Below are 121,896 nucleotides of genomic sequence, written 5' to 3' on the forward strand. Positions count from 1 at the left end.
ATGGAGAAGGGAAGTTAATTATAATGGGGAAAATGAAGTTGAGAGATGATGTCAATTTTCCGTGGTCACTTTTAACTGAGAATTCTCCATTGAATGTGTTAAAACTGTAACTTCAGAAATAACTAGAATGTCAGCTCTGTGAGGTCTCAGACAGCTTGGGGAGTTCATTGCCACATGCTTGGCAGGTGGTGGGTGCTCAATAAATATTTGTTGAAGAAAGATGTTATAGAGATGGAGTTAATTTGCAGCCGTGCTGGGAAACCTCAATCTTTATCCCTGGGGATTCCTGAATGTCTGAATGAATGTCTGGATTTTGACTCCTGGTTGAGGCAAGAACATTGGGGTTTACGATGTGCTGTTTAGAATCCCAAACTACCTTGGTGACCAGCCCCCCGCCACCATATCAGTTTCTTGACTAATAGTTTGCAACTAGCCTAACTGCTTTAATAAGCCTTGCCTGGACTACTTAAGGAGATGCTGAGAGATTCTTGCACAAATCTGGGCAGTTCAAGCCAGAGCTAGCATGGTTCACGTATCTGGTTGGGTCAATGAGGAGCATTGGAATGTCTCCAACGCTAGCCTGCACTGACTCTTGCTGCACAGTACCTTTTGTCTTTAGGTAAAAGTCTCATGGGAGACATTCTAGGCAGTCTGGTGAGTCCTTTCAGATGTGCAAACTGGTGAAACAAGATTGATTTGGGAAATCTAAGAATAGAGAAGCAATAATATTTGCTAACAAACACTTTGAACCGATGTTCTTTTGGGCCAGATGTCTTCCAAACAGAAAAAAAAAATTTTGAAATATGAAACCCCCATTGGCTAGGTGAACTAAAACTAAAACAAATTTCTCATAAAACTTCTACAGAATTAAACTGAAAGGAGAATACTTGGGTTGTACACACATGACGGATTTGAATGCAAATTTGTATCATTTGTACCCCAAGTTCATCCCTTGTTCCAAAATAAAGTTAAGTAGAATGATATTCTAATTAACAAATTGTTGACCTTGAAGAGGTTCCAAAGGAAGCCAAACACATTGTCAGCTTTGTTTAGAACACATCTCAAATTTAGAAGTCATATTTTTCTCTATCCACCAAGAAATCAAAAGAAGGTGGCAATTTAACCAAGTGTTAAATAACAAAATTTTGTAGTCCAGATATAATTTTCATCTGGTAAAGATAGCCTTTGTCAACAAAAAAGGACTCTGATCTTACACCCAGACCTTGCCATGACTTCATAACTTAAAAATATATATATACACATATATAGTGTATACTTAAAATTTATGTGTGTATATATATATATATATGTATATATATATATAACATATATATTATACACATGTATATATGCAATATGCAATATACTTCATTTAAGAACCTTGTTATGGGCACAGCCTCTGTGGTTTCAGAACTAGAGGTAAAGTGGGAAAATTTTCATTGCTCTCCATCATCTTTAATCAAATTTGGGAGGGAAGGAATACTTAGAAGAAAAAACAACTTAAAAAAAATCAATTTTCAAAGGTAGTCAATATGGACTGAGGCACTCTGGTCTGGTAGCTGAAGGAGAACAGCCTGGATGATAGCTGGGCTGCAAAGCTCCAAGAGGTGCATGACCCTCAGCCAGACTGTGACTCTCCTCCTCTTGACCGTCAGCCCACCTGGCCCAGCTGAAGAAGTCCATTCAAGAAGTGGGTGATTCTGTGCTGACTTCGCTGGGAACCTTCTTGGGATTCTCTCTCTCCCTCTCTCTCTGCCCTTCCTCCACTCATGCTCTGTCTCTCTCAAAATAAATAAACTTAAAAAAAAAAAAGAAGGGGGTGGTTCTGGTGAAGCTGTCTGTGGTAACTGAGAAGAATTGGAACAAGATGTTTGACCTTTTCTCTGTGGGAAAATACCACACTTTGCTAACATTCACAAAGAAAATGGGAACATCCACATCTGTAGGTGATCAGGGGGCAACCACAGGGACTTTCAGAACTTTCTCTGCCTGATGTCCCTACTTATTGGACATGAAAAAAAATGTCTAAATTTTAGCCCTACAGGTTAATCAAAATTAGTTAAGTTCCTGGGAATCACATGAACTGTAGCAATCCCACCAAATATCAGACAGTAAAAAACAAAGTGTTGACCTTGAAGAAGTTCCAGAGGAAGCCAAACACACTGTCAGCTTTGTTTAGACCATATCTCTAATTTAAGAGTCATATTTCCCCCCATCCACCACGAAATCAGAAGTAAGTGACTTCATATATCTTTTCTGTGTTTATCATACAGCTATTTAAAAAATCAAACCAAGGACATTTTGATTAATTCAAAATTTTAAATATTTGTCCAGAAATTTGTATAGCTTAGTCTCATTATGTTACCACCATTTGTGTTGGTTGAAAACAAAAACTTTTGAACATGGATCAAAACTGCCCAGATATTACTATATGAAGACATTGGAAAATATCAGAACTTAAATATAAAATAACAACTGAAAAGTGCAAGTGTCTTTCATGAGTTCATTCCTTTTTTTTTAGAGTTTATTTATTTGTTTTGGGAGAGAAAGAGCGTGAGCAGGGCAGGGTCAGATACAGAAGGAGAGACAGAATCCCAAGCAGGCTCCATACTCAGCGTGGGTCCTGACATGGGGCTCAATCTCATGACCCTGAGATCATGACCTGAGCTGAAATCAACAGTGGGATGCTCAACTGACTGAGCCACTCAGGTACCTCTATGAGTTAGTTCTTAAGGAATCTAAATAGGGTGGCTTAAGAAAATGAGCATATGAAAATTGTTACACTTGAGCTCTATGGTTGAAGATTTTAGATGATCAGACAAGTATTGATTTAATGATATTACCAATTTAGACACCCTGAAATGAATTTTAAATATTGGAAAACAAAATAAAAAAATACAACAACTATGTTTATAGAGATCCTTTTATAATTGAAGGAAAAAAAAATCAATTCTTCCTGTCATCATGGCACCTGACTTCTTCTGCAGACTACTCTGTAAAATTAGAAAACTGAAACAATTGTAAACAACTACTTTCAGACATTGGACAGCAGTCAATGCAGGGCTTTCAACATCTAGCAAAAGGTAACAAATGTGAATATAACAATTGTGGTCTGGTTTAAACAGGTAGATAGTAGTTTCAAGCTTAGTGATTACCAGAACTCACACAGAACTGGGAGACATTCAAGTTCCTATAACTTGGAATGTAGAGTCTTCCTTGAACACTTAAAATGTAAGGACCTCCAGAAAAGTTAAGCCTTAATAATAAATCTATGGGGCGCTTGGGTGGCTCAGTCAGGTAAGGGTCCCACTTCAGCTCAGGTCATGATCTCATGGTCCATGAGTTTGAGCCCCACGTCGGGCCCTGTGCTGATGGCTCGGAGCCTGGAGCCTGCTTCCGATTCTGTGTCTCCCTCTCTCTTTCTGCCCCTCTCCCGCTCATGCTCTGTCTCTCTCTCAAAAATAAACATTAAAAAAATAATAATAATAAATGTAAACTGGCCTAAAATAATGACTCTAAAGCCTCCCTCTAAAGACTTTTAAAAACATTAAAATATAGGCTTAGAAATGCCATATAAACCCAAAGCTATTTTTTTAATTTTTACGTACATATATGTATATATGTAAATACATTACCAAGTTAACAATGCTTATCTCTAATGGTAGGATTATTGGTGAGCTTTGTTTCAAAAATTCCTAGATTTTCTGTTTTTTTCTGTAGTGAGCTAGTATTATAATTAGAAGAAAGGTAAAGGAAAAATATCACAAATCATACTTTACTTTCCTTATAAATTTTAGGACTTATAAGGACTTACAAGTTACAGTGTTCTGCTACAATAAAAACCTAGATTAGAGAAAAAAATGCCTCAAAAGAATCAGACTGGTCTACAAGTTTAACGGCCTCCCCGAAATAAAGTGTAATACTCCGAAAAAAGAAAGTTTGAGCACTCAACCACATAAAAATGACCGCATCTAGCATCCAATCAAGTTATTTTACATGCCAAGAAGCAGAGAAATGACAGTAACCAGGAGAAAAATGAATCAATAGAAACAGACCTGTAGGTTACTGAGAAGTTTAAAATGATATGATGTGAAATGCGGCAGTCTTCTCTAAAAGTTAGAACCAAAACATCTTCCTCTAATAGGCTGGAATGTTCATACAAACTTTTTACAACTGAAAATGCACTACTCTTAGAGTGTTTATGTCAATATAAATATAAAAAGGTTTATGTATGCAAACGTTCTTACCAAAGACACTCTCTGGCCATTTAATATGAACTCAAAGCAACATCTCAGCAAATATGAGTATAGGGTATTTTATAAAATCCAAAAAACAGCAAAGAATCAAGTGATTTAGGGTCTTGTAGGACTTAGTAAGAGCTTTGGCTTTTCATGTTCAGTTATTTTTGAGGGAAAGAGAGACAGAGTGTGAGTGGGGGAGCATCAGAGAGAGAGGGAGACATGGAATCTGAAGCAGGCTCCAGGCTCTGAGCTGTCAGCACAGAGCTTGATGTGGGGCTTGAACTCATGAACTGTGAGATCATGACCTGAGCCAAAGTTGGATGCTTAACCGACTGAGCCATCTAGGCACCCGAAGAGCTTTGGCTTTTATTCTGAATTAGAGAAGAAGCCATAGGAGGATTTCGTGTGGTTACTGCAGTACTTGAATTGATCTATTTTAATTTCTTTATATGTCTAAAACTTCAGGGATTGGCTTGACTCCAGAAGTTGGCCCAATTCCAGGGACACCTTGAATCAGAAATTTGAAGGACTTGTTAGGGACTAATCTTTCACTTGGAAACTCTCAGTGTTGCTCTCTTCTGTAAGCACTTGCCTCTGTTAGGACTCATACAGTAGCATGATGCTGCTAACAGCATCAGATTTTTATCGGCACAGCTCCAAGCCCAACAGGAAAGAGAAAAGAGGAAGACTCTCTTTCCTGGTCCGTGGGAAGCAAAAATGCTGGGATTAGCTTTGATCGGAAATGTGTAGTTTATACAATTGGTTTTTCTTAGGTCACTAACCTACTACAGAAACAGCCACTTTAGTAGGGCTGATGTAATTCTGCCATTGCCCATGTCTAGGAGAAGTTGGGGGTAGAGTAAGCTTCACCCTGTGCATGAACTGGGAGTAAGGGAATGGTGGTTCTTTAGAGGAAATTCAGGTCATGATATCAGAACAAATGGGAATAAATGCTGTGCACCAAAAACTGTACAGTGTAAATGAAATATTGGAGAAAAAATGATAAGTGAGGGAGGGAGCTGTCATTTAAAAAAATCAACACATATATGGGGTGCCTAGTGGCTTGGTCAGTTAAGCACCTAACTCTTGGTTTCAGCTCAGGTCATGCATGATCTCACCGTTCGTGAGTTCAAGCCCCACGTGGGGCTCGGAACCTGATTGGGATTCTTGCTCTCCCTCTCTCTCTGCCCCTCCCTGCTCGTGCTCTCACTCAAAATAAATAAATAAATAAACATTAAAAAAAAAACCCACCTTGCACTTCCAAAGGCAGGAGAAGAAAGCTAAATCAGAAGGAGGAGTGTTGGCCAGGGAAGCAGAAAAATGTAGTCTTCAGGGAGTCCTCATTTCAGCAATATCTTTTTGACCTTCTGCTGAATCTAACTTACCAACTTAATGTCCTTATCTAAAGTTTTGAAGATGGATAAAAACTTTCAAGCACCAGTGACTCATTAAATGCATGATTTATTTATTTAATTTCTGCTATTGTTGATAAAGAGCCAGTAAATGAGTTGTTGAGGTCTTGGGGGAAAATGAGAACATGATTCTGAAATATATCTATATATATCAGAGTTGGATTCTGGTACTTCCCCAAGTGGTGTCCTTGCCCAACTGGCAGGATAGGTTTTCTGGAACATTTTGCTGTTGATCTGTTGGTGACATCAGACCTCTGTAAATGGTGTGGGAGATGCTGTTTCCGCCACATGAGGATTCGATGGCAGAATCAACACAACCTGTGAAATCAATCAGAATGGTGCAGGTGAGTGAGTCAACCAAGTAGCCATATCATCATCAGACCCTACTCTCTCTTCTCTGGATTCAATCTCTAGATCAACTTGGTGGGGTTTCTCTGGCATTCTGGAGATCAGACTGGATCTTAGAAAAATATGCATTGATAGCTCTTGGCATGAGATGCTGACAGTGACCCTGTAAGTGGATGATGCTGCCCAGCAAGTGGAGTAAACCAAGGTGTTAAGGGAAATTTAGTGCTCTTCTTCCAAATTAGGTTCTTTATGTATGATGGCAACAACACACCCAAATCCTGATTTGCTGGCCATGACTCAATCATTTCAAAAACTACGCCGACTCAGAATGGAAGGAATCATCAGGAAATGGAGGAAAATGCTGGTCTTTCTTCCCCAAACTCAGTGTGAAATTGTGTGGGGGTGTAGGGGTGCGGGGTGGGATGGAACCGGGAAGAGACGAAACTTAGGCATCACATGCCTCAAAGACCTTGCTCCTCCGGATCCACACCAAGAGAATTGTGGGAGCAGCATTTCCAGCTCTGTAACTCCAGGAGCAGAAGGGAGTTCAGGTCTAGACATTACGACACTAAAGCATTTGGTCCCTTGTGCAAACGCTTTGGTGAATGAAAATAAGACGCTTCACCTAATGAAATTGCAGTCATTACGAATTGCTGAAAACCCTAACTTCTAGGGCCTTGACACGCAGACGTCCACTAATAGAGTTAGTCCATCTCTCTTCTGTGGGGCAGGAGATGTGGTGAAGCATGGAAACCCCAAAAGAAAGTAAAGAGGCACAAAATGGGGGAGAAGAGCAAGAGAGAAATAATCTCGCCAAGTGATTACTGTCTTATGATTTGCCTTTGGGTAATCAAATTAATGAGCGGCTCCTGGCATTTAAATTCAGTTCATGGAAGGGATCCTTCTCCTTTTCTTCCTGGTGCCTCTTGGTCTTTTCTCTCTCTCTTCCCATGCACCAATCCTCTCTCTACGTGATGTTCTTTCTGCTCAGCGGCCAGGAAGATCTGCTGCCAGTCTCAGGGTAAGAGATGGGTGGATGTGTGCACATTGGTAGAAAAGTTTGAAAGCCTGACTTTCTTCAGTAGCCCAGGGAAGGTTGCTATGATAGGGGTAATGGGTCAAAACCGGGCACTCTCTGGGGTCCTCTCCATTGTGAAGTACTCTCTGATCTGGACTAAGAGAGGAGGCCCTTTGTGGGAGCGAGGATGGAGAAAATGAGCTTTTCTTTATTCACTGTGGTAGGCAAGATGCTAAGATGACACCCAGTGACCCATGCCCTCGTGTGACTCCCTCTCCTTGTGTATGGGTGGGACCTGTGTATAATGGGATGTCACTCCTGTGAGTAGGTAACCGATCAGTTGCCTTTGAGTTTATCAAAGAGGATATTATTCTTTGGACATTTTGCCAAAGAAGACATACAGATAGCCCGTAGGAAAAGACGCTTAACGTCACTAAGTATCAGGAAAATGCAAGTCAAAACCACAATGAGATATCACCTAAAAACCTGTCAGAATGGCTAGTATGAAAAAAGACAGGAAATAAGTGTTGACAAGGATGTGGAGGAAGGAGAACCCTTGTACGCTGTTGGTGGGAATGTAAATCGGTGCAGCCACTGTGGAAAATAGTATGGTGGTTCCTCAAAAAATTAAAAATAGAACTACCATATCATCCGGTAATTCCACTATTGGGTATTTACCCAGAGAACACGAAAACACGAATTTGTAAAGGTATGTGTTTACTGCAACATTATTTGCAATAGCCAAGACACAGAAGCAACCCAAGTGTCCACTGATAAATAAAAAGATAAACAAGATGGGTACGTATATGCATATAGATGGAACACAGCTCAGCCATAAGAAAAGAATGCTGTCCTGCCATTTGCAGCAACACGGATGGTTACACGAAGTGAAATAAGGCAGAGAAAGACAAAGACCATATGATTTCCCTTCCACGTGGAATCTAAAACACAACACAAAACCAGATTCTTAAACACAGAGAACAAACTTGTAGTTGCCAGAGAGGAGGAGGGTGGGGAGACGGGCAAAATAGACGAAGGGGATTAAGGGGTACCAACTTCCAGTTATAAAATAAATCAGTCACGAAGATGCAGAGTTAGGGAATATATCCATTATATTGTAAGAACCTTGTATGGTGACAGATGGTGACCACACTTCCTGTGGTGGGCACTGAGTAATGAATAGAACTGTCAAATCGCTAAGCTGTACATCTGAAACTAACATAACACTGTATGTTAATTATACACCAGGGGTACCTGGGGGGCTCAGTCAGTTAAGCATCCAACTCTTGATTTCGGCTCAGGTCATGATCTCAAGGTTCGTGGGTTTGAGCCCTGCACTGGGCTCTTAGTTGACAGTGGGGAGCCTACTTGGGATATTCTCTCTCTCTCTCTCTCTCTCTCTCTCTCTCTCTCTCTCTCTCCTTCTCTCTGCTTCTCCCCCACTTGCTCTGTCTCTCTCAAAATAAATTAACTTAAAAAAAAAAACTAAAAAAAATTATTCTTCAATTAAAAGAAGGACATTATTCTGGATAGACTTGACCTTATCATGTGAACTTTTTAAAAGGAACTGAAGGCATCAGAGGTTTTCACTCTCTTGTTGGCCTCAAAGTGGAAGTGAGTTGTGAGTTCCACTGCTGAGAGGAAATAAACTGTGTCATGGGAGCATGGAAGAGGATGAGAGGGGTCTGCTGAGACCACAGCCCTAGCCCGCTTGTTGCCTACAGGCTTGTCAGACCCAGAGCAGGGGGGCCAGCTGAGGTGTGCCCAGGCTCGTCACCCATGGAACCTGAGAAGTAATAAATGTGTGCTGTTTAAGCCTCTACGTTTCTGTAATGTATTACACAGCAACAGGAAACTAATACAGACAGCTTCAAGGGAAGCCTAATACTCACCCCGCCAGGATGACAACAGGTGACTTTGCATCCAAAGGCAGATAGGGTCAGAGCAACGAAGAACTCTAGCACGGTTAAAAGGAGCACCACAGCATCCAGACTCTAGGAACAAATGCATAGCCAAGAACCGTGAGGAACAGAGATGACAAGTTTAAAACACTGACCGTCTGGGGTACCTGAGTGCCTCAGCTGGTTAAGCGTCAGACTCTTGGTTTTGGCTCAGGTCATGATTTCACAGTTTGTAGGTTCGAGCCCAGCATCAGACTTGGCACTGACAGTGTGGAGCCTGCTTGGGATTCTCTCTGTCTCCCTTTATCTCTGCCCTCCCTAGCTCGCACGCACTCTCTCTCTCTCTCTCAAAATAAATAAATAGACTTAAAGAAAAGAAAATAAATCAAGCGCTGACCATCTGATTACAATGCCAAAAGAGAAGCACTGGCCTGAGGTCAGAACAACTGGCTCCTAATTGCAGCCATACCCTTGGCCAATTCTTGGCCTGTTGAGTACCACTCATGCTTCCAGTTTTTCCATTAATAAAACAATCACTTTTCCCTACACTCTACCTTCCACTGCTATTGTAGGTACAGAATGTGAAAACTATTTAAAGGGGCGGGGGAGGGGCTAGGGGCATAAAGATAACTTAGTTCTTTCAAGCACCAGAAGTTCCATAGAGTTGACACAACAGTATCATCTCCCGTCTTGGTAGTTATAGGCAGAGTCATAATTGTGAACAGAATATCAATAGACCAAAGAGGTCCACATCTTCATCTCCAGAAGCTCTGGAGATGTCTCGTTACATAGCCAGGCAGAATTAACTTTGCAGATGAAATGAAGGTTGGTTATTAACTGACCTTGAGATGGAGGGATTATTCTGAGATTATCTGGGTGGGCCCCAAAAAGTTAGAGAATCCTTCTAAGTGGAAGTGGGAGGCAAAAGAGTCAAAGTCCAAGAGACATTTGAAGATGCTGCACTGCTGGCTTCGAAGATAGGATTTGACCACAAGCCACGGAATGTAGGCAGCCTCGAGCAGCCAGCAAAGGCAAGGAAACAGATTCTCCCTCGCAGCTTCCAGAGAGGAATGTAGTCCTGCCAGCACTTTGATTTTCACCCAGTGAGAACCATTCCGAACTTCTGACTTCCAGAATTGTATGACGGTAAATTTATGTTGTCTCAGGTCACTAAATTGGCAGTAGTTTGTTACAGCGACAAGAAGAAACTAACCTAACAATGAACACCCAGTTAGTCAGTCTGTGACCCATCTCCCCCGAGAACTGGCTTTGGGCTTATCTTCAGCCAACACATGGTCAGATTTGAGAAACACTAGGTAGTCCTCTCACTACCCTAAAAACCTGAATTGGATGCCTGGAATTCTTTGGTCTAAATATTCTTTTTCTCTCCATGGATAGGGATCGTACCTATCTTCTTGTGGAAAAGTCAATAGACCCAAGAGTCCAGACACAGTGACACAGTGTGACACAGACTCAGCTGAGCCTTGAGAATATTTGCATTTGTCATTTCCTTATCTCTTTACTCATCTCTTCAACATATTGTAGCCTCTATGTTTCAGGAATTGTCATAGGCACAGAAGACAGAACAGCAAATAAATAGACGATTTCCCTAACCTTGAGGATGCTACAATCTGGTAGGGTAGACCAGGAATTGACACACTTTCTACAAGGGGCCAGCTAACACATATTTTAGGTTTTACAGCCCATAAGGTCTCTGTCACAAATACTCAATTCTCCAGTTATAGTACAAAAGCAGCCACAGATAATATGCAATCAAATGGATGTGGCTATGTTCCAATAAAACTTTATATTCAAAAAAAGAGTCAGGCTGGACTTCCAACAAAAAGTAGCTAAAATATATATAATACATGAGCTTGAGCCATATAAAGCCGCTGTCTTTCTAGATCAAGCAGAGTTGATCATTGCCAATTTCATACTGTTCTGCCTAATGACTCCAGATAGTGTGTGCTCTATTCTTTCCTACAAAGAGCTCACTTTTTCACTCTTCTTAGAATCACATTCAAAAGTAAGCCCTTGGGCCTTCATCAACCTCTAGCTGCTTTCCAATGTTTATTTCTTTTAAAAACATTTTTTAATGTTTATTTATTTTGAGAGAGAGAGGATCCCCCAAGCAGTCTCTGCGCTGCCAGAACAGAGCCTGACACGGGGTTCAAACTCACGAACTGTGAGATCATGACTGAGCTGAAATCAAGAGTCAGATGTTTGGGGGCGCCTGGGTGGCGCAGTCGGTTAAGCGTCCGACTTCAGCCAGGTCACGATCTCGCGGTCTGTGAGTTCGAGCCCCACGTCGGGCTCTGGGCTGATGGCTCGGAGCCTGGAGCCTGTTTCCGATTCTGTGTCTCCCTCTCTCTCTGCCCCTCCCCCGTTCATGCTCTGTCTCTCTCTGTCCCAAAAATAAAATAAAAAACGTTGAAAAAAAAAAAAAGAGTCAGATGTTTGGGGCGCCTGGGTGGCTCAGTCGGTTGGGCGTCCGACTTCGGCTCAGGTCATGATCTCACGGCCCGTGAGTTCAAGCCCCGCATCAGGCTCTGTGCTGACAGCTCAGAGCCTGGAGCCTGCCTTGGATTCTGTGTCTCCCTCTCTCTCTGACCCTCCCCTCTTCATGCTCCATCTCTCTCTGTCTCAAAAATAAACATTAAAAAAAAATTAAAAAAAAAAAAAGAGTCAGATGTTTGACCGACTGAGCCACCCAGGAGCTCTGTGCTCTCCAGTATTTCTATATTTTCCTCCAAGGAGCTTCCTACTGGTAGGAGCCTGGTCCCCTTCTTTCATCTCCCAGAGCGCCATCTGTAGGACCCACCATAAAATATGGGCTCACAGGTCTGTGGAATGACTGTGCAGGTGCCCCGGTAAGAACAGACCAGATACTCCAGATTCCAGGAACCCTTATGGATTTGCTCTGCTGCAAAGCCAGGCAGAAAAAGTGTTCACACAATAGGGATACGTGACAGCCTCTGGGAGAAGGTGATTGAGAAGAAGGTGGAACCAGCTACTTTATTTATAGGGCCTCTTGTTCAAAAATCATTAAGAACTTTATGACGGCAACAGTAGAGCAGTAAACCAGGTGTATCACTCTTCTAACTGGTAAGCCCCCTGTGCCTGCGTGGGTCCCACACCCAGGCAGCCAGCCCCATGCAGCTGGTCCATTCCAGATTTTGTCCTCATCTACTGTGCCCTTGTAGACCTCAAGTGGAGAGAACTGCAGAAACTGAAAGTAGGCTTCTTCTTCAGGAGGAGGAGAGAGGACACTTGAATATAAATACAAACAGGGGCATCAGAGGCAGGAAGGCACAGAATCTCATCTTGCCCTTGTCAACTTCTCACCATCTGATCTTAGGGGGGAAGCATCTAAGTTCTCGGAAGAAACCCTCTGATTCTGAGGAAGTGGCAGGAAATAAACTTGCACTCCATAAGAGCTGTTAGAAATCTTAAGAGGAGTAGAAATTAGTTTAGCAGAGACACTCAAGAGATTATTTTGGTGTGACTGGATGGCACTCAGGATATATCTAGGATTAGAGGAGGCAGTGCAACTGATCTGCATTCGGGATAAGTTCGGAAGAATGCGGAGGTTCCACGTGTGGGTGAAGACAAGGGTCAGTGAGGGAGAGATGAAGCAGCACAGTGAAAGGCCGGAAGGTCTCAAGCAGGAGAGACAAAAGGAATTCAGTGGTCCTGAGAATGGATACTAGACCTAAAAAATTTTTTTTAAGTTTATTTATTTATTGAGAGAGAGAGAGAGAGAAAGGCAGAGGGATAGAGACAGAGACAGAGACAGAGATAGAGATAGAGATAGAGACAGAGACAGAGATAGAGATAGAGGGGGGGAGAGAGAGAGAGAGAGAGAGAGAGAGAGAATCCCAAGCAGGCTCTGCACTGTCAGCCTGGAGCCCCACACCGTGCTTGAGCTCCCAAACTGCATGATCATGACCTGAGCAGAAATCAAGATTTGGACGCTTAATTGATTGAGCCACCCAGGTGCCCCTAGACTTTTTAATAATAAAGATTCTATTGCATTTTGGTCACAGCTGTGCCACAATAGCGCCCCCCTCCCCGTGCTTACCCAGTGGCCCACAGCTTCACAACCCGCACACTCTGGTGGAAGCGGCAATTTGGAGAACAGAGCCATTACGATAATACCTAAGTGAGGGCAGGTGCTACAGCCAAGTAGTGAAATACAGAGTGGAAATTGAGAATTTTCCAGGAGTGGGATATTGAGGCTCAAAGGGCTTAATCTTTCAAGAGCATCCAGAGAGGTGGGGAGGGGTACTAGATCATTCACCACTCATTGGATAATGTTCAAGACAATTTTACTCTATTATTAGAGAACCAGGTAACTCCATCAGGGAGCCCTGGGGACACAGAGGGATTGACATCTGGGCTCCCTTTTTACAGTGGATTGCAGAATTGGTGATTTCGAATTAAACAGAAAGGAACAACAACAACAAAAAGATGAGATGTGGGCCTGCCTTCTGAATAAAAGATGGCCCTATTCTTTAATCATTTCCAATTTCCCAAAGTGAGTCATTTATCAGTTAGGGAATACAGTGTGGTACTTTTGCCAGGGCCAGGGCTCCTGTGCCTGGCTTCCCCTACAGTATCGCAGGAAGAGAGGAAGTGCTCACCAGTAAAATGGCCATGGCCATGGAACAACTCTCCAACCTCTGATAAAAGATGCAGGCAGATACACCTGCTTGAAAGTCTTCCAAGGAGGAGATAGTGAAGGGGACCCCTACTCCGGCCAAGACAGAACTGAAGATGTTTAATCCTAGGCTAGTTTGAATCTAGAAAGAAAGGAAAATCAAGTCAACAATCCAACAGTATCCACGGGGGTGTTTCCATTAGCCACGTTGCACACATCACTTCTTGCCCGCCCACCCCCCAGCCGCCCCCCCTGCACCGGTCCCCCTTCTCTATCTTGATGACTGGACTGTCTCCTCACTTGTTTCTTCCCTGAAACACAAGCCCTTTCAGGTTGTCTCCTGCCCAAACACAAATATGATTCTGTTGTTCCCAAGCTTGAATCCTTCAGACAACCCCTAGGCCCAGGAGATAAACTCTTTTTCACATGCCAGCTGGACAGATCTGTCTGCGCCCAACTCCCACGGCCCTCTCTAGGTCAGGTGCCTGGCTGCACATTCTTTTCCAGATGCTGCTTGCCTCTGACGCCTCTGCGCTTTCTGTGGACAACCTCCCTCTGCTCTGCATTCCTTTTTCTACATTCTCTTCTCTTGGTGAAGTTGTGGAAGCTTCTTAGAACAACCAAACTTCTCCAAGAAAGCATGAGGGGCTTAATGTGGCTGTAGCATGAGGGAGATTTTAACAGTTACAGCTGGACAAGATGCTAGGGAGACAGACCGAGGTCAGATTTGGAAAAACCATACAGATTATGCTCCATCGTCTGATCTTTATCCTTTGAGCAAAGAAAACTCAAATATGGTCTCTAGCCAGCAAACACACTGGTTGAGATCTAGGCCTTTGCCTTTTATTGGCTTTGTGAAAGGCATATTGGCATGAGAGTTATGTTTGAAATTTGTTTTTCCTTACTGAACAGACTTAACGTGAATTCCTTCCCCTACAAACCAAAAGAAAATCCTTTCTGTACACAGTCAGAATACACATTTTAATCAATAAGTCAATAAATATTTTGCCACACCAGCACGTGGTGCCACTGTTATGGGCTGAGTCTCAAGGTGCAGGCTCTGTTTGATGGGTCCCATTTTGACATTCCTTTTTAGGAATTCTCTTTATTTTCATAAAGAGTTTCTCAGCAACTGCCTTCCCGTATCAGAAATTTTATGATCAGCCATTTTTTTAATTATAATTTCTGGAAGACCAATGCAGCTATGTAAAACTTATAATCTCTCTTGATTTTTAAAAAACAAACAAAGTCTATTTTCTACTCGGGCAGAATACATACTTGGTTAATCCGTCTTTTGGAACAAAAACACGCATACAAACAAATGAAGAAAGGAAATATTACTCACCAGACCTTTTGTAGTTCTAACTCCTGCTACAACTGACAAGGACCCTGAAATAATAAACTAGTAACAAGAGAAAAAAAATGCAGTTAAAAAACCTTTAAACAAAAATTTGAAATCCCAACTTACTAACACTTACCCCTAACTGGGATAAATATGTTAAACAGACCAATTATATTGGAAGAAACACCAGAGATTGCAAATAAGTCTCCTATTTTCCCAGAAACAACAGAGAAATTTTACCAGATGGATGCACAGGAGAGTTTATCAAGGCTTTCAAAAAAAGTCTCTCTGCAATGGTATTTAAACTGAGGGCCTTGAAACATAGTGAAAGTTTCTAAATTCCTGACATGAAGGAACCCTAATATGGTACCAGAACTTAATGAAATATTATAAAAGAAGAGAAACTAAAGCTTCTGTCTTAAAATATGACTATTAAAAGTTGTAAATAAAATAGTAGCAAAGAAAGTTTTTCAATTACATATTAGATGTTGATTATATTATTCCGTGTGGCTCCATCATTCGGGTAATTATTTTCCATATAGCTAAAACAGCTGGAATCAAGTTGATTAGACCTGCTGTCTTACACTATTTGTTGAATTTCTGGGTTTGCTTTCCAAATTTGATTTCAGGAGTTTCAAAAATTGTTATCTTAAACTTTTTTTAATGTTTATTTATTTTTGAGAGAGAGAGAGAGAGAGCAGGGGAGGGGCAGAGAGAGAGGGAGACACAGAATCCGAAACAGGCTCCAGGCTCTGAGCTGTCAGCACAGAGCCTGACACGGGGCTTGAACTCACGACCGTGAGATCATGACCTGAGCCACAGTCACAGGCTTAACCGACTGAGCCACCTAGGTGCTCCGAAAAATTGTATCTTAATACCAGAAAAAAGACTGATCTAATGAAACAGCTTAGTAGATTTCTTCAAACATTTCTCAGTACCAAGACATGGAAATGGTTAGGGTAAACTAAGTCACTTCTGGAAAAAAAAAAAAAAAGCAGGGAGAATCATCCATCATATTATATGAGATGCATCATGACTATGTGGGGTATTCTTTCAAATGTCCAGATTTTTTAATATTGCATATTATTATAATTTACAAACACAGATTTGAGGAGAAAATTCACATGCTAATTGTTATTTATGTTTACAACGTGAAGACATTTTATATCATTCAACATTCTTATTGACTTAACCATTATTTATAAAACATGAAGAGCTTCATTTGCTATAACATGATGGAATATTTGTCTCTAATATTAGACGTCTTTATCATGCTAACAGGGAAACACTAGGGCCATCTCTATTAGAGTCAAAATCAAGATAACGATGTAGATGGTTATGTATTACTCTCCTTAGTATATTAACCAAAATAACTACATAAGAGAGATATTTGAGGAAAATGTTTACAATTACTGTTAGTTAAATATGAATATGTTATACTGCAGACCTCCAAGAGTATCAATTAAAAACAACTATAAATGCTAGGAAAATTCATTAAGGCACATGGGAAGAACATTATAAACAGAAATTATATACAAATATGCATGTATTTGTGTGTTTAAAGATAAAATTTAATAAGAGAACCTCATTTAGCATAGCAAAAATATATGAAGTTTCTGAGAGAAAAAAACTTAACAAGGAATGTGAACAATATAGATGAGTAAAACTTTACAATGCTCCAAAAATCCACCAAAGTCTACTGGGTTTCTTGTTGTGAAATAATCAGTGCTTTCAGTGTTTAATCTATCCTGGTTTGGGTCTTTTGCTACGTGCTGCTGTGATATCCTGATACATATTAAATATTTAATCTGCCTGGCTCTACGAGTCTTACGTTATTATTCCTACCCGAAACATGAGAAAATGCAGTCAAAAGAAGATTAGATATCTTTTTCAAAGTTAGAGGACTACAAAATAGGGTTAGGATATGATTCCAAAGCTCAGGATGTTAGCAACTATTTTATGCTGTCTCCAACTATATCAAAAGGTACTCTACTCACCATCACTGGCCTCCCAATTATGTACACGTCCAGCCCTGAAACAGAATGTTTGTCAGAAAGTGGCAATATGGCACTCATCTTTATTATTTCCAGGCTGAGGTTCGTCATGGCAATCAGGATCTGCACGACCTAGAAATGATGAAGCAAGTAAAAACTGATTAGCTACCACTCCCTTTCCGACCACCAGGTCACCCCTCTTCTCTGTCTTCTGAAACAGTCAGATAGTCATGATATTTCCCTGTCGCTTTGCTTTCCTATAAAAAACTACGGATATGTTAATTTACTCAAGGAGTTTCTTGGGATGTCTATCCCAGTTGCCTCGGTCGTTTTCAAGGTAAAAAGAATGTACCAGGACCTACCCAGAGGTGCTTTACTGACCCCCGGGGCTGCTAGTCTACCATAGCTGTTGATCTCCTTTACATACTACACTCTCAGATGGCAGTGACCCAGGAATCAGGAAGCAATTAAAAATTATTCGAGCAAGGGAAAATAATGTGAAGGAAGGAGTGTACAGGAGAAGAAAAAGAGAAGTGCAACATGATACTTTCTCGGTGTCTAGGGCCTGAGGACACGAGTGAGTCCAGGGCTCTAAAAATCAAAGTGCTGGAGTACGGTCATCCCACAGCATAAAAAGGATCCAAAGTGTGTTGTGATGACTCTGCCCCCTTGGTTTAAAGCTGGGGCTAGAGATAAACCCCTGTACTCACTGTCCTTCCACCTGCACTAACCTGTCTTTCCTTAAACTCTCCATTTCTTTTAGGCACACCGCCCCGCCCCCAGACTCCAGACAGAAATGCAGAGGGAGCTGAAGAATTTTCATCCTCTGAGGAGCAGGTTAAGAAAATTCCCCAGAGATAGTAACAATGCGGGGCAATCAGCTCTCAGGAAGACGTGCTGGGTGGACACCAGCTGGCGGACATGTGGCCTTTTTTTTTTCTTTTTTTTTTTTTTTGCTGCCTCTCTCCGCTGAAGCTAAAGTTATCACAGATGACGCACCACCCTAGAATCCATCCCAAGCCACTATATTCTAAATACAACTAAATTAGAAGCAAGATATAACAGAATATCATATCATTTTTGAGTGATAGGGCCTGAACATCATATACCCAGGCCCCTAGGGCTGGCTGATGTATTGTGAGGCTAATGGGACAGAGTATTTGGCATTAAAACTCATCGGCTATGAGTTTACAACCAGACTGGCCTCTCCCAGATCTGTAACCGACTTACCCCAAGGACTTTGGGCTCCCCCTTCAAAAACTTCTCTGGCATCCTTTTCCACAGATGTGACTGGATAACAGCGGGCTGCTCCAGCTGGTACCCACCAGGACCAGCCTCTGATATGGTCCCTTCCATTCCTTGCATGGTTGCCATGGCGGCAGAAAAGGGGCTGCGGTAAGAAATGTAATTTAGGATGAGGTCCTGGAAATGACAGGATAACCTGGGGTCTACATTCTCTTCCTGCATTATACAGCTATTAGAACATCTTTACAAAATGTTGTTCTTTTTTTTTAATGCTTATTTATTTATTTTACAAAGGACTTTTTTTTTAATGTTTTTTACATTTATTTTTGAGAGAGAGAGAGAGAAAACACAAGTGGGGGAAGGGCAGAAAGAGAGGAAGACAGAGGATCCGAAGCGGGCCCTGCGCTGACGGGGAGAGCCCAAAGTGGGGCTCAAACTCACGATCTGTTAGATCATGACCTGAGCTGAAGTGGGACGCTTAACCGACTGAGCCACACAGGTACCCCAATGCTTATTTATCTTTGAGAGAGAGAGAGACAGAGGCAGAGACACACTGCAAAGGGGGCAGAGGCAGAGGGAGAGGGAGACACAGAATCTGAAGCAGGCTCCAGGCTCTGAGCTGCCAGCACAGAGCCCAGCAGAGGGCTTGAACTCATAAACCACAAGATCATGACCTGAGCCAAAAATCGGATGCTTAACCAACTATGTCACCCAGGTGTCCTTGCAAAATGTAGCTCTTGCAAGAGCCAGCCAGGAAAGAGGAACAAGAAGCACCTTAAGGACAGAAACAGAGAGAGAGAGAGAGAGAGAGAGAGAGAGAGAGAGAGAGAGAGAGAAAAGAGAGAGAGAAATGCCATGTGTCATCAAGATACCAGAAAGCACTGAAGAGAGGGAAATCCAGAGAGAACTGAAGTGAATACGCGGGCCCCTCAAATACATGGAGTCCGCACTTATTATCTCTGTCCCTGTTATTGTATATCCCCTTGATGTCAGCCATTTCTCCTTTGAAAGGTAAATTTTATGATAGGAATAAACTGTGTTCCTGTGTATTGTAAAATCTCCCTTTTTGACTCAGAGCACAGTTACATTCTCTGAGCTGGAAACTTTCTCCAGGTTCATCTTTACTAAATATGATTTATTTAATCTTGGATCCTACTTTATAAACTCTGGACTTTGCGGAGAGAATTTACAATCCCAAATCACAGCCTTGGCACTGAGAATTTAAATCTCTTGCCCCCATTAAAATGTTTTAAATCCTGATTTGCTAATGCATAGCAAAGGCACATAAAATTATTTTTCTGAGACTCAGAGCACAAACATAACACTCTTATGCTGCTTCCTCTCCTCAATATAGTAATCCCAGTCAGATTATGTGGCAAAACATTTAAACCACCTGAACACTTTATTCATTCATTTATTCACACCCATAAATTTTGAGGGAAGTGAAACTTAAGTCTTTGCAAAGCCACCATCAATTTTGATACCATTTATGCTTCCCTGAGGCTCCATAAAAGTCTCAAGTTTGGACATGTGTGGTCTTTCATTTGTAGCACAAAGTCAAAGAGTGAACATTTTCTCTGGAAAGCATTATTAACCTTATTTACACATGCTAGGCCAAAGGAAATACATTATTAGTGATCTAGCAAAAAACCTGGTGGAAATAAGAAAAACAAATGAGTTCATATCAGAAACAGAGAGGGGAAAAAAAGTCCAAATGAAAATAAAGATTAATCACTTAAAACATTAAGTTAGTTTTAGTGACATATGTTCAAAGTCTGGAAAGCAGTACAATGAACAGTACAAAAGAGTAAATCAGAAAATAGTAAGCAAAGTAAAAACCTTGCAAATAAGATGACAGAAGCAAATAATTAATTAACTCATAAGGAATACGTAACATGAAGGAGAATAAAACAGAGGATATAACCCAAAAGTCATTGTTTCTTCTTCTGTTCTAGAAGATTTCCAAAAGTACTACAGAGAAAGAAAATCAGAACTCCATTTTGAAACTGGGACACAACTAAAATGATCATAACTCAGACGAAGTAATTGTCAAAAACAGTGAAGGCTGCACGAGGATGAGTTTGGGGCAAATGCAGAAAGAATATCAAAGCAGGAAGACACCACGCCTCGGATTTCAGAGTACGCTTCTCAAAGACAAGAAGCCCGCTGAGGTATAAAACACACACTCTTGTTTAGCATCCTGAGAATGAATGCCACCTGCGGACACCTGCAGCTTCCCTGGGCAAGCATAGTTCTGAGAAGTCAAAGTTGGGAACACCAGAGAAAACACATCAAAAGGCCACTTTTGTAGACAGCCATCGGTGTCTGAATAATTCTTACACAGGAGTCCTCAAAGAAGGAAGCAAGTATTCTTGATGGAAATCTCCAAGAAATCCTACAGATTAGATTCATCTGAGTGTATCATCAGAATCAAAGACCCGCCAAGTGCACAAAGACCAAGAGATTTTGGTGAGAAGAAACACCAAGTGCCTCAGATATTATGATAGTCGGATAAAGAAGATGTAATAACTATGGATGAAATAGTCAAATAAGAACAGAGTCACAAAAATGAGAAAGCACAGATAAAGTGCAAAAGTGATGTGACAAATTCAAATGGGAAGAAAACAATGTTGATGTTAAACAAAACAAAACAAAACAAAACCAACTTGGTAAATGTGTTACACAGCAATGGACCACTGAAAAGAGAATAAGTGAACTAGAAGATAAATCTGGAAAAATGACCCAGGAGCCACAGAGACAAGGAAATGGCCATAATAGAAGAGATGTGAAAGATTAGAGGTACAGAATTACAAGGATGTTGCATGATACGAGAAGGAATGGTTAACAAAGAAACTGGTAAACATGCATGGACACATATTGTTTGTACAAAAATAAGAACTACAATATCTAACTCATTAGGTTAAACAAAGGACAAAATATAAAATACTGGACCCCCCAAAAAATCAAAGCTTGGGACTGGCATGATGACAATTGGTCTTCTAACATCCTTGTTTTATTTGGGTGATGGGTGAAGATAGTAACTTTAGATTTCAAGTAAGGATAAAAAAATCAAGAGTTACCAATAAAGATAAGAAGTGGGTTGTGTAATTTTTTCAATAAAGAATGGAAAATATTATGAGAAAAGTGAGTGATAAAAGATAAATGTGCTCTAATCAGCTAAAAAGGCAAGAAGGGAGATAAAATAAACAAATATAAACAAGACCAACAGAAAGCAAAAATATGGTAGAGGGACAATTGCCTCCAGAATTTCCCATTGAGGACATCTGAAAACCTACTCTTCTCTAAAAGCACTGAGATCCCCCCAGAAAAATGTTGAAAATCAACTTTTTCAGAACTCTAGACATTGAACAAGATCTTGCGACAATCTAAAAAGCATTTATCCAAGGAGAGTGGTTGAAATTTTGGTAAGCATATTGAACTCTGTCATTTTTCCTTTGTGGCGAAATATTCACAGGATATAATTTGCCATTTAAACCAGTTTTAAGTGTATAGTAGCTTTAAGTGCACTCACAGGATTGTGCAATAATTATCACCATCCATCGCCAGAACTTTTTCTACTTGAAGCTGAAACTCTGTACCTACTAAAGTAACTCCCTGTGTCCACCTATCCCCAGCCCCTGGCAAAGATTACTCTACTTCCTGTGTCTAGGAACTGAATTATTGTAAAAATCTCATTTAAGTGGAATCATGCAACGTTGTTCTTTTGTTACTGGCTTGTTTCACCTAACAAGATGTCTTGGTCTCACCTATGTTGCAGCCATGCGTCAAAATTTGTTTTCTTTTTAAGGCTGAATAATAATCCATTGTATGTGTAAACCACACTTTCTTTATCTGAGTATTGCGTTGGTTCTATTCAATACTTACATCCTAGCTGTACTAAGTCTTCCAGTCCATGAACATGGAATGTCTTTCCATTTACTTGTGTTATCTTCAATTTCCTTTAGCAATATTTGATAGTTTTCAGTGTTGCATGTCTCATCTCCTTGGTTAAGTTTAAGCTTAAATCTTTTATTATTTCAATGCTTTCATAAACTGAATTATTTTCCTAACTTCCTTTTCATATTCTCCATGGTTAGTGTATAGAAATGCAGTTGATTTTTGTGTGTTGATTCTGTGTCCTGCAACTTTCCTGAATTTATTAGTTCTAACAGTTGCGCACGCATGTGTGTGTGTGTGTGTGTGTGTGTGTGTGTGTGTGTGTGTGTGTGATTGTTAGGGTTTTCTACATATAAAAACATGTCATCTGTGAAGAGAGATCATTTCACTTCTTCCTTTCCAATTTGGATGCCTTTTATTTCTTTATCTTGCCGAATTGCTCTGACCGGGACTTCAATTTCTATGCTGAATAAAAGTGGCAAAAGCAGGCATCCTTGCCTTGTTCCTGATCTTAGAGGAAAAGGTTTCATTCTTTTACCATTTAGTATCATTTTGGCTGTGGATTTTTTATATCTGGCTTTTATTATGTTGAGGTAGTTTCCTTCTATTTCTAGCTTTCTGAATTTTTTTTTATCATGAAAGGATGTTGAACTTTGTCAAATGCTTTTTCTGCATCAATTGAGATGATCACGTGATTATTTATATCATTTTGTTAATGTGGCATATTAATTGATCCATTCTTATATGTTGGACTATCCTTACATACTAGGTATAAGTCTGACCTGGTCATGGTATATAATCCTTTTAATATGCTGTTGAATTTGGTTAATTCTTTGTTGAGGATATCTGTATCAATAATTATAAGGGATAGTGCTCTGCAGTTTTCTTGTCATGTCTTTATCTGGCTTTGGTATCAGGGTATTGCTGACCTTGTGGATTGACTTACAGGGTGTTCCCTCCTATTGAATGTTTTGGAAAAGTTTGATAAGGATTGGTGTTAATTGTTCTTTAAATGTTTAGCAGATTTTACCAGTGAAGCTATCTGGTCCTTGGCTTTTCTTTGTTGAGAGGTTTTCAATGATTCATTCAATCTTCTTTCTAGTAATAGACAATAGCACCAAAAACAACAAAATACTTATGAATAAATTTAACTAAGAAGATTAAAGATCCTTATGTTGAAAACTACAAGACATTGATGAAGGAAATTAAAGACACATATAAGTGGAAAAGTATTCCATGTTCATGGATTGGAAAAATTAATACTATTAAAAGGACAACACTACCAAAAGCCATAGTGCATTCCCTATCACGAGGCTAATGGCATTTTTTTTTTTTTTACAGAAGTGGAAAACTCCTAAAATTTATATGGAATCACAGAAAATTCCAACTAGCCAAAGGAAAACTGAAACAAAGAACAAAACAGAAGGGATCACACTTCTGATTTCACACTTCCGATTTCAAGCTATACTATAAAGCTATAGTAATCTGTCAGAAAAACAGACAAACAGTCCAACAGAACAGAATTCAGAGCCCAGAAATAAACTCAAGCTTATATGGTCAACTACTATTGGACAAGGGAGCCAAGAATACTCAATGGAGAAAAGACAGTCTCTTCAACAAACGGTGCTGGGATAGTGGATGTTTACATGTTAAAGAATTACACTGGACCTATATGTTACACCACTCACAAAAATTAACTCAAAATAGATAAAGACCTCAATGTAAGACCTCAACCCATAAAACTTCGAAAAGGAAACACAGGAATAAAGCTCTTTGACATGGGTCTTGATAATGAACTTTTTGATATGACATCCAGGGCACAAGCAGCACAACAATGAACAAGTGGGACTACACTAAACCAAAAGCTTCTACATATCAAAAGAAATCGGGGCGCCTGGGTGGCTCAGTCGGTTGAGCGTTGACTTTGGCTCAGGTCATGATCTCGCGGTCCGTGAGTTCGAGCCCCGCATTGGGCTCTGTGCTGACAGCTCAGAGCCTGGAGCCTGCTTCGGATTCTGTGTCTGCCTCTCTCTCTGACCCTCCCCCGTTCATGCTCTGTCTCTCTCTGTCTCAAAAAAAAAAAAAAAAAAAGAAAAGAAATCATCAACAATGTGAAAAGTCAACCTATAGAACGGGGAAAAATATTTGCAAACCAATATATCTGATACGGGGTTAATGTCCAAAATACGTAAAGAACTCATATAATTCGATTGAAAAAAAAATAACCCCATTAAAAAATGGGCAAAGGATCTTCAAAGGCATTTCTCCAAAGAAAGGACACAAAAGGCCAATAGGTACATGCAAAGATGCTCAACATCACTAGTCATTAGGGAAATGTAAATTGAAATCCCAATGAGATATCACCTCACACTTGTTAGATGGCCATCATCGAAAAGACATGAGAACAAAGCTGGTGTGGATGTGGAGAAAAAGAAACCCTTGTGCACTGCTGGTGGAATGTAAATTGGTGCAGCCACTATGGAAAACAGTATGGAGGATCCTCAAAATACTAAAAAATAGAATGACCATATCATCCAGCAATTCCACTTTTCCTCTTCTGGGAAAATATCCAAAGGAAACAAAAACATTAATTTGAAAAGGTATCTCTACCTTCATGTTCATGGCAGCATCACACACACACACACACACACACACACACACACACACACACACTGGATTACTCAGCCTTAAAAAAAAAAAAAAAAGGAAATCCTACCATTTGCAACAAAATAGATAGACCTTGAAGACATTATGCTAAGCGAAATATGTCAGAGACAAATTCTGTATGATCTCACTTACGTGTGGAATCTTATTTAAAAAAACAAAACAAAACAAAACAAAAAACCCCAAACTCACAGAAAGAGATCAGAATTGTGGTTACCAGAGACAAAGTGTGAGGGAGGGGAGAAATGGAGGAAGGTGGTAAAAAGATGCAAACTTCCGGCTAACATGGCTACGTGAGTAGAGGAAAGGTGTTAAGAGAGTAAATTCTAAGAATCCTCATCACAAGGAGAAATTGTCTTTTTCCTTTTTCTTTTTATTGTATCTATATGAGAAGACGGATGTGAGGTGAACCTACTTTGGTAATCACTTCACAATATATAAATCGAACCATCATGCTGTCCTCCTTAAATTTATAGTGATGTATGTCAATTATTTTTTAATAAAGCTGGAAAAAAGAAAACATGTCAGTTATTTCCTCCTTACATCAGAGAGGCCAAAAGTATTGTAAAGGTAACTACTGATAATTCTTCTTAGTCCAGCTGAATGGGTACTTTGGTGTACTTCTTTTTAATGCAAATAAATGTCTGCATTGATCTCTCAGACATACCTTCAGACTGAGGATTTAGGAAATGTAGATCGTGTCTTGTCTAACATCCGTGGTGCTTCTTCCTCTATATCTCATAAGACTGTGAGCTTCCCTGAGCAGACACTATATTAAAATAATGCTTTCAAATGACTCTAACGGTCTTTCCATCTTTCTGTAGTAACATACATCCTGGTTACTCGGGGCTGATGCTCTGGTCTTTCTAAAGAACTCTGCCTATAAATTTTGTATAACTGCCTACTATCTTCTTACCGCAAAAATCCATGTGCTAATTACTTAGGGAAGGAAAATGCCCTAAGGACAAAGTATGTTTACCCCAGGGGATTCAATTTCCCTATATTCAAATATGAAGGAAGCCCAAACAACAGAGAAATTTCAGGTAGGTAGTCTTTTCCTCCGGATTGGGGAAGATTCCAAACCACAGTCTCACCATATCATTTGTGACACACACTGGGCTATTGACAACTACAGCATCTTTCTGTTGTTGTTCCTGTTATAGGTGTGGAGAAACCTAAAAAAGTCCCCACTCTTCTACTGATACCAAATGTCCTTGTGGGTGAGCACGAACACCCGTCTCTTGTTTCCTAACATTTATCACCATTTTTCTCCTGAGTCATAACTGCCAAGGAGGGAACATGACAATGGAGGTCTGAAGGGGCCACCTCTCCTTCTTTGTCACACGTATAAAATAGAAGAGAGGTCCAAAAGGAGCCCTGAACTTGGACAGTTGGTTGGGGATGATAATGGGGTAGTAGAAACAGGAACCTGGGTAAGGAAAAAGTCTGGACTAGGAATCAAGACATCTGGGTTCCAGTCCTGAATCTTTTACTAACTAGTGTGACTCTGGATAAATCATTTCCCTTCTCTGGGTTTCACTGACCTCATCTGAGGAAAGTGCATTGGGCATAATTGCCTCCAGCTTCTTTCTGATCTCAGGGATGTCAAGAATCCACAAATACTCTTTCCTTAGTGGACTTCCTCGGTTTATGGCTTAGTGTCTCACGAACGGTGCCCAACAGGGTTGGGGAACTAGGTCAGGCCACAGCCTACCCCAGGGCTGGAGTGAAACTAGCCACCCACCTTTGCCTGACAGCATCTCCACCAAATTCTGCATGAGGCAGAGCTTTTCCGAAGCTGAATTATAAAAATGACGTCAGAGACAGAGAATAAAGACCGGGAAGAAGGGGCCTTGTCAAGATGACATGAAATGTCTAGTGAAAGGCATGAACTACTGCTTTCAGCTTCCTAAGAGCACAGGGATGGAGAGGTCAAAAACAACTGAAACCACCTCATCTAGCATCAGCCTTTTGGAGCCTGTCCTTACCCCCACCCTCTGCAGCAAAAAAAAAATGCTCCTCAGCCCTGCCCCCCAAACACACATTTGAAGGCGCACTATATGCACCCCAACCCAGGATACCAGCTCGTGCTGTGAGAAGTGACCTGATCCTCTCTCATTCGGCTCCCAGGGATCCTAGAACCAGCCGATGAGAAAACCATCAGCCCCAGAGCCCAGGAAGGCAGGTGCCTACCTTTCTTCAAGACCGCAATATCTACCGCAATATCTTATGAGTGCTGGAGACTCTGGGCAAGTGCCTTCAGTCCACACACAACGCTTGCACCCGCTACACACCTCAGTCGGGTCAAATCTGCATTCCTCTCCTGCAGGTTTTCTGAAGCCCAAAGGCAGTGCTGAGTATTTCTGAGATGCACAGCTGGTTCCTTTTTTTTTTTTTTTTTTTTTGTCGGAAGCACTAACTGATTCAGTGTCCCTAAAATGGGTGTGGATGTCTTTTGTGAAATTTGCTGAACAAGCAGTGACTGCTTCATACGGTCTTTTATAGGAAAATAATAGCATGTGTGAAACTGTGTCTATAGTCTACAGTGTATTATTACTATCTTATAGCAGGGGAAATCAGTGCTTGATGACTGACTGTGGGTCAGACTGCTCGAAGGTCTTTACATACACAAACTAATTTAATGGCATTTAAAACTCATTTCAAAAGCTCCTCTTCACAATTTCACACATTTTCACCTGTTCTCATCTCCCTAGAAAACTGCATGTTACCATTCTATACACAATTTAAATATATTATTTACATGAAAATCCAACATTAGGGATGAATGTCTGTAAGATGGCAACAAGTTCATTGCACAGCAATTAATAAGACACATTTCTAAATCGAAGAGGCATCCGATATCATAGAAAGAGCCTGGTATTTGACTAAGACAAAGCCGGTTCCAACCATTTATTCATGGCCTTATTATTTCTCTGAACATAAGACTCCTCATTTGCAATATGAACTCAATATTTTATATGGAGGAGAAAGCTAGCGGTGTTCAGTTCTTATTCATTAAACATTTTCTTAAAGAAAAATTACTTTGAGTCATCAGCGTGCTATGTACTGAAGATAAAATGGTGAAAAAAAGGGGTGCCTGGGTGGCTCAGTCGGTTAAGTGTCCAACTTCGGCTCAAGTCATGATCATGCGATTGCTGAGTTCCAGCCCTGCGTCAGGCTCTGTACTGACAACTCCGAGCCTGGAACCTGCTTTGGATTCTGTGTCTCCCTCCCTCCCTCTCCCTCTCTCTCTCTCTCTCTCTCTCTCTCTCTGACAGTCTCCCATTCGTGCTCTGTCTTTCTTGCTCTTAAAAATAAATAAACATTAAACATTTTTTTTAAATGGTGAAAAATGATAGACACAGTCCTGCCCCCAGGTAGCTTACAGACTACCAGGCATACAAACAAGTAAATACGCCACCATAATCCAGGATAACCAGTTCCCTGCAAAGTAGAGTAGAATAGTCTAAGAGAGCTAATAGAATTGGATTAATTAACCCAACTCTGGACATGCAGAAGAGACTTCCTGATGAATGAGCAGGAGAATGGAACTAGAGTTAGGGGATGAAGGGCCTTCCAACACCATCAGTAAAATGAAGAAAAACCAAAGGGCAAGAGAGATCATGGGGCAGTCAAGAAACTGAAAAAGCTTCATAATCACTGAAGAGCAGAACAGGAGCAGACAGTAAGAATAGTCAGATAACCCAGGGCTTTACATCACCTTCAGGACTTTGGAATTTATTCTAGTAATGAGAATTTATAAAGTCTTCATGTTAACGAATGCAGTTAAATCTATATTTAAAATTGATGAGATATTTACTATGCATTAGGCCATCTGCTTAAGATGTATGTCTACTTTGGTTTTCACGGAAGCTGAAATTGAACATCAGAGAGATGCATAGAATTGGTACAGGTATGATTGAAACACAGTCCTGTCTAATTCAAAAGACTCTTGTTTGGAATCCGCTGGAGTTATCACTCTCCAAATGAAAAAAAAAAGAGTTTTTCAGAAATATTGTCCTGGGCACCATGTAGAGAAACAATAGGAAGAAATAATACTGAAGTCACGGAGGTAGACTCATGAAAGCTACAGCTATACATGGAACGGATGATAGTTACTTGAACCGCCACTGGGGCTAATGAAGTTGGAGAGAAGCAAATGCATTTGAAAGATGATTGGGGAGTAGAAATGGTCGTACTTGGTGGTAGGATGGATGCGTAGGACAAAGATAAGGACAGGAAAGAACGACACTCAGATTCTGTTTTAGGGAGCTGAATGAGTGATAGGACCATTCACTAGGATAACAGACAAGGGCAGGGACAAAATTACAGGTACAAATAGTAACATTTTGAGTGTGTATAGTTTGAACTTTGTCAAGACCTTCAAAGAGGGTTGGCAGTTAGGAGTTGGCTACCTGGAGGGAGCCAGGGAGTGAGAGCAGGCAGCTGTATCAGGCAGAAGGATGAAATCACCCAGGGTTATAGGTGCAGACAGAGAAGACCAAACCCTTTGAGGGAAGATAAAACCAGTATTAGCAGAAGTAGAAGTTCTCAGAGGATAGAAAAAGGGAGCTAGGAAGGTATTAGGAAAGCTAGGAAAATGTGCCATCACAGATGCCAGAGGCGACAGAGAGTTTCATGACTTCAAAAGAGGCTGGGATGCCAGACTGATGGCAAGGGTCAGTCTCCTCTCCCACTCCAGATTGCATGAAATGCCAAAAAAGTTAGAGACAGCAGTAGCTGGCAAGTGATTTTGAAGAATTATGGAAACACAGTGAGGAGTAGAAATGACTTGACAGAGAAGCATGCACAGAATCTCTCTACCCCAAAGTAAGCACAGAAGAAAACTTCCATAGAAATAAGAGCAAACACAGAGTTCAAGTTCAGTGTCAGAAACTATAAATAACAGGGGGGTGGGGCCGAGCTTGGGGCAGTTGGTTAGGTCACTGATTTTTAAAATAATGTTGGAAAGATCTGGGTCAGTTGTCCCTTCCTCCCTCACCCAGGCACTGCACAGCAATGTGGTTTAGCCCCAAGGTTGAGAACTGTTTCCCAAGCAAAATTACAGTTCTGCTCCACGCAAATACACAGGATGGGAGAAGCAGAACAGAGGCAGGAATAACTTCAAACCTCTAAAATAACAGGGGAAGAAGAGAAAGTAGGGAGGAGGGTCTTATGGAATTGGCATGCACATGAAAGTCCTGACTATAATTATACCCTCTAGAGCTAGGATTCTGATGAAGGAGGCTCAGAGGGCACCTTGGTCTAGAGAAGCAGGGTGCTCTCCCACTTAAGTCACAATCTACCTGCACACATGACCAGGCTCAGGGCCTACTCCTCCCTCATGGTCATCGGATGTAGGCTGTGGTCAGCAGAATGTATATTCACTGACATGAAAAAAGCTATTACCAAGTTAAAGTGTGAATAGACACAGAGAATTTAAGGAAATCAGTACCATAAAAGAGAGTAAATAGATTAAATACATGAACAAACAAAAAGTGGTTTTTATTTTTTTGGCAACTGCTCTGTATTCTCTTATCTCCTCTTTATTGTATTATTTTCAATATGAGTATTTTTTCAGTATTTTTTTAATTATTGTATTTCTCCCTTCCATTAGTCTGACAATTTTATAGTCTTTGACTATGTGTTTACTTATAACTCTAAAAATCACAGCATGTATATCTGATTTATCTAATTCTGGTAGGAATTAAAACTTTTACTTTTCTTCCAGGAGAGACAATAGTAAGACTGTACATTTAATTCCAAATATATGAGTAAATGCATTATGTGTAATAAGTGACAAAGGTTTCAAACCAAATAAAAAAGCCAAAACTGAATTACTTACTATTGTAAAGGTAAATCTTAATAAATACAACATAGTGAAAAGCAAAAGAATGAGAACAGATGTATCAGGCAAATCCTAAACCAAAGGCTTATTAATATCAGACAAATTTAACCTTATAAGTTATATATAGTATATAAATATATAGATATAATATTTATATCTATATAGTATAAATTACATAATCTATATAAGTTATTATAGTCAAAATCTCCAGGAAGACGGAACAACTTTAAATGTGTATATACTTAAAAGCAGAACCTCTAGGGGCGCCTGGGTGGTGCAGTCGGTTAAGCGTCCGACTTCAGCCAGGTCACGATCTCGCGGTCCGGGAGTTCGAGCCCCGCATCGGGCTCTGGGCTGATGGCTCAGAGCCTGGAGCCTGTTTCCGATTCTGTGTCTCCCTCTCTCTCTGCCCCTTCCCCGTTCATGCTCTGTCTCTCTCTGTCCCAAAAATAAATAAACGTTGAAAAAAAAAAATTAAAAAAAAAAAATAAAAAAAAAATAAAAAAGCAGAACCTCTAAAAATATAAAGCAAAAATTGACAATCCACTGAATATTAGATGACATTTTATTTATTTATTTTTTTTCTTTTTTTTCAACGTTTTTTTTTTTTTTTATTTATTTTTGGGACAGAGAGAGACAGAGCATGAACGGGGGAGGGGCAGAGAGAGAGGGAGACACAGAATCGGAAACAGGCTCCAGGCTCCGAGCCATCAGCCCAGAGCCCGACGCGGGGCTCGAACTCACAGACCGCGAGATCGTGACCTGGCTGAAGTCGGATGCTTAACCGACTGCGCCACCCAGGCGCCCCTAGATGACATTTTAAATATACATAATCAAGAAAGGATATACAACCATAACATAGAAAGAACTCATGTAAGTATCAGCTAGAAAAGAGACAACCCAGCAGAAAATTGTTCAAGGGACTTGTCCAGGCATATCACACAAAGAGAATACCCAAATGACTACAAAATATATGAAAACATGTTTAATTTCATTAGTAATCAATAAAATGAAAAGTAAAACCAGAGTTAGACACCACTGGACATGCACCAGAATCAGCAAATGTCCTTGAATAAAAAGCATCCCAAATATCAGGCTCCCTTCTCTAAGTTTCCTTATTATTTCCAGTCATTAATGAAAAGTCCCCAGAGATGATGAGCCACCCTTGGCTCTATAAATTCTTCCACCTATCTCTCCTCCTGTTCTTCAATTCCTGCCACTGGTGAAGCTCAACCAGATGGCAGAGGTCACCTCGACTACGACCACTTGGTTCCAAGATGGATTATTCTGGTATTTCCAAAAGCGTTTCAACTGAAAACTAGTCTCTTGAGATACTTTGAAGGGTAAAATAGGAACAGGCAGATTCCATGGATCATTAAGGTTAGAAGGTGCAGAAACTTCACTACCTTCTGGAAGGGCACAATGAACAGTAACTCTAAGAAGTCCTACAAAATATTAACACTCAAAAGCAAGGACAAAAAACGTATTATCTAAGAAACATCTGGACACAGAAGGCCACCTCAGAGTTGCTTTGAATTATTAAAGGATATAATCCAGCAAAAAGCTAGTATGAAATAATAAAAAAACATGAAATAGCATTGAACATATAAAGCAATAAGACATTGAAGCGTAAGTGCTTTTTCATGTAAAATATAACATATACAACAACTGGAACTCAAAAACTGCATGATCCCAACATAAGAAATAGAAGGAGTGAGTATAGGTATCCTAATACACCATTTGCAATTATGGAGGGGAACTTCTCTTTCTTTCTTTCTTTCTTTCTTTCTTTCTTTCTTTCTTTCTTTCTTTTTTTTTTAAGTTTTATTTATTTATTTACTTAGAGAGAGAGAGAGAGAGAGAGAGAGCACAAGTGGGGGAGGGGCAGAGAGAGGGGGAGAGAGAGAGAATCCTAAGCAGGCTCCACAGTGTCACTATAGAGCGCGATGTGGGGCTTGAACTCATGAACCTCGAGGTCATGACCTTAACCAAAGTTGGATGCTTAACTGACTGAGCACCCAGGAGCCCCATGGAGGGGTATTTCTAAGAGGAGAAAATCTGGATATGTTTTCAGAAAAATTAGAAAATGATGCTGGTCAAGTCATAGCCACATGTCCACTCTTTTCCATTCCTTGAACATCTAGTTCATAGACCTACAACTATCAAAAGCTTTATTCATCATTAATCTATCTCTTCTTTTTAAAAATATGCACATCTAGGGGCGCCTGGGTGGCGCAGTCGGTTAAGCGCCCAACTTCAGCCAGGTCACGATCTCGCGGTCTGTGAGTTCGAGCCCCGCGTCAGGCTCTGGGCTGATGGCTTGGAGCCTGGAGCCTGTTTCCGATTCTGTGTCTCCCTCTCTCTCTGCCCCTCCCCCGTTCATGCTCTGTCTCTCTCTGTCCCAAAAATAAATAAAAACGTTGAAAAAAAAATTAAAAATATGCACATCTAATATAATGTAACTATCCCCCAGAGAAACAAAAATGCCTTTTTCCCTCCCCAAGGGGAGATAAAGCATAGACAGATTCATCATTGCATGTAGTCTCATTATTCTTACCCAATGGTAAATTTCAACACCTTAACACATTCCATGTATCACAGACGGGGAAAGGAAGACAAAACCGAAGACAACATGAAAACAATAGGAGGCAGATTGTGATTTTTCCTATTGGCCCTGGATTTATTTGAAACAAAAATCAGAAAATAACAAGTACCTCCAAATTAAAGACAGCTTTGGGTCCATTTCTCCAGAACTTAAAAAAGTTAGCAAAACTACTTAATGACCATCATACCCAACAACCCTTTTCAGAAAATCCTAGAGATTCATCATCAAGAAGGAGGATTTTTGAAGGGAATTTAAAGGAGTGTAGAAGTTTTTGGCATGTCTCACATTAGCCCTCACAAAAAGACAAGTGCATGGTCAGCGAGGGAACTCTCGGAAAGTTTTGGAGGAAGGGGTTGTCAGAAGGCAAGTGCAGAATTTAACTTATTGAGGTTCAGAAAACCATAAGTCAGCCTCAAGCTGCCACCAGAGCAGAGCATAAGCAAGGTCATGTGTTAACTGGCACATGACCCTTTGAGTTGCAATGGCTTAGAGATTCTTGCCTAACTTGGCCCAGAAGATGTCTGAAGACAGGACACTGACACATTGCTGCCTATGGCAGAGGGAGCTAAAGAGTGGGGCAAGCTATGTTGGGATGCGTGGAATTCATATGGGCCGAGAGGATGCTGTAGGAGGTGGCCGGGTTAGCGTTATTAAAAAAAATAATCATGGAAATAAATTCACATGGCAATTTTGAGAATCAAATTATCCTTAAAGGAAGAGAAAGGGCCAGAGTACTAGGAATCATGAGTGTAGAGTCTGGAATCACACAGAGCTAGGTTTGAATCCCATTCCTTGTGTGAGCTGGGGCTAATAAACTCTCTGAACTTCAGTTTTTTCATCTATAAAATGTAGATAATATGTCATATGATTCTTAAGAAGATTATCTTAGATAATATACATAAATTGCTTAACACTGTTAACACAGGAAGAAATATTTCCAGTAATACTAAAGAATTCAGAGAAGCAAAACAACAACAAAATGTTCATTGGATTTAGCCTGAAGGAGGTCATTAGCGTCCCCTTACCCTGGTCTCAACTAATTTCCTTTGTCTAGAAGCAAGTATTTAAATTTTTAGTTGTTCTCTTTTTGTGTGTACTTCCATATTTCTAATGTATTAGAATTCAATGTATTTAATACTATTTTTAATTTTGGGCTTATATAACTAACTCCCCACTATTAAAGACAATGGACTAACCCCTACACCCCCCCTTCCATTACTCTGGAAGCCCCCCCCCCCCATAACACTTTCTTTTCCCTCAATCTCCCAAAAGAGTTTTATCATAATTTTTAGTTGGATCAATATATAGTGTCTTAGTCATTAGCGGCTAAATTACTACACATAATTGTATCTTCTTTCAACCATTTCTCTTCCCTGGAGTTAATAACTGCCTCACATTTCATACGCTTGGTTTTTCATATACCTAAAAGCAATTAATTCCCAAATATTCCACCATGAATGCAAAACTCTCAATGTCTACAGACTCAAAGAACAATTCATCAGTTTCATTTTTTTCTGGAGACGTTCCTCTGGAGCCCCGTATTCTGTTGTTCCAGTTAGAACTGGTTACCCTCTAGGCCTGCTGAGATCTTAATTCATTCTTCTTAGTGAGTTTACTTCATTTACTGTATTCACTAACTTCTTAGAACCATCAATGCATCATGTCCAGTGACACATCCAACTGGGGGCACTCCCAATTCTTGAGTCTTACTGACTTCTACCAATGGGGATCACTCCTTTTCCAGGCTTCTAGCTCCAGCAGTCAGTTTATACTTTCTGTGGGCTGCTAAGTTATTGGCTACATACCCATCTGCTTACTGATATCTAAAAGAAAATGTGACACCATTTTCTCTCATAGTTTTTGGATTTGTAGATCTATAACTTTCTTCCTACCTCTTGCTATCATTTTTGTTAGGTTTCATGAGAGAACAGAATTAGATGTGTTTAATCCACCAAGAATAGCCATCAGTTTAAAATGATATTGTATCGGGGCACCTGGGTGCCTCAGTCGGATGTCGGCTTAGGTCATGATTTCGGGGTTCATGAGTTCGAGCCCCGTCCGTGTAGGGCTCTGTGTTGACAGCTCAGAGCCCGGTGCCTGCTTCAGATCCTGTGTCTCCCTCTCTCTCTCTGCCTCTCCCCTGATTGCACTCTGTCTTTCTGTCACAAATAAATAAATATTAAAGCCAACTAAATTAAACTAAAAGGAAATTATATTGTATCTGTTTTCTTCCCAGTCTATTATACCTTTGAAGGTGTATCTTATTTATTTTTCTGATTTCACTTAGCGGTGCCTGATATCACATGGGGACGTTTCTATTGGATGTTATGTGGGTAAAACAGAGTCAAATGGAGGCGGTGGATGCAGGTGGTGCGTTAGGAGGCAGTTGAGGTAGTTGAGATATGTCATCAGAGGAAATTATATTTCAACCTCAGCAAACGAGAAAGGAAAAGCCTCAGACGTCTGCTATTAAATAGTAGAGCAAACAAAAAATGTGAGAGCAAATATATTAGAAACTGGGGGTCATGTAAAGTTGAGGTGATATATTTAAGCCCTGCTCTGCATTATTTTGAATCTAGGAAGGATATTGCCATGCTATCTCTCAAGAAAAGATTTTTTTCCCCAGTGTTTGTATAATTCCAAGTTAAAAACACAAACATAGCATATTTTTCTGTGTGGGCTTCCTCCATTATTATGGACAGAATGGTTTTGCAAAGAGTGGATATGCAGCAAAGAAAGGTACCTTTCTTAAGAAATCACTCTTAACATGCTTAACATATAATCCCAGACACCTGTGCCTATATGTTACTAATACATAAAATAACTGTTAGAGATGCATAAGGACAGGGTCTGTTTAGTGACAATAGCCCAACGAACCCCTGCCGCATCAAAGCAATGTAGGCATATCACAGTCTTCCTTACCATTGTCAGCTCACTCAACTGCCCTCATTTACTGCCCTGCAATCATTTTGCTGATTCAGCAAACTAGGTTTTTATCTCAACTTCTTAGAGAATGGCTTTCAGAAGAGTCAAACCACTGAAACCGAACAAATGTATATGTTTTAAAAGGAAACAAAAGCATTGTTTCTTATTTTTTTTTTTCAAAAGATGAATTCTAAAGGCCTACAGTTTTTTTTTTTGATGTTTATTTTTGAGAGAGAGTGAGAGACAGAGCGTGAGTGGGTGAGGGGCTGAGAGAGGGAGACACAGAATCAGAAGCAGGCTCCAGGCTCCGAGCTGTCAGCACAGAGCCTGACACAGAGTTTGAACCCACAAACCATGAGATCATGACGTGGGCTGAGGTCGGAAGCTTAACTCACTGAACCACCCAGGCGCCCCCCCCACCCTTTTAAGTTTATTTATTCATTTTGAGAGAGAGAGAGAGAGAACAGAGCAGGGGCAGAGAGGGAGACAGAATCCCAAGCAGGCTCTGTGTGCTCTCAGTGAGCACAGCAGGATGCGGGGCTTGAACCCATGAAACCGTGAGATCATGACCTGAGCCAAAATCAAGAGTCAGAAGTTAACCAACTGAGCCACCCAGGCGCCCCTAAAGGCCTACAACTTCAGGGAAATTTAATCTCCCTTTCTTTGAACACCGAATTCACAGAAAATAATAATCACCAACAGTCTACGGCAAATAATTCTCCCCACACTTCCGTTTTATCAAGAGTGATAAAGACATTATTTTTGGTACATTGGATTTTATCTTGTGACTTTGCAGCAGGAAAAAATAAATTCCCAAAAAAGCTAAATAAAATATCTTAGCACTTCTCCAAATCCATCTTCAGTGGCTTGATACAGTATTTCTCACAGTGTCATTTCCTCTGGCCCCTGAACTTGGAATGATCAGCTATCTCAAGCTTCCTAGAGTAGATTCATTAATCCAAAGAAATGCTACTCTCCAGCAACCATTCATTATAATTTGTTTTAATACATAAAATAGTAGGTGACTTAAAATTATATACAATTTTTTTTTTTTAAAGCTCAAGGGACTAGGGCTGTGAGTTCTGCCCCTGGAAGTGCCATTGCAGTAACAGAAGTTGACTCTGGGGGTATCTGAATCTGAGAACTAGCTGCTGTTTATCGAGGGGCTCATCTGAGCAGGGCGCGAGACGAGATGCTTTACAGACATATCTCTGTTTAATTTCCTCAACAGCTCTACAAGGAAGGTTATCATTAGCTCCAAGTTAGAGCTGAGGCTCAGAGAAGTTAGGACACCAAGCTGGGATCACACAGCAAGGAAGTGTGAAGTCCAGATTTGAAATTAGATGGGTCTCTGAAGAACCCCCACTCTTCATGGGGGAGGACCTCTGCCTCTATGCCAAGCTCAGAGGGCAAGCCCTAAGAGTTCTTCACAGCCCCAGCACATGGCAATTTATCTGCCCTCCTCTTGAGCTCTGGCGAGGGAGGATGGTGTCTGTGATACACTGAGACAAAGAACATGCAAATGTTTTGTAAACTGTGGAGTGATATTCAAATGCAAACGGATTGAAACTTGTCTGCCCATTCCCGCCCCACCCCTGCCCCCAGCACAAGAACTCTTTCAATTGAATTAGGAGGTTGGATTTCTATATTTGATATTTCTTTTTTGAGAGATCGTTGACATAGGATGAGTTTCAGGTGTACAGGAGAATGATTCAATGTTTGCATGGATTGCAACAGGATCACCACAATGTCTGGTTTACGTCCCTTACTGAACACAGTTAAAACAGTTGTTTTCTTATCATGAGAACTTTGAAGATCTACTCTATATGGAAACATTTTGAGGGGCCAATGAAGCCTGATTCAATAAGATTTTAGCTCTTGCGGATGGCTTTTAGGAAAAGGGTATGAAAACTGTAGGAGCAGGAGCTAATAGGGGGCAGAGATGGGCAGTCGTAGCCAGGGAAAACCAGAACACAGAGAATCCGCTGGACTCTACCCCAGAACTCGTTTCTGTGAAGACTGAGGAGCAAGGGGGCCAAAGATGAGAAGGTACAGAACTGGGAGTGAGATGGCCCCAATTTTCATCTCTGCTCAGCGGCTACACTCAAAGCGACGCCGGTGAGGTTTTGTTTCTTCGTCCTCCAAGTGAGGAACCGAAAGAGACACGTTCTAAGGACCAGCCCCCCTGACCCCCAGTGCTTCCACATTTGGTTAGCTGCCACATAGATTCTTGCTCCTTCCCATCTGACCATCTCTTTGTCAGTATGAACCAGCTGATTGGAACACCTCCTCCCCTGCCGTCTATACCACCTTCCACACGTATCTCATGACTACTTCTGCAGACCTGAGCCTCTTGAGCCATAAAGCCCAGGCCTTGATACACCCTGGGGCCAGCTGAACTCTTCAACTGGGAGAGCTCGAGCTTAGCTATCTGCAAACACAGTAGCATTTGCACACAGGACTCCAGGAGGCGAGGCCGACATCTTATCTAGTCGTGTGTCTCCTGTAACAAAGAGTAGATGGTGTCTAAGCCAGAAGCACCAGGACATTCTTCTCTGGTCTTTACCCTGTGAACCTGGTGGGGCTCCTGGAAGTAAATGGCACACAAGTGTGCCCCCTCCCGCACTCTAAGTGAGCCGCAGCCTTGACCCTCTAGAAGGTGACTCTAGACACAAGAACGACTACATAAAACATCAGCAAGAGCAATGGAAACACTGAGGTTGGTTTTTAGACTCACTGCCACCTCTTTTTTTCTCCCTGGAGGGGCAGGAAAGGAGCGAGTGGATACCCTGTCTTCCCATCCACCCGTACTGCCGATTTCCACATTCATTAGCCCCGTGAGCCAAGGCCAAGTTTCATTTCATCATTTCTCCCAGGGTGGGACCCCATGTGGTACAATCCAAAGGTCCCAGGGCAGTAGATGTGAGCTCTAGACGTAATCTGGCCACTCGCCAACTGTGCCCCTGGGAAAATCTCAAATCTCCTATAAATTTGGGATAATAAAGCAAACCATGCGGCGTTGTTTGGAGAATTAGGGGCAAAGCATTTCTTCCCCTATGCTCTCCCTGCACCGGCACGGCTGTAGCTGTGCCCTTCACAGTTAGCCTGCAGACCATCTCCTCTTCCCCGACTCCTGCTCTCATTGGACTCCAGTAATGCGGTCGTCCTCTCCAGCCTTCAGCCCGAGAGGGGGCGCAGCTTTGCCATTTCTCATCTTGGGTGCCTTCCACCCCTTCTAAGTTTCCCTAATGGCCTTCATCAAAGCCCCTTCAAATGAATCCTGTGGGATGAATTGTTTCCTGGGGAGACCCTGGCTGATAACTGGGTATCCGATAAGGCTGAACGTGGGGAGGCGGAGGGGAAGAAAGAGAAGTGCCTAACCAGCCCCCCCTCCCCCCAGGTTTGTTCTGAGCTGCCTCACTGTGGTCTGAATGACCACCCTCTCTCCTGGGTCACTACATAGCCTCCTGACTGTTCTCCTCATGTCTCCTCTTGCCCGCCTGTGGTCTGTTTTCAACACAGCATGGTGGCAGAGTGAACCTGAGAACCCACAAGTCAGATCCTGTCTCTCCTTGGCTCAGAATCCCCCGACGCCTTCCATGTCACTCAGAATGAAAGCTCAAGTCCTCAGTGTCCTTTTGTGATCTGGCCCCCAGCCAGGGCAGACGGGCAGACAACATTGCCCTGTCCCCTTCTACCCTCTGGCCCTCCACTTCAGATCCACCACCTCCCCAGAAACACCAGGCACACACTGGCCTCAAGAGCTTTGCTCTTTCCATTTCCTCTGCCCAAAGAATTGCCGGTGAGCTCTAGGGATCTGTATTATCAGGTTCCAGAAAATTGTTTGATTCCACTCATGATGTCCAACATTATTAGAAGAATAATAGTACTTGTGTACTAAGTTAGATTCAATTTTATTCACCTCAATTCCTTGTGAAAAAAATCCTTTATTAGCTTTTTTTTTAAAAATTTTTTAGAGATGAGAGAGTACGTGTGTGCCCAAGCGAGACTAGGAGAAAAGCAGAGAGAGAGAGGGAGAGGGAGAATCCCAAGCAGGCTCCACACTGTCAGGGCAAAGCCCAACAATGGGCTCGATGCCATGACTGTGAGATCATGATCTGAGCTGAAATCAAGGGTCAGATGCTTAACCTACTGAGCCACCCAGGTGCCCCAATTAGCCATTTTGGATAGAGAGTGAGAACCGTAGGGGCATTCGGGGAACATAAGGTGGTTGGTTATTTCATGGCTGGCCTAAGAAGGAGTGTGGGTAATTTAAAATTCCTGTGGAGGAGGCAGGGCTGCAGAAGAGTCAGCATAAAACGGTGAAGCTCCGCAGTGTGTGAAACAGCACGAGAAACCAAACGAAACAACAGAACACTCAACGGCGGTAACGGCCCAGCCATGAGGGACCTGGGTACTGCAGAACTATTCAAAGTCCCGATTTCATTTTACTTTGTAATTTCTTCCTGACTCTTCCCCTGGCCCACTCCATGGCATCGTGCAAGTCTGTTCTCATCTGTCGGCGTCATTAGAAAGGACCAGGTGAGCTCCATCCCTTCCGAAGACACCCCTAGCTCCAGAGATCACGAGTTACTCCAACAGCTCCTCCCTGACAGATTTCCATGGTGCGTGGTCCAGATGCCCAACTCCTGGCATACAGGAGCCTTGGGCTCTGGTTCAAGCTGTTTCCTGCATCCGAGGCCAGCGGCTGCTCCACCAAGATGGAAGGAAGGAAGCCAGGCATTGGTGGTGCCACCTGGCCACTCATCCTGGAGCATTCCTCAACCCTCACCTTCTGCAGCAAGGTCCACTTTCCACAAAAAGGACAAGAGGGCATGGTGGTGTTTCTGGTGTCCCATCCACAATCCAAATCCCACAGAATATGAGATCAGGTGAGGTTTTAGTGTCACTCTCTCCTTCTACCTTAATCCAAGCCCACTTCCAGGCAGGTGCTCAGACTTTCCAGAATGTGGCGATGGGGAAGAGAGGAGACTGGAGCACACAACAATCAGACAAAGTCCAAATGATTCCTTTCACCTACCCTCTAGAGGATGAGATGTAGAGGATATGCAGAGGATGAGATGGGATGGAGGGCACAAAAAAGTGCTCATTGAAATGAAAGCCTTGTCAGTATCATCTGTCATCATCGTGAACACCTATCTTGAGAATCAACTCTGTGCTGAGCTTTTTATCTGCAATCTCAATTATCCTCACAAACAACTTTCTATACATTAGTATCTCCGTTTAGCAAACAGAGGAAACAAGCTCAGAGGGATAAATTAATTTACCCACTAAGTCCACAGGTTAATATAGGATAGAAGTGGGATCCAACCAGATCTAGTACACACGACCCCAGCTGTAGGCCTGCCTTTCTGGAGAGCCTCCCTGAGCCTCCAGACACGGGAGTTAGGTGGAAATTCAGAGCACGTTTTCTTGCCCACCGCCTCCCTCTTGTGGCTCAATTGCATATATGAACTCAATGTGAAGGAGATGAGGCAGGTTACCGAGGAAAAGGAACGGTCAGGGAAACTGGGTTACAAATCCATTACCTTCATGATCTGAGTTGCTTTCTTTCTTGGGGCCACGGTTTTCTCCTACTTCAGTTAGGGAGATCTCCGAGTCCCTTCTAGCCCTGATGTCCCATATTTCTAAGACGGATACTGGTCTCTCAAGGTCCAGTCCTGCACCTTTACATTCTAAGAACTGTGTGTGGTTGTGTACGCGTTTTAAGGGCCTCCTCAGTGAGGGTCTCCATGACATTAGCACTGCTCTGGCACAAAAAAGGAAGTGGAATGTGCAGGGCTCTGCATTCATCCAGTTTATCACAGGTTCACAAGGGGGCAACCCTGGGCCACTCAGGGCACTGCCTAACCGCAGCGAACTTGGTCAAAATGGCTGGTAAGTTGCAAGATCCAGGATTTGAACCTAGGTTTTCCGGCTCCAAACTCAAGTTTATTCCTTCCACACATATCTATTCTAGACTGAGTAAGCTTCATAATGAAGGAGCTGCAGACAGAAAGAGGCACAAAGGGAACTAGGACGTACGGCGTGGCAAAACACCTCGACAGCAGTATGAATGTAGGTCCGCTATAGTTTACAACACTAGGATTTACTCGAATCCTCTCTTGGGGTCATACAAGGCGTTAAACATTCCACGGATGTGAATCACGTACATGCTCTGTCACACAGACAAAGCTGACTTAACAATAACTAGCTTGCAGAATTGTTTCAGGGCTAATGCAGGTCATAAGAAGGTGCTTGGCAAGTAGCCATAAAGATGATTGTTTTTCTAAGCTTCTAGAAAAGCTACCCAAAGGAAACTGACTAGGAAGTTCCATTGTGTAGGAAGAAAAAAAAATAAAACAAAACAGAACTCACAAAGAAACTTGAAGGAGAGAGAACGGGGTGTGGCGGCCTTGAGGTACAGGCTAAGCCAACAGGGGAATTTTGTGAGGGAATATTCGGGGACAAAGGGTGATGAGAGGGAGGGAGATGGCAAGAATCGGCATTACAGGGCAGGTGCTAGCAGAACTGTGCGTCTTTGTGTTGCTGGGCACTTGAAGACGGCGCTGTTTTCCGCATGCCTGTAGTCGGTATGGTGCAGGCTGTGCCTTGAGCGCTAGAAGAATTCTCCTGATGCCAGAGTTTGAGTTTCTATTGCTTCCCCCATCCTAATTTGTCCTCCAAACCATTATTTCACACGTTTGTTGCAATATGAACAAAATATATTCACTTCAGATTTTAAGTTTGGTTATGGAGAGTTTAAATATCTATACATTTTCATAAGTCTTGAAATTTTTTATAGTGGTAACAAATATTTGTGTTATTTATTTCCACTTCTCTTGCAATGGGGTTAGTGAATGTGACCTGGAGTTTTTTGTTTTTAATTGAATGAGGTCTTCTTGGGGATGAATTTATGGTGAATTATCATCAATGTACCAAGTGAGCTTAAAAACCATGTTTCCTTTATACTGGTTAAGTCAAGCATTTTATGATTCAAATACTGGGGGGGGGGGTTGTTTGTTTGTTTGTTTGGGGTTTTTTTGCTTACGTTTCTCAAAACTTGCAAGACGCACGTTAAAAACTCTCACGACTGGTGTTTTTGTTAGTTTCTCCTATCTCTAGGCAAATCTTCAAATTATTTTTTTTTATTGTTTGTGTATTGTGTGTTTTGGTCATAAGGACTTTTTGTTGTCTAATATTAATATTACATGCTTTGCCCTTTTATTTTGCATCTTCTGACCTTTCTTTGCCTCTCCTTGCCCTTGCAAACACTACTAACTAGGGACCTCTGGAAATACGATTGCAATTTTGTCATCACCGTGCTTAAATCCTCTGGTGGCTGCCGATTGCCTCCCGGACACAGCTCAGTGCCTGCAGGTGGCATTCAGTGCCCTGGGCATCCAGGACCTGCCTCCTTCCCAGTTAGGTCTCTCACTTGTCACTCTGTGTTAGAATCGTAACAAACTGCTTCTGCTTTCAAGGCGCTGACCTTTGCGCACACTGATCTGGATGGACAATGGTGTGACCAAGTGTCAAATGCCAAACATCCAAGCTGCGTGAAGCAGGGAAGAGGAGAGGCAGCAAGTCTGTCTTCGGGCACCTCTTCACTCATGGAACAAAATGCCAACATTTTAAGGGAGCAATGAAGTGACAGAGAAGATAATTTAAATTTGGAACAAGAGCGAAACAAGACAAGGTAGCAGTTGTAGGCAGCATACTTATTCGATATCAGCATTAGACATCCTCTTAACATATTTCTTTTGCGCCATCGAGTGCAAAATAATAAATAATCATGAATTGTCACAGTCTTTAGTGGATTCCTCAGCTTAGTATCAATTTTCTACGGCCTAGAAAAACCTACCAGCCTAGGCACTGTTGGGTGAGCCGAAATTCCTGGTGGGAGGGGAGCCCAAGTTTTCCCCTTGGTTGTGCTAGAGAAGACAAACTCTACTGTCTCTCTCCAGCTTCTCTTCCCATGTCTTTCCTCAAGAACAGCTGGTTGCTTGTCTTCTCATTTTCTAGCCTTAATTTCTAGGGCCCAGCGTACAGTATTTAGACAATTTGCCCATCTGAATTGCAATTTGAATCAGAGAGACAGTGATCTTTGTCACAGTAAACAAATCATTTTTGTGTTTTGTTTTTGTTTTTGTTTTTGAGAGAGAGAGAGACAGAGAGAGCACCAGTGGGGGAAGGGCACAGAAAGTGGGAGAGAGAGAATCCCAAGTAGCCTCTGCTCTGTCAGCACAGAGCCTGACCTGACAAGAGGGTGGGCGTGGGGGAGTTGATCCCTGAACTGTGAGATCCGTGACCTGAGCCAAAATAAATCAAGAGTTGGGGGCTTACCCAACCAAGCCACCTAGGCGCCTCTTATCTTTGTGTTTCTAAAAGCAATAGAAAGCAACAGAAAGAAATCACATTGTTTAGTGTATAAAAAAAGCTTCATACAAATGTATAAGGCATATTTAATTAGTTTAAAATATTCTAGATCCAACAGAACACAGGTATCTCCCATGTTTCAAAAGTTTGCATTACGCCACTTGGCTTTTATGAGAGACCTACATTAGTATCTGTTTTCGCTCAACAAAATAAATTCGAAGAGGGTTTTTGCTTTTACAGAGGACTCTGTGGCTCTTAACCTCTTGAAGGTTTTGTTTCTTCGGCTACAGGAGGACCTCCCAGCGCCTGTTTTTCTAGTGCTGCACACCAACGACCAAAGGAAGCAAAAAGTGATATTCTGTATTTCTGACTGAGCACACCTGGAGACATTTAGATTTTATACCACGGTTGTGGTGTTTTTTCGGTTGTTTTGTTTTGTTTTATGTCTATTCTGGTCGGAAGTTTTAAAACAAGACTACTGACAATCATTCTGATTGGACCCTGCTGGGTCACATGTCCAGGCTGAACCAATCACTGCCATGGCAGGGATCAAAGGCACTGACTGACACCCTCGGACTAGAGCACCCTGGAAGGAGGGGAGAAGTCAGCTCCTTAAAACCACGTGGATCTCCGACCACAAGTCACGGACTGCTGAGAAGCACAAAGTGGAAAACGGATCTGAGGAGACCAGTGTGTTACCCCATTTTCATCTGGGCCGCATTTTCTGATCTAACTCTCACCCAGGGATGCTTCCCTCAGACTCTGCATAGAGTTGGGGATCCTTTGGCAGCATTCCAACTTTCCTCTGCTCCACGTTTACAAAATTTAGAAAACAAGCCCCAAACGAACCTTTCAAACAGTTATCCCATGAAAAGCTCTGTTTCCAGATTCCCCATAGGTAACCTAGATCCTACAACACCGTTTCCGAGCACCAAAGGGGTAACTCGGAAGTATCTGAAGGAAGGATGTAGATGGAGAAAAAGCAACCTTGATTTTCATGCTCAAGGATGTCAATCAATTCTGGCTTTCTAGAATGGAAGATGGCTGAACAAAACTGAATTTGGGCACCTTTTTTAAAATGCTGTCTGCGGTGGGGTGAGGGGGCACGGTGCTGTCTCTCTCAGGGTAGGCTTTGAGACATTATGGGACTATGTTATGAGTTCTCTAGAGAAACAGACCCAATAGGCGGGAGGCGGGATGGGGGGCGGGAGGGGGAGAAGGGGAGGAGGGGGTAGAGAGAGAAGATGTAGTGCAGCAACTGGTCACGTGGTTATATCCTACAGGCCGCTGCCCGCAAGCTGGAGAGCCAGGAAAGCTGGCTGTGTCCTTCAGTCCCAATGGAAAGGCTTGAGAAGCTGGAGTGCCAATGTCTGAGAGAAGAATAAATGGATGCCTCCGCTCAAGCAGAGAGAGCACAGCCACCCTTCCTCTCCGTTCTGTCAGGCCCTCGGCATATTCAGTGAGTCCATACTTAGCGGTGGCGGCCATCTTCTTTACTTAGTCACCCGATTCAAAATCCAATGTTAATCTCTTCTGGAGACACCCTCTGGTAGGCACCCACAGAAATAACGTTTTACCAGCGCTCTGGGCCTCTCTTAGCCTAGTCAGGTTGACACATAAAATTAACCATCACAGGTACTTCTGCAAAACATAGAAATCTGTGGTCACCCCAGGTTATGAAGTCACTCCGGCGGCACTTCTGTCCCATTGAGCTTATTCAGAACCTCTTCGTGTCCTTTTCCTCTCTGGTTTCTGCATCCCTGGAACCCTCATGCTGCATCGAGTGTGAGATCTCTGTAGCGGTATGGTCTTTTTCCACAGTAGCTGTGCCCACTTTCTCTTGCAATGGAATCACTTAGGCCTATAAAACCAGGCTCGTAGGTGCAGTTTCCCTTGTCCTCATTGTAATTAAGCCAAAGAATCCCTCTGATGGAAATCCTGGACTTAAACTTCTATCTATGCCTGTGAAGCCACAGGCTGGGGGGGGGGGGGGAGGCTAAGGATGGCCGGACATGGGGCTCTGGGGCTCAACTTCATGACTGTGAGATCGTGACCTGAACCAAAATCAAGAGTCAGATGATTAACTGACTGAGCCACCCAGGCGTCCCTTTTCTTACCTTTTAAGTCCACAGGTGTTTAGTATGGTACTTCACACTAAAATACCATGGTCCCTCAAAGTAGTGGAAATGTTTCTTTTCTCTGCAGCCTCTTTTTCTGCAGTAATCACATATGACCCTAATATTCTATATCCTTCTTTCCTACTCTCTGAAAGACTCCACTGAGCTACGCCTCTTAAATTGGCCCATTCCCTTATCTATTCACGAAAGGTTGACGTTGTTCGTTGGTTAGACTATATTCTGTTTTCCTTTCCCTTATCTTCTGGCCTGGGCATTTTTGTCTTCCTAACATACTCCTGCTATTAGCCTTTAATACTCTCAACTGTCCCAGAAGCATCCATCGTCCAAATGAGGCTTGGTCATCTCATCTCCCAGCATTACCTGAGCCGTCAAAGAAACATATTCTCATCTTGCCAACTTCTAACCAAGACTGAACTCAACTGATTATTGACCTGAAGCCACCCAGTCAAGGCTCCAACACATGCCTCAAACTCCCCCAAACGCCAGTTTTTACTTTTATTTTAAAGTTCCTAGTCTCTGGAGACAGATTTTAGGGGGATTAGGGAACCACTAAAAAAAAAATAACCCTTTCTTCTCATCCCATGGTTAGAAACCACTTGAAAAATAAGAGCAAATATTCACGTGAAAACAAAACAAAACAAAACAAAACAAATCACTTTATTCGTGGCAAGCTGAAAGAAAAGCATTCCTTCAGTTCAAGGCCAAATAGAATTTAATCGATGTAACCAAACAATCACTGGCAGAGCTGAGACAGTACAGGTCTCTCCTCTAAGAGGAAACATCTAGCAGAAAAGGAAGGAAGGAACGAGCGAACAAATGAACGAATGAAGTCATGGGGGCTGAGCTGTATGAACCCAATCCCTGATTCCAAACTCTGCAGTTACACATATCACTCCTTCTCTGAAGGAGAGTTGGGGGTGAAGGAATGGAAAGAAGGTGTATTTCTCTATGGGAAGTTTTGCCACAGGAAATGTGGACTTAGAGATCAAGGAAGTTCCCTCCTCACTATGGACACCTCTAGGGAAGGAGGAAAGGAGACAAAAATAGAAGCTTTAAGGCTGTGTGCAACCGTTAATTTCTGAGCGGGGAAAGGGTGAATCTAAATAAATACAGAAAATAAATAATGAAAATGCTTGAATCTCTAGGGTAAATATGTAGCTATCAGTTTTTATCATTTCCTATACTTGTGTGTATTTTTTTTTAAATTTTTTTAATGTTTATTTACTTTTGAGACAGAGAGAGAGAGAGAGAGTGAGAGAAGGGGAGGGGTTGAGAGAGAAGGAGACACAGGATCTGAAGCAGGCTCCAGGCTCTGAGCTGACAGCACAGAGCCCGACGCGGGCTCGAACTCACAAACTGCAAGAGCATGACCTGAGCCGAAGTCGGACGCTTAACCGACCAAGCCACCCAGGCGCCCTAACTTGTGTGTATTTCAAAAATGTCATTAATTACAATATGAACATTAAAAATTCTTCTCAAACATTTATCATCCTACCGTTCTGTGAAGCAGACCTGATCCTTTCAGAACCACTACAAGAACAATAAAAGAAGAAAAAAGAAACTGTAAGTCTCCTATGGACACTGGAATTATGTCATTATTGTTTAACATACCAGTTTCATACTGCTTTGCAGCTTATGAAAGTCTCTGAATGTCATGTATAAATATTTTAAGAAATTTAAGATATTCAAGAAAGAATGTCAAACAAGAAGCATACGTATGTGTGTGCAGACATATATTAAGTACATGTGTTAGGTGTACATAAATAATATATGTACTTCCTTTTTAAAAATTTTGGAATGCTTATTTATTTTTGACGCAGAGAGAAAGAAAGAGAGACAGAGTGCAAGTAGGGGAGGGGCAGAGAGAGAGGGAGACACAGAATCTGAAGCAGGCTCCAGGCTGCGAGCTGTCAACATAGAGCCTAACATGGGGCTCGAACTCACGGACTGTGAGACCATGACCTGAGCTGAAGTCGGACGCTTCATTGACTGAGCCTCCCAGTCACTTCAATAATACACACACTTCTTGTTTGATCTTCTTTCTTCCTCTTCTGTGTTTCAGGGTACCCTCCTGAACAACAGTGAGAGTACTCTTTGCGGGACCAGATGTCATTGTCATGCACATGAATCATCAAAGGCAGAGGGACTGCTCTCTTCAGAACTGATGGGAAAGAAGGCTTTCAGCCTCAAAGATACTTTACATTAATCAAACAGTAGGCTTCATCTCAAAACACTGAAAGTAGTTGGAAGACGAGTCTCATGAAAACATATCAAGTTTCCATTCCCCAACAGTCAGACACAGTCATGCTTTCCTTTCCCTCTTCACCCCCCGCTGAGACAGGATAAATGTTTTCTGCAAACTCAGGAGGCAAAGGCGTTCAGTCTCAGACGCATGCAGTGACCAGTAGGTGACATTCTGCTGTGACCTCCGGGGTGAGCGCTAATGACAGAGTTGTAGCCGGCTTGGTGTAAGATTTGTTTCTATTTTCAAAGGCAGAAGCAAAGGAAACTCCCTTCCTCATGCCCTCACAGAAAATGGAAATTGCTCACCTGCATTCGTTTCTGGGGGAGCCACAGCAGAGAGAGAGGCTGCTCGCGTGGGCATGTCCTGTCCTGGAACCTCGGGCCGCTGACCTGGGCATCACCGTGAGTCCCTTTGCCAAGAGTGTCCTCCCAGAGCTCATTCAGGGTCAGGATGGGCTCAGAGAGGGCAGGGCACGCATGTCTAACCCCGCGGATCGGATGCCTGCGCACCTTCCCTCCAGAAGCCTCGCCATTTACTTCCTCAGACATAAAACAATCTTATCTTGGGTGAGTCCCTTCACTCCCCCGTGTCTTCCTCTCTTTGCACAATAGGGAGAGTGAAGGGGGTGAGAAAATAATGAGCCCATACTTAACAACGGTGCCTGGCACCGTCCTTCCTCTGTACTGGTGAGCTGCCTTCTCCTCTTCCTTTCCTTCCCCGCTGTGCTCTCCTCGACAACAAAGCGAAGCCCACCCAGCCACAGCCTGACTCCTTCAACTTCTCCAAAGCGTCCCGTCTCCTCCTTCCCCGCTTCCCGCTCAACACTTACCCGGAGGCCCACCCCAGTGATCTCCTGGCACCATTCCCGCTAGGCCAAACGAAAAGAAAAGCAAGGTGGAAGATTTTCATGGAATTCTTTATATGTTAGACAAAGCCAAACGTTCCATGTGCTTTCTGAGTTGCGTGTACGCCCGCGCGCACCCGCACAGCAGCACCACCTAGGAGTGCGCGCTCGCACACCCATCTGTGAGGCGCTTCACTTTCGCCACCATCACGGATTTATGTGCTTTTCACAGTTTCCCAGCAGATGGCAGCAAAGGGTCCCGCGGAAGAGCAGAAAGTATTGGAAAGGCTAGAAGCTGAAGCTGTCCCTTCCGGATGTTTACAGGACTCACACAGCAGGGGATTGTGCTCAGGTTCCAATAGATGGCCCGGCGTCCTGCCAAGGACGGAGCAGGTGGGAGGCATCTGCCCAGGAACGGGCCGCTTTTATTTCAGAATTTAGATCAACGAAAGATTTTTTTTCCCCCGAAGAGTATTTTATTATCGGTATTGTTTAGAATTGCTTACACGTGGATGTTATAAGGCGGATGGCAGTTTTGTTATTATTTTAAAAATTTCTACAGGCCATGCTTCCCCTTACTTCCTGCACTTGGGGGGACTACTCCCAGCACCATCACCACCCCCTTCTTGATTTGCCAGGGGACTTATTTGATGATTGCTCCCTGTCTACAAACGGAAGTGCCATTCACCGGAGCAGAAGTTGCAAAAGAAATAGCCAAAAATGGTTTTCTCAACCAGCCTATAAAAGAAATTTAAATATGGAGTTGAAACTCAGAGAATTTCATTAGCAACAGACTGTCACTTGAAAACTTTACTGACAATCTAACCGGAAGAAAATCGTGGCGGTTCTCTGAGTTTCCCGCCCTCCCTCTTCCCACTGTAGAAGGAAGGAGAACTCCCTCATCTCTAGGCTCAGAGACAAGTGGCAAGGGGACCCCCGGGGGGAACTTAATGTGGAGCCTCACAGTTTGGGGAAGTTGATAGACTTGAGTCTAATACACTCTGAGGAACTAAAAGAGGCCAGGGCTAGGGCTTTTGACCCTGATGGCCAGTGTATTTATCTATCACTGCATACAAATTACCACAGGCTTAGAGGTTTGAGGCAACATGGCTTTATCATCTCACAGTTTCTATAGGTCAGGACTCGGCACGGTTTAACTGGGTTCTTTGCTTCAGGGTCTCACAAGGCTGCAATCAAAGTGTTGGCAGTGCTTTGGTCTCAACTGAGGCTTGTCTGGGAAAAGGATTCACTTTCAAGTTTCCCCAGTTAGTGACAGAATCCAATTCCTTGCAGCTGTAGGACAGAGGGATGGAGCCCCACCCCACCCCCTGCCCACCATTTTTTTTTCCCCCTGAGTAATTGCCTGGAAGTCTTTGTAGGCTGTTGGTTAGAGTCTACTCTTAAGTTCCTAAAGGCAGCCCACAGTCCCTGGCCACGTGGAGCTCCTCAACATGGCTGCCTGCTTCCTCAAAGCCAGCAAGAAAGAGAAAGAGATGCCAGGAAGACATGCGGGCCTCCTGTAATGTGATCATGTAATCACATGCACATAATCACACACATTCTGTCACTGTGCTATATTCTATTTACTCAAAACAAGTCATAGGTCTCACCTATACTCAGGGGGAAGCAATCCCAAAAGGGCCAGAACACCGGAAGCAGGAAGCAATAGAGCACCCTAGAGTCTGTCTGCCACAGCTAAGCGGGAACAATAGTATTGGGATGGCCTGTCCTTCCACATGTAAGCCATGTGAAAGAAACCACCTGAGTGGTCTTAGACCTTGCTGCAAAGGGACATCAGGTGAAGCAAGGAGACCTGAAGAGAATGAGACTGGAGATTTTCGATGAACAGTCTGGGGTGGGATGTAGGGGGAATCATGAGCACCTAGCTAATAAGTGCCTTGGAATCCCAAAGGCGCCAAGCCAAGGAATCCCAGTGATGGACCCCCAGTGCGCTCAACCCCTACCAGCCTGACATCAAGGTGGAAAGGTACCAATCGAGGAAGATGTTTTCTGCCCTTCAGCTCTCCTCATTTCTGCCCCTTAGTCTGCAAGGAACAGAAATCTCCCTTAGCAAGCTGGGGAGGAGTGTCAGATAAAAAGAGAGAGTACTCTTTCCTCCAGGAAGGAGGTGTCCTGTCTAAAGCAGACCCAAACTGAGAGGTGTTTTCACAGTAAATGACAGTTGAAATTTTGATTCTTGCTACAAAAGGCCATATTTCATTCTTTCTCATTGCCAAGTAGTATTCCATTGTGTATATAAATCACAATTTCTTTATTGCGTACGGAACTGGAGAGTGTCATGCTAAGTGAAATAAGTCATACAGAGAAAGATACCATATGTTTTCACTCTTATGTGGATCCTGAGAAACTTAACAGAAGACCATGGGGGAGGGGAAGGAAAAAAAAAAGAAAGGAAGGGAGTCAAACCATAAGAGACTCTTAAAAACTGAGAATAAACTGAGGGTTGATGGGGGGTGGGAGGGAGGGGAGGGTGGGTGATGGGCATTGAGGAGGGCACCTGTTGGGATGAGCACTGGGTGTTGTATGGAAACCAATCTGACAATAAATTTCATATTTAAAAAAAATAAAATTTGATTCTTATGTAAAATAGTACATTTAAAAAAATTTTTTTTTCAACGTTTATTTATTTTTGGGACAGAGAGAGACAGAGCATGAACGGGGGAGGGGCAGAGAGAGAGGGAGACACAGAATCAGAAACAGGCTCCAGGCTCTGAGCCATCAGCCCAGAGCCTGACGCGGGGCTCGAACTCCCGGACCGCGAGATCGTGACCTGGCTGAAGTCGGACGCTTAACCGACTGCACCACCCAGGTGCCCCAAAACAGTACATTTTAAATACTCAAGTGGCTTGAACTCTTTACTCCCTGAAAGCAACTTGCCTTAGATTTTAAATAAGAAGCTGGGGAGATGCAGTCCTATTGAGGATGTTTGGACAGAACTGCTGTGGGGAAAGAATAAGATTGTTTTCTTTGCATTCTTTGAATCCCACTTTTTCAAGTACAAGTTACAAAGATTTTGAAAAGCCAAAGAGAAAAAGTGCTATATTATTTTTCTTTTCTTAGTATTGCTACTATACTCATGCTTGAGGAATTGAGCTGTTAAATTCCTTAACACCATGGGATGCTCCTTAGAGAAGAATTGGGATGTTCTTCCTCAGAAAAAGTGCTGTATCCCCAAATTCTATAATTAAAGAAACATGACTATACACCAGTAGTAATTTACCTATTTTAACTAACTCACTTTTTCTACTTAAATAAATGCATTAAAATAATGTCCTCACTGTACATATTGGGGCAATATTATTTACCACAATAAAAATAATCACAAGTAAGTGTAATTTTAAATGAAAATCATTATAGATTAAATAAATAAGAAATATCTGTAGCAGTAAATCTAGTTGACTATCGAATGCCAAGAATTAGTATGATTATAATCAGCTAAGTGGTGAAGGGGTTTTGTCTGAATCCCACTTACTTAAAATGAAGGTGACATTTCATATCAATAAGATAGCTTTTCAAAATTCAATATTAAGAATCTCACATCACATGTATATTGAATCAGAAAGTTCATAAGATTTTAATCCCATTATCTGGTAAGATTTGATATGTGTCAAAGAGTAAAATAAACATCATCAGAGCTACCAAACATGAGAGAGAGAGACAGAGACAGACAGAGAGACAGACAAAGAAAGAAAGAAAGAAAGAAAGAAAGAAAGAAAGAAAAGAAAGAGAAAAGAAAAGAAAAGAAAAGAAAAGGAGAAAGGGAGGCAGGAAAGAAGGAAAAGAGAGAGAGAAAGAGAGAAAGCAAGCAAGCAAGCAAGCAAGCAAGCAATCTGATTTGTGTTTATACATGTGCCTGTAAGGAAATACCCCAGAGAGGAAATTCATTAAGAAATCACTGAGTGGGGAAAGTCAGGGTTTTTCCAACTGCTAAGAAGGCCGTTTCATAGTGGTTATGTAAACTGAAGACTGAAAACTAGCACTCTTGATGGGGAAAATGAGTTTAGAATAAGTCTTACTATTCAAAATTTATAATAATTTATCAGCTTCAGTGGGTTGAATCAGTTGTTGTGAGACACTATATTCAGTTTTGATTTATTTCCTAGAAATATTTACCTTTCACACTCAAAATTAATTGCTAGTCAAAATTATAGGAAAAAACTGACGAAGAAGTTTTTCTCTTTAAAATGCCATTGAAATTTGATATAACGTAGGGGTGTGTGTGTGTGTGTGTGTGTGTGTGTGTGTGTTTAAAAATGAAATATAATATTCTTCCAAATTCATTTTTATAAGTTTATTTATTTATTTTGAGACAGACAGACACAGTTTGAGCGGGGGAGGGGTAGAGAGAGAGGGAGAGAGTGGATCCCAAGCAGGCCCCATGCCACCAGCACAGAGCCCAATGTGGGGCTCAAACCCATGAACCGTGAGATCTTGAACTGAGCCAAAACCAAGAATCACATGCTTAACCGACTGAGCCACCCAGGCATCCTTCAAGTTCCTTTTAATAATATCTGCTAAGTGATAGTAAAATGGTTTCATATCCTTACACAGCTACCATTTGGTTTAAGAAAATAGAAAGAAATCTTATAAAGTCTTAAATGTGTTGTTTCATAGTTTTTCAAATATTTTCAGCTATATCTTCAAATGAGTTCATAATCAGCTTATGTGACCCCTACAAGGAATCTAGCTCACCAAGATGAATACACATACATCAATAGAAATTATCTTGCAAATTCAACACTAATTGTAAGAAGATAATTTGCTTCTTCATTGTTGGGTCTCCCTATCTTTCTTACAGACTCATGGTGACTTTATTCAAGAATTGTGTAGTGCACAGCTAAACACACACACACACACACACACACACACACACACACACGCACACACAACGGTATTTTCTAGCCTTCCTTGTGGATAGAAATGGCAATGTGACATGGTTCTAGCCAGTTAGACTCAAGAAAAATTTTGCTGGAGATTCTTGGGAATGCACTAATTTCTTATTTAGGTGCTAGGCTTCCTCTTTGTTATCTTTCTTCTTCCCCCTGAGCACCCAACTTGCTCCCTGATGATGAAAATCTACATTATGGATAGCTGAGCAGAAAGACAGAAAAGAGGAGCTCATCTGGAAAACAGTCTTGAGGTTCCTCAAAAAATGAAGCATAGAGCTACCCTACGACCCAGCAATTGCACTACTAGGCATTTACCCAAGGAATACAGGTGTGCTGTTTCAAAGGGGCACATGCACCCCCATGTTTATAGCAGCACTATCCACAATAGCCAAAGTATGGAAAGAGCCCAAATGTCCATTGACAGATGAATGTATCATGCTAAGCGAAATCCATTAGAGAAAGACAAATATCATATGACGTCACTCATATGTGAAATTTAAGACACAAAGCAGATGAACAGAAGAGAAGGGAAGCAAAAATAATACAAAAACAGGGAGGGGGACAAAACAGAAGAGACTCTTAAATATAGAGAACAAACTGAGGGTTGCTGGAGGGATTGTGGGTGGAGGGATGGGCTAAACGGGCAAGGGGAATTAAGGAAGACACTTGTTGGGATGAGCACTGGATGTTACACGTAGGGGACGAATCACTGGAATCTACTCCTAAAATCATTATTGCACTACATGCTAACTAACTTGGATGTCAATTTAAAAAATAAATAAATACATATATTATTAAAAAAAGAAAGAAAGAAAAGGGGAGCTCAGATCCCAAAGAGAATAATGAACCGTGCTCTGGGAACCTCTCCTGGATAGTCAGAGTCCCCTATTTCTGGAGAAAAAAAAATGTCAGTCATCTCTGTTCAAGGTCATAGAGATCTGAGATCCACTTCAATGTTTTCTAACTTCACAGTCAGCCTGGGGTGGAGAGGGTGGAAAATTGGGAAATCACTAGTCTGCACCCTTGAAGCAAGCTCAGCACCATGAATCGTTTGCCGTCTAGAGCACTAGAACTCTGCAAAGGGCTAAGGATACTTCAATCAATACCCAGGAGGATGGATTTAGAGTTCATGTAGAAAAACTATTGAGACATGAAATACACTTTTCTGTAAAGGGGGTGGGAGAAGATGTTGGGCAAAGAATACAGATTTTTTTGAATTCTAATATATGTCAAGACTCTCTGCTGAGCACAGTATATAGACTTACATACGTGACAATATATGACTGAATCCTCACAAAAATTCTGAAAACCTTTTCATTATCCTTTTATATATGAGAAAACTGACTGGATATTTCACTGATTTTCCCATGAATTCCTTCTCAGACTTAGAAGAGATGTGAGAGAAGCCCAATGACCAGCATCCTTCTTTGACAACTTGTTTAGTAGTTAGCAGACCCAGAGGAAGGTCTGGACCAAGAGGGTTTTCCTCAATGACGATGACATTGGCCATGGGGATGAAGACGATGACAAAGTGACAGACTATTGCCCTGGTGCACACCTGGACCCAGCTGCCAAAAGCCTTGGATTCTAGTCCCATGATGAGTGACCTGTGGTGGGCTCCTCATCTGGAGAATAAAAGGATTGTACTAAAATTCTCTCCAAGTATCCTATGAGTTTCTTAAACACCCCTGGCTTAGGTTTGCTCCTCTCCCAGCAGACAGCCTTGCCGCCATCTGGAAACTGAGAAAGTATGGAGAATGTCACGCTGCCTGCTGTTGCTGCAGGCCACACTTCCTAGAATGATCTGAGCAGAGGGTGCTGTGCAAGAGCCTTAAAACGCTTTGACAAGTGGCAACAATGTCCCCCCAACACCCGGTACTTCCCAGAATGTGAGCTTGTATGTAGTCAGGGTCTCTGCCTCTGACCCCCATCCACTGAATCCTTCCCAAGATGTGCCTGGACTTCCCAGAGCACAAAGAGATGAAGCCAGAGGCACAGAACAAAGAGGCACTCAGAGAAGTGACAGTTGGACAGCAAGTCCCCATACGTTGCTTTCAGTCTGCCCTAAGAGCCTGGGAAATGGGGAAATATATAAATTCTCCCAAATCCAAAATGAACATCGTTATCACTGGTTATGGAGTGCCTGGTTTTTGTAAGCTTTTCGCATCCTTTCTCTTTGATTCTCCCAAAAGCCAACAGTGGAGTTATTATTGTCCATCCCTATTTAGTAGGCAGAAAACTCAGGCGAAGACAGAACTGATTGACTTACTTTTACGATGCGGGGAATAAATTCTAACTGGGACCATCACTAGTTTTCACAAGCTCTTTATTCTTAGGTGTTACTTGTAGTCTGTGTTATTTTCCAAACTTTGAAATTTATAAAGAGGAAGCAGAGGTATTTTTCATGTGTTGAATGTAAGTACAGTGAAGCCCATATCTTGTGTAATCATAACTACTATTCTGAGAAAAGGGCAGGAAGTCTCAGAGGCTGGAGAGCAAAGGACCAACAGTGTTCTGGCAGGAACAGCCAGTAGGAGGTTCTGGCTGAGAGCTCCCAAGCAGAAAGCTGGCCCACCAGCCACCACTCAGAGGACTGGGCTCCAGGAACAGGTGGGCATGTTCATTTGCATCCTGTACTTTGGGGGGAGATGACTGTCCTTGGAATAGCCAGCCAGGAATCATATTCTTAACTCTCTCTTCCGAGCACCTGCATGAACTGGTGAGTCAATTCCCTGCTCCGGTTTGTAGTTTACTCACTTTCCAAACAAGAGAATTGGGCGAAACAATCCTTAGGTTTCCTCCAAGACTTGAGGTGACAATTTTCTACAATTCTCCACATTTCTTGGTATGTTGCTCAGTCTCACACAGAATATGCTCTCGGAAAATACTGTGCAATTAGCCTGGATCCTGCATTAGGAGCCTGTTGTTCAATCCATTTCTGTCATAGAGAAAATCGCTGTATGCAGAGCAGTCCTCTAAGCTATGATTTATCTCCAAAATGGGGGTTTTAGAACCACCTGGAAATGTGGTGGGCCACCCCAAGCTTTCCTCCACTTGAATGTAGAGGGACAAAGTATCCCTCACAGAGGGTGAAGTCTGAAGATGATGGCATTAGTCTGGGGACTTCTTGTGAAACCATACAGAATCCTGGTTCTACAGCATTCCCTCTAAAAAGCAGCAATACAAGTTATCATAGCCTTAAACTCAGTAAATCCACTTCTAAATGTTACTCTAAGGAGATGACTGAACAGGCGAGGCACCACAGAAGTGCAAAGATGTTCACTGTAGCATTGTTCATAATGATAATAAAAAGAAGAGAGAGAGAGGGAGAGAAATAACCTAAATAACACGACTGGTTAAATGAATCTTGAAACGTCTATTAATTTGAATACAGTGGCTTTTTTCTCGTCGTGATGAAATATACATAACACGAGATTTAGCATTTTAACCATTTATAAGTGTAGAGTTCGGTGGTGTGGTACATTCACATTCTCGTGCAACCATCCCCATGACTGAACTCCAGAACTTTTTCATCTTCCGGAACGGAAAGCCCATGATCATGACCATGGAGCACTAACTCCACATTTCCCTCTCCACCTAGCCACTGGTGTCCATCACTCTACTTTCTGTCTTGAGGGACTTGGGTACTCTGAGTGCCTTCCAGGAGTGCAATCAGACAACATCTGTCCTTCTGTGACTGGCTTACTTCACTTGGCATATTGTCTTCAAGATTCATCCACACTGTATCAAGTACCACGTAGCTTTTGAGTTTAGGAGTTTTATTATCTGCATACATGACTGTCAGAGATGTCCACAGACTAATGTTGAGTGCAGAAAGATTTCTAAATGGCATGTATAGAACCACTCTGTTTATGTAGAACAATGAATGTGTGTAAACATACAGAGAGAAAGACAAGGGAGAAAATGAGGTAGAAAGGATATGTATGAAACGCTAGTTATTGGGTGGGAGCTGAGATTTAAGGAACTTCCTTTTCTTCTTCAAAATGTATTCCCTATTTTGACTGTAATTGCTATGTGATACACTCTTTTAAACAAAACGATTAGGGGCGCCTGGGTGGCGCAGTCGGTTAAGCGTCCGACTTCAGCCAGGTCACGATCTTGCGGTCCGTGAGTTCGAGCCCCGCGTCGGGCTCTGGGCTGATGGCTCAGAGCCTGGAGCCTGCTTCCGATTCTGTGTCTCCCTCTCTCTCTGCCCCTCCCCCGTTCATGCTCTGTCTCTCTCTGTCCCAAAAATAAATAAAACGTTGAAAAAATAAACAAAACGATTAAAAATAATAAAAGAAAATAAATAGACATGTTATCGAGAATCTGGTAAGGGTACCAACCAGGCATCCAGGTCCTGGCTAGATGTTCAGGACTAGAACCCAGTAGATCCTGTAGTCCCTGGGTATGAGGACTGAAAAATATAGGAAGGAATCCTATAGGAAGGAATCCAGAACTACAGAGATTTTGTTTTCAAATCCTGAAGTTGGGAGGCAATCTTTTTTCTTTCCTTCCTTCTTCCCAATTTTATTCTTTTAGTTTTTTATTGTGGTAAGAACACTTAACGTGAGATCTACTGGTTAACAGATTTTTAAATGCACAGTCCAGTATGTCTACCTGAAGGCCCAGTGCTTAACAGCAGATCTTTAGAACTTATCTTGCACAGTGGAAATTCTCTACACATGGTACAGCAACTCCCCATTTCCTCCTCCCCCAGAACCTGGGAACCGCCCTTCCAGTCTTTACCTTGCACATTTGGGCTAGCAAACCACAGGAGTGCAGCAGAAGTCAAGTTTTCAGAATATGGGAACAAATCTCCAAGGTCAGAAGATCTCCTGTCGATGAATATGGAGAGTGGTAGTCAATGGACCTTGGCTACAAGGGAGGGAAGACAGAGGGGCTGAGCATCATGTGTGGCTAGATGGGCACAGCACACCCACCCACAGAAGAGCAATGGCATTACACTGCCCGAGTTCAAGGCTTGCCTCCATCATATGCTAGATATACAATACTATGCAAACTATTTACCCTCTCTGAGCCTCATTTTATTTCTTTTTTTTTTAATTTAGATTCCAGTTAGTTAACATACAATATAATATTAGTTTCAGGTGTGGAATTTAGCAATTGAACACTTACATATAACACCCGCTGCTCACTACAAATGCCCTCCTTAATCCCCACCACCTATGTAATCCACCCCACCCATGTCTCCTCTGGTAACCATCGGTTTGTTCTCTATGGTCAAGAGTCTGTTTCTTGGTTTTCCTCTCTTTTTTCCTCCCTGTGTTCACTTGTTTTCTTTCTTAAATTCCACATGAGTGAAATCACATGGTATTTGTCTTTCTCTGACTTAGTTCGCTTAGCATAATATTCTCTAGCTCTATCGATGACACTGCAAATGGCAAGATTTCATTCTTTTTGATGGCTTGGTAATATTCCATTGTGTGTGTATACACACCATATCTTCTTTATGCATTCATCAGTCATGGAAATTTGGGCTCTTTCCATAATTTGGCTATTGTTGATAATGCTGCTATAAACATCTCGGTGCATGTATCCCTTTGAATAAGTATTTCTGTATCCTTTTGGTAAGTATCTGGTAGTGCAATTGCTGGGTAGTAGGATAGCTCTACTTTTAACTTTTTGAAAAACTATTTATTTTTGAGAGACAGAGAGAGACAGAGCATGAGCAGGAGAAGGGTAGAGAGAGAGACACACACAGAATCAGAAACAGGCTCCTGGCTCTGAGCTGTTAGCACAGAGCCCAATGCGGAGCTCGAACCACAAACCATGAGATCATGACCTGAGCTGAAGTCAGACACTTAACCGACTGAGCCACCCAGGTGCCCCTCTATTTTTGACTTTTTGAGGAACCTCCATATTGTCTTCCACAGTGGCTCCACCAGTTTGCATTTCCACAACATCCTTGCCAACACCTGTTGTTTCCTCTGCTGTTAATTTTAGCCATTCTGACTGGTATGAGGTGATATCTCGTTGTAGTTTTTTTTTTATAGTTCCAAAAATATTTTATTCCATATTTACATTTTTTTCTACCACATAGTATATATCTGAAATCTCTTTTCAGATTTGAAATCTCTTACGTTCTGAAATCTTTTGTGCAGCTTTTCAAAATCTCCAAAGGCAAATATGGTGCCTAGTATAGGATAGGTATTTGATAGTACCCTCTCTTTTTCTCATTGTCGTTTTGATTTGAATTTCCCTGATGATCAGTGATGTTGAACATCTTTTCGTGTGTCTGTTGGCCATCTGTATGTCTTCTTTGGAAAAATATCTACTCATGTTCTCTGCCCATTTTTTAACTGGATTCTTTGTTTTTTGGGTATTGAGTTTTATAAGTTCTTTATATCTTTTGGATACTAACCCTTTATCAGTTTATCATTTGCAATTATATTCTCCCATTCTGTAGGGATGGGAGCTTCACTGTACAGAGTTTTTTTTTATTTTGATGAAGTCCCAATAGTTTATTTTTGCTTTTTTCCCTTGTCTCAGGAGACATATCTAGTAAGAAACTGCTATGGCTAATGTCAAACAGGTTACTGCCTGTGTTCTCCTCTAGGATTTCAATGGTTTTCTTTCTCACATTTAGGTCTTTAACCCATTTTGAATTTATTTTTGTGTGTGGTGAAAGGAAGTGGTCCAGTTTCATTCTTTTGCATGTTGCTGTCCAGTTTTCCCAACACCATTTGTTGAAGGGACTTTTTTTCCACTGGATATTCTTTCCTGCAATGTGGAAGATTAATTGATCGTATAGTTGTGGGTCCACTTCTGGGTTTTCTATTCTGTTCCATTGATCTATATGTCTATTTTTGTCCCATACTGTCTTGATCTCTACAGCTGTGTAATATAACTTGAAGCCTGGAATTGTGATGCCTCCAGCTTTGCTTTTCTTTTTCAAGATTGCTTTGGCTATTTGGGGCCTTTTGTGGTTCCATATAAAGTTTAAGGTTATTTGTTCTAGCTCTGTGAAAAATGTTTGGTATTTTGATAGGGATTGCATTAAATGTGTAAACTGCTCTGGGTAATGTAGACATTTTATTAATACGAACAATATTTGTTCTTCCAATCCATGATAATGGAATGTGTTTCCATTTCTTTGTGTCATGTTCAATTTCTTTCAGCAGTTTTTTATAGTTTTCAGAATACAGGTCTTTCACCCCTGTGGTTATTAGGTTTATTCCTAGGTATCTTATTGTTTTTGGTGCAATTGTAAATGGGGTTGATGCCTTGATTTCTCTTTCTGCTGCTTCTGTTATTGGAGTACAGAAATGCAACAGATTTCAGTATGTTGATTTTGTATCCTGCAACTTTACTAAATTCATGCGTCAGTTATAGCAATCTTTTGGTGGAGTCTTTTGGATTTTTTATGTAAAGTATCATGTCATCTGCAAATAGTGAAAGTCTTATTTCTCCCTTGCCAATTTGGATTCCTTCTATTTCTTTTTGTTGTCTTATTGCTGTGGCAGGGACTTCCAGTACTATGTTAAATAACAGTGGGGAGAGTGGATATCCCTGTCTTGTTTCTGACATAGAGGAAAATCTAAGCCTCATCTTCTTCTTGAATTAAAAAAAATTTTTTTAAGTTAATTAATTAGTTTTTAAATTTACATCCTAGTTAGCATATAGTGCAACAATGATTTCAGGAGTAGATTCCTTAGTGCCCCTTACCCATTTAGCCTATCCCCCCTCCCACAACCCCTCCAGCAACCCTCAGTTTGTTCTCTGTATTTGAGTCTCTTATGTTTTGTCTCCCTCCCTGTTTGTATATTATTTTTGCTTCCCTACCCTTGTGTTCATGTGTTCTGCATCTTAAAGTCCTCATATGAGTGAAGTCATATGATTTTTGTCTTTCTCTGACTGACTAACTTCGCTTAGCATAATACCCTCCAGTTCCATCCACGTAGTTGCAAATGGCAAGATTTCATTCTTTTTGATTGCTGGGTAATACTCCATTGTGTGTGTGTGTGTGTGTGTGTGTGTGTGTGTGTGTGTACGTGTGTGTGTGTGTGTGTGTGTGTGTGTGTGTGTGTGTGTGTATACCACATCTTTATCCATTCATCCGTCGACGGACATTTGGGCTTTTTCCATACTTTAGCTATTGTTGATAGCGCTGCTATAAACATTGGGGTGCATGTGCCCCTTTGAAACATAATACCTGTATCCTTTTGATAAATACCTAGTAGTGCAATTGCTGACTCATAGGGTGGTTCTATTTTTTAATTTTTTGAGGAACCTCCATATTGTTTTCCAGAGTGACTGCACCAGTTTGCATTCCCACCAGCAGTTCAAAGGAGATCCTCTCTCTCTACATCCTTGCCAACATCTGTTGTTGCCTGAGTTGTTAATGTTAGCCATCTGACATGGGTGAGATGGTATCTCGTGGTGGTTTTGATTTGTTTTTCCCTGATGATGAGTGAAGTTGACCATTTTTCATGTGTTGGTTGGCCATCTGGATGTCTTCTCTGGAGAAGTATCTATTCATGTCTTCTGCCCATTTCTTCACTGGATTATTTGTTTTCAGGGTGTTGAGTTTGATAAGTTCTTTATAGATTTTGGATACTAACCCTTTATCTGATATGTCATTTGCAAATATCTTCTCCCATTCCATCAGTTGCCTTTTAGTTTTGCTGATTGTTTCCTTTGCTGTGCAGGAGATTTTTATTTTGATGAGGCCCCAATAGTTCATTTTTGCTTCTGTTTCCCTTGCCTCCAGAGACATGTTGAGTAAGAAGTTGCTGCCGCTGAGGTCAAAGAGGTTTTTGCCTGCTTTCTCCTCTAGGATTTTGATGGCTTCCTGTCTTATTTAGGTCTTTCATCCATTTTGAGTTTATTTTTGTGTCTGGTGTAAGAAAGTGGTCCAGGTTCATTTTTCTGCATGTTGCTGTCCAGTTTTCCCAACACCATTTATTGAAAAGACTGTCTTTATTCCACTGGACATTCTTTCCTGCTTTGTCAAAGATTAGGTGGCCATACATTTGTGGGTCCATTTCTGGGTTCTCTATTCTGTTCCATTGATCTGAGTGTCTGTTTTTGTGCCAGTATCATACTGTCTTGATGATTACAGCCTTGTAATATAGCTTGAAGTCCAGGATTGTGATGCCTCCTGCTTGGGTTTTCTTTTTCAAGATTGCTTTGGCTACTGGGGTCTTTTCTAGTTCCATACAAATTTTAGGATTGTTCTAGCTCTGTGAAGAATGCTGGTGTCATTTTGATAGGGATTGCTAAGCCTCATCTTAAAGATGTGCTGGAATGCTCATCCATGGCCTCTTTGCCCCAGATCTACTGCAAAGGATTCAGTGTCAACACTACTTCCCTCTTTGTTCATCTTACCTCAACCATACTTCTGTCCAGACTCCAAAATCCCCCAAAGTGAAAATTATCTCCTTAGACAGGGAGAACTTTGTTTTTAATGACTTTTAAAATAAGGTACTTGATGCCCAGAGAGCATGAGAAATGACCAGGGCACAGATCTAGGAGCAGAAATGGAGTGGAGGTCACCAACCTTTTATTGAGCACAATGGAGCACCTGATAAAGATCACAGAGACACAACAAAAGGCACTCACCTAAATCACCTCATCCAAATCCTCACAAGCATCCTTCATGATAGCCTTATTATTCCTATTTTGTAAGTAATGAAACTGAGGATAAATGAGGGGAAATAACCTGCCTGTGGCCAACTAATAAATATCTGAGCTGGAATCCCAATGAGCTTTAGATATAACTAATAGGTATTGAAAGTATATCATGTGCCCTGCTCTATACTGAACCCATTACATGCATCATCTCATCTCTCCCTCACTGTGAACCTATGAAGTGGCTAAAAACAACTTGCTTATCGTGAGTTTAGTAATAATTGGTAGGTCTAGAATATGAGCATGGGACTGGACTCCAAGACCTATGCTCAGACATGCAACTAGATGCTGAGGCATTGGACTTCCAGCCCAGTGCCCTTTCCCATCACCCTCACTAGTAATGAGATTGTGGGTGCCAGTTCTAATTTTTGTATGTTATGCATCCCACCCAAAAGAGCCCAGACATTGAGAAGGATCAGGGAGCAGAGACCTGTGGTACCACCAGATTATCACAAGCCTTTATCCAAACTATGACTTTCAAGAGGGAGGATGTTGTGCTAAGAACAGACCTAAGGAGCATCCCAGGGGCTGGACTCTGCTATCCATATCATAGAGACCAGAAACACTGCTGAGCTGGTGGGCAGCAGATGCTATGCTCCTTGAGTCTATGTTGAAATTGCCAATGTTAGGGAAGAAGAATGGAAGATGAGGAGAATTAATGTGATATTTAGAAAAATATCATAAGCTTCTGAGCTATACTGACTTGGTTCAGACATTTTTGCAAACACGGAATAATAATAATTATATTTGGGGCACCTGGGTGGCTCAGTCAGTTAAGCATCTGACCTCTTGATTTTGGCTCGTGTCATGATCTCATTGTTCGTGAGATCGAGCCCCACGTGGGGCTCCATGCTGACAGCACAGAGCCTGCTTGGGATTCTCTCTCTCTGCCCCTCCCTAGCTCACATGTGTCATGAGCTCTCTCTCTCTCTCTCTCTTTCAAAATACATAAATAAACTTAAAAATAGTGATTATTATTATATTTGCTATCACATATTAAACACTTTCAATGTGCCAGGCTAGGCACTTTGTGTATTTGAACTTGAACTTATTAGTCCCGAGTTTCCAATGTATACAGTGAGGTTAGTAACACCTAAGTTGCTTTAAAGACCAGAGTTACAATGGCCTAGTTCCTGGAATTCAGCAAGCATTAAATAAATGTTCATATTAACAATTATTAAGCTAATATGGGCAAGGGAGTCATTCTCTGTGGGACAGGACCTATACAAGAAAGAGATGTGGAATAGGGTTAATCAGCATTTTTTTAAAATGTGTCTTTATTTATTTTGAAAGACAGAGAGAGAGAGAGGCAGTGTGAGTGAGGAAGGGCAGAGAGAGACAGAGAGAGAGAATCCCAAGCAGGCTTCATTCTCAATGCGGAGCCTGACACGGGGTTAGATCTCATAAGCCCTGAGATCATGACCTGAGTTGATGTCAAGAGTCAGATGCTTAACTGACTGAGCCACCCAGGCCCCCCAGCTAATCAACATCTTAATGGAAAGAAAACGAGACTATGAAGGAAGACTGAGCAGCAAAGGTGCAGCATAAAGGTACGATCCTGGGGCGTGTGGTGTGGGAGTGCGGCACAGGGGAAGCAGAGGTACACAGGAATGAGAGGGATGTTGGAAGCAGGGGCCATTGGAAGGACAGCGAGGTGAATCCACTCAAGGCCGCAAGGAAAGTTCTATATGAATGGTTCACCTCTCAATTGTGTTCACAGTTTTCTCCCAGTGACACGCTTTCTGTCCACAATGGATGGACTGTGCCAAGCACGCTAGCTTTCCAGACTGCTCCCCACATTAACTTTCGTTCCTAAAGGACAGGTCACCTCTTGGACAATGGAGAAAAATCTTGGATGGTTTCATATCTTTAAGTCGAACCTCAGGACCTAATTGAGTTCACTGCCTCTTCCAGCATCGTCAGGATCATGCTATCAAAGCCCAAGACCAAGGGAGCCTTTGACAGCTTTACTCCAAATGGCATCATCATCCCCAAAAGAGAGAAACCTAGACACAGCTACCAAAAAGAGGACAACCCACCAAACACTCTGCAAAAAGAAACTACAGTCCTTGGAGTAAGTCCACGTCACTGGAAGGGAGACACTGTGGAAAATACTGCAAACATACCCACACTACATATCTACAGTGGATCTGGGAGAGTCTCTCATTTTTTTCTCTGACTCCAGGCCAACTGGGACATGAAATGGCGCTTTATGGGAAGACTGTGTCCTCCTCAGGCCTTTCTATAAACTAAAACCACTAGGTCTCCACTTGAAATCTACATAAGAAAGTTTCCTGTCATTTGTCTTTATTGTAGTAGATGTTGGATTCAAGCACATGATTTTACTCAATGTGATTAAATTAGATCTGTCTATTTTGAGCTCATTTCTTTTTTTAAAACTTTTTTTTTTAATTTTTTTTTTCAACGTTTATTTATTTTGGGGACAGAGAGACAGAGCATGAACGGGGGAGGGGCAGAGAGAGAGGGAGACACAGAATCGGAAACAGGCTCCAGGCTCTGAGCCATCAGCCCAGAGCCTGACGCGGGGCTCGAACTCACGGACCGCGAGATCGTGACCTGGCTGAAGTCGGACGCTTAACCGACTGCGCCACCCAGGGGCCCCTTGAGCTCATTTCTTAACCATTTTGAGATGAGACGATCTGGACTAACCTCACCATACATTTTCTCCCTGTCTGCCTCACCATAAGACATCCGAATGTCCCCAGTCATCATCCTTCATACTCAGGACTTTAATGTCCACCTGGTTCTGACTATCCCCTTTTAAGACCCAACTCCTATTCATTTCTGACTTTGGAAACCTGCCTGGTTGTGTCCTCTAGAATTCAGGGTCTGTTAACAGCATAATCCGATTCATTCCTGGATTTGTTTCTCAAAGGCCTCCTCATCAATCGTGCAAACAGGAACCTAGCTCTCAAGGGCACTGTTTCCACTGTGACCCTCTCTTCTGGGCATAGAAGTGAAGGCAGTCTCTTTGCTTCTCGGGCACTTCTAGATCAGTCCTCTCCTCTCAGTTTCTAAAAGCTCCTATTTTAGAATCTCATGTCATCCAGGGGCACCCGGGTTGTGTAGCTCGTTAAGCGGCTGACTTTTAATCTCAGCTCAGGTCATGATCTCACAGTATGTGAGTTCAAGCCCCGCATCGGGCTCTGCACTGACAGCATGGAGCCTGCTTGGGATTCTGTCTCTCCTCCTCTCTGCCCTTTCCCATCTTGTGCACTCTCTCTCTCTCTCTCTCTCCCTCAAAATAAATAAATAAACTTTAAAAAAATAATCTCATGTCATCCAACTAAGTAACTCACTCCCACTTAAAAAAGAAAAATAAAACAACACAGTTACCCTTTTTATGTAGTATCTGAAAAGTCCTACTTCAGTCTTCCTCCCAAAAGAGACATTTTTAAAAATGTTACCTATATTTTGAGCACTGGAAACAAATAATTATTTCAAGTAATTGTTAATAGTCACAAACTTCAAAAGTTCTTTTAGGTAATCCTAACATCAGGACTAGTTGCGAATTGAAAGGAGAATTAAAATTTTAGAAGAATGAGTTTCATGTAAAAACCTAAAAACAATCAGTGTTTTAGAAAATAACATTAAATGACATAGCGGCAATTTTGAAAAGTGATCATCCTTAGAAAAATCAGTTGATGACTATGTTGCTTGAAAATAAAACCAGTTAACATCTGTCATTCTACTATCATTTACCAATACTCACGCCTTAATTTACTTCTTCCAGACAACTGGTTCTGTGTAGACCTGTCCTGCTCCCTACGATCTAGCCTACCTATGGCCTAGAATCACAAACACATTTCACTGTGTGCTTCAGCAATCAGTAAGAGATACTGGAAATACATTTATTCATTTATACATTCAGCTGTCATTTTTTGAGCACCTTCACTGTGCCAGTCACTATTTTACATGCTTAGGGTAATAGATGAACTATACAGTTAAAAGAAAAGAAAACAAAACAAAACAAAACAAGAGAGCCCCATTCTCACAGTTCTCTTGCTCTACAGAAGGATTCCAGGTCATTGCCACTATTTTTGCTCTCCTGGATAATGTGCCTTTTATCTTCAAGATACTGACTCCTCAATCACTATCACTCCCAGGGTAGAGTTCATATCGTAAGTCTTGGCTATTTCAATACTCATGTATATGATCCCTCCAATATCATGTCCTGTCTGCTCCTTGACCTCTTCTCCCCAGGTATGTTGCTCATCCTTCCATAGACAAACATTTCCCGAGTCGTACCCTGGACCTTACCAATACTAATGGCAATAAACCCACCATTATCTACTTTCAAACATCCCATAGTCCATCACCTCTGATCTTTCCAGATCACTCCCTCCAACTCTATGTCGATGCTAACTTTCTCTAACCTCTCTGGGAGTTACTGATAATATCCCTATTTCATGGAGCCTTCCTCACCTAGCCACGATCAACAGCTTTGTCCTCCTTAAGGAAAAACTGCCACATTGGTTTAATTCTAACTCTGCCCCTTTGCCTATTCTGCCCCTGAACCCATGCAACTAACCTTGGCAAATACACACACGGACTCCACTTTGGATTTATGACCATAACCTCAAAGGGACTGTAAAAGCTGCTTAAAAAGAACACGATATTTCTTTCATCCATTCACTTTCCTGCTATCCCAGAAAACTATTTCAATAGGTTTCAATCCTTCTCCATTGATTACCTGGATTCCTAACATACTAAGAAAACTGAGGCGGGGCGCCTGGGTGGCACAGTCGGTTAAGCGTCCGACTTCAGCCAGGTCACGATCTCGCGGTCTGTGAGTTCGAGCCCCGCGTCAGGCTCTGGGCTGATGGCTCAGAGCCTGGAGCCTGTTTCCGATTCTGTGTCTCCCTCTCTCTCTGCCCCTCCCCCGTTCATGCTCTGTCTCTCTCTGTCCCAAAAATAAATAAACGTTGAAAAAAAAATTAAAAAAAAAAAAAAAGAAAGAAAACTGAGGCAATCTGGAGAGAAGGTCCACAAGCTGCCACACATCTGCAATTACTCCCATAGGTGCCATATATTGTCTCTCCCCTCCGCATTACTAACCAAATGCCCATCTTCTAATTAACGATGAGCCTCCCTTGTGCAGTGAATCCCATCCCTCATTACTCGTTCCAGTAATCCTCCCCATGCTCTCTGCAAATGTTTTGTGATCAGTTCCATGAGGAAAGAATCTTCCTGCAATTTCTCCTATCTTGAGAACAAAATAGCAGAAACAGACACTTATAACTTCGCAGGCCCTCTAGCTAATGCCCCACCAGCAACTTGCCTTCTCAGCAACACTCCTCTGTGGGGTGGGAAGTCTAATGTTTCCAGCTCCTCTTGAATGATATTCTCTCTTGAAACACATCCAATGGGATTTGTCTCCCTTGCTCCACATTAGTAACCCAATTTCCAAGTCTCCACTGTTAATGTTCAAGTGTTTGATGCAGCGGACTACCCTCTCCTACTTGAAACATTTTAATCATATGGCTTCTTGGACATCACATTCTTCTGGTCTTCCTCCTTCCCTCTTGGCTGCTTCTTTTATACTCCTTGATTGTTTCTATTTATTTATCTGACCCTAAATTTGGAGTGCTCCATTGCTCAGTCCCCATTTTGTTGCTACATCTGCTACAGTGGTAAACTCACACAGTAATATAGTTTTATTTTTTTTTTTTTTAATTTTTTTTTCAACGTTTATTTATTTTTGGGACAGAGAGAGACAGAGCATGAACGGGGGAAGGGCAGAGAGAGAGGGAGACACAGAATCGGAAACAGGGTCCAGGCTCTGAGCCATCAGCCCAGAGCCTGACGCGGGGCTCGAACTCACGGACCGCGAGATCGTGACCTGGCTGAAGTCGGATGCTTAACCGACTGCGCCACCCAGGCGCCCCTAATATAGTTTTAAATATGATCTTCACTGATGGCTTGGGAAGAAAAAGATTATTTCCCTTACATGGCTCTCTCCTCTAAAGTTAAGACTCCTATAACCAATAGCCTATGTACATTTCCACTGAGATATCTACACCTCTCCCATAACCTGTCCCAGACTGAAATCCTCATTTTTGTCCCCCAACCCACCCCTCATACAACATTCCCCATCTCAGATAAATGTCAACACCATCATTTCAGATGCTTAAGCCAAAACCCTTGGAAGCAACCTTCATTCCTTTCTTCTATAATCCACATGCAAACTGTCAGTAAATCCTAGAGGCTTACTCTTCACCGTGCAACTAGAATCCAACTACTTCTTACTACCTCTACTATGAATGTCGTTTTCAAGTCAGCATCATCTCACCTGTGAATTACTACAATGCCCTCCTTATTGATGTCCCTGCTCTGTTTCCTCATAATCTATTCTCGATGCGGCAAGCATTAGAATGATCTTTTAAAAATAGAAATCACTTTCTCAAAATTATCCACTTCACTTCCCTTTTTACTCAGAACAAAAGGCAAAGTTGATAAAATAGCCTACAAAACCCTACAGGGTTTGCACTCTGTCCCCAGTACTCCTCGGGCCTCCTACTACTTTGCTCCTAACTAATTCCACTTTCCAAGGAACATCTCTGTAAAGGACATAATACACGGCCAGTGGCAGTGACTTTCATCTGCTTCATTTCCCTGCTGTTGGCACAGGACAGATATTCAATAAATATTAATTGTATGAATGGTTGAATTCTCTTGACTTTACATTATTTATCCTAGGTTTTTGTACCATCTTTTAATTGCATATGCATTAAACAGTGGGTAAGAGTGTGGATTCTAGATCAAAGTAATAGGGCTAAGTCCTAGTTCCTCCACTTGGCCATTTGTGTGGGTTCGTACAAGCTATTTAAACTCCCAGTGCCTCATTTTTCTCATCCATAAACAAGATGAGATAAATAACCAGAGTGTAGAAAGTGTTCAACAAATGTAGACTATTACCACTGGTGTCATAAAAACAGTAATTATTATCAAAATTCAATGATGAAGAAGGTAAGATGAATTATGGCTTTATTTTATTTCAATTGAAATTGAGCCCTTTATTAACTCTCCCTTGGTAAGTTTGCTTTCTACATCCATCCAACTGGACTATTGTCCAGAACAATTTTCTCCACCTACTTTTCCTAGAACAACAACAACAAAAAATGTCAACTATATTTTTCAAAATAAAATTAAAATGTATATATTATCACTTCCTGATTTGCTAGTTTACTAATCCTATCAGAAAGGAAGAAGTTAGGTATACATGAGTTTCTCTTAGAGAATGCTTACTGGCTCCTTGTAATACTCCCCCCCCCCCTTTTAATATGACACATTATAGCATATTTTATACTCCTTATAAACACAATGTACATTCAAATAATCACTTTCATCTGTTCCAAGTATGTTCCTAGCATTTTCCGTCTTCTCTCTTGTAGATTATACAGATTATGTGCTGCCTGCTGATTTCAAGTTTGGGGGCGATTTTGGTTTCTGCTCCTTACTCTTCCCACTTCAAGCCAACAACTTCCACCATTTTGATGTCTGGGTACCCATTTGTAGCAGCTACATGTGTGAGTAGAATGGGGTCTCCAAGAAAGGATATGCTCTTTAAACACTAAGTGGGTACTAGATCATGAGTGACTCAGTCCCAAGAGGTGGGGAGAAAGGAGCAGGTGGCCAAGGCCTCTAGCTTTCTCTCTGTCATCATCCCATGTCACGTTTCTCCCATTCGGGAAGAGCAGCAGAGGAGTCTAATCCCTCCTCCTGTGTCACCATCCCAGGGAGTAGCTGGCCAGGGCAGGAGGCAAGAGGGTAATACAGTGGGCATACCAGCACAACACTTCTTACCTGGCCTCACAGCCGACCTCTGGAAAAGTAGAAGATTTTTCACATTCTTCTTCGGGTCTTTGATGAGGCCATTGCATTCCCTCCAGTGTAAGAATAATCCACCTGTCAGGTAAAGAGTGAAAAGACCATTTTTAAAATAAAATGAGCACCATGGGTAAATGCCACAGGTCTGCAGAGAATCAAACTGGTGATGGTAAGATTCACGGGAAGCAAGGACACTCTTGCTATGTGTTCAGAAGTAACCCTGAGAATTTGGAAAACTTTTTTTTTTTTTTTTTTTTTTGCTACTTTCCATCTAATGGCTAATGGAAAGGGGGCCTTTTCTTTGGAGACTAGCCAGGGTCTAGTCATGCCTCCCACAAAGGGCCACTTCTTTTCCATGTAGTATCCTACACAAAGGAGGAAAAACCACACATTCTGGGCAGATGAATTCTAACAGGGCATCACCTCTGTATGGATACAGCCTTTATGTGAACGCAAACTATGCAGTGATGCAGGGAAGCCCTGCTCCTGGACCCCAGAGCATAACTTATCCTTACTTCTCTAATAAGTGGTTGAGCTCCCACATTCCCTTATGAAAGGCAGGAACAGCTCATGCTGGACCCTCTTTGTCTGTGACTACTACCAATCCCTAAGGCACAAGCTTAACCAATGTTTCAGCTTAGAACTTTCTCCCTCCACCAGCCAGATCCTTACACTACTGGGCTCAAATACTGACTTCTGGGGGCACCTGGGTGGCTCAGTTGGTTAAACGTCCAACTCTTGATTTTAGCTCAGGTCACGATCTCATGGTTCATGGGATCGAGCCCCTCATTGGGCTCTGTGCTGAGTGGGGAGCCTTCTTGGGGTTCTCTCTCTCTCTCTCTCTCTCTCTCTCTCTCTCTCTCATCCCCTCCCTGCTCTCCCCCCCTCCAAAGTAAATAAATAAACTTAAAATACTGACTTCTGGGGCTTCAGGATGAGAGACTCTTCACACCTGACCCTGTACCGCCCCCTTTCTTCAACTCCCAGTCTAACTCAGGCCCCCTACACCAGTGCTTGAAGCTCACCTGTTTCTGTACCTTCTGTCATTGGAGCCCCTTTCCTACATGCTTCTGTCGGCTGCTCCCACCTTCATATCCCTTCAAGTCATTGGTTTTCTTCAACCTCCTCTCTTCCCACCTCATAACTTAGCACTGTTCTTTTTCTGCGTATACCTCCGCTCCAGGCCACCTCAGCTCACAGTGATTTTCGCTAACATAAATCCCAATCCTCTTTGCATCTGCCCTTTCTCTAAAGTCAATGTTAAGCATCCTGAGAGTAGAAATAAGGCCTCTCTCTTAATATGGACCGACACCATTCCTACAGTGTTATCTAAGAGTTTTACATTACTTATTGATTGATGGATAGTAACATGGTGCACACATTTCCACAAGACAACTGAACTGATCATTTCTCTCTTCTCTGAGCAGTTTGCCATTACTGGATCCCTCTCAATCATTTCTGGGAAAAAGGCAACTATGCCCTTTGTAAGTATGAGAGCCGTCGAATCTCAGCTCGCCGGAATAAAAAGAACTTCAGAGGCAATAACTCTAGTTCAAAGTGTCCATTTGACAGCTTAGGGAAATAGGGCTCTGAGCAGGGGAGAGAGTTCTCACTGCTGGTCTGGTGACAGAACTGGGTGTAAACGCCAAATTCCCTGTTTCCTAGACCAGTACTCTTCCCCTATGCAATGTGCTCCTGGGTCATATTTCAAGGTTTACTTCAGTTGCTTCAATGGTAGACAATTTTAAATAAACCATGGAGTCTTTGCAGTTTGTTAGCTTGGCCCTGAACAGGGTAGATGACCTTCTAGAACCTAGACTTCCTTTTCCGGAAAAACCTGTCTCAGAATGAGCCAATTTCCCTAAACGGCAAGGTCAGAGGCAGAGGTGTGTGGGCTTAGATCCTGTGGCTAGCTCCCCCACCCCCTCAGAAACAAGGAATTAACAGACTGTAGCCACTTTCCTGACAAAAGTCAGGGGTGTGTGGGTGGGGTCTTTGATACTCTAGCAACCTTTCCCTCTGCCTTGCCACACACTCACAAAGATGACTTAGGGAAGGGCCACATCCGGACTCAGGAAGATCCAAGATCTAGTTAACTACGGTTGAGGGCACAGAAGATGGTGTTCTGAGGCTGGTATATGTTCCTTATACTTGAAGCTAGAATCTAAACCCCAGAACCAGGGGACAGAGTTCACCCCACTGGATGGAGTCAGAGTTCTGGACCCAGCACCAGGAAACTCTCGTCTCAGATCTGTCACTGACCCACGTGTGTGCTTGAAAAAGTTCCTTCCTTTTCTGGGCTTCAGTTTTCTCATTTATAAAATGGGGAAGAGGAACATGTGGCTGTGGCTCTCACAGGTGGCTTCCCAAGCGTCCTGAATACCCTGAAAGGGAAAACCATACTTGGGATGACCCAGCATGATGTGGGCTCTGCACGCAGGACACAAGACAGTACGTGGGCTCCAGTGCGCATGTGGCAGCTCTGGGCAAAGGTGCCGCCCATTCCATCGGCACTTCCTTTGGGAACTCAGCACTTGAAGCCACACGGCTCCCAGGCCAAGGGAGAAGGAAGGGCAGAGCAGTCATCCCCCAGACACACAGTATCCTTGAATGACGTTCAAAGAGAAATGAGCACATGCTGGGAACCTGGCACAGAGTGTGGCACCTTAGTGTCTTTGCAGAGACATCATATTCTGCGAGAACCCTTTGCCCCAAAATATAGAATATGACCCAAATCAGAATGTGGTGAACGTGGTTCTTGGGCCTGATCCACCTATAGGTAGGTATTCTAGCTTCTCCAGTTCTCCCTTTCATGGAAATAAAAGCCATACACTGGTGTAGGAGGGACCAAAGGTCCTATTCTAAAAGGGCTGAAAGCAATAGAACGACTCTAAGGCTGTTGGGGAAGTCAGTAAGCCATCTCTGTCTTCAGTGCTGCAGACAGCCAAGGATCCAGAACTCCTATACCGGAGGAGGAGTTACGTGTGCATTCTCTCACTCAACAAACATTTACTTATTGTATCAGGTGATAAACCAGGTAGTGAAGAGGGATACAGAGGTGAATAAAACATAGTCTGTGCCCCCTACGAGTGCACAGATTACAAGGGAAACAGACTCAGGGACGCAACGATGTAGTACAATGGACGGAGGGTTAATAGCATCACATGCTGCTCCTGTTGTGACATCCCAATGCAAATTTTCTTTCTCAGGCCATGAGCACCCTGACCGCAAGTGCAGCGAGTTCTCTAGCTGCTGGAGCAGGCCTCTTCCTCCTTGCTGATAGCCTGGTAGCCTTGGAGATGGCCTCTCGACCGTGTGACTCAGAAAGGGAATACCTATCCTCACTGCCTTACTCGGGGTACTATTATTCAACTTATGAATTCAAGGACTGTCTCCTGGCTAGTGTCAGTCTGACGGTAAGTAGTTTCAGACTGAGTATCTTGCCTGTGAAATTCTTAGTTTCTCTCCTTTGCATAATCTCTGCTTTTTCAGCAGTCTGTGTCTTGTTGATCTGAATGGCTGGAAGCAGACCAAAAAAAAAAAACCCCAAACTGTGGTTGAGTCCTGTCGGCAGACTGAAAAATATAGGGGATGCATTGTGCCAAGTCAAAAAAGGAAATAAAGAAGACTTGTGGGTTCTAGACATGTCTCCTCTGGCATGAGAACTAAGCAAAAATAAACTATTGGGGCTACACCAAAATAAAAAGCTTCTGCACAGCAAAGGAAAACATAAACAGAAAGACAACTTATATTTGTAAATGATAAATCCTACGAGGGGTTAATGTCCAAAATATATAAAAACTTATACATCCCAACACTAATAAAACAAATAATCCAATTAAAAAATGGGCAGAGGACTTGAACAGACATTATCCCACATATGACATACAGATGGCCAACAGACACATGAAATGATGGTCAACCTCACTAAGCAGCAGGGACATGCAAACCCAAACCACAGTGAGGTATTACTTCACACCTATCAGAATGACTAGTATCAAAAAAATAAGAAATAACAAGTGTCGGAGAGGGTGTGGAGAAACGGGAAAACTCGTGCACTGTTGGGTGGGAATGTATAATGGTGCAGCCACTGTAGTAAACAGTATGGAAGTCCCTCATAAAATTAAAAATAAAAATACCATACGATCCAGCAATTCCATTACTGGGAATTGACTCAAAGAAAACAAAAATTCTAGTTTGAAAAGATATATGCACCCATGTATTTACCGCAGCATTATTTACAATAGCCAAGATACAGAAGCAACCTGAGAGTCCACAGATAGATAAGTGGATAAAGAAGATAAGGTCAGCAGTCTCTCTTGCATAGAAAACATTCCATTCTCAATAGGTTTAGCTCTCGGAGTGCCTCCTTTGTTGAAAAGGCATTTTCTCCCCCCTCGACGCAGGCAGAAATAGCCCTCTTTATTTGAATTTTATCCACATTATGTTAGCTACAGAATTTGGACTTTTTAAGCCCAAACACATAATTATACTTTGGCCCAGCTAAGCTGGCAGAGTGAGAAGGGGCTGGGAGATGAGCCTCCAACGGATTCAAATCCTAGCAGAAATGCCATCATCTCTGCAACATTTTCTTGCCACTTTTCCCCCCACACTGGATGGTCACCAGTGGTTGACGATAAAAACATTGGCTTCGTCAATTCTCTATATACAGGCTCATAGTTTTAAAACCATAAACTTTGGCCTTTTAGGGAGAAAATTTTCTTCCTTTGTGACTCCTCTAGCAGGAGCCAGGGAGATAGATGAAATCTCTCCTATTCCCTTGGACGTGTCTCAGGAATCCCAGAACGTGTGTGCAAGTTTCCAGACTCACAGACTTCTGTGAGTCTGCCTGTGTGACCCAGAGGTTGCCAAAAGCAACCCCCCTGATGCAGGAGCTTGAGGAAGTGGAAGGGCACAGAAATGCATCTGGTTAAAAATCAGTGCGAGGAAGCCCAGGATATGGCATCAGCCTGGTGCAGAGCAAAGCCAGGAGGGTGAGGGAGACATCCTCCCTGCTGGGGCATGAGGGTTTAACTCAATGGAAACTAAATTCAATACATCAAACTGACTCCTACTCTCAGACAACCAGAGAACTTCCTGCAGAATCGGAGAAGTTGCAGTAGGACTTGACTCCAAATGTCCGCTCTTTATTAACACAAAGATAACCTGAGCAAAGTAACACATCAAAAGATTCAAGATATATATCTGAGGTTGGAAGAAGGAAGGAAGAGAGGGTGGGAGGCAGAAAAAGATCAAGGAAGAAAGGCATCGTTGGTTCCAGGAGCTAAGAAGGATCCTGCAGCCGGGCAACCAAGTAAGAGCTGAGACCAGAAAACCAGGGAGGCCTGGATGGGAATATAGGTGTTACAAGCTGGGATAATGGCATTTTAATGTCCATGACAAATCTGAAGCTCTTCAAGCCCGCACTGAGTGTCCTGCAAAAATGTTAGAAGCAGAGACTGAATATGTACCTTATTTATGAAAATAAGACAAGGAAAACTCTGCCCAACATCCCAAGGAGCTTAAAGAAACTCTACCATAAAAGTTTCTAGGATGAAATCATCTCACCAAGCCATGTGCAGGGATGGACAGTATCCAAATCCAAATTCCATATAAAACAAATGAACCTCAAATACAGGGATTCACTTAAAAACTGTTCCTGGGTCTGGATCTCCTGAGGTTCTATCAGAATCAAACCTAAAGTTTCCATCTAGGGAGTCATCCACAAACCCAACCAATGGGTCTGTCCTACATATCAAAAAATCCTCCCCCATCTCTCTCTGCTCCTCCCTGTTCATGCTCTGTCTCTCTCTGTCTCAAAAATAAATAAACGTTAAAAAAAAATTAACAAAAAAAAAAAAACTTGGTCGGTTAAGCGTCCGACTTTGGCTCAGGTCATGATCTCACGGTCCATGAGTTTGAGCCCCGCGTCGGGCTCTGTGCAGACAGCTCAGAGCCTGGAGCCTGTTTCAGATTCTGTGTCTCCCTCTCTCTCTGCCCCTCTCCCACTCATGCTCTGTCTCTCTCTGTCTCAAAAATAAATAAACGTTAAAAAAAAAATTAAAAAAAAATCCTCCCCCACGCACCCATATACTGACATCATCTGAGAGGAAAAATATTTTGAAAAACCGAAGAAAAAAAACGGGTTACAGCAGCAAATATGAAAGTTTAGTTGCTCAAGAATTGGAGGTTATATACCAATTTGGAAGACCATAATGAAAACATATTTTCAACAATAAAGACATAAAGAAAAGGAATTAAAACCAACATGAGATAACATGACAGCAAGAAAAAAAGAGTAGATTTGAAAAAGAACTAAGCAGTATGATTAGAAATGCAAATTATAATCTTTGAAATGAACCATTTAGTGTTATCAGTTAAAGAGGAGATTCAACATATCCAAAGAAATAAACAGTGAAGTGAAATTGAGGTCTGATCAAATCACATGGAGCACAACACATCGCAGTGAAAATCTGAAAGATATGAGTGACGGGTTAACAGACAGGTAGGAGGCAGCGAACTGAAAAGAACCAGCACACATCTAATGTGACCCCAGTAAGCCTGCCAGGGAGAGAGGACGTGCGCAAAGAGAAATAAGTGGGGTGAATTTCAGAATTAAAAAAAAAATAGATTTCAGATGGAAAGGATGAACTGAGACCATTTCTGGATAAGTAAAGGCAAATCCACACTAGAAACATCACACCAGTGAAAACAACTAGTGATAAAGGAAGGGTTACTCTTGTCTCAGAAGGTGGGATCCCACGGTTCTGAGAGGAAACCGTTGCTGCTTATTTCTGTGCCTTATTCTCTCCACGGCTAGAGCCTTCACCCCCAGTCTCCTCTCAGTCAGGCACAGGGCTAGCTGATGGCACCAACTGTTCCTGTCTTGATTCACAGGGGGTGCTGGTGGTGATGCTCATTTTCACTGTGCTGGAACTCTTAACGGCTACCTATGCTTCCATCCTTTGGTGGAAACAGCTGTACTCCAAGAACCCAGGGGTGAGTACTCTGACATGTCACATGACACCTGCTGGGTCCAGACATTGGAGCTGTGATGTTCCAGGTCTAAAAAGTGGCAGAAAGAGGAGGCAATGAGGTTCACGTAGCAGTCAACTTTCAGAGTGAGGAGAGAGTTCTATGAATGGGCTCCTTCACGATGACACTGGTATCTGAGATTACTAGTGCCTTCTGGCCCACAAACCAGAAGACCTGCTTATTAGAATGGCTAAAATGGTTTTAGAAATCACCTGCCCCAAGGGCGACTGGGTGGCTCAGTCGGTTAAGCGTCCAGCTTCGGCTCAGGTCATGATCTCGTGGTTCGTGAGTTCGAGCTCCGCATCGGGCTCTGCCCTGGTGGCGCAGGGCCTGCTTGGGATTCTCTCTCTCTCTCCCTGCCCCTCTCTCTACCCCTCCCCCATGTGTACTCTTTTTTCAAAATAAATAAACTCAAAAATAAGAAAGAAATCACCTGCTCCAACCCCCTATAAAAGAACCAAGGCTCAGATAAAATCACAAGGAGAACAAATGATGTAGGCTGATGGGCTGAGAATGAAAAGCCTGTATCTCCTTCTTCTTGTCAGGAACACAGCCATCTGCCTCCCTAGAGTCTCCACGACCCCGTTCCCTTGCTAATGCAGTCGTATCTTACTAGGGCATCTCTGTTCTGCTGATGGTGTCCTGTGTTCTTCCTTACTTCCTCTTAGGGCATGACATTACAATTCAAAACTGCTGGTCTTTTCTCTAAAACCCATTTTTTTCTAAAGAAATTATTTAAAGGGCTTAGATCTCTGGCGAATGATCTCCTCTGGGCCCACCGGTGTAAAATAAACCTCCTGCCTTCCAAGACAAAAAAAAGAAATTATTTCAAGGGAAGGAATACATTATGACTCAATTATGATCTTATTGGTAAATGGTAATATGATTAGCAGATCACAGCATAGCATTTGTTCGAACTAATACTGATGCATTTTATATTTTGGTAAAGTTGGAAAGGCTACTACCATACATTTGGGGGAAATGCATTTCAAATATGGATCAAAAAAAGCTTCCAAAATCAGAGTTTAAAACCCACTAATAAACTTTATCTTTTCCAGAGTACATTTTCCATGCCTCAATCACAAGGTCATATCCAACATGTCAAAAATCCTTCAAGGTCATGCATAGGAGTAACGCCTCAGAAGAAAAAGGAGAAAGCCAGGGCTCCTGGCAAAGTGTGGTTAGACTTTCCTGAAATTTCAGCTACTTTAGACACTGAAAGAAACCTTTAGAAAAACGGTTTTTGTTTTGCACTTGCTCAGTAAGAGTCATTTTATTGCTCTTGAAAGTAATCTCTTGGGGTGCTTGGGTGGCTCAGTCGTTAAAGTGTCCAGCTCCTGATTTCTGCTGCGGTCATGATCTCATGGTTAGTGAATTCAAGACCCGCATCGGGCTCTGCACTGACAGTGCAGAGCCTGCTTGGGATTCTCTCTCTCCCTCTTTGTTTCCCTCCCCTGCTCATGCTCCCTCTCTCTCTCTCAAAAAAAAAAAAAAAAAAAAAAGAAAAAAGAAAAGAAAAGAAAAGAAAAGAAAAGGAAAGAGTCTCTCAAATCCCAGGTGGGTAAACTGAACAGAAAGTGGTTCACTCAGCCCTAAATAAGAGGAGAAAATGTGCACGCTTGTGCTGGTGTAAAGTGGCCAAGTCACATGGCTATGCAGTCTCCACTTCCGTATTATTTTCACATTCATATTGCTTAAATGTTATATAGTAGGGATTGCAAGAACTTTTAAATTAAAAGTACTTCAAGAAGATACAGCTCCGTTTCTTTCAATTGAATGAAATGCATGTCTGTCAATTAAATGTGGCTCAATATTCTGTCTCATTTAATGACTTTATTCTGAAATTTCTGGCTTCAAAGATTATAACTTACCACAATGCTCTTCCCCATCTAGGTTCTAGACCAAAGAAGAAATTAGCCATAATTTTATTACTGTACTGGAGTAAACAACCTCACCTACCCAGTAAAGACCCAATAAAGGCCTTGGGTCCTATCCCCAGGGGAATATACTACAGACATGCATACACGTGTTTTCCAAAAACATGTACAGAAATAGTCATATAAGTAATACACATAATTGCCTCCAAAAGGAAACTATCTAAATGACTATAAACAATAGAAGGGAGAAATAAAAATTCTGGTATATTCATACAATGGAGTACTAAACAGTAACATGAGTGGACAAACTATAATTACATGCAGCTGTATAGATAAATCCCACAAACATAATGTTCGGGGGGAAAAGGTCATGCATAGAAGAGTCCACTGACGGATGAATGGATAAAGAAGATGGATATTACTCGGCATTCAAAAAGAATGAAATCTTGCCATTTGCAACTACATGGATGGAACTGGAGGGTATTATGCTAAGTGAAGTTAGTCAGCCAGAGAAAGACAAATATCATATGACTTCGCTCATATGAGGAATTTAAGAGACAAAACAGATGAACATAAGGGAAGGGAAGCAAAAATAATATAAAAACAGGGAGGGGGACAAAACATAAGAGACTGTTAAATACAGAGTACAAACTGAGGGTTGCTGGAGGGGTTGAGGGTGGGGGAGGGCTAAATGGCTAAGGGGCATTAAGGAAGACACGTTGGGATGAGCACTGGGTGTTATACATCGGAGATGGATTGCTGGAATCTACTCCTGAAATCATTATTGCATTATATGCTAACTAACTTGGAGTAAACTAAAAAATAAATTTAAAAAATTGTACTAATAAATAAAAAGAAATTGGTTACATAAAAAGAGTACATACGGTCTGATTCTGTGTATGTAAAGTTTAAATACAAGCTAAGCTAATAGTGTCAGAACTAGGATAGTGGTTACCTTTGGGAGTAGGTAGTTACTGGAAAGGAACCCAGAGGGTCTATGGGCTCATGGAAACATTCTTTTGCTTGATCTGGATGCTGGAGTTATATACATATAACTGTGTTCTCTTGTTTCTGTGTTATAACTGAATAAAAAAACTTTTGAGGGGCGCCTGGGTGGCGCAGTCGGTTAAGCATCCGACTTCAGCCAGGTCACGATCTCGCGGTCCGGGAGTTCGAGCCCCGCGTCAGGCTCTGGGCTGATGGCTCAGAGCCTGGAGCCTGTTTCCGATTCTGTGTCTCCCTCTCTCTCTGCCCCTCCCCCGTTCATGCTCTGTCTCTCTCTGTCCCAAAAATAAATAAAAACGTTGAAAAAAAAATTAAAAAAAAAAAAAACTTTTGAAAAAGCTACTTTGGACCCCTTGGCCCATCTAGTTATTGAACCATCCCCCACTTCTCCATAGTCAAATCCCTTTAAAACATGATCTTCCAAAAACCTTGGGGTCATCTTTGGCTCTTCTGTTTTTTTCACACACCACATCCAGTCCAGCATTAAAACTTGCTAGTTTTAACTTCAAAATATATTGAGTCTGATTGCTTCTCACCATCTCATGAGCACTCTGGTTCATCATCTCCTATTGGCATTATTGCAATGAGCCAACTAGTGGGGCACCTACACCACTCGGTCTGTTCTCTGCATGGCAGAGAGCAAATTTTTTTTTTTCCATCTCAAATCAGATCATATCATTTCTCTGCTCAAACCCACTCCATTTGGGGGCGCCTGGGTGGCGCAGTAGGTTAAGTGTCCGACTTCAGCCAGGTCACGATCTCGCGGTCCGGGAGTTCAAGCCCCGCGTCAGGCTCTGGGCTGATGGCTCAGAGCCTGGAGCCTGTTTCCGATTCTGTGTCTCCCTCTCTCTCTGCCCCTCCCCCATTCATGCTCTGTCTCTCTCTGTCCCAAAAATAAATAAACGTTGAAAAAAAAAAATTTAAACCCACTCCATTTCATTCCAAATAAAAGCCAGAGTCCTTAAATACCCTTATAGGATCTGAACTCTCATTTCTGCTCTGACCTCTAACTATTCCCCTTTGCTCTCTCTACTCCAGTCACTTGACATATTCTTTCTTTAGAAATTTTACATCAGGGGGCGCCTGGGTGGCTCAGTCGGTTAAGTGTCTGACTATTTCAGCTCAGGTCATGATCTCACGGTTTGTGAGTTTGAGCCCTTCATCAGGCTCTGTGCTGATTCTCTCCTTCTCTCTCTGCCCCTCCCTCTCTCTCTCTCTCTCAAATATAATAAACATTTTTAAAAAGTTATTAAAAATAATATTAAAAAATAAATTTTACATTGGTCGGCCCTCTGGCTGGAATACTTTTCCTACAATTATTTCCATGGCTTCCTTTCTCTCTTCTTTTGGGTCTTTCTTCAAATAGCTTAGCTTCAGTAAAACTTCCCCCACCAACCTACATAAAATTACAGCTCTCTCTCCCTATCACTTGCTTATTTTTTCCTCAAATCACAATGATCTGACATACTATGTATTTTATTTGTTTGTTAATTGTATGTCAACCCCCACTAATCTAGAAGCGAGGGCACTCACTTACTAGTCTCTTCTGAGGTTTTCAACCCCTATTTGTGTGTCTTCAAACGTGTGTGTATTAGTATTTTTACACTGAGGGTGGAGGGCCTTGGAGAATCTTCCTTGTTCTGTAAGCCAAGCAACACAATAAAATATTTTTCTAATTTATTTTTAATGTTTATTTATTTCTGAGACAGAGCATGAGTGGGGGAGGGGCAGAGAGAGAGGGAGACACAGAATCTGAAGCAGGCTCCAGGCTCTGAGCCGTCAGCATAGAGTCCGACACGGGGCTCAAACTCACAAACCGTGAGATCATGACCTGAGCCGAAGTCGGTCGCTCAACCGACTGAGCCACCCAGGAGCCCCTAAAATATTTAATCCAGGATCCATTTCTTATTTGTTTGTTTCTCTGGCAACAGAAAGGTTCTTAAGAATATCTGGAGAACTATATTTAGAATTATCTGGAATAAGATTTCAATAAGATTTCAAATAATACTCTCTGGCATATATTCAGAATTATCTGGAATAATATTCCAAACTGACAGCAGGTGCAGTCAAGACATTGTGTGTTTCATTTGCAACTTCCCTCCACTCCCCCCACCTGGTCGTCTTTCATAAATGGCATGTCCATCTGTTCAATCTCTAAAGCTAGGGATTTGGGCGTCATTTTTTACTCCCTCTTTTGTCTCACTACTGTATTCACTTTGGGAACTCAATCAGGCAAGAACCACTACCAAGAAGGTCTAATACATTCTCGGCAAGAAAAGGAGTGAACACTTTCGACCAAGTCTAAGCAGACATTGCACATATTTAACATACATATTAGAACTCTGTGTTCTCTCAACTTTTTAGAATAAAATTGCAGGTTCCCCAAAAGGTAACTCACAATTACTGGCTGAGCCACACATACTCAAATCCATACCACGAGTTCTTTATCCTTCTTCCCATCTTAACCAGCATGGGTGAAGATACTCCCTGGTGGCCTGATGGGAGCAGTCATGTTGAGAAAGCAGGGAACTGAGGGCAGCCAACCAGCAAAACCCAGGGCCCTGAGTCATACAACCACAAGGAAATAAATTCTGTCAATAACCTGACTGTGCTTGGAAGTAGGTTTTGCCCACTTGAGACTATAGATGAAAATACGGCCTGTCTGACACCTTGATGATAGGTATCCATGTGAGACCCTGAACAAAGCCTCTCAGCTAGGCCCTGCTTCAACCCCTGATCCATGAAAATGGTAAGATAACACATTTGTGTGTTGTTTTGAGCCACTATATTTGTGGTAGTTAATAGTAATTTAAAAAAAATGAATACAGGGGCATCTGGTGGCTCAGTTAAGTGTCTGACTCTCGATTTTGGCTCAAGCCTCGCATCGGGCTCTATAACGACAGCTCGGAGACTGCTTGAGATTCTCTCTTTCTGCCCCTCCCCTGCTCACATTTTTTCTCTCTCCCTCTCTCTCTCCCTGCACCCCTCTCTCTCAAAATAAATAAACTTAAAAAAAAAAAAAGAACACACACACTAGATTATTGCATGGAAGATGTAAGGGAAAGCCAAGCTCAAATTTCAGCCTCAACCCTTACCAGCATTAACGTTGGACCTGTTTCCTCCTCTTTAAAATGGGTGTGATAATAAAACCTACCACCCAAAGTTGTTGCGAGAGTGACATGGTAGCACATGCACAAGGGTGACTCTATGGAGGGAGTAAGTATCTCATGTTATTTAAAGCAGCATTGGCACATGCTAAGTGCTAAATGTTTCCTGCCAAACGCTAAGAGTGGTCTTCTGCAGGTTGGAAGCAAGAGGGAATAGAGGGAATACCATTTCCACCCAAAGAATATCATCCTGTTGGCAGCTGTCCCACAGAGATCCTCTCACCTCGCCTCTCCGTGGAATAGGCTAGTTTCTGCCTTCTGGTCTGAATTCATAGACTGAAATATTATCAAAGGACCCATCTTTAAGAAGAAGCAGGGGGAAAAGGCAGAGGCTGACAACTATAACCTGCTCAAAACAATAAAAGGAGATGTGTTTTTTTGAAAGGACCAAGGCAGATACAATTGTAAGTGTCTCCTGTTTATCATCAGTTATTCTTTCCTAAAAATCAGGTATTCTTCATGAAGACGCTTCTTTCGCATCATTTTACAGGAAAAACCATATGCTATTAGTCAGCCCAAGCTCCCATACAATTTCCCCAAATGTTAAATAAAAGGCAATAAAATATCTATGTGTGAATGGCAAACCAACATGTCAGGTTACAAAATGCTTAATCTATTGTAATTCCTTGATCGCCAAATAATCACAATGGTTGGTAACAGGTGCTTTTCTTGCTGAGTGTGGCTGCAGTGTGAGTCAGCACTGCCCTGAGTCCACCTCCCTTTTATTGCCACGGCATGCTTTTCACGACCTCTCCACGTGATTCTGGTGATCTGTCACTTCTGGTTAGAATTTAAGTACAGACCTGTGCCACACTTTGTTTCGTTTAAAAGGTTGCCTTGCCAAAAGACATGAATAGACACTTCTCCAAAGAAGACATCCAGATGGCCAACCGACACATGAAAAAATGCTCCACATCACTCATCATCAGGGAAATACAAATCAAAACCACCATGAGATACCACCTTATAGCTGTCAGAATGGCTAACACGAACAACTCAGGCAACAACAGATGTTGGCGAGGATGCGAGAGAGGATCTCTTTTGCATTGTTGGTGGGAATGCAACCTGGTGCAGCTATTCTGGAAAACAGGATGGAGGTTCCTCACAAAACTAAAAATAGAACTACCCTACGACCCAGCAATTGCACTACTAGGCATTTATCCAAGGGATATAGGTGTGTTGTTTTGAAGGGACACATGCACCCCCATGTTTATAGCAGCACTATCAACAATAGCCAAAGTATGGAAAGAGCCCAAATGTCCATTGATGGATGAATTGATAAAGAAGATGTGCTTATATTATATATATAATTATATATATATATAATATATAAATAAATATATATATAAATATATATAATATTATTATATTATATACTATATTATAATATATATTATATTATTATATTACATATAATTATATTATATAATTATATTACATATAATTATATTATATAATTATATATAAATATATATTTTATATTATTCTATTATTATATAATTACATTATATAATAATATATTATATATAATTATGTTATATATATATCTCATATACTCATATGCTCATATAATGGAGTATTACTCAGCAATCCAAAGAATGAAATCTTGCCATTTGCAACTACATGGATGGAACTGGAGGGTATTATGCTAAGTGAAATTAGTCAGTCAGAGAAAGACAAAAATCACATGACTTCACTCATATGAGGACTTTAAGACACAGAACAGATGAACACAAGGGAAGGGAAGCAAAAAGAATATAAAAACAGGGAGGGGGACAAAACATAAGAGACTCCTAAATATGGAGAACAAACTGAGGGTTACTGGAGGGGTTGTGGGAGGGGGGTGGGCTAAATGGGTAAGGGGCACTAAGGAATCTACTCCTGAAATCATTGTTGCACTATATGCTAACTAACTTGGATGTAAATTTGAAAAATAATAAAATAAAATAAAATAAAATAAAATAAAATAAAATAAAATAAAATAAAATAAAAGTAAAATAAAATAAAATGTTGCGTTGCACTTTGGGCGCCTAAATTAAAATGTATCTGAATAAATGTTGGCAGAAAAATGCTGTATTGAGAAACACATACTCTCTCTGGAGTCTGGATGTGAAAAGGAGTCATTTTATCAGGAAAAAAAAAACAGAGAACACAGTCTGCAATTATTTCTCTACATCAGTGGTTCTCACCCTGAAATGATTTTGTTCCCCGCCCCCAAAGGACATCTGGCAATGTCCGAAGACAATCTGGGTTGTCATAGCTGGGACGTGGGACCGGCATCTAATGAGCAGGGGCCACAGACGCTGCCAAGTGTCCTACAGTGCACAGGACAGGTCACCACAACCAAGAATTATCAGGCCCCAAATGCCAGCAGTGCCGAGGCTGAGAGACCCTGCTGGCCATGGTTGCCACCAACTAGGAAATACTCAAGATGACATTTGTACATACATGGTTTTTGAGTTTGTGAAACCATTCGCCTTTATGGTTTAATACTTAAAATTATAACAAATACAGGACTACAAAGAATTAAACATGAAAAGCAAAATTCCAAAAGGCACTTTATGTTCCTTTCATCATACTTGTATTGTTTAAACCAGAAAGGCCTTGAGTAGGATGAGCTTTAGGCCTTTCGGAAGAGGGTGGAAAAAACACAAATTTTAGAGTCAGACAAGTGGAGTCTGGCTCCTTTCCCTACCCATTAGTATGTTACTTTGGGCAATGTAATCTTCTGTACCTCAGTTTCAGCACTATAGAACTGTTAAAAGACTAAACGTTAACAGATACCAAAACAAAACACTATCTACAGAATCTAGAACAGAATAGACATTCCGTAAGTTTTAGTTCCTTTATATCTCATGAGCATAGGTACTGGGATTTGTTTTCACGTACACCATCTATTTTTGTGTGTGTGTTTGCCACCTGTTTATACACAAACTGACAAGAAAGTAGGTCTTCTGGCCAAGTGGATCCCAGGGGCTGGATGTGCTCTAGAATTCTAAGACTCTATGACTCAATGACTGTGATTCTGTGGTGGTAGGAGTGAGTAGGGCAACTGCTAAGGCTCATTGCTAAGGACTCCATGGGAGGCTAATGGAAGACCATGACTCTAGCTGTGCTTTTCAATCACTTACTCTTCTAATAGAGCTCTGCCATTGAATCATGGAGTCTTCATCTGAGGACGAAAGATCATCCCACATCATGATACAACCAAATGAAACAGTACTGACTGCCCTTCCCTATGAGCCTCAGAGCTCTCTGCTGGATTTCCTGAAGGGAGAGCCAAAAGTCTTGGGGGTAAGTGCTCTCCTGTCCACGGGTTTTCCTCGGAAGGGAGAAAAGAAGCTATTTTTCCAGGTGTGTCTGAATAGACACAGGAAGGGACTTGATTCCTTTTCAGGAAGGGACTTGATCCCCCTTCTTTTCCCTCACGTTTTGCCTACAATGTTTCCTTCTTCATTAATCATAAAAACCCCTAAGTTATTTGCTTGTACAAATAAGCAGATCTTTAACAGAAGAGCCAATATGTATCCAATAATACCATTTTCCTAGATTTTGATGAACAAGAGAAATAAAAATTCTGTTTAGAAATGCACGCAGAGTGCCTTAGAAATGTCTTATTTATGAACATGTCTTAGAAATGTTTCTTGGGGGGGGCTCATTTAACCCTGCAATTAATAACTTCCCTAACCCTGAGGAAATCCTAGGGCTGTTTCATGTGGAGTTAATACTGTTCTTTGAATCCTGGCAGAGAGAAAGGCAGGAAACTGGTATAATTTCCCCAAATGTTTTATTGAGGAGGTGACCTCAGGGCGTGGTGGCATGTCCCTTGGAGCTAAAAGCCATGTGAGGAGAGGTTAAACTTCCCCTTTGTGCTGTTCCAGGCGTTGGGGGTTCTTTGAAAACTCTCTCCAAAGCTTCACCGTGAGCCACAATGTAGACATACAGACAAAACATTTTTCAGTCATGCATGTACCGAGGGGAGGGCTATGTATACAGCCTCTATCTTTAGTACAAGAGTAAAAGTACCACTTTGGGTGGTGCCACAGAGGTGTGGGCTGGGGGAAAAACCCAGAATGCTGGAGGAGAAGCTGTATCCTGAGAAGAGCCACCAGCCCTGCCAGACCACCAATGGTGCAGATTGCTCACAGGCCCGTGAGCCCACTGGGTTACTCTCACCTCTGGACAGGCCCTTGCCGGAAGAGCAGACGAGACATAAACCTCACCCCAGCCCCTCCACTCTAGATCAGCAAACTTCACAGATTTTAGAGGACGGGGCTGAGCCGTAATTCCAAAAGCACAGACTGGATATGGAAACATGTACTCCTATCTGTCCGGCGCAAGGTAAACTAGTAATACAGGGGGTATAATAAGCAGTGAAGGGTGAAAGTGAAAGATGTGAACCTGTAGGACCCAGGTAAGTGAGAAGAAGAAAGAGACACCAGACTTTCTGAAGCTCTGAGGGCAGTGGGCGAACGGAAGAGAAAGGCATTCGTGTCGAGGGAGGCGTGACATAAGCATAGTGGGATGTCCCAGGGGCCCGGGAGAGACCCAAGAGGCTGGGGCACCAGTGACCTCATGTACCCATTTCTCTCCTCCCAGGCTCTCCAGATCCTGCTTGCTCTGATCATTGCGGGTGTTGGAACCATATTTGCATTCAATTACTTCCATTTCTCCCAGAGATTTCCCCTCGTTTTCCTCACGGGATATCCATTCTGGGGAGCATTTATTGTGAGTACTACCAGTTAGGAGCTTTTGCGAAATTACTATCAAGACTGGTTTGAACTGCGTCAAGTCAGGTCCCAGGGTGAAGAATCCCATGAATATGGTCCCCAAGGAGACCAGATAGTCCCTTGTGTGGCAAGAGAAGCAACTCCATTTGGTCATTGCATCTACCATCATCACAGTAATAACTGCTCTTAGGCGTACAGTGTTTAAAAGTTTCCAGAGCCCTGTGTGTAGAGTAAGTCATCTGCTCCTTACTACCAACCTGGGAGATCAGATGGGTAAATATCCTACTTTCTCTTTTGCAAATATGGAAACGGAGGTTGAGAGTAGACAATCTTTATTTGAGTATAGCCAGCAAAAAATGTTCCATTAGTTTCAGGTGTACGATATAGTGATTTGACAAGTTTATACATGATGCTGTGCTCACCCAAGTGTAGCTAGCATTTGTCAACATACAACACTATTACAGTGTCACTGACTGAATGCCTTATGCTGTGCCTTTTATTCCTCTGATTTATTCATTCCCCAACTGGAAGCCTGTATGTCCCTCTTCTCTTAACCCATTTCTCCATTCCCCCTACTCCTCCCCTCTGGCAACTGTCAGTATGTTCTCTGTATTTATGGGTCTGGATCTCTTTTTTGTTTTGCTTATTCCTTTTTTTTTTTTTTCAGATTCCACATATAGGTGAAATCATATGGTATCTGTCTTTTTCAGTGTGACTTATTTCACTAAGCATAATATCTTCTAGTTCCATCCACACTGTCTCAAATAGCACAATCTCATCTTTTTTTATAGTTGTGTAATATTCCATTGTATATATACTGCGTCTTCCTTTTCTTTTTGTCTATTGATGGACACTTAGGTTACTTTCATATCTTGGCTATTGCAAATAATGCTGCAATAAACACAGGGGTGCATTTATCTTTTTGAATTAGTGTTTTTGTTTTCTTTCAGTAAATAACCAGTTGTGGAATTGCTGGATCATATGGTGTTTCTCTTTATACTTTTTTGAAGAAACTCCATACTATTTTTCACAGTAGCTATACCAATTTACATCCCCACCAACAGTGTACAAGCATTCCTTTTTCTCCACATCCTTGTCAACACTTGTTATTTCTTGTCTTCTTTTATTTTAGTCATTTTAACAGGTGTAAGGTTATATCGCATTGTGGTTTTGATTTCCCTGGTGATTAGTAACGTTGAGTATCTTTTCATGTGTCTATTGACCATGTATATGTCTTCTTTGGGAAAATGTCTATTCAAGTCCTTTGCCCATTTTTAAATCATATTGTTTGCTTTATTTGGTGTTGAGTTGTAGAAGTTCTTTATATATTTCAGTTATTAACACCTCATTGGATATATCATTTACAAATGCCTTCTCCTATCCAGAAGGTTGTCTCTTAAATTTTTGTTGATGGTTTCCTTCACTGTGCAAAAGCTTTTATTTTGATGCAATCCCACTAATTTATTTTTGCTTTTGTTTCCCTTGCCTTAGGACACATGTCCAGAAAAATGTTTCTATGGCTGATGTGAAAGAAATTACTGCCTATGCTCTCTTCTAGGATTTTTATGGTTTCAGGTCTCACATTTAGATATTTAATACATTTTAAGTTTATTTTTGTGTATGGTGTTAGAGATAGTAGTCCAGTTTCATTCATTCTTTTTTTTACATATAGCTATCCAGTTTTCCCAGCATCATTCATTGAAGAGACTGTCTTTTTCCCACTGTATATTCTTATCTCCTTTATCACAGATTAATTGACCATATAATTATGGATTTATTTCTGGGGTCTCCATTCTGTTCTATTGAGCTATGTGTCCACTTTTGTGCCAGTGCCATACTGTTTTGATTACTATACCTTTATAGTGTATCTTCAAATCTGAAATTGTGATACCTCCAGCTTTGTTTTTCTTTCTTAAGATGCTTTGGTTATTCAGGGTCTTTTGTGATTCCACACAAATTTAGTGCTTTAGTATTATTTGTTCTGGTTCTGTGAAAAATGCCATTGGTATTTTGATAGGGATTGCATTGAATCTGTAGATGGCTTTGGGCACTGTTATTAGTGTATAAAAACACTGCTGATTTGGGGGTATTAATTTTGTATCCTGAAACTTTACTGAATTCATGTATTACTTCTGGTTGTTTTTGTTTTGTTTTGTTTTTGTTTTTTGTTTTTGGTGGAGTTGGTGGAGTCTTTAATATTTTCTACATGTAGTATCAGGTCATCTGCAAATAGTGAAAATTTAACTTCTTCTTTACCAATACGGATGCCTCTTATTGCTTTTTCTTACCTGATTGCTCTGACTAGGACCTCCAATATTATGTTGAATAAAAGTGGAGAGAGTAGACATACTTGTCTTGTTCCTGATTGTAGCAGAAAAGCTCTCAGTTTTTCACCACTGAGTACGATGTTAGCTATGGGTTTTTCTTACATGGCCTTGATTATGTTGAGGTATGTTCCTCTAAACCCACTTTGTTGAGTGTTTTTATCATGAATGGGTACTGAATTTTTTCAAATGCTTTTTCTGCATCTATTGAGATAATCATATAATTTTTATCCTTCATTTTGTTGATGTGGTGTATCATGTTGATTGATTTGCAAATATTGAACGATCCTTGCATCCCTGTAGTAAATCTCACTTGATCATAGTGGATGATCCTTTCACTGTATTATTGAATGTGGCTTACTAATATTTTGTTGAGGATTTTTAAAATAATTTTTTAGAGTTTATTTATTTATTTATTTATTTATTTTGAGAGAGAGAGAGAGAGGGAGAGAGAATGGAGGAGGGGCAGAGAGAGACAGAGGGAAAGAGAGAGAATCCCAAGCAGGCTCCACACTGTCAGTGCAGAGCCCAACATGGGACTTGAACTCACAAACCATAAGAGCATGACTTGAGCTGAAGACAAGAGTTGGATGCTCAACTGACTGAGCCACCCAGGCACCTTTTTTATTGAGGATTTTTGAATCTATATTCCTCAGGGATATTGGCCTGTAGTCTTCCTTTTTTTTTGGTGTCTTTGGCTTTGGTATCAAGGTAATTCTGTCCTCATCAAATGTATTTGGAAGCTTTCTTTCCTCTTCTATTCTTTGGAATAGTTTGAGAAAAAGAAATACTAACTCTTCTTTAAATGTTTGGTAGAATTCACCTGTGAATCCATCTGGTCCTGGACTTTCACTTTTTTAAATTATTATTATTAATATTACTGACTCAATTTCATTACTGTTAATCAGCCTGTTCAGATTTTCCATTTCTTCCTGATTCTGATTTGGAAGATTGTGTGCTTTTAGGAATCTACCCATTTCTTCTAGGTTGTCCAATTTCTTGGTGTATAGTTTTTCATGGTATTCTCTTATAATCCTTTGTATTTCTGTGGTGTTAGTTGTTACTTCTCCTCTCTCAATTCTGATTTTATTTATTTGTATCCTTCCCCTTTTTTTCTTGATGAGTCTGGCTAAAGGTTTAGCAATGTTGTTTATCTTTTCCAAGAACCAGCTCTTGGTTTCACTGATTTTTCCTATTGTGTTTTTTAGTCTCTATGTCATTTATTTCTGCTCTGATCTTTATTATTTACTTCTCTACTCACCTTGGACTTTGTTTTCTTTTTCTAGTTCCTTTAGGTGTAAAGTTAAGTTAGATTATTTATTTGAGCTTTTCCTTGCTTCTTGACGTAGGCCTGTATCACCATATATTTCCCTCTTAGAACTGCTTTCACTGCATCCCAAAGATTTTGGACCACTGTATTTTCATTTTTATTTGTCTCCGTGGATTTTTAAAAGCTTATTCTTTGACTGCTTCATTGACCCATTAGTTGTTTAGTACCATGTTGTTTAATCTCAAGAACAGATAATAATGTAAACATATCTAGCTAGCACTCATAGAATCATATACTCTCATAGCTTAAGGAGAATTTTAAAGATGACTATTGTTGTTTAATCCCCTTATTATTCCCAGAGACAATTTTATGAGTGTCACTCATCTAGTTATTTATAGAGCCATAATTATAATTCTTAGTGTACTGCTAGTTCCATTCAATCCCAACAGCTCTGGTTCCTAATCTTGTGCCACAATATTTAAGGGTACACTCAACACAGCTTTCCTCACTAGAACATACCCTCCCAAGACGGCAAAAGTATTATCTATTTTAGTTTCTGTTACATTCTCAGAAGCTAGAACCATGCTGCATAGTAGACATAACTCAATGAACAAAGGAATTAAATAATAATTCCTTAAATAATTAAATGAGACTATTGTCTTTATTAAAAACCTGCTCTTTTGACAAACATAAATATTCCATGCTTTTTCTATAGTCTCCAGGTCAAACCCAACTAGTAGTATTTTCATTTTCCAAATAGAAATACTGTAATATGAACTATAATCTTCAAACTACACATGCCACACTGTAGAGAAACAAAAAGACCAACTCCCCACCTCCTTATTTCACAACAAAATTTCCCCAGTGTGACTCAGTGTGACCTGCACCGATGGATTCTAGTGAGGTTCTGGCATGCTGCTCTTTAAAACTCCACTCTTCACTGAGAAGATATTTACTGAGCACATAGTCTATCTTTGGCAGTGTTGTAGGTGCTGAGAGGCAAACAAGGCCCTCTTAGGGAGGTGGTGAATTGCTCCTCTTAGAAACAGATGGGGTTTGCCATATGACAGGGAAGCTGGAAGTGGAAAAGTAAAATTGACTCCACAGATACGTTATTTCACTTGCACTAAGTACTCTAAGAGACAAGTTCCAGATGTCCTGTGATGATTTAATGGGGCATTCACCTGGCATCAAGGTCAGCAAAGTGCTTTGCACATAGGTGTTCACTGGGTGAAGTGCAAGGAAAGCCTCCCCTGGCAAAGGCAAAGCATGAGTGAGAGGCATGATATGGGAAAGAACAACAGAAAGAAGACCAATGAGTCTATGGCACTGGCACAAAATGAGGCCAAAACTGTAGGATGGAACCAGGTTGTGCCAGCCCTTGTGGTCATATTAAGAATGTGGCCACTCTAATATGAGAGCAAGGGGAACCCACTGATAATCTTTAAACAGGAGAGTGACATTTGAAGACTTGTTATCTTTAAAACATCATTGGGTTTTCTGAGCTGTAAACAAATTCAAGGATGGTAACAACAAACCTGGGACAATCAGTTGAAAGGAGGCTGCAAGAATCCAGGGGATTCCCTGACCTAGATGGGCCGCAGTGGAGACAGAAAGAGATGGGAAGCTTTGAGAGCGCTTTGGAGGTAGAACTGATCCAGTGGTGATCTGTTGTGGGCAGTGAAGTGGAGGGAGGAATCAAAGGTAACTTTCTGATCTCCGTGTGTCACCTTGAGGTCCCGAACACTGAGACCCAGATGTCCTCAAGGTCCAACACCAATTCCGACAGAAGTTCTCATTCCCAGAATATTCAAATGAGTAAGGGGCTCCACTTTGGGTGACAGAGTTCTCTGTTTTCCTTGGGTTGTACAAGACTCTATGTTCCAGATACAAGAAGTGGCTGAGATAACTATACTAGATTCCAGCCCTGATATCAGCCGTTAGAGAGTTCTGCCCTGAACGTCTTCCTCCATCTGCTGAAAGCAGACACAGCTCACCATTCCCTCTTCCAGGCCCAGAGTCCAGGATTACCTTTCTGTGTAGAGCCCAGCTGGGCCAAACATCTGGGTGGTATTTTGTGGACCTTAAAGAAGGGCCTGCCTCTCCCAACTGACCCTGGCAAAGGGGTGTTGTTCAGTGCTGGGCATATCCAACACGGTATTTCTTCTTACATCAGTGCCTGCCCTCCTTCCTCCCTGATGCTCAGGGGGAAAGACCATATAGTTGGGGAGATTCACAGACATAGAGATTACAATATAGTCTCTGAAGGAATTTATACTGTAAGAGAGTCAAACACACTACCTGTTAACTTTTATCTCTTTTCTTCTTAATAGTTTGTTATTACGGGATACATCACAGGAATCAATGAGAAGAAAAAATGTATGGTAAGTTACTTTCATGACTTCTATGTAGTTTAAAACCTTCTGCTTGCTTTGCATCATCTTACTATATAAAGCCTTTAAAACAAAGGATCTCCCAAGAAAATCTTTAGACATCAAATTTGCAGTTCAGGTCATCCCTACCTACTAACGTCACCATTAGCTCTCACCCCCACCAACAGAAGTTTTTCTTGGGGACCTGCCCAGGGTCTGAAAGAAAGAGTCTGACATTGATAGCAGATCATTCTGGGATAGAATCAAGGCTATCACTCATTGCTGTATCAACTTGAAGGGAAAAGTACCTTCTTCAAAAGGTTATTGAGAATTTAATAAGATATTACATAGAAAAGACACTTAAAAGTCTGTACTACCTTCCAATGACTCGTGTTTTTTTTAAGGCTATGGATATGTGAGCCTTCTCTTAAAGCCATTCTAACACTGTTTTTTATGGTCCTCTGCCACTTCCCTCTAAGAATAGCTACAGACTATAGGAAAGTTCTGGGGGAACTATGGGAAAGCCCCATCTTTCTCCACCCATAGAAATAGGTACAGACACTACAGATAATGACCCAATGCTGTTCTTTTCTCTGTATTGGTTCTCTTAAGAGCTGAGGAAAAAACTAAGGATAGGCAGACCTAACCCTGACTCACTGAGAGCTACATAGACAGAGGCAGGCAGGATGCCTTGAATATATATATTCAAGTTATAAAGGAACATATATATATGGAGTGAGTAGGAATATATATATATATATATATATATATATATATATATATATATATATATGTATATGGAGTGAGTAAAGGGAATTTGGTAGGGCAATCTGGACTTTTAATACCTTCCATGTTGGGACACTGAAATCAAGAAAGGAAATCATTAAACCCCAGTCCAAATTTGTAGCAATCTGTAAATATGTTAGTGATTTGGTTGGTTATCGTTTCAATCCTCTGGGGGAATGAATATAAGCCACAGGAAGTCAGGACCTCATCTACTGTGTTTATTTTTGTGTCCCAGGGGCCTAATTCAGTGCTGGACACATAGTTGGGGTACAGTAAACATTTATTAAAATAAATAAATAAATGGATACTGCCCTAAAATTAGGTGACATTATTCTCATTTCTCGAGGTAGAAATTGAGCTTCCCAGAGATTAGTTACCTTGTGCAAGGTCCTAGTTCACTAGGACTCAAAATTAGGTCTGATTATAAGGCCAAGATATCTTCTAACACACCATTTTACTTGTAGATTATGAAAGATGGTGCATTAGGATAAAATGAATGTCTTCTTTAGCATTAACCATACAGCACTCCTTCTCTACCCATTCCCTTTCGTGGCTTCCTGGCCCATTCTAAAACGTAGTTTGTCTTCTGACTTTGATGAATCAGAATTTGAGTTGTCTTGCCTTTTAAGTATACTGACCTGATGGAACAGTTCATCCTTGAGGCGTATTTGGAAAGACAAATGCACTAAGAATTTCTTACAAGGAATTTTTAAAAATTTTTTTTTAAGCACATGTTTTTTTTTAATTATTTTTTTATTTTGTTAGAGAGAGAGAGAGAGAGTGCAAGCAGGGGAGGGGGCGGAGTGGGGGGGAGAGACAGAGAGAGACAGAGAGAGAGAGAGACCGAGAGACAGAGAGATAATCTTTAAGCAGGTTCTATGCTCAGCACAGAGCCCAGTGAGGGGCTCAATGCCATGACCTTGGAATCATGGACCTGAGCAGAAATCAAGAGTTGGATGTTAAGCCAGCTGAGCCACCCAGGCACCTCTTACAAGAAATTTTTTATTTGGTTTGGTTTTTATTTAATATTATTTTAAAACCTATTTTCTAGGGACAAGGTGTCACAGCCATGAATGTCATCAGTTCCTTGGTTGCGGTGGCTGGGATTACTCTAACCATTATCAGCTACAGGTACCAGCACAAGTACTGCCAGATGCCTTCCCTCGAAGGAATATGTGTTATAGGTAGAAACCTGTTCAATGTAAGTGGTCCTACTCCATACGGTGACTCTGTACGATCTTATCTGAGCTATGTTCACGATGCATCAAGTCATTAATTTTGATTCTAATAATGGAAGTCGAGTCAGCATTTGAACAGACTCTTGAGAAGACACTGTGATTCAGGATCTGAACCCTGCTTGTGTGACTTACACACTTGTGACCTTGGCCTAATATTGTAACTTGCCTAAGCCCCAGTTTTCTTTGTGTGGAAAATGAAGATAATAAGAATATCTCCCTCATTGGGCTGTTCTGAGGGTTACTTAAATTAGAACACTGCCTGGCACAGTGTAAACAGTCAAATAGGTTTTGGCTATTACTATTAGTACGGACATAGATCAGATTAAATTTTACCTTTCTAGAATTAAAGAGGAACAAAATGATCTAAAGAGTTTACTCGACTAATACTAAAAACAAAATACAGTGGGAGAAGGTGTTTAAGCCACTTAATATGTATTCTAATAATTTTAGAACATAAACTATTTTACCTAAATGTAGCAATGTTACTCACTACAGCAGATGAGATGTATCTTTGCCAGGAAATGCGACTGTAGGTGTAATTTTCAATATTTATCTAGTAAGTATTCAGTGACATTATTTTTATGCATGTCAGTGATTCCCAGAGGCCTCTCCCTTTACTTCCCCAAGTACATACTAGGCTTTCATTCTATTTCCATCAGCCACATCTTGAAGGCTTTGGTCCCAGGATGTTAGTGAGACTTGACCTTTTGGATTGAAATGAAATAGAATCATGGGAAATTGTATCCCCAAATGAAGAGGAAAGAGAAAAGAAGTACCAGTCACTGCATATGAGATCTTTTTAATCTTCATAATCACCTGTAAAAGCGAGCCTAAGAACAATCCCATATATTCTGAGGTCAACTCCAGAATCAGACTCAAAAAAAAACTTACTAAGGAAAGCCAGAACACTACGTAAGGAACACAATCCTGTCCTAATTGGGCCAAGAATACAATATATTATAATTCCTTACTCTTTTTTCTAGTGGACAGGAGACCACTACTGTTCATTATGTTGGTATGAATCAGGGAGAAACCGTGTACCAAAAGGGTTAAATCTCCAGATTTATAAAACTCTGCTGTCTACTTTCAGCTCTGCACAGTTAGGGATTTTGCAGGATTAGTGCCTACATGCAGAATCATGAACAATCCGTTCCAAGACCTCATGTGTATACAACTCCACAATTCCTTAGTGTAATTCAAACATCACAAATAAGCTTTAAAACACACACAAGCCAGAACAGTGGGCTCTAGACGTCTCCTGAATGGATATCTTCTGTCTCAAAGAAAAATCTACTTGTCTACACTGTGGCCAGAGTCAGGAGTCATCATTTAAAAATGCAGATCTGAGCACATTACTAAAGGGCTTCTTGTGAAATACAGAATTAAGACCCAAATCTTAAAAGGCTTACAAGACCCTGTAACACCTACCTTGCCTACCTTTCCAACATTATTCCGCGTCATTACCCTTCCCACTCCACACTTCTGGCACTTCCCCAAATTCCTTAATGTGTTAAATACCTACTGTCCCAGGACCATAAGACGAGCTTTCCCCTGCTTCCAATGTTCCCCAGCCCAGTGCCTACCCTCTTCCACCTACCCAATTAAAATTCCCCCTCATTCTTTAACCTCGGTTTAAATTTCACTTCATTAAGGAGGTCCATCCTGATCCCGCTTCTACCCTTCCCAGGGCTGACCTGTTCAGATCTCCCATTATAGTAGTGCATGGCTCCCAATACTTTTTCATGGCAGGTAATGCAACGTAGTTAAAAATAACTGTCTAATTACTTGTCACTCTTTGCCCCCCTTATTTAATGCAAATCCCACAATGACCAGGAGCAGGTCTGTCTTGTTCAACAGCAAATTTACAGTAGGCACTTCATATATTTCAGTTTTACCAACAAATGGGGGGAAATCCAGGCTTCTGAATGGGTTACAGGGAAACCAAGAATTAGAGACACAGTCACGCGACCAAGTTAAGTTTGGCCCGACTGCACCCAGCTCTTTCAGTCTTCACAGTCTAAGCTTTGGGACACCATGCTATTTCACATGCTGCTTCTTCATCTAACTATTACCTTGAAGCAGAGTGTGCAAAACAGCAGTCTGTGAGCTGCATCCAGCCTGCAGATAGGCTCTATTTGCTTCCCACAAGTGAAGGAAAAGCTGGAGATTTTCACATTAAAAATCTGTATATCCAGCTTCCTTAGGAAAGAAGAAAGACCTCATGGGGTCCTTGTTCCCACACGGTAACTATTGCTCAGAACTGGGAAATGGACACATTCTAGGAATATCTTTATTCTCTACTGTCTCCCCTTCCATTTCACTTATTTGGGATGGTTGCCTGGCCCCTACAGGCATTAGGGTTTGTTATCTCTGCTTGTCAAAAAGACATAAGATGAAAATTGTTCAGTCACTGATGGCTGTGGGGGCATCTAAAATATGGGGTTTCCCTTCCTTACTTGGTCATACGATGTAAATAGTCCTTGGCTTTTACCTTTAAAATGATACAGCTTTCATTCCAAATGCCATATATTTATCCTCACTATTTGCAGGGAATTTTGTCAGTCTTACTGGTCATCAGCATAGTAGAGCTCGGCATCTCTGTGACTATCTCCTCCTTCAGAAGCAAGTGCTGGACAACCTCCGATGAGGTGCGTTGGATATTACTGCAAGAATGGGTTCCTGTGGGGACACTGCACGGTGACCCCCAGCCTATTAGTGGGCAGAGCAGTATTCTCAGATGTTGAACTACAACTTCTCAGGTGAGGCAGGTCAAGGAGAGACAAGCTTAACTAACAGCGATGGCTGGCTCACTCCACCCTCTGAGGCAGCCATCCTGCCCTCTTTGCTGTCCAGTCATCTCTGTTCAGACATAGCTCCTTCTCTCCCTGCCAGAGTATATGAAGAGAAACAGACTTAATGGGAACCTATATTACTGTGACACGGAGAGCTTCTCCCTGGGCCACAAGGCTGTGTGAGTCAATCCCCTCACCAGAGGAGAGGCAGAGAAGAAAAATATTTAAGAGCCATACTCCTGTTATTTATAATTGTTACAGCTTACACTTACTAAATGTTTACTCTGTCAGTCACTGTTATAATCACTTAGCACGAACTTAATCCTAACAAAACCATCAAGACTCCCTTCCTTTACATATGAAAAACTAAAACACAAAGAGTAACCTCTCCAGGTTCACAGAACATCAGGATTCTGACTCAAATAATGTGGTTCCAGGGATGCCTGGGTGGCTCAGTCGGTTGAGTCTCCGACTTCAGCTCGGGTCATGATCTCACGGTTTGTGGGTTCAAGACTTGCATTGGGCTCTGTGCTAATGGCTCAGAGCCTGAAGCCTGCTTCAGATTCTGTGTCTCCCTCTCCCTGCCCCTCCCCCTGCTCGTGCCACCTTTCTCTGTCAGTCTGTCTGTCTCTCTCTCTCTCTCAAAAATAAGTGATCATTAAAAAAAATTTTTTTTAAATAATGTGGTTCCTGAGCCTGCTCTCTAAATCCCAAAAAACAATTGCAGGACCCGTGTTAAGTGGGGTTTTTTCCCCCACTTTTCTTTTACATCAACTTTGTAGAAGTATAATTTACTAACAATAAAATGCACCCATTTTAAATGTATGTAATTCAAGGGGTTTTGACAAATTGTACACCCCTGTTTAGCTACCATTATAATCAAGATATAGTGAATTCCTATCACCCCGAAGGAGTCTCTGGAACCTCTTTGCAATCAGTATCTCCATCACCTCGATTAGTTTTTATTTTTTCAAACTTCACATATGTGGATCATAAATAAGTACATTTTGTGTCTAGCCTTCTTTCACTAAGCAGCATATTCATGAGATTCATCCATGCTGTCTCATGTATCAATACTTTGTTCCTTTTATGTGAGGGCACACCACAATTTGCTTATCCGTGACTTCCTGATGGGCATGTGGTTGCAATGAACATTTGAGTTCACATCTTTGGGTAGACATATGGTGTCATTTCTCTTTTGCATTTCTCAAATCCATGACCTGGTTGCTAGATGGGATGGAAAATGGATGCTTAACTTTGTAAGAAAATATCAAATGGTTCTCCAAAATGGCTGTATCACTTTGCATTCTTATAAGTAATATGAGAGGTATGGCTGCTCTCTATAACCAGCAACACTTGGAATTGCCAGTTGTATTAATAATTTTGTTATTCTAGTGTGTATGTCATAGAATTTCATTGTAGTTTTAATTTGCATTTCCCTGATGGCAAATGATGATGAGATTCTATGTGTTTATTGTCCTCTTTTTTTTTTTTTTGAGATGTGTCTCTTTAAATTGTTAGCCAACTTTTATTGCATTGCCTTATTGAATTACAAGAGCTTAAATGATTCTTAACACAAGTCCTCTTTTGAGATATATGTATTGCTACTATTCTTCCCAGCCTTGGCTTGCCTTTTCATTTTCTTAATAGCTTCTTTCACATAACAACTTGTGATTTATTTTCTTTTATGGTTAGTCCTTTTTGTGTCCCAACAAGGCTTTGCCTACAAGACTGTAAGGATTTTTTTTCTCTATTTTCTTGTGGAAATTTTATAGCTTTAGCTTTTGTGTTTAGATCTTTAACAGATGGCAAGTTAACTTTTACACATTATATAGCTCTGAGGTGAGAAGTTCACGCACCCCTGCCATGGAGATATATAGCTATGCCAACGTTATTTGTCAAAAATGCAATGTCTTCCCCCATCACCTTGGCACCTTGGTTGAAAATCAATTGACCTCACATAAATATTTATATTTATATGAGGTCTCATATGACCTCATATTTATACGAGGTCTTTTTAGATGCTCTATTGTGTCCCACTGATCTGCATGTCGATCCTTTCACATATTCCATGCTGTCTTCATTTCTGTAGCTTTCAGGTAGTAATCCTTTTTTAGTGGCAAAATATACATAATATACTATTTATCATTTTAGCGACTTACAAGTATACAATTCAATGGCATTAAATTAATTCATAATGATGTGTAACCATCAGCACTATCTATGTCCAAAACTCTTTCATCATCCCCATATAAACTGCGCCATAAAACATAACTCCCCCTTTCCTCCTCCTTCCAGCCCCTCATACCTTCTGGTTTATGGCTCTACATCTACTTTCCATTATCTACTGATGATTCACATTTCGTGAGACCACAAAATGTACGATCATAACCTGAGCTGAAATCAAGAGTCGGATGCTTAACCAACTGAGCCAGCCAGGCACCCCCATGAAAGGGTTATTTTTTAGTGGCATGGCAATGTGAAAAGTACAAAGAGAATGCAAAGATGTTATGTAATATGCACCCTGATCCCAAGAAGAGGAAAGAGTTATTTATCAAACAACTTCTCTGTGCAAACCACCATGCCCGAAACATTATTTTATATAGTCTTCAGTAATAGCCACCCTAGAGTAAGGTGTAACTGAAGTGGTTATTATAAAGCATATATCAGAGATGAGAGGGGAGGGGAGGGGAGGGGAGGGGAGAGGAGAAGAGGAGAGGAGAGAAGAGGAGAGGAGAGGAGAGGAGAGGAGAGAGAAAAGTGCAGGACCTAGAATTCAACTGCAGTGTATGACTCCTAGCCTCACCAGTTAATAGTTTTGTGACACTGGTCAGGTTACTTAACATCTCTGAATCTCAGCTCTCTCAGTTATAAAACAAGGAAAATAACCTCATATGAATGTCATAATAATTACTTGAGATGACTTTGGAAGTCTGTCCAGCACCTGGCAATCACTGTTACCATTAGAGAGGAGTACATTTAAAATCATACACTTAAAATCTTGAATAAAGTTAAAGAAATTCCAATTCATGCCTCCAAATCTTTCTTTTAACAAATAAAAAAAAATTACAATTCAAATGAAACGAAAGTTTTAGGGTAAGTGAGAATGCACAAATCTCCCCTAAAGTACTATTTATCCTCACATAAATATCCCTCCAATGGTGAAAAAATATAGATGTGAAAACAAATTAGAAGGTGGGGAATGACAATGATCATACAAGAGAATGTGGCAGGCATTTTATTTTAGGCCTGCCATCAATCAGAGAGGTAACCATCATTAGGTCATTTAACCACTCAGAGTTACAATCACTTCATCAAACAGAACAAGTAGTCTATTCTGACTCTATGGATGACCTTAGAAAGGACACAGGATGGCAAAACTCAGCAGACTGAGGCTGTAATGACAGCCCCTTTCAAAAAAAAAAAAAAAAGTAAAGACTGGGAAGCATTGGCTAAAGGTTGTATCAGATGCTGTCACTTAGTTGTTTAAAAAAACTTCAATAGATCTCATTTACCTGTAAAGGAAGGTCCACATTTCCTGGCCTAGTGTCTTGGTACCTTCAGGCTGCTATAACAAAAATAGCATGGCCTGGGTGGCTCGAACAAGAAAAAGTCCTCAGAGTTCTGGTGGCTGGAAGTCCAAGATCAAGAGGCCAGTAGATTCAGGCCTGGTGGATGCCAGATGGTTCACAGATGCCATCTTCTCACTGTGTGCTCACCTGGTGGGAAAGACAAAGGCGCTCTCTGGGTTTCTTTTATAAAAGCACTAATCCCATTCATATAGGCTTCACCCTCATGATTTAATTGCCTCCCAAAGGCCCCAACTCCAAACACCTTCGTGCTGTGGATTAAGTTTCCACTTATAAATTTGGAAGGGGCACACTCAATCTATAGTATTCCATCCCTGCCTGTTCCCCAAATTCATGCCCTTTCACATGAAAAATATATTATTTGCACCCCAACAGCACCAGAAGTCTTTATCTTGTTTCAGCATGAACTTCAAAGGCTAAGTCCAAAGTCTCATCTAAGTATCATCTAAATCAGATAGGAGTGAGACTCAATGTAAGATCCATCCTGAGGCAAATTCTTCTCTAGCTGTGAGCCTATGCAACCAAATGTGTTATGACACCAACCTTCCAAAATACGGTGTTGTGACGGGCATAGGATAGGCATTCCCATTCCAGAAGGGATAAATAAGGGGGGAAAAGGTCAGGTTCCAAGTAAGTCCAAAACCTAACAGGACAAACAGACCTTCAGGCTCAAGAGTGACCCCCTTTGGCTGGATGCTCTGGCTTCCAACCACACGTGGCTCAGCAGGAAGGCCCCGCAGGAACTCTCTGCCTGAGCTCTGCCCCTGCAGCAGCTCTCTGCCTGGGCCCTTTGACTCTTCCAGGCTGGAGTCCCATGCCTGTGGCTCTGCTGGGGTGGGGCCCCAAGCCCGTGCTCTGTCACATGGCAGATTCTGAAACCTCAGTGGGGGTGGTCACGCTCCCACGGCTCAGCTGGTTGCAGCCCATGTGGTGGTGCCCACCTCTGAGACACTGGGAGGGGGCATTCTGGCTTGGCTTGAACCAGAGGGATGGTCCTAGCCTTTGAAATCATTCTTCTTCCAGGGCTCTTACACTGTCAGCCCCTGGTAGGAATGGCAGCCCCTGAAGCTCTCAGAATCACCTTTGGTGTCATTCTTCCATTGCTTGGAGAATAGGTTCTGGCTATTGTTGAGATGGCTGATCTATACTGATTTCCTTATCAAACAAGTCACGGCCATACTCTTAGTGTTCTCATTTTTTTTTGCAGAATGGATAGACTTGGTCCTGCCTTCTTTTTGCTTAACAATTCCATTTTTAAGTAATGTCTCTCTTCTCATATTTTACCATTAGCTAGCTATCTGAAGGATTCAAGCTTCACTTTCAACACCTCTTAGGAATAGCTTAGCTAGGGGTGCCTGGATGGCTCAGTTGGTTAAGCATCTGACTCTTGGTTTTGGCTCAGGTCATGATCTCATAGTTCATGGGTTCGAGCCCCATATCAGGCTCACAGAGCCTGCCTGTGATTCTCTCTGCCCCTCCCCCACTTGTGTTCTCTGTGTCTTTCTCAAAAAAGAAAAACTTAAAAAAAATAGCTTCAGCTAAATTTCATTATTACATAAAATATTTATCATTCATTATTAATAATTACTACATGAAATTCCATCATTTCCTTCACTATTGCAAGTTCTACCTCCCACAAAACATTAGGACACAAACAATTCAGCCATGTTCTTTGCAACTTCATAGCCAAGATCACCTTTCTTCCGGTTTCCAACAACATATTTCTCATTTCTGTCTGACACCTCATCAGGATGACCTTTATTGTCCATATTTCCACGAACATCTCGTTCAGGATCACTTAGGTATTCTCTAAGAAGACTAAGGCTTTATCTACAGCTCTCCTTTTTTTCTTCCTGGGCTCTCACCAGAATTGCCCTTAATAGTTCATTCATAGCAATATAAGTTTTTTCTAGTATGTAGAACTCAAACCTCCTCCAGCCTCCAAACATTACCCATTTCCAAATATACTTCCACACTTTTAGACATCTGTTACAGCAGCACTCCCATTTCCTGGCATCAATTTCTATCTTAGTCCATTTGGGCTGCTATACCAAAGACAGAGTGGCTTAAACAACAACAATTTATTATTCATAGTTTTGAAAGCTGGGAAGACCAAGATCAAGGTACTGGTAGATTCAGAGTCTGGTGAGAACCTCTTTCCTGGTTCATAGCTGGTAGTCTCACTGTGTCCTTACATGGAGGGAAGGGCACGGGAGCTCTTTGGGGTTCCCTTTTATAAAAGCACTAATTCCATTTACGAGGGCCCCACCCCCGAACTAATACCTCTCCCAAACATTCTACCTTTAAATACCATCACACTGGAGATTAGGTTTCAACGTAGAAGTTTGAAGGGACACAAACATTCAACTTATAGCAGCTAACATACCACCCAACAATATCTGTTTATCATCTGCCTTCACACTATGCTGCATCATAGCCTTGTTTTTCTACCCACTGCCTCTTCTACCTGCATTTTGACTCCTATCTTACTTCATCTTACCTTTTTGCCCGAGGAATTCCTGTCCACCCATCAAGACATTGATCAAACATTCCTCAATGAAGCAATTTCCTGGCCCTCAGAATTAGGTCATGACTTCTACATTCCCATAAAGCACTTAGCACCTATTTCTATAATAACATTTGCTAAACTGTATTACTGTCTATTTATATCTTGGTATACCTATAATTGTTATACCTATAATTGTTATACCTATAACAATTATATACCTATAATTGGTATACCTATAATTGTCTATAATTATAGACAACGCCCACATCCAATTAGTTTTGATCTCCAGTATCTAGTTCACCTAGCAGGTGAACAGTAAATCATTATAAAACTGAATATATGAATGCTGAGAAGATTATTTTAAATTTCTTAGAAGCTTTATAATATTAAGTATGGGAAGAATATTTCAGACAATCTTAACCAAATTCCCCTTTTCGATATTTGAGGTAATAGTGATAAATAGTGATAAAACCAGTGAGTCGATGGTAAAGACAATATTAGTACTGGTATTTGTTTTCTAACTCCTTGTGTAGATGTTGTGTCCTCCCTACTGTCTTAAGGCAGAGGCGAAAAATAATTTGGGAATACAAGAAGAAAAGAACATCCAAGGTGATTATTCCATTAATGTTTTCTATACCCCTTGGTTTTATAGATTGTATTTTTCTTGCCTTCGGATGTTACTCAAGAGAGTGAACTCTCTGTCCCTGAAGAAAATACTGCAGTACAATTTGAGCTTCAAGAACAGTCCTCCACTGCTGATTCAACAACAAACATACAACCTGTTTTCATTGGAGGCTATACTTTCTTCAAGTTAAGAGTCACAAGAAATCCTTTAGCCTTCAGACATTCAAGGAGGAGAAGCAGTAAAACTTACTACACATCTTCTGTGTCTATGCTAGATGAACAACAGAAAAGTATTTCTCCACCTTCACAAGTTTATGAGGAAAGACCTAAGCTGAAACCTTTGCTTCCCACATTGCTGGAAGGGTCCACAGAAAAGATCCCATATGCCACACAACTGAAAGATGAAGACCTAAAATCTGCTATTGCACAACGCCCAGAAAATCAAACCCAACTTCTGCAGTCCCGCGCTTTGCCACTCCAAGTTTTCCCATCCAGTTACATAAAAAAACTCCAAATGTTACCACCCCAGGCTCTGCCAGTCCTGGCATCTCAAGCCCCAACGTACCAGGACACACAGTCTCAAGGCCTGACATCAGAAGACATGCCATACCAAGACATATCATCCCAAGAATCACAATACCAGAGCATGGCATCCCAAGATACACAAGCCCTAGACATGTCATATCAATATGCACCATCCCAAAACACACCATCCCAGAACACATTAGCCCAAGACATGCCATCTAAAAATATATTATCCCAAGACATGATATCCCAAAATCCGCCATCTGAAGGCATACTTTACCAAGATCTGCATTCCCAACTACAAGCTCTGCCAGCACAATCTATGCTACTTGCAGCCCCAGCATTTCATGCAGCCCAGTCCTCTAATATACAACGCCTAGATCATCAGCAAGCCCTAGATCTTCAACATCGAAACCAGCAACTTGCACGTGTATCATACCAAGACATGCAATCAGAAGTCATGTTACTGACCCAAGAATGGAAATCTCAGGAGGAATTCCAGAGCAGGAAATCCACAAAGTGGCAATCCCTAGACTGGCAAAATGAAAACCTGCAATCCCGAAAGTCACATGATTTATACAGGCAAAACAAAGGCTGGCAAACTCCAAAACAGAAATCCCAGGACTTGCAAATGCAAGGCCAGCAATCCCCAAGAAAGAAATCCCTAGACCAGCACATCAAGGACTGGCTATCCCCAAAGAGGCACTCCATAGATAAGCAAACCCAAGTTAAGCAAACCAGACAGAAGTCCTCAGATCAGCGAACTAAAGACCAGCTGCTGGTCTTAGAGGAACAATCCCTAAGGCAGCGATCCCCAAGTGGACAACGTAAATATCAAGAGGACAAAGAGGAAAAATCCCCAAAGGAACAGCCCAAAGATAGACAAGATAAAGCTCAACAGACTGATATGGAGAAATCCCCCAAGAAGCAAACCCAACAGGAGCACACTAAAGATCTGCAAGTCCGAGAGGAGAAATCCCCAAAGGAACAACCCAAAGACAGAAAAGATAAAGCTCAACAGACTGATATGGAGACATCCCCCAAGAAACAACCCCAGTATGAGGAGGTTGAAAACCTGCAGGCCCAAGAGGAGAAATCCCTGAAGCAGCTACATCAAAACTGGCAATCCCAAATCCAGGAATACCAAGCTTGGCAATCTTCAAGCCAACAATTCCAAGACCGGAGAATTCAAGGCTGGAGAAACAAAGAGTGGAAAGCACAAGAATTGGCACTTGAAATGCCACATTCCCTGAGGTGGGAATCCCAAGCCTGGCAAACCCAAGATCTACTAGAGAAAGAGTCCCTAAAGCAGAAAGCTCTATACCAAGAAGCCCAAAATGTGCACGTCATAACTCGACGTCAGCAATTACAAAGCATTCCATTCAACGACAGTCAGTATCAAGATGAGGAACAAGACCTTAAATCCACAGATATCCAAAAAGAAGGTATGCAAACAGAAACCGTGCAAATAAGAGACAACAAACCAGAAAGCATGAAATACCAAAACCTACACAACCAGCAGTCAGAAGACAAAAATCCAGATTGTTGTTTCTCCTGCCAAAGCTCAGTACAAGACACAAATTTGGCCTATCTGTCTGATATAAATTCAGAACAAGATGTGCAAAAAAACATTTCAATTTGCTCAGCTTCATACCAAGATGATATGACTTTAACTTCTACCTCATGTTCCCCAAAAGACCAACAGCAATCTGAGGACTCTGACTAACATGGAAAATCTACCCAAATGCCACAATGCTCCCAAGCATGCAACCGAAATAAGGAAAAACAATATAGTCTCCTCCAACCTATGTTCTCAAGTCTGGTTGCTACCTATTCACTCACCAGAAAACAAAGGGCCTGCAAAACACTCAAAGGATTTGCCCTTAACTAAAATAAAATGACAACAAACATTAACACCATAGTAGAATTTTCTGGGTTTGAAGGAGTAACTCACATTTAAACTTTGTTGTTGGTGTTAGTCTTTCAACTTATGATCGCCAACTCATTTTACAGCTTAATACATTTTTACTGAAGTATAGTTGACGTACAATACTGGCTGCATGTGTACATCATAGTGATCTGACAATTCTATACATTATGAAATGCTCACCACAGCCAAGTGTGGTCACCACCTATCACCATGCAAAGTTATTACAATATTATTGACTATATTCCCTCTGCTGTACTTTTCACCCCCACGTCTTATTTATCTCAAAACCAGAAGTTTGTACCTCTTAATCCCCTTCACCTATTTCTCACACCACCCACCTCAACCACCGGTTTCTTCTCTATGAGTCTATTTCTGTTTTACACCTTAATACTTAATGGACCTGCTTTTCTATGGCGCTAATATTCCTCGCCTCTCACTCTGTGTATTACAGGGGCTCAGTAAGTCAACCAGAAAGAAGTATGTGTAGGCTCTCAAAAGGTGCAAGAACCAAAAGAGTCTGTGGGAAATAAAAATCAATCCCACCACTCCCCTGCTTTGCCAATTCCAATCACCCACTTTACTCCCTGCTCTGCAAATCTACGTGGAGGATATATACTCTAAGTTTGCCCAGTTATTAACGAGGTATAATGTGGCAATGAGTACAGAAGTAGTGGACAGGGAGAGAACAAAACGTACTTAGAGACAGGGAAGTAGGAGGCAGGGGAGGGCAGGGATGCAGATGTCAAAACAGAAAGTAGGACAGACTGTGATACACTGAGCAAACTTCTAATCCCCTCCATATGCTTACACTCACTTCTAACTCACTACACTCACACATCTAATTTCATCCTCAATGGTCAAAGAAAATTGACCTTTGATGGTCAAATTTTCTGGTGAAAAGCCATCAGTTACCCTGTATCCTCCAAGCTTAATAACATTTTTTCAATCCTCTTTCTCTTCAACTTCTCTGATACATTTGGACCTGGTAACCCTCCTTTCTCTTCATCTCGCTTGTTGGCTTCTGCATTTTTCTTCCCATTTCAAAAAGTCTAAGATAAGTATTTCCAGGGATCTCTCTCCAACCTCCTTCTTTTTTGAAATCTCACACTCTTTTAGTTCTCTCACATCCTTGTGAGTCACCCCATACTGGGTCATATCTGTGTCTTCAGAAGAATCCCACACAAAAACTTGTTTTCAAGTCTTTTTCAAAGGCATTCAGTCATTTTTTAAAAACATAAACGCTCCACTTAGAGGTGAGTGAAGTTATATGCAGTAGAATAATGAGGCATAGAGCCAGAGACACTGGTAATCTGCTCCTTGTTGCCTTTGCCTCTGTAGTAAGGATTAGCCTCCTGAGCTTCCCAAGTTGGTTCAACCTTGGTCAGGTCCCTACCTGAGTTGGCCTCCAGTTCCTAAATGGTTGCCACTTTGTATTCAACTGGCTTTGGAGAAGAATCCAACATGGCAGAGAAGTAGGGGGACCTGAACTCATCCCTCAAACACAGCCAGAGGATTTGTAATTCCAAGAGTCTGGGCTGCAGAGTGACAGAGACGTCTCCAGGGGCCCACAGGGACAACCTGGTGGGCCACAGGTGCATGATTGTGAACTGGGGGAGATAAAATGGGCAGCGTAGGCACAGAGGGGAGTGATCCCCTTCTGTGGAGAGACAAAGGGAAGAGAAAGAGAGGCTGTGGAAGGGTAGGATTGTATTCAACTGACTCTGAGTAATACTAATAAATCCCCCTTTTGCTTCAGCTAGATTAGCACATGTTTACATGGTGCTTATGTGATGTGTTTCAGTCCACAAACTTGGGTGTGGACTGAAATATTTGTAATTCTTCATCATATTCTTTAAGAATCCAACCCATGCAGTCAGTTCTGCCCATTTTCCTCCATACCCATCCAACAAACTCACACACACACATTGATGCACCATGTACCATAAGGTCTTGGGGTCTTAAAATAGTGCAAGTCCTTGGAGAGGTGATTCCTGTGGCTAGTCCACACCACTTACCACCGAGAAACTCATTGCTTTGGTTCATATTAGACCCTAAGTGTCCTGTGAATTTGATGCTTCTGTACCACACTTGGAATACAGGATCTTTTTCCAAAATTGCAAAAATACAGAGTCTAGGGTCTGGACTTACAATGTAAAAATGTAAGAAAGATAAAAACCATCTTCTGAGAGGTTTTTCCGTCCCACTGAGAATGATTCTAGGGAGCAGGTCAGAGGCCCCTAAAGCCCCCTGGGGCCAACAGCAACTTTCCAATCTCCAAGAATTCCACTTTTCTCTGCTTTTCAAAGGCAGTCTCTCCCTCAGCTCCCCTTTTTGAGGTACCTTGTACTGTCCCATCAATGAGTTTTGAGTCTAGAGCTGACAAAATCAAATGTGTTTAGGAGTCAATAAAGGAATGTAAATGTGTGAAGCAGCTGTTTATAAGACCAGGTGAAAAGGCTATAGGGAGCCAGAGCACTGATGATTTACTTAAAGGAAATCTAATTGTTTTTTTTTTTTTAACTGTCTTACTAAACCTAAACCTTACTAAACCTAACCTAGGTTATGTTTTCATAAAATTGTAAGAGTTGATTTTCTTTTTAATATGAAATTTATTGTCAAATTGGTTTCCATACAACACCCAGTGCTCATCCCAACAGGTGCCCTCCTCAATACCCATCACCCACCCCCCCTCCCTCCCACCCCCACCAACCCTCAGTTTATTCTCAGTTTTTAAGAGTCTCTTATGGTTTGGTTCTCTCCCTCTCTAACTTTTTTTTCCCCCTTCCCCTCCCCCATGGTTTTCTGTTAAGTTTCTCAGGATCCACGTAAGAGTGAAAACATATGGTATCTGTCTTTCTCTGTATGACTTATTTCACTTAGCATAACACTCTCCAGTTCCATCCATGTTGCTACAAAAGGCCATATTTCATTCTTTCTCATTGCCACGTAGTACTCCATTGTGTATATAAACCACAATTTCTTTATCCATTCATCAGTTGATGGACATTTAGACTCTTTCCATAATTTGGCTATTGTTGAGAGTGCTGCTATAAACATTGGGGTACAAGTGCCCCTATGCATCAGTACTCTTGTATCCCTTAGGTAAATTCCTAGCAGTGCTATTCCTGGGTCATAGAGTAGATCTAGTCTTAATTTTTTGAGGAACCTCCACACTGTTTTCCAGGATGGCTGCACCAGTTTGTATTCCCACCAACAGTGCAAGAGGGTTCCCGTTTCTCCACATCCTCGCTAGCATCTATAGTCTCCTGATTTGTTCATTTTAGCCACTCTGACTGGAGTGAGGTGATTATCTCAGTGTGGTTTTGATTTGTATTTCCCTGATGAAGAGTGATGTTGATCATCTTTTCATGTGCCTGTTGGCCATCTGGATGTCTTCTTTAGAGAAGTGTCTATTCATGTCTTCTGCCCACTTCTTCACTGGATTATTTGTTTTTCGGGTGTGGAGTTTGGTGAGTTCTTTATAGATTTTGGATACTAGCCCTTTGTCCAATATGTCATTTGCAAATATCTTTTCCCATTCCATTGGTTGCGTTTTAGTTTTGTTGGTTGTTTCCTTTGTTGTGCAGAAGCTTTTTATCTTCATGAGGTCCCAATAGTTCATTTTTGCTTTTAATTCCCTTGTCTTTGGAGATGTGTCAAGTAAGAAATTGCTGCGGCTGAGGTCAGAGAGGTTTTTTCCTGCTTTCTCCTCTAGGGTTTTTGATGGTTCCTGTCTCACATTCAGGTCCTTCATCCATTTTGAGTTTATTTTTGTGAATGGTGTAAGAAAGTGGTCTAGTTTTATTCTTCTGCATGTTGCTGTCCAGTTCTCCCAGCACCATTTGTTAAAGAAACCGTCTTTTTTCCATTGGATATTCTTTCTTGCTTTGTCAAAGATAAGTTGGCCATACTTTTGTGGTTCTAATTCTGGGGTTTCTATTCTATTCCATTGGTCTATGTGTCTGTTTTTGTGCCAATACCATGCTGTCTTGATGATTACAGCTTTGTAGTAGAGGCTAAAGTCTGGGATTGTGATGCCTCCTGCTTTGGTGTTTTTCAAAATTACTTTGGCTATTTGGGGTCTTTTGTGGTTCCATACAGATTTTAGGATTGTTTGTTCTAGCTTTGAGAAGAATGCTGGTGCAATTTTGATTGGGATTACATTGAATGTGTAGATTGCTTTGGATAGTATTGACACTTTAACAGTATTTATTCTTCCAATCCATGAGCACGGAATGTTTTTCCATTTCTTTGTATCTTTTTCAATTTTCTTCGTAAGCTTTCTATAGTTTTCAACATACAGATCTTTTACATCTTTGGTTAGGTTTATTCCTAGGTATTTTATGCTTCTTGGTGCAATTGTGAATGGTATCAGTTTCTTTGTCTTTCTGTTGCTTCATTATTAGTGTATAAGAATGCAACTGACTTCCGTACATTAATTTTGTATCCTGCGACTTTGCTGAATTCATGTATCAGTTCTAGCAGACTTTTGGTGGAGTCTATCGGGTTTTCCATGTAGAATATCATGTCATCTGCAAAAAGTGAAAGCTTGACTTCATCTTTGCCAATTTTGATGCCTTTGATTTCCTTATTTCCTTTTGTTGTCTGATTGCTGATGCTAGCACTTCCAACACTGTGTTAAACAACAGCGGTGACAGTGGACATCCCTGTCGTGTTCCTGATCTCAGGGGGAAAGCTCTCAGTTTTTCCCCATTGAGGATGGTATTAGCTGTGGGCTCTTCATAAATGGCTTTTATGATGTTTAAGTATGTTCCTTCTGTCCTGACTTTCTTGAGGGTTTTTATTAAGAAACAATGCTGAATTTTGTCAAATGCTTTTTCTGCATTGATTGACAGGATCATAGGGTTCTTATCTTTTCTTTTATTAATTCGATGTATCACATTGATTGATTTGCGAATGAATGTTGAACCAGCCCTGCAGCCCAGGAAGGAATTCCATTTGATCATGGTGAATAATTCTTTTTATACGCTGTTGAATTCGATTTGCTAGTATCTTGTTGGGAATTTTTGCATCCATATTCATCAGAGATATTGGCCTGTAGTTCTCTTTTTTTTTGTTGGGTCACTGTCTGGTTTGGGAATCAAAGTAATGCTGGCTTCAGAGAATGAGTCTGGAAGTTTTCCTTCCCTTTCTATTTTTTGGAAAAGCTTGAGAAGGATAGGTTTTATCTCTGCTTTAAATGTCTGGTAGAATTCCGCAGGGAAGCCATCTGGTCCTGGACTCTTACTGGTTGGGAGATTTTTGATAACTGATTCAATTTCTTCGCTGGTTATGGGTCTGTTCAAGCTTTCTATTTCTTCCTGTTTGAGTTCTGGAAGTGTGTGGGTGTTTAGGAATTTGTCCATTTCTTCCAGGTTGTCCAGTTTTCTGGCATATAATTTTTCATAGTATTCCCTGATAATTGCTTGTATTTCTGAGGGATTTGTTGTAATAATTCCAATTTCATTCATGATTTTATCTATTTGGGTCATCTCCCTTTTCTTTTTGAGAAGCCTGGCTAGAGATTTATCAATTTTATTTTTTCAAAAAACCAACTCTTGGTTTCATTGATCTGCTCTACAGTTTTTTTAGATTCTATGTTGTTTATTTCTGCTCTGATCTTTATTATTTCTCTTCTTCTGCTGGATTTGGGGTGTCTTTGCTGTTCTGCTTCTATTTCCTTTAGGTGTGCTGTTAGATTTTATATTTGGGATTTTTCTTGTTTCTTGAAATAGGCCTGGATTGCAATGTATTTTCCTCTCAGGACTGCCTTCGCTGCATCCCAAAGTGTTTGGATTGTTGCATTTTCATTTTCATTTGTTTCCATATATTTTTTAATTTCTTCTCTAACTGCCTGGTTGACCCATTCATTCTTTAGTAGGGTGTTCTTTAACCTCCAAGCTTTTGGAGGTTTTCCAGACTTTTTCCTGTGGTTGATTTCAAGCTTCATTGCATTGTGGTCCGAAAGTATGCATGGTATGATCTCAATTCTTGTATACTTATGAAGGGCTGTTTTGTGACCCAGTATGTGATCTATCTTGGAGAATGTTCCATGTGCACTCGAGAAGAAAGTATATTCTGTTGCTTTGGGATGCAGAGTTCTAAATATATCTGTCAAGTCCATCTGATCCAATGTAGCATTCAGGGCCCTTGTTTCTTTATTGACCATGTGTCTAGATGATCTATCCATTGTTGTAAGTGGGGTATTAAAGTCCCCTGCAATTACCACATTCTTATCAATAAGGTTGCTTATGTTTGTGATTGATTGTTTTATATATTTTGGGGCTCCCATATACGGCACATAGACATTTATAATTGTTAGCTGTCATGATGGATAGACCCTGTAATTATTATATAATGCCCTTCTTCATCTCTTGTTACAGCCTTTAATTTAAAGTCTAGTTTGTCTGGTAGAAGTATGGATACACCAGCTTTCTTTTGACTTCTAGTAGCATGATAGATAGTTCTCCATCCCCTCACTTTCGATCTGAAGGTGTCCTCAGTTCTAAAATGAGTCTCTTGTAGACAGCAATTAGATGGGTCTTGTTTTTTTTTTCCATTCTGACACCCTATGTCTTTTGGTTGGAGCATTTAGTCCATTTACATTCAGTGTTATTGAAAGATATGGGTTTAGTCATTGTGATGTCTGTAGGTTTCATGCTGGTAGTGATGTCTCTGCTACTTTGTGGTCCTTGCAACATTTCACTCACAGAATCCCCCTTAGGATCTCTTGTAGGGCTGGTTTAGTGGTGATGAATTCCTTCAGTTTTTGTTTGTTTGGAAAAGGTTTATCTCTCCTTCTATTCTGAATGACAGACTTGCTGGATAAAGGATTCTTGGCTGCATATTTTTTCCTGTTCATCACATTGAAGATTTCCTGCCATTCCCTTCTGGCCTGCCAAGTTTCAGTAGATAGGTCTGCCACTAGTCTTATGGGTCTACCTTTATAAGTTAGAGCCTGTTTATCCCTAGCTGCTTTCACAATTTTCTCTTTATCCTTGTATTTTGCCAGTTTCACTTTGGTATGTCATGGAGAAGATCAGTTCAAGTTATGTCTGAAGGGAGTTCTCTGTGCCTCTTGGATTTCAATGCCTTTTTCCTTCCCCAGATCAGGGAAGTTCTCAGCTATGATTTGTTCAAGTACATCTTCAGCCCCTTTCTCTCTCTTCTTCTTCTGGAATTCCTATGATACAGATATTGTTCTGTTTGATTGCATCACTTACTTCTCTAATTCTCCCCTCATACTCCTGGATTTTTTTATCTCTCTTTTTCTCAGCTTCCCCTTTTTCCATAATTTTATCTTCTAATTCACCTATTCTCTCCTCTGCCTCTTCAATCCGTGCTATGGCCGCCTCCATTTTATTCTGCACCTCATTTATAGCATTTTTTAGTTCCTCATGACTATTTCTGAGTCACTTGATCTCTGTAGCAATAGATTCTCTGCTGTCCTCTATGCTTTTTTGAAGCCCAGCAATAAATTTTATGACTATTATTCTAAATTCTTGTTTCGTTATATTGCTTAAATCGGTTTTGATCAATTCGTTAGCTGTCTCTACTTCCTGGAGTTTCTTTTGAGGAGAATTCTTCCGTTTTGTCATTTTGGGTAGTCCCTGTGGTAGCTCCAAACTGCAGGGTACTTCCCCTGTGCTGTCCAGAGTAACTTATGTTGGTGGGCAAGGCCGCAGTCAGACTGGTGTGTACCTTATCTTCCCCTCTCCCAGGGGCAGGACTCACTGTGGTGTGGTGTGGCCCCTGTCTGGGCTACTTGCTCACTGCCAGGCTTGTGGTGCTGCTTCCATGGGATCTGGCCAAGGGCATATTAGCCGGGATGGACCTGCAAGGTGCACAGGGGCAGGAGGGGCAGGCTTAGCTCACTTTGCCATCAGAGGTCCCCTGTGGTAGGGGCCCTGCAGCACTGGGAGGGAGGCAGGCCCGTGGGAGGGATGGATCCACAGAAGCACAGTGTTGGGTGTTTGCGCGGTACAAGCAAGTTTGGTGACGGGCACTGGTTCCCTTTGGAACTTTGGCTGGGGGATGGGAGAGGGAGATGGCACTTGACAGGGGAAGAGTTGATTTTTTTGTTAACGTTTATTTATTTTTGAGACAGAGGGAGACAGAGCATGAACGGGGGAGGGGAAGAGAGAGAGGGAGACACAGAATCGGAAGCAGGCTCCAGGCTCTGAGCCATCAGCCCAGAGCCCGACGCGGGGCTTGAACTCACGGACCGCAAGATTGTAACCTGAGCTGAAGTTGGACGCTTAACTGACTGAGCCACCCAGGCGCCCCAAAGAGTTGATTTTCAAATACTACCTTATACCTACAGTTCCCAAGACCCTGGGGGAAAAATGAGCTGACTGTTCACAAGTACACTTTGATTTTCTAGATTAAATTTCCCACTTACGGATGACAGCAGGTGAGAGGGATCTGAGTGGGTAAGAAGGTAACCACCAGTGGAATGTCGGTGAGGCAATGCTCACCACTCCTAGGCTTGGCTCCTCAAATCCCCTGTATTTTTCTCATAGTCTCTCTTCCTTCCTGTACTGGCCAGATGCAGAGAATCCAGGACCCAGAAGATGCTAAGATGTATGGAGAACTGACCCAGTTCATAAATAACTGCATACATTAAATCCATTGCTGAACATTCAGTTGGCTTGTGACCTAAAAAAGAAAACTTTTATGGTACTAGACCAAGGAAAGCATGGAATTATTTGTCAGAGAGGTTAGCCTCCTCAGAGTAATAGAACTGCTAAGACAAAAAACCTTGTTCAAAATGGTTAACAGCCTTACCTTTTCCCCCTTGTATTAGCTATTGATGTGTGACACATTAACAGACATGCAGCTTCTTAAAACAGCACAAGTTTATTATCTCTGTTTCTGTGTGTCAGAAGTCCTAAACAGCCTGGTTAGATTATTTGCTCAGAGCGTCACTTGGCTAAAATTCGAGTACTGGCCAGGGTTGTGGTCCTGAGGAGTGCAGTCCTCTTCCAAGTTGGAAGACTTCTTATTGGACCTCACATCTGAGGTCAGAGGACCTGCTTCCTGGCTGAATGCCACCTGGGGGCTTCTCTCTGCTCCTAGAAGCCACTTCCATTTCTTCTCATGTGGCCCTCTCCAACTTCAACACAACCATGACTTGTCAAATCCTTCTCAAACTTCTCCTGCTTCTAGTTCTAAGGGGTCCCAGGATTACATGGGACCCACTCAGATAATCTAGGATGATCTCCCTATTTAAAGGTAAACACACTAAAATTCCTTTTGCCATTCAAGGTAACCTATTTTTGGGTGTGATATCCTGTCACATTCACAGTCCTGGGAATTAGGGCATGGAACTTTCTTGGGTGCCATAATTCTTCTGATCACATCCCTGATGCACAATAAAGAAAGAAGAAAGATGATTCAATATATCTTGATGCATTATTTTTCCTTTTGCTACATGAACTTGACTTGTCACACACGCAACCAAAGCAGTCATTTTCTAGGGTTCGCATAACCACAGTTCTATATTCACATGATTTTAAAGATAACTAGTCATACGACATTATCTTGAGTAACAAGTAGCTCCACGTGGAACTCTAAACACCTCTAATTCAGCCACACACCAGACAAATATCATTTTATATGAATGCCTTTATGTGAAGAAAGTGAAGAAGCATGGATCTCCTCATTGTGAGAGATCAGAATTTAACTCCCTTTCCTCTTTCCAACCCCCAACATGATGACACAAATAAATGTTCTCCATCCTCCTTTCTCTCTATAAACTCATAGTTTAGGCAGAGAGACATGTGTTTTCTAATCTCTTTATATATGCCACCAGAACTGAGCCACTTAATAAACTATTCTTTCTCTTGCAGTGTTCTTTCCTCTGGAATGGTGTTTTTCTTTACTTGCTTGCTTGCTTTTTCTTTTTTCTTTCCTTTTCAACTTCGAACTCTCCAGCTTTCTAAATTTCTTAACACATTGATTCATATCACAAATCATATCCATTTTTTCATTTTGAAGGAGTTTCTCCTGGAGAAACTTCTCCTGGAGAAGCCTACCCACCTTCTATTGCTGGTACACAGCTGTCATCCCCAAATCTCTTTTCCATTATCCCTGGATTTTTTTCCACAGCATTTTTTAAAATTTCACTGATTTCTCACTTATCCTCCCTTGTTATGAAAAATAAAACAAAATGCAAACAAAATAAAGTACAGTAGACTTTTGCATCCTTTTGCCACATATGGGTATAACACATTTATTGATTTAAAATTTTTTTATTTGAGTACAGTTGATGCACCATGTTACATTACTTTCAGGCATACAACATAGTGATTCAACTTCTCTGTATGTTACACTGTGCTCCCCACAAGTACAGCTAACATCTGTCACCACACAACACTATTACAGCATCACTGACTATGTTCCTTATGCTGTGCCTTCTATTCCCGTGACTTACTCATGCCATAACTGGAAGCCTATATCTCTCACTCCCTTTCACTCATCTCCCATCCCCCTCTCCCTCTTCCTTTTGGCAACCATCAGTTTGTTCTCTGTATTTATGGGTCTGATTCTGCTTCATATTTGTTCATACATTTCTTTTGTATTTTAGATTCCATATATGAGTGAAATCGTATGGTATTTGTCTTTCTCACTCTTGTTTCACTTGGCATAATTAGACCTTCTAGGTCCATCCATGTTGTTGCAAATGGAAAGATCTCATCTCACTTTTTATGGCTTCATAATGTGTGTGTGTGTGTGTGTGTGTATGTGTGTGTGTACACATACACCATATCTTCTTTACCCATTTATCTATCTATGGATCCTTAGGTCACTTCCATATCTAGGCTCAATGTAATCCCTATCAAAATACCAACAGCACCTTTCGTAGAAGTAGAACAAATAATACTAAAATTTGTATGGAACCGTAAGAGACCGTGAGTAGACAAAGCAATCATGAGAAAGAAGAACAAAGCTTGGAGGTATCACAATCCTAAATTTCAAGATACACTACAAAGCTGTAGCAATCAGACAGTATGGTACTGGCACAAAAACAGACACATAAGAGACTCTTAAAAACTGAGAACAAACTGAGGGTTGACGGGGGGTGGGAGGGGGGGGTGGGTGATGGGCATTGAGGAGGGCACCTGTTGGGATGAGCACTGGGTGTTGTATGGAAACCAATTTGACAATAAATTTCATATTAAAAAAAACAGACACATAGATCAATAGAACAGAATACAGAACCCAGAAATAAACCCACACTTACATGGCCAATTAATCTTTGACAAAAGAGGTGAGAATATACAAAGGGGAAAAGACAGTCTCTTCAACAAATGATGTTGGGAAAACTGGACACTATACAAAAGAATGAAGTCAACCAGTGTCTGACCCCATACACAAAAATAAACCCAAAACAGACTAAATGCCTAAATTGAGACCTAAAACCATAAAAATCCTGGAAGAGAACACAAGTAATAATTTCACTGACATTGGTCACAGAATCATTTTTCTAGATACATCACCTAAGGCAAGGGAAACGGAAACAAAACAAAATAAAGCAAAAACTACTGGGACTACCTCAAAGTGAAAAGCTTTTGCACAGCAAAGGAAACCATCAACAGAATAGAAAGGCAACTGGCTGAAGGGGAGAAGATATTTGCAAATGATATATCTGACACAGGGTTAATATCTGAAATATGTAAAGAATTTATAGAAGTCAACACCAAAAATCCCCAAACAATCTGATTTTTAAAAATGGGCAGAAGACCTGAAGAGACATTTTCCCAAAGAAAACATACAGATGACCAACAGACGGAGGAGAAGATGCTCAACATCTCTAATCACCAGGGAAATGCAAATCAAATACACAGTGAGGTATCATCTTACACATGTCCGAATGGCTAAAATAAAAAAGACAAGAAATAACAAGTGTTGGCAAGGATGTGGAGAAAAAGGAATCCTTGTGCCCTGTTGGTGGGAATGTAAACTGGTACAGCCACTGTGGAAGAGTATGGAGGTCCCT

At 41.4% G+C, this 121,896-nt stretch overlaps 3 protein-coding genes across 8 annotated transcripts; 2 read left to right on the plus strand and 1 right to left on the minus strand.

The window, feature by feature from the left end:
- Nucleotides 1–5,726: 5,726 nt before the first annotated feature.
- On the minus strand, nucleotides 5,727–104,426 carry LOC125176649 (membrane-spanning 4-domains subfamily A member 4A-like). Its single transcript, XM_047878422.1, has 8 exons — nucleotides 104,233–104,426; nucleotides 72,098–72,199; nucleotides 18,147–18,306; nucleotides 16,920–17,048; nucleotides 14,926–14,982; nucleotides 13,564–13,722; nucleotides 8,912–9,013; nucleotides 5,727–5,971 (listed from the first exon to the last, which is right to left on the minus strand). Exons 1-8 carry the CDS (start codon nucleotides 104,250–104,252, stop codon nucleotides 5,900–5,902), a joined length of 801 nt encoding a protein of 266 aa, XP_047734378.1. The 5' UTR covers nucleotides 104,253–104,426; the 3' UTR covers nucleotides 5,727–5,899.
- On the plus strand, nucleotides 57,084–80,568 carry MS4A7 (membrane spanning 4-domains A7). 3 transcript variants are annotated; one of them, XM_047878420.1, is made up of 7 exons: nucleotides 57,084–57,226; nucleotides 66,185–66,344; nucleotides 71,686–71,820; nucleotides 73,549–73,605; nucleotides 75,331–75,537; nucleotides 79,019–79,120; nucleotides 80,215–80,568. In XM_047878420.1, exons 2-7 carry the CDS (start codon nucleotides 66,198–66,200, stop codon nucleotides 80,386–80,388), a joined length of 822 nt encoding a protein of 273 aa, XP_047734376.1. In that variant the 5' UTR covers nucleotides 57,084–57,226; nucleotides 66,185–66,197; the 3' UTR covers nucleotides 80,389–80,568. The 3 variants fall into 3 exon arrangements, with proteins under 3 accessions (XP_047734376.1, XP_047734375.1, XP_047734377.1); XM_047878419.1 differs by having other exon boundaries at nucleotides 57,214–57,335; XM_047878421.1 differs by lacking the exon at nucleotides 73,549–73,605 and having other exon boundaries at nucleotides 57,214–57,335.
- Nucleotides 88,222–109,879, plus strand: LOC125176646 (membrane-spanning 4-domains subfamily A member 14-like). Of its 4 annotated transcripts, XM_047878412.1 has the most exons (6): nucleotides 88,222–88,499; nucleotides 89,805–89,933; nucleotides 95,863–95,913; nucleotides 97,739–97,888; nucleotides 100,475–100,573; nucleotides 107,469–109,879. In XM_047878412.1, the coding sequence occupies exons 1-6, from the start codon at nucleotides 88,365–88,367 to the stop codon at nucleotides 109,689–109,691; spliced, it is 2,787 nt and encodes a 928-aa protein (XP_047734368.1). In that variant the 5' UTR covers nucleotides 88,222–88,364; the 3' UTR covers nucleotides 109,692–109,879. The 4 variants fall into 4 exon arrangements, with proteins under 4 accessions (XP_047734368.1, XP_047734369.1, XP_047734370.1 ...); XM_047878413.1 differs by lacking the exon at nucleotides 100,475–100,573; XM_047878414.1 differs by lacking the exon at nucleotides 88,222–88,499 and having other exon boundaries at nucleotides 89,886–89,933; nucleotides 97,739–97,818.
- Nucleotides 109,880–121,896: the final 12,017 nt, after the last annotated feature.

This window comes from Prionailurus viverrinus, chromosome D1 (genome assembly GCF_022837055.1).
Source record: "Prionailurus viverrinus isolate Anna chromosome D1, UM_Priviv_1.0, whole genome shotgun sequence".
Lineage (NCBI taxonomy): Eukaryota > Metazoa > Chordata > Mammalia > Carnivora > Felidae > Prionailurus > Prionailurus viverrinus.

Bases quoted from the DNA above. Each gene is read 5' to 3' on its own strand.
- LOC125176646 (XM_047878412.1), top strand. From the start codon at position 88,365: ATGGAGTCTTCATCTGAGGACGAAAGATCATCCCACATCATGATACAA. The intron at 88,500-89,804 runs GTAAGTGCTCTC...CTCTCCTCCCAG, and splicing joins GAGAGCCAAAAGTCTTGGGG to GCTCTCCAGATCCTGCTTGC. The intron at 95,914-97,738 runs GTAAGTTACTTT...CCTATTTTCTAG, and splicing joins ATGAGAAGAAAAAATGTATG to GGACAAGGTGTCACAGCCAT.
- MS4A7 (XM_047878419.1), top strand. The intron at 66,345-71,685 runs GTAAGTCCACGT...TCTCTCTTGTAG, and splicing joins AAGAAACTACAGTCCTTGGA to ATTATACAGATTATGTGCTG. The intron at 75,538-79,018 runs GTAAGTAGTTTC...CTTGATTCACAG, and splicing joins TGGCTAGTGTCAGTCTGACG to GGGGTGCTGGTGGTGATGCT.
- LOC125176649 (XM_047878422.1), bottom strand. From the start codon at position 104,252: ATGTGGACCTTCCTTTACAG. The intron at 14,983-16,919 runs GTGAGTAGAGTA...TCTTGTTACTAG, and splicing joins TAATTGGGAGGCCAGTGATG to TTTATTATTTCAGGGTCCTT. The intron at 5,972-8,911 runs GTGAGTATTAGG...TTGATTTCACAG, and splicing joins CCTGTTGTCATCCTGGCGGG to GTTGTGTTGATTCTGCCATC.